The sequence below is a fragment of the Solenopsis invicta genome, chromosome 4 (genome assembly GCF_016802725.1).
Source record: "Solenopsis invicta isolate M01_SB chromosome 4, UNIL_Sinv_3.0, whole genome shotgun sequence".
NCBI classification, from domain to species: domain Eukaryota; kingdom Metazoa; phylum Arthropoda; class Insecta; order Hymenoptera; family Formicidae; genus Solenopsis; species Solenopsis invicta.
The window spans coordinates 3,957,033-4,101,211 of NC_052667.1; the positions used below are offsets into that span (position 1 = coordinate 3,957,033).

A 144,179-nucleotide genomic window follows, 5' to 3' on the forward strand; every position below is an offset into this window, starting at 1 on the left:
GAAGAGAAGAGAGAGGGACCCGTACCCAAATAGCAGACACGGTTTTCGTCGTAGTCGTGGTCGTCGTCGTCGCCGTCGCTGTCGCCACCGCCGCTGCCACCGTTGTCGTCGTCGTCGTCGTCGTCGTCGTCGTCTGCGTCGACGAGAAAATAATGAATGCATGAGAGGGACCGGGGGTGATATGTGGGTGGTGAGTAGCACACGGGGCAACGTGTCGCGCACACGTGTTCACTCGCCACCTCTTGCGTGTCTCCCCACCTCCCGCACCTGCATCGCTACCATTCCCCAGAGGACGGTTTCCCATCCCCAGGGTGGTGGTGTCCGCCATCCGCTCGCTCGCCACGCGTTTCTTTTTTACATTCTCTCTCTCTCTCTCTCTCTCTCTCTCTCTCTCTCTCTCTCTCTCTCTCTCTCTCTCTCTCTCTTTCTCTCTCTAACTCTATCTCTCCTCCTACCTGCGAGGAAAACGCCTGTAAATATTTACGCGACGGCTCGCGCTCCGCGTATGCTTTATTTTAGCAACCATTCGGTATAACCTGCGTACTTTCCCGCGAGACGCGGAAGAGATCGCGGTTAAGCTACGAGGTTTGCGCCAGAGAGACAGGGATGTAGTTATTACGTGGTCACGGTAAACAAAGGAGACCATCAGCGAATTACTTCTGCCACTTTCCAGTACAGGGAGAAATAAAAAATGCAAACCGTGTGCTTGAGGAAAATTAATTTTTCAAAATATAATACAAAGACTCGGAGAGCAATTAAAAGCGAAGTAACGGAGTGAGTCACGGGCCGCAATGGTGGTGCATAGAAATTGAGCGGGACTTAATTTTAATATTCAAATATATTATTAGCTTAGATTAGTAACCCGCTCGCTTTACTTACATGTACTTATCATAGGTACTTGAAAAGACTTTGGTTTAAATTTCTTTATTACTCACAAAATGTATTTTGGAATAGGAAAAGTTATATTTATTATAATTTGCGCGCAGAAATATGTTAGGTTTATACGATTATGTTAATAAAAATAAAAGGCGGTCTTAATAAAAGTTAAAGGGGAGCTAGGAGCCCATCAGTGAGGCTCTCTCGCAATCATATAAAAATTTTAACTATGCTGGAAGCGGAAAACGGTTTATGCTTCCGGCGACTATGCTGCGAGAGAACATGCGATGCTACGATTTACGACAGTGAAACAACGTTGTTTACCCATGTGGCTAATAACGATTCCTCAGTGTGCTTAGCAGCCATTTGTTTATCCCTTAAATAAGAAGACCATGTCTCGTATGTCGATATGCAATCGCCATTAAGTTCAAGCTCGTTTCATAATATATTTTACGTGCGATCAAGACTCATAAATTTTTTTTATATTACGGAATTGTGCCTTGTGCATCAAATTTAGATGTCCCGCTTGCAATTCTATCTTTTAATACAGCTTTCTTGTATTTTTATCATTCTTACATTTTTATTCATTTTTTCTATCATTAATTATTTTTTATTAAGGATTACACGTCTAATCTTCTTTAACATGATTTAACTTATTTTGTAGCATCCTCATATTAATTTTATTATTTATTATTAATTTTCTTTTTTGTTAATTATTTTCAATTAATTAAGCGTTACATTAATTTATTTTAATAAAGATATTGTGAATTTTATATGAATATCAAAAAATTACAATTGCATGTGCCGCATGAAATAGACAATATGATATAAAATAAAATTTATCAGATAATTCTGCATGATCTCGGAAATGAAAATAAAATATGCGTACACGCAGAATATTTCATAATTATATTAGACGGTGTCGGCACAAAAACGATATCAAGTGCCACTGGCGAGGTTCGAATGATTAACAAATATTGTGGCTCTTTATCGCGTTTAACTCTGAATTTGAGACTCCCTTGAATATCACACGATTAACTCCTTGATGTAAAAATGAAAGGAAAAAAGAGAGAGAGAGAGAGAGAGAGAGAGATCGGGTCAGCTCTCATGCTCGCGCTTCGGCCTTTTTGGAGTGCCGAAGAATGAGTTCGTTGGACCGTGGAGAAACGTGACTGCATAAAAGTAGGATCCACTTTAAAGGTCTTTGATCCTACCCGTGTCTGTCTCTTCTAGGAATATATGCGTGCACACAGTTCGCAGGACAAAGTGGAATATGGAACGGAACGGTCGTTCACGGGACAAAGTAGGATAATATGGAGCGACGTTCGAAAAGGCGTGAGATGAGACGCAACCCCCTTCCCTCCCCCTCCCTATCTGTTCTTTACTTTTATGCGAATATTATTTCCGTATTTGCCAAAATAGCGCGATATCCATTCCCAGCGATAACGCGAGGTTCTGCTCTTACCACCTTGTATCGGGGTTGCTGTACCGCGATCCTTATATCTTCCGGTAGGTAACGTACACTCGCGTTACATTGTAGCCGCAATGGCCCGTTCCGCGGCGCCCGCAAAGAATACTAAATGCGAAACGTGTTCCGCAATTTGTCTGCCTTTATGTGGCGAGCGGAGATACAAATTTCGGCAAGCATAAAACTCGCGATATACATACGTTAAACGGTGAGGAACGTGCCGCGCACTTGTCCTTAATTCTCTTTCGCAACTTTTCAATGTCTAATATTTCAATTTTTCTGCAATTCTCAGATCCAATATTATATGTATATCCACGCAATACGTGCATATACATATAATAAATCTCGAATTATAAAAAATTGACTGTATAATACGTTGTTAATAAATCTTAAAATTAATAATCGTAAAACGGCTCTTGAAGAGCCGTCTTAGACAAATGACGGAAGAATCCTAAACAATAAAGGAGCGTGAAACGATTTTTCGAATTGTTATCGCAACGAAATGAATAAAAATGTTTAATGCCGGACGTGGGTGGGCGGCGCATCAGATACGCGGCGTAGCCCGTAAAAACCTCGAAGGTGCTTCGAACTTGCGAGAGAGAGAGAGAGAGAGAGAGAAGCTCTTAAAACGGCCCCGTCTTTATCTTCCACTTTTTACTGAAATCCGGATTTCATTAAAGCCGCGGGCGCAGCCGTGCATACGATCGTCCGCCAAGATATCCCTGCCGAGGCATTATCCTCGGTGACGTCCATTCACTAATTTCACGGCGCGGCGCATGCACGCGCGACCAGCCAATTGCACATCCTCGCGCGAACGCCGCCGTTTCAAAGTCGGTCTGCCGGCGAATACATTCGCGCGCGGGTCAGCCATTCTATTTCTGGCAGCGTGCCGGGCGACATTAATCCTCGGAGACCGCGGACATAAAGGTAGGCGGGTAGGTAGGTTGGCGGGTGAACGAGAAGAGAAAAGTCCGCTTCTCTCCATTTGGATTCGTCGCCAGGACGAAAATACCCCTTTTGTTTCTTCTAATGCCTGCCCTTTCTCTCCCCCGCGCGTCCTTTCCGTCCCCTCGTTTTCGCTTTGCCCCCTCTAACCACACTCCGCTCTCTTACCCTCGCTTTCAGTGTCGCGTTCGTGCCGCGTTCCTTCTTTCCTTCCTGCCCCGAACCCAACGCGGCGCGCGCGCGCGGCAGGGGGTTCCCATCCACCCTCCTCCCCCTCCTCTCGCCCCCGACGGGACGCGCGACCAGAATCTGCACCCTTGTCGTGTTTCTGGGATAATGAAAGGACCGTCGAAACGAAGTCCATTGACGACGCAGTCGACCCGCCTCGTTTAATCCTGCCAGAGTACACCGGAATCCGCTCGTATATCACGCGGAAATAAAGAGTTTACCGTCCGTCACTAAAAGCATCGTCGTCCGCGATGCATCCGGGAAATCCCCCGAGATCCGTTTCCGCGGTTGTGCGGAACGCACGCCTCGTAATTATGCATTACACTTTCCGGCTGCGCCGCTCCCGGTTAGACGCACCCTCTCCCCTCCTCCTCCCTTCTTTTTTTCTACCTTTCATTCGTGTTTCAGTTACGCCGGGAAAATTTTTTATTTATTTATCGAAAAGAGAAGCCGAAAAAACACTCTACCGAACCGTCGCGGAAAATTGTTATTGTATCGAAAATTTTTATTTAGAACGCGCCTACCGGCGGCAATAATGCGGATGCCCTATTAACCACGCAATTTCAAACCATTTCGTGCTTAAAAAAGGAGAAAAAGGAAAAAAGAGAAAAACGAGAAAAAGAGAACTCGCCGACGTTGAAATTCCTTCTGTGACCAATACCGCCAAGAATTCCATTCTTCACGAGGGAACTCGCAGCGGTGGAATAACCCTGGGCATTCAGCACTCGGCCATTATCATCGCGGCAAACTTCCTCGGTTACAAGTGCGACACATTTCCGTTTTATTAGTGTTATTAGGTGAATGCGGGAGTCTCCTCTTCGCTGAAACGTTGGGGCACGTTGTCGTGAATCGCGGACCGATCAAATCGAAATTTCCTGGGGCGGGAATATGCGACATTGGATCGCTATATTCGCCCACACACAGCGGAAGTCGAGAACCGTCGCTTTCAGCGGCGGCAGCGGCGGCGGCGGCGGCGGTGATGGTGGTGGTGGTGGTGGTGGTGCGGGGCTATCCATACTCAGGATGCCACGGCGATCGTGTGGAAACTGTAAGTCGCGGACGTGAGCCATCGGCGATACGTGATCCCGCGAAGTGGACCGTCCCTAGCACGTACGGCTATTGCAAAGTAAAGCTGGTTTATACCCATACCATCCTCCTCGAAGCACCCTTTAAGCCACTATCGACGATACACGGCTATCGATTGAACGTCCGTTTGAAAAAGAGATTCCGCCGTGGACACTGACGGCGCGAACTTAGCCAGAGATGAGAAAAGAAATTGAAACGGGAACGTTCCTCGACTCGCAATAAACGGTATCAATATAGCGATGCACGTTAATTACTAAGAAATATGCGAATGTAATATCTTTGAGAGCGGTCAAACGACTCCACAGCGAAAACCGTCCGTTTCGAATTCGCTATTTTTCAGCAGCGTGGCTGTTCCTATTAGATCAGACTTTATTAACTCCGGGAAAAAAGCTATGTTAATAAACAGAAGGAAAGAGGGAGAGAGAGAGAGAGAGAGATATTTTGCTGTAATACAGAGAATGTATACATGTCGCGTTTAAGCGCGTTTCCATTGCCGATTTAATTTCACCCACGGCTTCTTCCGTCCAAAGTTCATTCGCGAGTTTGAATATGAGAATGTAGAGAAAGAGAAAGAGTGAGAAAGCGATGGAAATATTTATATATATATATATATATATATATATATATATAGAGAGAGAGAGAGAGAGAGAGAGAGAGAGAGAGAGAGAGAGGAGTGGGAGGAAGGAGCGCGTGTCTCGATTATCTCCGAGGGAATTTATTTGAATATTCTTTATTTAAAGCGTAACTTCAATACTTTGATGCTGTTGGAAGTCGCAAATTCTGTAACGTGTACTGTGTGAAATACGCTGAATAATCCAGCGTGCCTCTGAGCGGCATACTGACGAGGGAGGGCGATGTTACAAAAATGGGAATTTAAGAGTACTCCATCACACACGACGCTCATGGGATATGAGTACTTCTAGAAAGTATTAAATTTCATGTTATTTATTCATTTATTACGCGCGCGTATCTCCTATTGGATAAAATACCGGAATCTTTTCAGAGTCCGTTTTGGCATTGTGCTGTGAGTATTTGAGCCACTTACAGTGATTACGAGAGATATTTTGTTTGATACCAATTAATTTGCGCGAGAATAAATCGCGAGGTAAATTGCTCGTGAATCGCCCTGCGTTTTCCCGGGGTTGCAATGAGCGGCCGCTCTAATTTCTTGTTTTCAGAGATGCCGGGAATAATATCGCGTCGCGAAGCGTTCTCTACCACAATTCCACGTTCGCTCACGGGCACCCGGCGGTGGCGGCGGCGGGTCTTCCGTCGTGGGCGTAGAAAATGTCTATGGGGAGAGGCGTCACGCGGCGCGGAAAAAGAGTGATTTAAGGAAGTTTGCGCCGACATACGGCGACGCGACAGCTGTACGCGATAGCGTGCTTACGTTTCTACTCTCGTTTTAATTTCATCGCCCGCGATGTTGTTGGCGGGGAAAATTTTGACCGCCCGGGCGCCCCACTTCGGCGCTTTCTCACGAGCATTTTTGCGCCGTATTCCTTCCTCCCCCTTCACCCCGCCGTTGCATTATGCACGCGGCACTGGAACGATATTACGGCGCATCCATCTTGAGAACCGAAACGCCACTACACTACGAATTATCAAACTAAATTCTATCGCGCGACGTTTCCGTCGTGGAGATTATTTTCCACGGGATTACAGACGCTTCCTTTCCCTCCCCCATCACTCGGTTCCTGCTCCCCCGTCGCGCGTCCCCGCTTTATTCGCCGTGAACAACCCTCGGTCCACCGAAGCTAGCTCGCAGCTTGGAATTGTCGAAGAAGCCCTTGCTGCCGGGGAGAAGTTTTTAGAATCCCGTCGGGAAATTAAAAGTCCGACGGTGACGCGCGCGAGTCGATGACAGCGCTTCGTTAATGCGAGAGTAAACTATGAGAATATCCTTCTTGTAAAAAAAAAAAAGAAAAAAAAAGAAAGAAGTCCGTGAAATCGGGTTAGAGAATTCGACGGAATTCTGATGCTCTCTCGACACGGAACGCGCGTTATTCTCCGGAGCGTGAATGCTCGAACAACGAAGGTGATGTTTGCGAGAATTGGCGAACCGAACGGGGACCGCTACTAATTTATTGAGCTGTTGCGGGAACACGCGGTATCGATGTTTCAATTGATATTATCGTCTTGCATCCATTATGCAGGCATGAGACAGCTTATATAATGCATGATATCCAACACCAATCTCAATCCTAATCTTATTGCTATTGATTTATCGAGCGGCATTTAATTTTGATGCTCAGCATCCGGATTTTCTTCATCTATTGTTCATCGAATTTTCTTAAATCGACGTGAAACCGCTTTCTATTCTCGATAATTTCATCGTTTCTCTTATCAACTCGCTGAAATTCCGAAATAGAAACGACGTAACTAGTGACAAAATCACTGCTGGAATCGTGTGCTGCGAGTTGATAATTTTGTATTCAATCGCAGAGCAAATTTTCGTTACTTCGCTTCCTCGCTTACCTCGATCAATTTCACACCCTGCGAGCTGCATTTTTTTTTCTACGCAAATTTTCTACGAAATAAATAATAGTTTATGAAAAATTACGAAAGTTAATGTTAATAAATCTTTTGCACAGGCGTAAATACATAATGCAGCGAGAAACCTCGGGAAAAATTTTTTCTGACTTTGACCTTTGACCCCCTTACACAGTCGACTAATTTGACTCGTGTTTGCTTCGTTGGAGCTAAGGTTTTCAAGTATCTATCAGCGAGAACAAAGTTTGGAAAAGTTAAGTTGTTTTTGAAAAGACTTACGTAGATGAACGAACTGACAAACAAATGGCCAGCGCTGTAAAATTATTAAGTGGTGCGCTACGCTGCTTAATAAAATCTAAAAACGTAGTTCATGTCGCAATTATCGTTTTGTTGCTATTTTTAATAATCGGACAAATCAAGTCGCTGCCAAATTGCCAAATTACGAGAGCGACAATCGCGACACGATCGAGATCGCGTTTTTTTTTTTTTTTATATCTCTTCCGGAATAGACTTCATCCAATCTACGACGGAAGAAAGCATGCGAACCAGCGAACTTTCATCCCGCTTTTGGTTTTTACGAACAGTCGGCTCCCCTTTCGCACCGCGAACGTTAGTTGCGGCAGTAGCTGCAGCGGAGTTTCCGAGGAAAGTACGATGCATCGCTCATCGGAACCGACCCACGACGATAACTTCTCGAGTCGAGCTATCTCATTACGAGAAACTTAGGTCGAAATTCGCACGAGACGACCGTTCTCCCCTCCGGCATCGCCGCCTCGCCGTCAGGCTACGTCACATGATACTGATTTAATAACGCGAACGGCAGAGGAACACTATGAAGAACGTGACGACGGAAGCTGAAGAAACTCAAAGCATTTTGTTCACTTTTCTTATTCTCATTTATCTAACAGCTAACCTGGAAGAACAAAAACTACTCGCGACAAACAAACGTGTCGCGTATCTGTATCTTTAATAACTGACGGGATCTCACGTGGAGCGCGATTTGACCGACTCGCAGCGACGGTCATCCAGAGATGATATCATTTTTTTTTTCTCGTAAAATCTAGCAAGCGTGGCTCTGTGCAGGGAATATCGTGATAGCAACGGGAAGAAGGACACGTTGCCGTTTCGACGAGCGGTCTCGCGTCGTTTCGCAGCGCGACCACGTCGGGACAAAAAGGAATGACGTACGGGAGGGTGCGCGCGACCGAGTGAGGTGGTGGATTCTGCTGGTGGTTTGAAAGAAAGGATGAGAGAAGAGGACCGAGCGGTTGACGGGGGTGCGCAGGAGGGGGGCGAGAAACGAACGACGGTGGTCCGTGGTTACCGCGAACTACACAATAGTTGGCCGTCTCACAATAGAGCAGCTCAGGGCTGCGAGCGAGCAGACGGAATGAGTTTTTCCTTCGTTTCGAGTCGCAGGGACTATTTTAGTTTCCATTCTTTCGTTTCGTGCCGCGATTCCTCTCCCCTTTCTATTTCTCTCTTTCTCTCTCTCTCTCTTTTTCTCCTCTCTTCTTTTCAGCTTTTATCTCTCTCTCTGTGTTTCTCGCGCCGCTCCTTTCTCGCCATCGTGCGCGTTCACAGGACCCTCCTTATTCCATGGTCCTTTCTTTCACTCACGCCGCCCGGTCCCGTCTCATTTTAGAACGTCGCGTCATAAAGTTATTATTTTACGCGATGCGCGCGAGAAATTACGAATAAAAAAGGGACCTGAAGCGGTGGGAGGGGGGCGTTTCGTAAACGTGTCAAGAGAGAACGCGAGTGGACTGTTTCCCGACTGAATGCCCGCACCGTTAATTTGTTAATTCCGGTCACGGACGCGGACCACCTTGGTGTCTTTGAGACGCGACCAATTCAACCTTTCTCCGCTCAAGCAATGACGAAATCGACGTTCCTAACGAAAATAGAAGAGAAAGAGTTTCGAGAAAGAGTTTCATTTATAGAGGCATCTTCCAATTTGGAAATTCTTGACTCAAATGAAAAAATGTAATAGACAAATAACGGAGCAATAAATAAATGTAAATATTTTTAGGTATGATAAAAATGGATTTTAAAAAGCGAGAGAGTTTTTCAAATTTAAAAGAGATTTTTAATATACTTTAATTTTTATATAAATTATAAATTAATTTTGTAAGCACAATATTGGTAAAGAGGTTTTACTTCTTATACACGATCCATTAATCATATTTAAATTAGTTAGAGATAAACCGAGAGAAAGAGATAGTATTATCATTTTTTTCTCTTTATTCTTTTTATTTCTATTTTATTTGCGCTCGTTCCGATACTGACTTTGTATACTTTTTAAGTGTAAATTGAAGGAGTAATGGAATTGCCAACTGATGCTGTGATCTATGTAAATCCTTAAAAAAAAAAAAAAAAATTGAGAGCTTAAACTTTTTATACGTGTTTTGAATTGCGCGTTTAATTTGATTTTTCTAATCTCTTTTACTCCTCGTTTAGATTCTTCTTTCCTCTCTTTTATATCACGAGCGGGAGAAATTATTTAATTAACGTTCAATGAGGATTGGTTCGGAACTGGATAGCTATTATGACAGGATCGCCTCGAGAGAAGGCGGAACACGCACGACACGCAGGGCATTCCGACGAAAGGCGCGTGAGACCAAAATTAATTTGTTTTCTGATCATTTCGAGCCGGCGGACCACCTGCGCGATACATAATTTCTTTGTCCGTCGAACATTTCTCGTGCGAAGCGTTTCTCTTCTCTAGGACCGATAATTAAAACACTGACTTAAATTGTTTTTACGACATATTAAACGCATGCCACCCATATAGAAGAGGATACGAATGAATATTTAACATCTATAAATCCGTAACTGTTTTTGTTTATTAAATACCTTTTCAATCTGCGCCTTTCTATATCGCAAGCGGAGAAATTTATTTTCCATCGATGAAACGCATTCGCAGGCATTTTCCGATGAAGTATTTTTTCAGACGTAACAAAATTATTTTTTTTTTTACGAATAATCCAAATGAAAAGTAATCGTTGAATAATTTTAAAAATATTAATAAAAATCAATACAGCGGAAGAGATATAAAGCTGACAATTATTCTCTTATCCTCGGGAAACGATATCTGAATACAGAATTAAAAGGTTGCGACCGCGGCAAATGTGAAATACTGTAACGCCGGAAAGATAAATACGCCCTGTTAAGCATTTATTTAAATGCACTTTTATTGAATATCCGGTTGCCAATTGCCCATCACGGTCGAGCAATGCTTAGACAACTCAAGTCAGGGATCAAATGGAACGTTTCCAAGTTGCACGCTTCGACACACGCACGTAATTGTATTCCGGATTCGTCCCCGTATATCAAAAATCGTGAATATTCGCTTTGGCAGGTGGACATATCTGCTTAATCGCTAGGTTTCAAGATTTATGACGCGACGACCGGTCCGTTACGCCATTCGAAATCATTTTTCGATTGATTATCACCGGTCGCCCGTCTCACCCCGTCGTCCTTTTTTTTGCTCTCTTCTTTTTTTTTGTCGTTCCCGCGGAGCTGTCACGGATAAAATATTTTTCGGTCAGAGCGCGCAGCTTCAGGTACGCACGTATCTACGAATCTCGTTTTATGAAACAGCGAATTTTCGAGTTACAAATAAAATCGGCGCGGCACGGTAACGAATATCGCGCGCCATTTCACGTATCTATTAACTTTTCGATCGCGACGCGTCGAAATGGAAAAAAGGGGGAAGGGAGAAAAAAAAAACACGAGCACGGAGGAAACAAAAACAAGACAAACGAACAAAAAAAAAAAAAGTAGGAAGGACGGACCGGGTCCATTGTTAACGCGTCCCAATTATTTCACGTGGATCCGCCCGTAAAATATTGAGCCTCGCGCGTCTGTCGGGCGGGAGATATTTCGCGCGCGTCACTGTGTTTTTCCCTCGCCCTTTTGCACGACGACATGTGAAAAGAGGCGTACCCTCTTGGCGGCGCGGCGCCGCCGTCACCACGTCGGAGTGACGCGAACAAAACGCATCTTGAGGCTGAATCCGACCTTCAGTCCAGACTTCAATCTAAGGCATTCTAAGGAATCGTCGTCCGAAGACGAGTCGCGCAGCGTCATTAGTGAGATATAATTTCAAAGGGCGTTTCCGGCGCGAGACGGATCCAGAACCGTTCTTTCAAATGATTTTTATTTGATGTCAGGCTACACAGAAATCTTTGATGACACACCACCAGTCGAATCGCGCTCCGCTTTGCCGCAATAACTTTCGTGTTGCACGCTCGACAGATCGCGACGGGTTTCATTCTGTTTGATTATAATGAAAGGGAGAATGCTTAGCTTACGATAATACCTGTCGCCGAAGATACGACAATTTCGGACATTGAAAAATATACAACATATCATTCGATAATAGTTATTTGCTTTATTTGTTTTGCAAGCCGTCGATTATTTTACGAGCGAAAGTTACGCGATATCGAACTGAAGCGGTATATGCGTTTTCCACAAAGTTCCATGCGCAAAGCAGCGTGTTAATGCGAATATCGTATAATGTAACATCATTATTCCTTTGTTTTCGAATTTACGCGGCGCTCACTTACAATGGAATTTTAATCTCCAAAAATGGTGGTGTATGTATTTCGTTACATTGGGCAGACGAGGGAATTTCACCTTTCGCATGAGTTCTCATTGTCGGCGAGACGACCGCGCAAGATCGGCGAGACGTGAAAAATATACGCGACCACGGGGGAAAAAATATATATTCCGTTCATTAACGCCCGACAATGCTGGACGGGAATTATTTTTGGTTTATCGCGCGTCGCTTAATGAATTTTCCCAGTCGCGCGAGAGGCGCTTTGCCGCACGGATTGCCAGCAAATTCGCAACAACTGCTTGACCATTGTCACGATGGCCGCTCTCCAGCGTGATGAACACGGAAGTGCCCTTGTTTCGCGATTCGTCACATTAAATGCGAGGAATTTCAATCAAAGTCAAAGGGACAAATAATTGTTGATAGATACGCGCTTGTTGCGCATTAAACAAGCACGACACGTGTTACGAGAAGTATTCATTTTTCGTTAGCTTGATAGTTTTGCCAGTACAGTGCTGACGAAGTTGAAATAGAAAATAGTAATAGAAATATTTATTTAAAGGATGTATGTTTGAAAAGTATTTGAAATATGTATTTTCTGTAATATACATAAAAAAGGAAATAGTATTTAATTTTTATGTATACTATATTTACTTGAGAAATAAAATATTTATTTTTTATTTCGAAATGTCATGGATGAATAAGTTTCCTGTAATTGTAATTGTTTATTTTTTATTTCAGAAGAGTATAAAATAGAAAATAGTAAAACATAGTAAAAAAATAGCATATTTCATGTAACTTATTTTTTTTACTGGTTGTGGGTAATCAATGATGTAAATTTATTTTAAAACATGTTTATAGAAATTTAATTATATGAGTACATGTCCACGAGAGATGTTTTGTTTTTATTTTAATATCTTCTATTATATTTTCTCTTGAAAAGCAGAAAATAATAAAAAATAGAGAAAATTTATTTCATGCCACATTGAAATGTAAAATAAGTATCTTGTTTCAAGTAAATGTACTTATTTTCTTTATATTTACTACATAAAGTATTGATCTCAAATAGTATTGTTTATAAATACGTTCTTTAAATAAATATTTCTATTGAATCTACTTCAATTTCTTCCCAGCTTTGTCCCCAATGCGCATTAAACATTCGAAATATCGTTTTAGAGCATCATTACGTAAGACACGCGTAGAAACAAATTATTTTCATTTTATTATGCATTATCGCGCGAAAGGAATTACGACTTTTCAAGTTGCTGCTATTCTTAATCCTTTTATTTAAACGAGAATCCTATTATCTATTGTCCTTAACACAATTCGCAAATTAGTTTTCTTAATTTTCTCGAGCGTACGGAATCGTGATACGGAAATAAACGCCACGGTGAATATTGCGAACGAGTGACAATAGCAGAGATACTATTCGTGAACAATTTGCACTTTCGTACAATTCGACATTTATTAGCGATATAGAGGATGGCACGAGAACCCTCTCTCTCTCTCTCTCTCTCGACATTTCATTTGTTTGGCGCTGTGGAGACATCTCCTCGGCAAGATTTCGCCAAACTCTCGGTTCAGACGTCTTCGTGCTGCGTGTTAACTTTCTGTTTGTTCGGCGTGCTCGGCTGCGCGTTTAAACGTAGGCAGAGCTTCCTCAGTGCCTTCTCCATTTCTTCGGAGGTAACGCAGCTTTTACCAGCCACCGTAGCAAAGTTCTTGGCGTCTTGGAGACACTCCTCCAATATGCTCTCGACAACGGCCGAGAGGGCGGTCTGGGCTCCACCGGATATGGCATACGTTTGACCTGCTATCCAAAATTAGCATCATTGATGTGTATTCCTCGCATAAAAGCATAAAATGAGATGAAACTCTCTACAAAGATATCATGGAAAGAAAACGTATTACTATCGGGCATACGTCAAATTTGCACCTTATTGGATATGATATTTTCGTAGTCATCCATAAAATTTAATGTCATTTGTACGAACGCTCTGTCGTTCTCACGTCTCGTCAGAGATGAAAGATTCATCAATACGTTCTATATAATTTCGTCGATATATATATATATACGCAGAATATGAAATATGTGTTTTATCCGAGAGTTTAGTTTAGTCGACAATAAAGATAACGTATCTTGGAACAGGCCACGGGAACGAGAATTCTCGGCATTAATTCAAATTGATGAATTTAATTGGTAATTAACGTATTAAATTTAAAGTGCAAGAAATAGTAGTACGTGCTTGCATGCACGTACTAAGAAACAAAATTTCTTCGTATAAGCAAGTTACGTCGATCAAATTCTTTCAAAAAGATTTTGTACTCTTGCTTTTATACTTGAGACAATGATAGTTGATTTGATATTAATTTTTTCTCCGTGCACCACCTCTTTTAAACTCGCATTTCTAATGTAACGACGAAGACAGATTTTGATGGAACGTGAATCTGCGCTACACCGAGTCTTTCGCGATTGATTGCGAGGAGGGTATCGCGCGGGATGCGATTGATCGACAACGGTTTCGGCTTTGCACTCGGCGCGCACATTGGCATACATTTTTTATTTCCACGTGGATGTATTCCACCGCCGATTCACACCCCCCTTCTCCTCCCCTCTTCCTCTCTGCATCCCCGCGTGGCGTATTCGACGGACGGAAAATTGCGAGACGAGCGAAGAGAAAAGCGGAAACCGGTCGCACGAGGGTACACGCTCGCCCGTCGGCGGGGGAGAGGAAGGGCGGAAAAGCGAGCGACCTCGCGGGAAAATGGTCCTTTCAACGCTCGATGAAATATGGATCGTTTGTTACAACTTGCGTGTAGCATACGCTGTGGCGCTTCTGAAGGCTTCTGGGTGGGAACACGAGAAGTCCTTTTTGGTGAGGAGATACGATCGAGATTTAATCGTCGGCGGATAAATCGATATCGGGGACGCGCCCCGAGACGCTACCTTTTACCGTGCTCGCGAGTGATGATTATAAAACGGGTAAGAATTCGTAAATCTTCGAGCGCTCGTAAAACCGAGACCGCAACGATTATATGATTGTAATTTATAATCGTCTTTGGTGTCATTTATTAAATTATGATAATTACATTCATTTTTTGTTACAGTGTAATTATTATTAATATTATAACAGTATATAATAATATTTTATACCGTTGTATATAATAATAATTACTTAATAATGTTATTATTATTATTAATATTATACCAGTAATTATAAAAATGGAGCTCCTAATAATTATTTTAATATTTAAGGATGTTTTTTCAATCTAGAACTCGAAAAATGGATTAGTTTTGAAAATGCTTCTAAAGAAATTTTTCATAAATTACTGAAACAATCGATATTCGACTTTAGCTTTTGCATACATGCAAAATACACGTCTGTTTACCGTATAAACGGGGATAAATGAAAAATATTGCGAATTATTAAAATGACGCGGTTTTTAAAAGATAACTAGATTTTTTAACCAAATCAATTGAATTGAACATGTATGAACAAAAAAAATTAATTTATAGATATCGCAATAATCTTGGTTTATGCATTTAAATTTATGCAACATAAAAACTAATCAATATTTAACCATACAATTCGTAGATATTTTACTAAATGCTCGTACGAGTAGATTTGTAAAAATGTCGAAAAATATATTCAGCAGTTTTCTTTTTAAACATAAAAGAATTTCTAAACATGAGCAAATTTTTTCGCGTTGTAAACTAGAATATCCTCTTAACTAGAAATACCAGATATTTTTCTCTCGGCATGGTCGCTCCGCGTAAAGAGATAAGAACGATCAAAAATTCATTAAAAAGCATGCGAACACGCGCAGCATACAGAAGAAATGTACGAGTGCGATAAAATTGAAATACCGACGATGCACGATAATTAAAAATGTAACAATTGATGTGTAACAATTATACGCTGCAAACAAGCCGCATTTCTTTCCATATAACTTTCGGTATTAATCATCGTAACGTAATTAAAATGTAAATCGATAAAGTGGATAAGGTGAAATCGATGCTAGAGATCGTTATCATAAACGTTTTTATGTCTTCTCCTCTCATTAATGGCGATCCGCGCAACGCAAACATGTCTGGACGCGTATCCAACGTCTCGGGCTATCCGAAGAATTCATCATTCTAACAAAGGAAGATAAGGAGTTTTTGGACGGCTATAAATTCCAGCTACGTGCTAGGCAACGTGCTGCGGTCTCGAGCGATAAAACGGTCCTGCGATTACTCGCGCCTCAACCGATGGCGGATTGCATTTCTCTCGGCGAAATGCACGGCGGGAACGATTAAACGCGTCAGCGGATTCTTATTTTCAGCACGCCGTTCTTAATTTCGCCGCTATACCCACGCCGGTACATATAGGTGTGGTCGCGTTTTATCGGCGTGGGTGTATCTCATTTCGTAAAGTGCGCGACCACTTCACTTTTCGCCCTCCTCCCTTCGCCCTCCCCGCGTATTCGTAGCTTACATTCATCCCTCTCCGGCTTCTATCACCGTGATTTCCGCCTGTCTCACCTCCGCCGATCTCACCTCCGCTCTGATCTTCCGCTCATCTCCGCTCAACCCGCCCTCGGAATAATATGTCGTGCGTTTCTGACGTGTTCCGCGACACGATGATGGGACGACGTGCCGAAAACGATGCGAGGCTCGATGGAGCGTGCCGGCGAGCTCATCGCTCGCAATTTTCGGAACGACCAAACACTCCCGAGCGACTCGCACGATCGAAACTCGCCTCGAGAGCCCATTCTTGTATGTACCGAGATTATATTGCACGTTCACTTCTCCAAAGCATCGCAACCGAAGGGAGAGAAAAAGAGAGAGAGAGAGAGAGAGAGAGAAACTGGATAGGGGGTGTGCGTTCTTTGAAGCCGGGACGCCCCGTATATTGTATGATACGAGACGCGGACGAGAAAGATTGTAATGGATTTTCGTAGCTTGGAAAGTGAATCGCGCCCGAGATGGAATAAACGCGAGAGCAAGGCTCTCCGCGTCGCGTCGCAACGCATTTAATAACGCGCGTTAAATTATCTTCTGTCAGCGAATATAATTATCGCGCGGCCGACGGCAGGAAATTGAAGCGGGACGCTATTTTCTCACCAAGGAATTTTCCGCTTCTCAAAATTCACAACAGCAATATTAATTAATTAAGTACTAAAAATTAATGTTAATAATTAACTTGTAGGTTAATTTTATCGTAAACGCCCTTACGCACCCTCCTTGATGTCGGAATACAGCTTTCTAATTCGACGCCATTTTTCAGGACGATTTTTGCGACGCATGCTGCGTATATTCGAAGTTGCTCTTTGATTATTAATTTAAAGCATAATCGATAAAATAATTTAGAGTTTAGAGCCCAAAAATGTCAGATCAATCTGTTGCGCACGAAACAAATGTTTAACGCCATTCAGGTTGTCCGTCGATATCAATCTTTATTTGCTATACACTTCAAGTCTCGTGTATTACGATCAATCATGATTGAATTAATGTAAATTACGTTATTAAATTTAAAAATATTAAAAACAGTTTATTTCGTCTAGCCGCTGTCTAGTGCAATTTTCAATATCTTCTTGCAAAAATACAATTCTATTATTGGGCATCGTGGCATTTCAAAATTGCAATCACATAAAAGTTTCTGTTTGGTGACGTGCCGTGGCATCTTGGTCGGAGCTAAGACGATGCAATTTTTCTCCGGATGTTGTCTGTGCACAAAGAGGATAAAAATGTTGAACTTTGGAAACTGTAACTGCACAAACAAATTGCTTAACACAGAAAATACGCGATTACAATATTGCATTATTGCGTTTTAATTTTTATTTTATTCTATATTGCATTTTATTCTGTATTACGATTCTTTGTTTTAACTTTTTTTTTTTTTTAAATAAAGATAGAGTCATTATAAATAAAAGCATTTAATTACAGAAGCGGTAGACGTCTTTCGAGGGAAGTGCAGTTTATACAAAAAATATGGAGCGTGTTTATTAAATAACGGTTTGCGAACGGGTCGGCGATCGTAAATTAAGAAGTGTAATACGGTAAAAAAGAAAAAAAATAAAACGAGTCGTGTGAAATTTAATATCGCAACAGATTGGTCGATCGTGATCGGCGGTTATTCGCGGAAAATCCGCACCCGGAGGTACAAGAATGGAATTCGCAGCCTGGCGCATATTTACACCCCTTGTACGAGATATGCGGCGGGAACATCTGCGAGATGTGGCGCGCGCCGGCATTACGAAGGATTGCGGTTGCATACTGCAGTTGATGCTCGGCGATAGACAGGCGGCTAAGCTGCTCGTACCAATCTGTCGCGCCCTAGTTTAGCCCCTAATTATTATGCATTGCCATGCAAATAGATGGCATTTAATCGACTTCCTGCAGGAGGCGGCAGTACACGCCCTCATGTGGGAGTTCTTTGACATGGCCACGAAAAAAAAAAAAAAAACAAAACACGAAGAACAAAGAGAAAGATGTAACGAGATCCATCTGATTGTCGTGGCACTTGTAGAACGTTGTTGACACTATCGCCGACGATGAGAACACCGCTTTAATCGCATTAGCCAGATCGTAGAGAGCCGCGTGAAGTAGGCCGTGGAAAACGGGAAATTAAACGAGTATTAGGAAACGGGTTATGAGGAAACAGACCCCCTCCCCCCCCTCTCGCTCTCTCTCTTTTTCTCCCTCGGTCGTCCTCCATCTCATCCGGCATTTCTACTCCTCGTAAATCTTTTTCATCGGGAAATTCGACGGTGCGCGAGATGAAATTTATGAACTCGAATGCGAGGACTTTCCTCCTTCTCTTCGCAAAAGGAGGAAAGCAGATCTGCGAGACACTTAACTCGGTAACATCAGGAGAATCTATAGGGAAGGAGAAAAAGAGAGAGAGAGAAGGGGGAGGAGACAAAAAGGAAAAAGAGAGAAGCCAATTACTTTAAGCGGGGATGAGGCGAAAGAGTAAAATTTGTAACGGAAGTTCGGCAGTGGTGAGGGTGAAGGCAATTCTGCGTTGACGTATCGCGGCGTCAAGTTTCGAAATGAAATATCCGGTTTCCGTACATTCGATCTTTTATCGGACGTATATTTCAACTTTGTCTAACGACTGCGTTATTAGGTCGACGCTTCTTCGCTCATATCCTGCAGGCGCAAGGGCGATACGCGATCAGTGAAATATTAAACCTTCAGCGTTACGTCGGCTGCTATTTATACCATTATTGTTGATACGGAAGAACTAATGAAACTTTGATACATATATATATATATACACATACACACACACACACACACACACACACACACACACACACACACACACACACACACACACACACACACACACACACACACACACACACACACACACACATATATATTGCACAGAATGGAGTATTATGTTCCCCTCGGCAGTTTTCCCGTTTGATCATGCTACTGTTAACGACAAGGAAATTTAATAGGATCGTGATTAAATTAGGTAAAAAAATTTATCCAAAAAACTTCTCTCATGTAAAAATCTTGTTTCATACAGATTACATGCATGGAATAGTACCAATTTTGGAATATCGATCTTTCAAATAGTCCCAACCACAATCTAAATTTATCAATTAATTCACATCAAATTCGCTGGTATTCTATTTTAGTCTGTTTCTCTCTCTCTTTCTCTCTTTTTTCCTGAAATTCGCTTGCTATATTACGCGTCACGTTACGCCGCATTTTTACGATAAGCGCGATTACGGCGGTTCGCAAAAAAATCTATATTCCATACGCGGGTTTACAAGCTTACGCCATTTTCTCATAAAAATGGACAAGAAACGACTGCCCCGTTGCCGTCATCGACAAAGTTTTTCCTTTTCAGCGCGTAATTTCGACGCCGCCGACAGTTCGGGAAATGTCGCGCAGTCGACATTAGCTTCTGTGTCGCGGTCTGCAGACCGAGAGAAAAACGAATCGGTTTCTCGCGTCGTTTCGACACGAAAAAAAAGGGGAAGAAGGAAGAGAGAAAAAGAGAGAGAGAGACAGAAGTCGATTTGGCGGACGTAATTAGCCACTTCCGTCGTCCGGTCGGAGCGTAACTGGCGCGCGTCGAAAATTTTCCCGAGAAAATTACTGCGATCGCGGCGAGCTGCGGCTGCTGCTGTCCCGGCGGATACCGCGCCGTAAAATTTCACGGTATCGTACCGCGAACAATATTCCCGATATTTCCCGCTTTCGAAGCCGCGTCGCGGATACGACGCCCTCAGGGGCCTTCGTCATGGTTACTTTTGTTCTACGACTAGGTTTCCCGACCGATTCCCGCCATCTCCGCCGTCTTCTTCGTTACGCGCTTGCCGATGTCAACGCCGCCCGCCGCGCATGCATGCGATGCGCGCGTAACGCGAAACGTAATGCGACGTGAACGACGCAATCAATATATAACGAGGCGAATGCAACGCGGAAAATAGACGTGTAAATTATTCGCGCTTGAAAATTATATTCACCGTTCTGTTAATATGGGAGGAAGGAATAATTTTTCGCATGTACATGTGTCAGCGATATAATAGACGTACCGCTATATTGGACGCATCGGAGTGCATTGCAACGGGCATATATTTTTACCCGAGGAAATCCCAACGTCGAACGAGAGACGGGGGGAAAAAATGATTAATGAGAAAACGAGAGGAAGAGGAAAAATGTAAAAGATTGAAAATAATCGAGGGATATCTTGGATAGTAAGCACCGGTTGGAAATCTTAGCGGAAAATATAAAATTTTTCACGGTATCGTATCGCGAACAGTATTCCCAATATTCTCCGCTTCGCGGCATCGCTGATACGATACCGCAGGGGCTTCCACATTACTGTTATTCTCGACCTGTGCAGTCGTTTGAGTTCACTACCGTGAATAAATACAGTCTTTTCAGCCAGGAATTTCGAGCCTTTACACTCTTAATACAAGCGCCTGAACAGTGTAATGGCGAAACGTTCCTCGCTTTATCATTTCTTCATTTTACGCGAATTTATCTTACGTAAGAGAATGCCATTTTATACAAGTGTTTTGTAAACGTCCGTAATCGATTGGCGTTTGTTTTTAACGACGAAACGCAAAACGCTCGTTACGAGATTATCAACTTGCGATGAAGCATCGCGGGCGGCGCATTTCGGATAAAACGCTGTCAACGTGCGCAAGTGACGAGATTTCTCGGGGTAAACAGCCAAATTGTCGGCAACGAGGGACCAAGTAATATTCCTGACAGTGCGATCTAAAATGTTAATTTGCCGAATAGTCGGTGCGAAACGGACGAAGAATCTAATTCACGGTATAGCCGAGTGCAAATTAACGACGACGCCGTTCAGCGTTCTATTCGAGAATAGGATTAACGAAATACTTAATGCAATCGCGCTCAATCTTCATTTAGTCGCGCATTCACGAAAACGAAATTAAGTCTTATGCAAGAATAACGTCTATCATTGTCAGAGGGAATAATTAATTTCCTCGCTTTGACGCTTGAAATCACCGCTGTTCTCCAGATAACAAGAGGGTCTCGACGGCGGAATTTCATGAATCTATGTCTAAATAGAATTTCTCATTCGTACTTTCTCCCGCGGAGGGACGCATTTACCAATATATGTAAACACCTCACCTTGCAATTTGATAAGCTCGGATATTATTCTCTTGAGCACTTTAGTTTCGCCCGGTTAACGATGTCTAGGAATCAATGAACGACTATTTTTGTTTTTTTATTTTTATTTTGGACGAAAATAAGAAAAGAATAATTTACTCAATTTTTTTTTAATTTTTACTTTTTAAAGCCTTTCCATTTTTAATATTTTAATAATTTGGCGAGGAAAATGGCACTCTCCAAAAATATTACAGTCGTAAAAACGTAAAGGCAAAATGTTGATTTTTTTTGTCACCAAATCTACGTGCTTAAAGTACCTATAAAGAAAGAACAGATGTATTTTGCAACTTGAATTTAACTAACAGACTACTTGGCAAATAATCAATTATTAGCCGTGCGAAAATGGCACTCTGGGATCGTTCGTTGTCGCCGCGCTAATCTCAAATTCTTTGCCGACACTTCGGCGTCGTGACGATGCAAGGATTACTCTCGAGGGACCGACGAGCGCAAGCACTACGTGTATAAGAGTCGTCAAATTATTCTGGACGTGCTTGTCGACGACGTGCATTCCCACCTGACGCGGCGGGGGGAACTCTCTTTGGGATATATCGTGGTTTGTTTATCCGAAACTACCGTCCCAGGCCGCGTTGCCAGGAGATCCGTCTCTGTCACTTCGTATACAAAGGACTTGGGGAACGACGACGGTGTTGGCGAACGACGACGACGACGACGACGACGACGACGTCGACGTCGACGACGACGGGATAAGGGGATCCGGCAACGGCGGCGGGCGGAAGAGTGTCATATAACGACAGCTTATTTCGCACGGTATACCTCGAACGTCGATGACCAGGATGACCGGTAGATAGACGAAGGACGGAGAAAGGGGAGGGGGAAGGGGGAGGGGGCAAGAGGAGTGAAAGACCGAACCTCGGGTTCATCGAGCGATCGAATCGCCTACTTCCGCCGGCTCGCCGGATCGCTGGCAGTTTATTTCCGCCTGACGTGGAATCGAGAGTCGATGGGCTCGAGGGGCGCGTTGTCCTAACGATGTGATTTATCGTCGTCTACGAGCCCTGACAGGTTCCCGTCATCGTCGGTACACAGACAGCGGGACGCCCACGTCGATTTCTAGCTTATCGCGCAACCGGCGACGATAAGCGGCTTACTGGAAGTCTGTCGAAGAGCAAACCGTCGGTGGCGTTGCTGAAATAGCGCAAACAACGGAAGTCGCGCGGCTTAAGGACGGGGGGAGGGGTTGCAGCGGCTGCGTCGCTTGGCGATCAGAGACGCGATCTATATACGTATGTATGTATAAAGTCGGAGGTCGCGCGGGGGACGACGCCTCAAACTCTCGGATTTTACGTTATATCCTCTCATAATCATGAACGTGAATCGTGAACTTCTAAACGGGAAAATCGCTTTAGCGCACATCCGATGATATTATCGATAATGCGCGTGCGATACTCTTTATATATTCCATAAGTTCACTTATAATTGGACTGGGTTAGGATTCTATACTCGGCCATTCATATCACGTGCGAATATTGCGGCCGTATGACGTTGTTAGTGAGTGCCAATTTAGCCATCGGTCGGCGAACCAATTCACCAACCTGTCAAACTGTCAGCATGGCGGGCACGCGAACGTATACGCGGGTGGTGTCCGTATACCGAGCAACGCCGGGATGGACAATTTTTAGCTACATCGTGAGGACTCGTCAACTGAAATAAGTTCGAGTCATGGAAAATGAAATGTCAGACTTGTCCGAAAGTAATTAATCCCTCTTTAATACTTACCCCCGATTTCCTGCGAAAGCTTTAATTAATTAATGCTAAGTCTAATATTCAATCGAAACGCGACCGAGTAGACCCTTGAAATAGAAACTAATATAACATTAGAATGGGATTAATAAAAGTCCAACGAGTTACTTTTGGTAAAATAATAAATAGTTAATATAATATAGTTATGTAAATAAAATAAAAGATTGTATCATTAGCGATCGTGGTTGGATAATTCTTAGAGAGATTTCTAACGACGACCGGAAGGACATCAGGTGTGGGAATGCGTAAATAACAAGAGCGAGAACGTGCATATTAAACAACAAGATTTATTTATCCGTATATACAAACGTTTACATTTGACCATTTAATTAACCACAAAGCACGATGAAACATCCGTAGACAAAACATTTACGCTCCTCCAGACAGTCGCGGATAGTTTTACGGGAGAAGGCTTCCGACGAGAGACAGAGGTAACGGGAAGTCTTTTTTTTTTCTTTGTTTTTTTTTCAACGGCGGAAAATTATTGTCTCTGTACACGCGCATGATCGCGCCCTGGCGTCCCAAGTATCACGTTTCCCTTAGAACGAAGCTAACGCAGCTATACCCTCTCTTACAGCTAGGTGAAAAAACAAGAATAGGAATGTCGCGAATGCCGACACGTGCTGCGGTCGGGAGAGTTGGGTCCTTAACGGTATTTATTGTCTATTTACAAGCGTCGTTTAATCGCGTACGACGGTTTGGCGAGCAGCATCGGAGGGTACTGACCCGGATAGCCAGATGCAAAGAGACGCTATACCTTCGTCTATATACAACTCTCCTGTACACGCAGACTCCTCGTGTAGATATCGTGAGTGCGATGCACCGGCAGCGTACTGGGTCGTATCGGGCTCAGGCTCTTCTCGCTCTTCTCCGCGTAGCCGTTCGGATAGATCCAGGAGTCTTTGGCGTGAAGCACGGACGAGGGCGACGGATAATCGAGGTCCTCGAGGCACCTGAAGTCCTTGGCTCTCTCGGACGGCTTGCCGGACGCGTAGCCCGGCTCGAAGATGTCCGGTCGTCTCTCGACGTTCTTGCTTGGTATCACGTCCGGATCGTCATCCGGCACGTCTACGTTTATCTGCTCCTTCAAGTCGTCCCGGTGAGCCTCGTTCGTCGTCGTCGCCGCCGGCGCCGCCGGCCGGTCCTCCTTGCTCTCGTACTGCACCGGCTCCACCACCCGCGCCTTCGTCGTCTGCGTCGGATGGTTTCGACGATACAGGGTCAGCGTTATCCCGACGATCAGAATGCAAATAGCGGTTATACCGCCGGCGAAGCACGCTACCAGGAGGCTATAATCGGTCGCCTCGTCCGAGATGCCGCGACCTGCGAAACAAGCGTAAAAAAAAAGGTCGTGACTCGCGTAGGAGGGCTCGTTACATATTTTTCTAGAAATAACGAGAGCGCTTCGATCTTGGAATATATATCGCTGGATTGTATATTAATAGTGTGACCTTTTAAAAAAATATGTACTCGTATATAACAGATAAATTCTCGAGGCTAGATTCCAAGCGAGATTTAAACATAAAAGAGTCAACGTAATTCGAAAAGGACTAGATCTCTCCTTCTCGATAAAACGCTCGATATCTGCACGAAGGAGAAAGAATTTTGCTGCCGTGGCAAAACCGTCGTTGCTGCTCTGTTGCTGCTGTTGCTGCTGCAGCTGCACGTTCGACGTGAGAGTGACCAATTTTATAAACCAATTATTCGATATTGCAGTAAAATCTGTGTTTTGTTGATAAAATAAAAAGGGTCTTACTGCGCGCATACGTGTGCGAGTAAATTTGTTCGCGGAAATCAAATTTGTTGTTAAAACAAATTTACATTGTTGCCGAAACAAAATAGTCCATTCCGAACGACTGTGCATTTTGCTATTAACATGCATTTAACAGAGTTTTATAGTGACGTTCGACGTAATTAACAAACATGGACATTAATATTCGCGATGATGCAAGAAGCATTTGATCAATTCTGTACGTCGTTTACGTTAAAGTGTGCGCGCGGCTATATTGGCGTTTATCCAATGATGACGATACTTGCGAGATGAGCACGCGGCGTGCGCGTTATCGATCCGAATAATACGTACGTCAAGTTAGTTTTGGACCATCGACAATGCGCGCACATCACAATTCGATAATTAAGCGGTAATCAGCCACATCGGATTAGTGCGTAACGATGGAAACGCGCGTTTCGGCATTTTCTTTTCGGATTCCGGCAAATCGATTTCCATTAAACGGCAAATTTCGTATCGGCAATTCGCGTCGCGAGAGACGTTTTAGCCGTAAAACACGCGCTCGCGCACGTATGCGGATACATTACGGCTCTTTAACGTTACATGAGATGAAAATCTACACGAGGTGGAATCACGTCGTGCAAATTTCAAGGGATAAAACCAGTAATAATTCCTACGGGTAGTTCCATTCTTAATGCCTCGAACGCAGGATAGCGTGTATCGGACAATCTAATCCGGGGAATCCGAAAAAATATCTTACATCAATTATTACATGTTTCCATTGCACCGTTACAATTATTTCTAAAGAGACGAGTTTTCGCATTTGTTGATTGCGTTAACTTGGGAATATCGCGATGTCTAATTCCTCCGGTCGCAGGGACACTCGTCGTCGGGATTAACGGCTGGCCGTTGCGCGCAAAACGTACGATTTCCTAAGGTATATCCGTATATTCTCGACCGGCAAAGAACATTCGTCCTCATCAGGATGGACGTCCGAACTGATGGCGACATCAACAGCAGCGCGTCCGGCAGCGTCGTCGTTCGTCCCAACGTGTCCGGTAAACGAGATTCGCTTTTTCCGTGTACTTATTGGATCACGGAGGAAACGCAGGCAGCTTTCGGAAGCAAAGATTAAGAGGAAGACGGAGAATCAGGTCCGCGGACGGAGATGGCCAGGCTCTTTAGAATTCAGAAAACGCCTCGGTTCGTTAGCCAACGAACGGTCTCCTTATCGTGTATGTGTGTATATCCGTGCGTGTGTGTGTGTGTGTGTGTGTGTGTGTGTGTATATACATACACACATGCATATACGTCGTGACGCGCATACACGCGCGCGAGCGTACGCGATCGAGAATGGAAGGCGGACACGCGAACGCGATTGTCTGAGTCCGTCATCCTCGAAAGCTCTTTTCCCACTCCGCGCGCGTGTCTCTCCATTGCTGCACCGTCAAGAGGGAGTGGAGTATTTGCCACCCCTGCGGGAATAGGTAGAAGCTACTTGGACGGGACCTGGCGCAATGTCTGGGAACGTTTGAGGGGCTTCGAGATACGCTTTCCGATACGCGACAGTGGGTGGCGGCGCGACGGTACGCAGCCAGGATTCGGGATGAACTTCTCCGGTCGCGGGATGTGCGTGTACGCACGCACGCGGGACGACGATGTATATATCGGTTGCCACACATTTGCGTTTACCACACGGCGGAATCGTGCGCGAGCCGGCATGAATAACCCATGAGGATGGAAATTAAAGACGATAAATGCACCTGAAATGAGGCAGCGGCGAGGAAAGGGACTTGGGCTTTATGGGATTTTAATTCAAGGCCCGCGCGATACGCGGTGCGCGGCGCGGTGTGGCCGCGTTTTCTCAAAAGCGGCATGGAAACTTGCATAATTACATCGGGAAGTTTTGACGGAGGTCGTTGATTAGTAATGTCGACGCGCGACTTGGCGCCGCTCTTCCGTCGATATAAATTAATATTTGATCAAGCCGTCTCGCGCTTGATTACAGAAATGTCACGACAAGCTCTCGATTCCGTGACTACCGAATCCGAAATAGATTTAATCGATCGTCAGAATTTGAACTTTCCATCGTCAAAATTGATGAAACGTTTGTTAAATATTCTAACGCTGTCAGGAGACATTGAATGCAGCGCTTCGTATAATATTAGCGTAACAGTCACGGAAAGGGCGATATGACTGGGATGGGAACTTAAATTCATGAAACTATAATATCACATAACTAAAGTAAAAAAAAGGATAAAATTATATAAGAGAACTGTGAATGGAATTGTGAAATGGAACTATATAGAATTAACAATTGGCAAAAATAAACGAGCGAAGAAATGTTAAAATTAATAATCAACATATTTGTGCTAATTAAAAAGCATTTAATGAGCATCAATTATAAGATTATTAGAGCCATTTGTCAACTGACTTTTTTTTTAAATCGCTCTTTAATCAGCAGAAATATACAGATTATTAATTTAACATTCTTTCACTCGTTATTTCAGTCTATTGTTAATCGATACGGTTTGTTCTTTAAATAAGAGCTAAATTATACACTTCATTTATAGAGTTGAAAAATTTAATGAAAGGTCTGTGAATGAAAGACGTGAGAAGACACGTCTCAGCGAGCGCGTTGTTTAGAATTAAAAATGTTCGAAAATTGCTAAAATTATTTTAGGGCTGATTCGTACGTATGCGTACAATTTCGTCGAAAACAAACAGGATCGCGTTTATGATGTGCTGGGCCGTGTATACTTAACTCCATCGTGCAATTCGGTCCAATTAAGAACCCCAGCTGAACGTTTCGAAATTCTTTCTACGACGGTCGTTAGCGCTTTATTAACTCACCTCGTTATTATTTTGCCTCCGACATTAAGATTACGCAATGAAGGTAGGAGAGAGCTAATCACGACGGGCAAACACTATCGACGTAATACAATCTACATACATTAAGACCGATAATAATAATAATAAATGGAAATTACACATGGGAAAGATACAGCAAAGATATTCCCAAGAATAAACTCTCTCGAGACGTTTCGTAATCTCGAGCGCGCCCTCACCACTGATTGTGAATTTTGCCGGCCAAGATCTATTCATATCATTACACGGCAAATTCGTCTAATTAGTTTCAAGTAATTGTTGAAACACGCCAAGTTTATAAGTGTACCGCTCAAATGATATCGAGAGTACGAAATCGTTCCTTCAGAATAATAACGCTAGGAATAATAACTTTTAATTAAATTGGAGCTTTAAAAACAATGGTATAAAACTCACCCGTGGTGTACATCGCTACTCCTTTGAGCGTGACTGGTTCAAGAACAACGGGGTCGCTCCGACCCTTTGCGTTGACGGCATAAAGATGAAGCCTGTAATTCCGTCCCGGCTCTAAGCCGGGGACTTCGAAAACTGGACCGGATGAGCCGGATCTATCCGTGTTGGTGTGGTTCAGGTAGATGGTATTGACATGATAAACGTTCTCCTCGCTGTAGACCTCTAGCTCGTAATTAGTCAAGGGCAAACCACCATCGAATCCCTCTGAGCACCTGACGATCAGCCAGTCCGCGTCCCTCGAGTCGGTGGCTTTAAAGTCTTCGTGACCTGTTTCACACGGACGCACACATATCGTGGCGGTTAAGCTCCCTCCCGAAGGAAGAAAAACACTCGGACTCGCTAGACCTAATTGCTTCCCGGCGCGAGCGTCGTCGCGGCAAAGCACACTCGATAGCGTCGATTAGGGGGTCAGATCGAATTAATTGGATAATAGTCTTAGCTAGACTTGCATAATAAGTATATACCATATTTCGAGAGGCTGTAATTAGCAGTGGGCATCGGGAACTGCTATTCGAAATAACTAATAAATCCTCAATCGACGATCATAAATCTGAGCGAATGCGAAAGGCAACTTTAAAATGAGTTATGTTTGAGTGTCGCATTGTTTGCTAAAAAAAACTGCATCGTAACTTAGTTAAAATCGAAACGAATAAAATATCTTTTTGCTTTCTATTCGTTTTGCCCGTAAAAATGAGAGAAAATACTAAACATATATACATATATTGTGTAAACATTTCTATAATGATTTTGCCTCGTGTAAGTTGTCTAATTCAATTATGAGAAAGAAGACGATCCTGTTCTCTCGATAGTATTGATGATCGATAAAAAGTAATTTTACGGGCGTTTTCACGGTTATCGTATCTTTCGAGGGGAAACAAGGAAACAAGCTGTTGAACGCATCGACCGCATAAGGCGTCAGCGTCACGATGATGGCCGGGTATAATGGCGCAGTTAGCAGGTCGTTGCGAGGGTTCCCGGGACCCTCCTGTGTTTCTCTTACCCATTCGGTACGCGTAGGGTCCGGTCGACTGGAGGGCCGTGCAGTTCTGCAAGGGGTAGGGCTTTCCGGCGACGATGATCTGAAAGAGACAGGGTGTCTTCTGCATCCCTATCCGATTTCTCGCCCAGCAGGCGACAGTCCCGTAGTCCATGTCGTTCTCCGGTGTATAATTCAGTCTGGAGCCATGCCAGTGAGTCGTGATTAGGCTGAGCGGTTTGACCTGCGCGTACCTCGTAGACGGCATGTTCATCAACTCCCCGGAGTTGTTGAACGTCCAGCGGAAGGTCGTGGGCGGCGGTTTCGACTGTACGCCGCAGACCAGCGAGATCGTTTCGTGCTTCAAGGCGCCGACCACTTGGGTGGAAGAGCCGTCCTTGCAGATCGGTGCGTCTGAAAATACGAGGGCGCCGGCTGGTAGATTCAATTTACCGTAGCGCACGCTCTCGCGCTCTCGTGGACGTCACGGTGGGAAAAATAAGGGCCCGGCGGTTTTCAATTTCCATTCCTTACAGCGGCCACCGATAATTGACGCTTTTATGTAAACGCGATTTACCAGTGCCCGCCCGGCTCAATATCGACAGTGTTGCGATAAGAAAGTGAATGTATTAATAAAATTAGAATAACGATGTCGTCGTCCCAGGAGGGTTCGAGAGATGATGAATTAAAAACACTCCTGAACTCGGCTATCGGTCGCGCGCGAATCGATTCGGATATATAAAAAGAGATATACTCACACATCACTTCGAGAGTTACCGAACGACTCATGGATTTCCCTTCGACGTTGGCTGCCATGCAGGAATATTCCCCGGCGGAGCTTTTCGTCACGCTCTGCAATACTAGGGATTGCCCACCGGGAAGAATAATCCCTGCGGTGGCGTTCTGATGCAATTCCTTGCCGTCTTTGAACCAAAGTAGCTTGTAAGACTTTGGATTGGCTCGTACGTCGCACTCAAAGTAGACGTCGTCGCCCTCGTTTATATCGTTCGCCTTCAAACTGGAACCCAACTTAATGCTCACCACCGGTGTGTCTGAAAGCATCGGTAGCGAGAAGTATCTCTCTCATTTATTTCTTATAATTTCGTACACGATCGCAATTAAAAAAATTGTAATTAAAAGGAAATGAAATTGTTTATGAAGAGAAATGAAACGTATCAAAATTGAAAATGTTGATTCGATTTAAAGAATTTTTTAAACTTTGAACAAGAGCTTTATGATCTGTGATTTTAAATAACTCAGGATAGATTGCGAAAGGGTGCAACGACTTACAATACACCAGTAAGTGCCACCTATCCTCCAAGGCACTGCTAGGCACCACGGGATTTTCTGCCCTGCACGTCAGAAATTTTCCATCGTCCTCGATAGTCGGCACGTAGCTCAGCACACTTCTCGTGACGTTCGGACTGTCTGCGAACTACGAAGAACTCAGAATGCCATCGCGCGACGGACAAGTCCCATACGTCGAAAATGACAATCGTCCGTTTGCGGATGATATACTCACATTTCTAGCCATGTGCTTGACTTGATGGGTCCCTTTCCACCAGGTAATCACCGCCTCCGGTCTAGAACCCGAACTGACGCACTCGATCTCGTAAGTTCTTAATGCCGACAAATGAAATCTCTTGTTCGTAATGTTGACCACGAGCGGCTTCACTGCGATGAAGAATTACGCGGTAATGAGTTTTGTATAATATATCCATCACGATATTTTAATTTTCCACTCCGTTACGTTATACATCATCAATTTATTAATTTGAATAATAAATCTTAGGTAAAATTGGTGCAACGGAAAGTGATTTAATTAAAAGTGTATACGCAAAATGATATAAATTTTTCAGTGTTCTTTTTTCGAATTCAATATAAGAAAAAAATTATGGGAAAAAGATGAAGCGGAAAATTGTTTTAAAAATTACTGCAATTCATAATTTAAGTTCTAAAGACTTCGTTCTAACAAAATGAATCGAATATCTCGATTACACTCACGGTTCACATCCAGAATGACCTCGGAGGTCAGCGGCGTCATAAGCTGAGTGTTGCTCGCCTTGCAAATTAGCCTCGTTCTCAGGAAGTCCCTGGTGACCCTCGGAATATCCAGACGATTTATCGTTATATCATCGTGCTCTTGCGTATACGTATCGTCCAGGACTTTGTTGTTGAAATACCACGTGACCCTTGGCGGAGGTGAACCACCGATCACCTCGCACAACAGGGACATCTCGCTTCCCTCGTTAAATGGTTGCAGTATTTTAGCTAGGCTCCTGCTAGCGCCGGTATAAATCACTGGCTTTTTTGGCGGCACTGTCAGCAAATTGAATTCCGATTCATTCAAAAATTTATTTCCGTGACATCGGCACACGCCACGTGTTCGTTGTATTGAATTATATTTTCTTTATTATCATTTCCTTTAATAAGATCGATTTTATTTTCATCATAAATCCATACTGATACGCGATCTCTGTGCCGCGATATAACAGTAACAATTTAAACTGTGATTTTAATAGCTCTCGGAAAAAAATCTAAACGTTTTAATATATCTGAATCTGCGTAGTCAGGTACAATGTTATCAAATTTCCGTTCAGCAAAAGAGTGCCTGCGGCGGACAGTGACCGCGGAATGAGAATTAAGATATAACGGCCGGGTCTTTGAATCTTTTTTTTTTTTCTGCAAGAGCACGCCAGTGACCTCAGATTAGCACCTGTTGAGCCAGTACTATGACGTTGAATTAATTGATTCAAAATTGTATTGCTGAAACTGCATTGGCTTTATACCTTATCGCATCAAATCACAATGATCCAGCTGTTTGTTCCTATTGGAACTGGTCCAATCGCATCTCCCGGCTTCGTAAACTTCATTTCGTCTCGTAGCTCTATTTCCACATGACTATCCAATACCCGCCTGCGCGCGCGGAAGGTTGAGGCCGAGCGAATCAAACTATCTCTTCGATTTACTACTGTTTTCCGCGGTTACGCACCGCCCGCGTAAATCTCACCAACAGATATAATACAAAACGAATAAATCACGAATGAATAGAGAGATAGCCGCCCATATGCGTCGCCTGATTAAAATCCCATAAAGCACAATCTGTCCACCAACGTCGCTCGATAAGCCACAGTTTTGCATTATAAAATGCTATATTCTGTCGTAATAACAGATAATTGGAATAATAATGAAAAATTAATCCTAACAGACCGGTCGAGATAATTTTTAAATTATTTGTAATTTATTTCGTTGCATTTTAAATTTATTAATTGTGCCCTGTCAGTTTGAATAAATTGTTTCACGTTTTTTTTTTTTTTTTTTTTTTTTTTTTTTTAGAAGAACAGCTTATAAATATCGTATTACATTCGTGTGCAGTATTACTAACAATGTTTTAGTTAACTATAATTATTAGTTTCAATTTTTGTACATTTTTCTATATTTTAATTTTTTTAAAAATTACTTTTATATAATTTCAAATGATACATAATGCAATCAATATACTTTATGACCGCGAAATGTACCAACATATTTAAATCAAGAAATATTGGTTCAAGTGAATCTTAGTGCAAATATTCTCAAATAATAATTTCATAGATGAAATATACATATACGTTTATAAGTTTTCTCAAACTGTACGCCGCACGTTTGTTGGACTTAAAACTCAAATGATTTATATATATTTAGAGAATGTTCTATTTGTATAAAACCATCACTGTGCACTTTAATCAATTTTTAGTCTTCAATCTTGATAAATTTCTATCACTTTAAATTCTAGGAAAATTCTAACTTTCATAAATAGCGTTTTTTCTTAATTACTTCATAAATATTTTATTACGAATCCATTTTAATTTAGATCTAATGAAATATAAAATTTGTTCAATAAATTTTGATGAAATATTAAAGTTTTATAACAATTAAATTTGACAGGTGTGCTGTTAAAGTACATTGACTGTAATTTATGACCACTTATATAAAGTTATATGTGTAAAAATAGATATTTTCGGTTTCACACGTTAGAGAACTCACCTACGACCGTAAGATTAATCTTCTGATTCTTCGTGGGACTATTCTTAAAATCCACTCTGCATCTATATACACCACCATCCGTAGACTCCAAAGGATCTATCTCTAGCTCGGCGGGCTTTACGTCCGTCTTCATAACCGCCCTTTCAGCGAACACGTACGGATCCGACCAAAGCCTCGCCTGTGCTATCTGCCTCCCCCGAGCATCCATGCTGTATATCGGTTCGCCGTCCTTTTCATCTTTGTACCAAAATACCATGATGACCGTCTCGTCTTTAATCGGCGGATCGATGTCGCAAGGTATCTGAGCTTTGAAACCGGCCACCGCGCTAACGTCTGATATAGGCACTGAAAAGTACGGAAAAGCGACAGAGTTAGCCTTACGGAAAGGATCTAGTTCTTCACATATATTTTCGACACACACACACACACACACACACACACACACACACAACTTTTTTAACATATTAAAGGTATGCGAATCAAACATATGTGAGATCGAATCAAATCTTTTTAATTCGAATATAAATTGAATTTAAATCAAATGTTTGGATTTATTTTTGGATTTACATTACATTTACATTACATGATAATTTAAACGTAATAAAGTATTTTTAATAACGTTACAAATTTTTTTTAATACACGAGAAAAACAATTGTGAGAATTTAACAAAAATGATTTTAAAAAATGTGGTACACATTTATAACAGATATTGAATAGACAATCTGTGTGAATTATATTGATAAATGAATAAGTTCATATCGTACAAATTGTAATATTACTATTGAAGTCATAGTGCATTTTATTAGGAAAATATGATGTAGAAATTTTTCATATTTTTTTCTAAATTCTATAAAATCATAATACAATCTATAAAATATTGAAACAAATTTACGAAGACGATTGTTCATTATGTATAGAAATTTTTGAATAATTTATAAGAGAAACGGTAGAAAAGAATTTTGGAACCCGGTAAACAATCAGACACATCGAAGAGAATTGGAACACATCGATATAATACAAATAATAATATAAATAAAATAATCAAATAAACAATTGATTCGAAATTCTCAAATTTATTTAAATTCAAACTTTTTATATTTTATAAATTAAATCAAATTTACTGTAATTCAATTTGATTCGAATTCAATGATTCGGTCTCTAAAAGATATATTGGGATTGGACAAAATACTGCAAATACCTAGAAAACACAACACTACCTTTTTATTAATGTAAGAGATTAATCTGCTAATTGTTTTTAGTACGGACTTTATCTTTATTTGAAATAAGGTCATGCTTGAATAATTACCAATGGGATGTTGTACTATTCTTTTAGCAGATTATCCGTCAATTGTTTATTCAAGTGATATTAAAAAAAGAAATCTTTTCTGACATTATTTTCTAAAATTGCTGTTTGTTGTTTAAAATTTCAATACTGTTTTTCTTGACCAGTATAACTGCTTGACTTAAATACCATCATTGTGATAACTAGTTTAATAACTTGAACATCCTCTAATGTCCTCTAAAGATATTTTATTAAAAGAATGATATAACATTGCAATGATAACTGTTTAAATATCGCATCATTTTATTCCAAACAAGGATAAAATGTACTAAAGACAAATAATGGGCCAACCTTTTATTAATAAAATAAATAGTCTACTTTCTAGGTATCTATATTATTTTTGTCAATTTTCTGTATGTATCATTTCAAATATTATATATCTAAATTCTTCGTATTATTCCTCGTATATCTTAAAATCTATCCTCATATATTTTAACAATAAATTTTTCACAACTCTTTCTCAACTTTGTATAGTAACTCGATTAATTAACATTCTTTAAGCACGAAACTAATCCTATTACGTTAATTTTGCAAACTACTCTTTTCGATCTCGCATTCATCGAACGAGTATTATCTCTAACGAGTTCGGACGCGTTATTACGGACATTCTCACCATAGTTATGCGATTGCAATGCATTGTAGACACTGCACGCGTAGGACATGACAATTCTCCAGCGAGAAATACGCGCATTCTCGGGCAATCGCCTCGTTGCGTTTCTGTGGCTACGCTAACGGGTCCCGTATCCGGTAACAACGCGAACCCCCCTCCCCACGTACGTTTTCTCACTGAGACCGCAAATTTGGAGTTTCAGTCAGTCACCGTCGGCGCCGATCGAATTACTGCAAATTGGTCGAACGTCCCCGGGTCCGAGCGAACTCGGGGGCGAACCGGGCAGTACCAGAGACAGAGAAAGCGTGCACGCGCGCGTGCGGTCGTGCATAGAAACGAAACGCGCGGGGCGCGCGTTTGCCGAACGGGGCTGTGCACGTTCGGGTGAACCCAATTAATCGGTCTACTTGCCGATTTATAACGGCGCGCCAGCCGCGCCGACCGTCGGGCGCGATTTTATTGGCTTTCATAGCCGTCTCATCTATCGTCCTGGCCTTGGTCTAACGCCCAACCAACAGCCGACCACGGCGGTCTCATTATCTTTTCCCTCGTTGACCTTAGACGTAACAGCTATACCGAGAGAGAAAGAGTTACCTTCGAAACGAGCGTCCGTCGTCACCGCTGGAGATTAATTGAGCGCGAACGCGGCTGACGTGTATTGACTTTTTCTACTGCGAGACTCGGTGTGCCGGGCGCGAGAAAAAAAAACGCGGCTTGGGGTAGCCGGCGCATAATCTATATTTTTCTTTTTCTTTGGTTTTTTTTTGAAGATGTTAAATCTGATTTGATAACTTTGGAAAAAATGTCGTTACGCGATTATTCAATTCGATAATTATTTAACTCGATTATACGTTGAACGCACTTAATAATCGTTGGTGGGATTACTTTACGGTTTCCTGTTGAGTGCAGATATTTCAAGTTATTCCTTAATGAAATCCATAAATTTACTTCCTAGTGGAGTAAGATTCCCATTTTAATATCAATAGAGGACGCATCCGATGGCTCTCTCGCGTAACGACGACCTGGATTTCGTTACCATCCAAATTCGACGTTGACGTGAGCTCTGAGGATTCATCACGGACGATGGCGGTGTTAATGATACGATGTAATTAATGCCAGGTGATGAATGGCCGTACGCACGAAGTAACTCGTTAACAAACGGCAACGAGCACGTGGGCTCCGCTTTCGCACCTTTGCGCTCCACTGATACGTGGCTCTGAATATTCACACGTTGACGCGTTTGCATATCCGTGCATCGCTGAAGTTATGCCCGGGTGAAAATTGCGCGAGGTAGCGCGCGATTGCGTTATGGGAAATAGAATGCGTCGCGTAAACATTTACGAAGAGCAAACCAAGATACGTACAATTATAACGTTCGCGCGAAATGTTGTGATACTCCTGCAGACACGATGCAATTACGCTGAGCGGATTTCGTGAAAAATTATTAAAAGCGGCAGGATCAATATTTAGAAAGCGCGTCGAATCCGCGACCGTTAACGACCAGACGTTACGAGCATAATCGGTCGCGAAACGTGTCGATTAAATGTTGCGAATGGCGGAAAGGGAGGGGGTGTCGTTAATGTCGCAATTAAAATGTTAATAGCGCCGGCGAGTCCTATTACCTCGTTAAATCCTCTCCATGAACCTTGCAAATTGATGACTTAGACAATGAGCCATCGACAGACTCGGCGCACGCAGACGCTTTACGTATTCCGTGTGCGTGCGCGTCACGCGTGCACGTACACGCGCGTTTGTCCGCCGCGGTATGCGTGCACGCGCCTGTGGTCGTGCTGCCGCACGCGCCGCGTGTGCATTGCGCTCACTTGAGAGCGTGACGAATATCCGTTTCTCGCAGGACGCATACGTATCCGCCGAGTGCCGACGCGACGATCCCGGAGTAATTATTCAAAGCAAACACGAACGCCGTCGTAGATCGGTAATACATCGCATTATTCGCGTCCGTATATATTATATACACACACGCACGCACGCGCGCGCGCATACACACACACACACACACACGTGCATACGGATTTAAACACGTTACATACGAAGAGCGGATGTGGAAGTATCGCATCGATTGGTAGATGGATCGAGTTTATTGACTCCATTAAAATGCGGATCCACGAGTATAAATTTAACGGTTGAAACCTATGTAATCATTGACATCTCGATGCATATCCATTATATCGCTTTGGTACAGATGGGAAAAAAAATCTAAATTTCGATTCGAACTCTATCGTATAATTTATCACTTTATATATATTATTGTATATATTTGCTGACACAACAATCGAAGTGTAACGAGATGTTGTTTCAACAGCGATAGCAGTTTGTTATTTTTCAAAATATATTGTATCGTTTCTTGATTCCTTTTTATGAGCTCGCATCATGCATCGATCTTTTCCACGGACTATTTTCTAATGCACAAAAGAGATCTATTTGCAGCCATTCGCCAGTTTGAAAGTGCAAACCTCATAATTTCATCAAAGCATCGCTGTAAACATCGCAAACGTACGATGCGACGCGTTTTCTGTAGATTCAGGCTTCGCTGGCAAACCGACGAGAGTTCCACCCAAACATAGGGAAGGTAGAAACCGGCACACATCCGGATGGCGATGAAAAGAAGGTAGATGGATAACGATTGAATGCGACAAACTACGTGCGAGTCGTGAGAATTGCACATCGCATATTTTCACGCACTTGCGTATCGCGGCACATGTAAGAAGAACGAAATGGCATTTTTGCGGCGCATTCTTCTTAAACGATTGTTCGCCGTCCTCGAGGGTGCATCTTAAATACTTCTCGATGAAGGGCAGAAGTCATCAAGCGGAAACTATTAATCTTGAAACTAACAATCGCGCCATTGCCGGTATTCTCTCGGATCCATAAAGGACGAATGGTCGGTACTTTCGCGCACGAGCACCGCGCGCCGTCCTCGTGCAAATACGACATGCAACTTTCTTGCCAAAGTAAAGAATGCACTGTGAAAACTTTGACAAAATGCTCTTTACGTACTTTCCCAGGCGTCGCGAAAGCTGGGAGGAGGGGGAGAGATGGAAACAGGACATTGAACGAATATTCCATTTCTCAATAGGGAATCGTCGGTTACCTTCCTTTATCCCGTGCACGCCACCAACTTGGCCCAGTTTCTATAAACGGTATGCAAGCGCGACAGATGAACTTACGTAGGAGAACGTGAGAGATCTTAATTCATTTACGGACGATTCAGCGAATTCTGCGTGGATCACGTTCATCAATCATAAAAGATAATCCATCAAGTTTGACGTCTGCCTCACTTTCGCGATGTAAGAAAAAGAAATTCCAAGAAGAAAAAAAATAATTATCTCTTAAAAGTTTGGTATTTTACAAGTCCAGTTCTACAAAGCAGTCACGATTGCGCTTCTTCCCGAGCAATATAATATGCATAGGCAATTTTCATCGTGTAAAATTTTTCCATTTGGAACTTCATTAGGGAGGCGTAGGTATCTGTAACGCGGCGGAGGCCGCTAATGAACACAACGATCAAACTCATTAAGAAGCCATAAATTTCGCTTGTCCATGGCGATTATTATCACCGGGCTGTTTAACTTCGTAACGTCGGTAACTCGTTCGGAGCCGCGCGTGTAAACATCAGGGTGGTGTGCAAACGTGGTGCCGGCTCCTTTACCGCCGCATCCGGGAAAACGGCGTCACACCGCGCCCCCCTCTCGTCCCTGAAACCGCCGACTGAACAAACACGCGCCGGGTATGACGAAGAAGGCAAACCGAGGAACCGTGTGGGTGAAGGGTGGCACACGGGCGGATGTACACAGGCGCGCACGCGGAGCGAACACGGGGTAGGCGAGCCCACCGGGGCCGGAGATACGCACGGCGGGAGAGAATTAGACGGAAGTAGATGAAGCGATAGAAAGGACGCGAAAGTAGGACGAGTATAGGCATGCCGGGCATGTGCGGGCCAATTCGTGGTAAATTATTTAACAGGATCCGCGATATGGCGGACGCGGAAACCAACGGTGGTTTGTGTACTCTTCGCCACTATAGCCCCGATGTTTATCGAGCGCTTGTCGCAACAACGACGGTAACGGGAAAGGGCAACAAATGCGGTAAGGCGCGGGTGTACGAGCGACGGAATTCACTGTATAATTGCCACCTTGTCGGACACGAAGATGACAAGTAAACGCGGTAGAGCGATCGAATCGCATCGAATTTCACCGAGCGGAGAATGTGAGAGAGCGAGAGAAAGAGCGAGATCCATTTTCGTCGCTGAATTTCAATGACCCCGGACCATGTTCGCCGGGATCGAAAAATTCTTGGAATTGGGGCACGCGTTGCGTAATTCGCCGCTATCAGAATTCCTGGCGTTTTGTGACTGCGCATAACACTTCAATAAAGTCCCGCTACGAGCCCGCGCCACGTTTGTCGACCAATAAAATCAGATTGCGCGCGGTGAACGCAAAATCCGAACACAGGCAACTCCGCAATGCCGTACTTTGATTATACTACTCCTTTTCGTAACTTCCGGCGAGCACACGGCGTCTCTGAAATTAAAAGGGAAATTGGAGATTTGTATCTCGCTCTTTTTTTTTTTTATCGAACCAGAGTATCTTTGCGAGTCAAACGCAATGAAGTTAATTCTAGTACTAGGATTTTCAAATTATTAATAGTAGATGCTATCGGACGACCGTTAAGATAGAAAAAAACACAGGTGATTTTAGCGATATGACGTTACGATGTAACGCATTCCATGCACGGAGAGAACTTGTTGAAATATCTAAATATTTAGTTGGACACAGTCCGAAAATAATTTTGTCGAACCATCGAAATAATTGTGACGGATGTTGAAGCATGACGAGCAACGCTTCAAAAAATTTTGACATTCTAGCAATTCAGTTCGAGAGTCCAATTTTATTTTGATGGCCTAACGCAATCATTAATTTTCAGATCTGTATCCAACTAAATTTTTAGATATTTCAGCAAAACCATTCTTGCCAAGTACTTCCTCGTTCACACTATTATACGGCGTCGACTTCTACGTCGGGAGCATTAAATTCTTCGCGTTGTGACTCGGTAATTGAATTTTACGACGAATCACAAGCGCGCAAGTTTTTTTTCTCCCCTCGCTCTATCCGACTGCGTACACGCGTTGCAGTGGCGCGCATCACGTCTCCAACTTTAGTCCGAAGGACATATATGTCGTTTTACGCCCAAATATACGACTAGCGATGCTTCGTATTGTGAGCACCGCAATTCTTTCGCTGAAGTAACCGGAAACATCGCGTTATAGAGATTCATGCTGCTTTCTAGCGAGAATACGGCGCGTTTTATGACTCTCTGAAGGATACGCTCACCTAGGCAAAAATAAGAGAGAGTTCCTAATCTTGTCGTAACATCGCACGTTAATGCTCTGTTTGCCCTACGCTCGCGTGATCGAGCACCTTTGTTTCGCTCATAAATAATCCAATATATAAATATACTCTCTAATTAAATATACCAGATGCATTGAGGTTCTGAGCGCAAGCAAATCCGCAAATTTTATCAAGATGATTGACTTCAAGCATCTTTATTCTTAGCTCTTAGCGTATGAAAGGTATCGCGGAAAATATCTTGCTGAATTTCCATCATGGAAATTAAAAAAAATTAATTTCGCGATAAGATCCTTTCTGAAATCGGTACACTCGGAGCTCGAAATAGCGCGGCGTCTCCTTCCATATTCCCACAACAGCGCTAAAAGGAAAATGTTGTAAGGACACGCACGTCGACCTAACGTGACAGGTGAACGACACGTGTGTATCCAGAGACTCCCACATAGTAGAATAGTGTGTCCGAATATTATGTTCCCGAGCTTTCCTACGATCGAAGTGTCGAGCTTTTATTACGGCGTTGGTAGCATAACGAGTGGTTTGTCGTATTGGGGTGCGAAAGATGATCGTTAAATGAAAAAAACACACGAAAGTGGAATATCTCGATAATTCGTACAACGTAATGGAATTACGTTCGCGTTTCTCGCAGGACAAGACGCAGCGCGGTGCGATGTACATCCAAGAACATTTTTAGAAATCAGGTTACTGCACAACACCGATATAGCTATAGTTCGACACGTGCACATGCATTGTAACGTGACGCTTCCACCGCGAAGGCAATTACTGTTTCGCTCGCCCTCGAAAATTCGGCACGCCGGCGTAATCCTTGAAATTACGTGCCGCGAAATAGTGGCGACGTCGCCTTCGTTAGAAATAATCCGCCGTGCCGGAGATAGCAAGCCTGGCGTTAGAAGCTTGGCACGATCTAACGGGTCCCCGAATTGTCAATTCCAGCCATACGCTGCCTGTACATTCGACATTATACACGGCATTGTATACACTGAGACTATGTTTGTCCAATGTGATGGCTACTGGCCGACGGAATCGTCGGAGTAAGATAGCACATGTTTTATGCATACTTGTGTGTGTGTGTGTGTGTGTGCTTTGTGTGCTTACACTTCTCCTTTTCATTTATCTTATCGAAAATCGCGTTTTATTCATGAATGAAAACTATTGCATTTTATTCACGAACGAGAGCAATTTAAATTGATAAACTTGTTGGCTGTACAAATCCAAATGTGAATGGCAACTTTGGCTATTCTGTATAACATTAAGTACAAAATATATATCTGTCTTTGTGCAGAATTAATGTATATGTGGCGAAAACGATTTTATGCCGTCGCCTTCTTGTAAAAATAACGACGGCCGCAATACAAAAAAAAAAGAAAAGAAAAAAAGCAGCGATGTCCGTCCATACGCGTACCTTTACTCCTAACGATGTGCGTACGCACAGTGGTGCATCAATACGTATATACATGTACATAATGGAGAGCTCGAGAAAACGAATGATACTGCGGGACGGCAGAAGAAATAGTGGCAACAGGAATAAATTGGAAGGACGGGATACACCATGAGACATGTGGAAATGCAAGGTGCAAGGCGAAGATCGAGGATAGCGAGGACGGCGCGCAAGAGAGAGAAAGAGAGGTCAGAGACGAGAGGCGAGTGGATTGTTATGCGGGATAGCGAATGTATGAGGCGCGACAAGGGGCGAGGAGGAGCAAAGGGAAAATAACTCCCCGGAGCAGGTGCGACAGAACCGGTCGCGTCTTCGCGCGCCGCGCCGCGCCGTATTTACTCGCCATCAGATAGGCAGTAACCTTTCCACCTACCAGGCATTCAGGTTTCATCGACAATGCATATATAGGTACTTCCTCGCGGAGGCAGCGGAAAAGAAATCCCCGCTGAGCGTCAGGCGTATCGTCAGACGGATAAAGTGAAGCCAGCAAGGGAGTATCGCTAACTGTGACGTTATAGAAAATTCGCGGCGCGGGAGGAAGAAAAAAAGAGGAATGAATATCTCGAGTCTCGCTCCATTTTGCTTTCGGGATACTAATCGCCGGTTATGACGACGTCGGTTAATTTTAATCGCAGTTTAACCGTCTCTCGTAATTAAACGAGGATTAAAGTTAATTGATGCTGATGAAGCCCGGCTGTGTAAAGGACCGGTGAAGTATCTTGCTGAAGCATAACTCTCTCTCTCTCTCTCTCTCTCTCCACTCGCGCGACCGTCTTATTTCGAAATTAGCCTATTTCGCGAGAGATACGAATATGAATCGCATCTATCGTCGCTGAGGTCAAAAGACCTAGACGTCATTTCGCTGCATAATGAGCTCGAATGGAAAAGTGGGACGAGCTCCTTTTCCCGCCGCTAACAAAGGAGCCTGTCGCGAAGAAACGTGGCCGGCGTATCTACGATTGTTTCGAGGATCTTTAGCGATTCGGGCTGACTGAAAAAGGAATCGTGCTACTTTCGTGCTTCGATCGATGCTGGCGACGGTGTTTCTTCCGTGCGGAAACCCCGTTGGTGGCCAAGAAGCGTATAAAGATCCGGGCATTAGAGGGTGGCCCGACCGGTTGGCTGGCTGTCCGGCCGAATGAATCCAGATCCGCGGGATAAAACGAGAAAAGCGTGGCTCTGCTCTTTCCCCTCCCTCCGATTCTCCCGCAGTCGCGCGTTCGCGGAATCGTGCCATCACTTTCCTTTCTCTCTTTTTTTTTTCAAATCCTTTTCCTTCCGCTTCCTCTCTTTGCTCCCTATTTTCTGTGTCCCTCTCCGCGTATACCCCTTCCATCCTCTTTTTTCTTTGGGAACGTTACCTTTCTTGGACGTTACCGGATTTCTTCCTAGGCAACGTTTTCAAGACAATCGAAGGACCACGGATAATCGCGAGCCAATCAGTCCCGTATTGAGTTCCGGGATTCTCCCTTTTGCGTCTAGTCCTCGGGGCGCGGGGAAGGACGTGGAGCACGTGAAAAGGAGAAGGCGAGATAGACGGGGGGAGCAAAGTAAAGAGGCTCTGACGAGATCCTTTCGGCGAGACGGACCGAAAGCAGCTTTTCTGAGTCACTCTTGACGTTTCACGGAGAAGAGAGCGGATTACAGGGAGACGGCGCGGCGGATAAGGAACGAGATACGAGGATTAATAAGAAGACAATCGAGATCGCGTGAAGTAGCCGTAAAGCATAAGAAAACGACGAACGCGGGAGGTCGCAGTTTTTCGGCCACAATCTCGCGCGAGCGCGACGAGCGAGAAAAGGAGGTCGGCCGCATTAATCCGGCGACGTAGACTTATCGAGGCCGGGCGACTCGGGTCGTAACGCTCCTTCACGGCATATTTTTCACCGTAATCATGCGATCTGCGTGCGATCTACATACGGCGATACTCCGCTCGTGAGAAACCCATTAGCCGCGCCGCGTCGCGCGACATTCGCCACGGCCGCTGAAGAAAACGCGGACGCGATCCGTAATCTATGGATTATATGCGATTCAAATGAAATTACTCCATATCCGTGGCGCGCGACGTAGTCCTGGGATTGCCAGCGAAGTCGTGTGTACCTCCTCGTAGAGCACGCCCTGATTGCCTATTAGACCTCGCCGGCGCCGGCGGTTTTATTCAAACGCTCGTCCACCGTAGTAGACGGCGACGATAACTGGATGAGCGATGCGTCCGCGGGGCAATCAACGATTATCTGCTATCGAGACGACGTGGAGAAACATCGATTTACAGCCTTAGTTAGGAAAATCAACTGGACGTTCAGCAGTGCGCTTCTCCTCCGGCGATCGACAGAGATAATCCGTCAGGTAGCATGTCTGATAGAGTCCGCGCTCTAGAGACGCGAATCTGTCTACGCCCTCTTTTCCTCCTGAAAAGCTGTCGCTTTTACTCGGTCGGGGAAAAAAAAGATTTCTCTCGGCAAAGCGACTTTATCGCTCGAGCGGCCGCGCGCGTTGGAATTCAGGAGCTCCCAAATAACTTCGGGCGAGAGATTATGATCAAAGAGGTTCTCCCTTTCCCCGCGCCAGATCGTTTAAAGAACTTTCGGGCTCGCGAGAAGAGGTGAAAGAGGAGGCGAACAGAAAGAGAGAAAGAGAGAGAGAGAGCGGGAGAGTTTTACGGGAATTACGACTTAGCGCGCTTTGTAAGTAACAGCTCTTCGGTCGGCGAGGGGTGGAGTCGCGGAAATGTAATTTGCCGCGAACGTTCGCGTAAGGACGGGCTCCGCGCAGCTGCTCCCGACGAATTCGCGCGTACGATATCGCCTTACTTACGCGCGAGGCGAGGCGAGGACCGGAGAGAGCGGCAAATGCAAAGCAATAATGACATCACGTGCACGAGGCAGGTTCATAGGTCGGGCGTTTCTTGCGTTCTGTCTTTCGCCGCTATTGCCTGGCTTTTTGTCGAGGACGCTCGCCGCGGCCGCGCCACGCCCCATATCGCATGTAGGTATCTATCGTTCCCGCCCTCCGCGAATCTCGCGCGCGATACATATCTTTTTTGTTAAAGGGTGCTCCTTTATTAATTTTCCGGCTACGTATTACATATACAGTACTCCGTGATGAGAGAGAGAGAGAGAAAGAGAGAAAGAGAAAAATCGTCTTCGTCATACGAGTCAGCCTTTGATATGCCGGTACCGTAAACGTATTTTTACATGCGCGTGTTCTATTTGCTGCATTCGTATACGTATTCTAGTTACGTCGAGCGCCAGAACGAAATTATGATTGCGGCGTTAAGAAAAGAAGTCTGAAGCTATCCATGGTGAGCGGCACGGCGAAAGCATAATACGACTAGACGTTTACAAGAATCGATTCATTTAATCGAAAAGCCCGCCATTTGGCGAACGGCCAAAATAGAAAAGCCATGAAACATACGTAACCCGGGACATGCTTCCCCCGAGAGGGGCGGCGAGGCGTCTTTAATAATTCATCAAGATTCCTATGTAAAATTAGCGTTGTTAGTATTGAATAAATTTCGTCGGTCGTGCTGCGGCATTGTAACGTCGCCATCGTTCCCTGCATTATTCTAATTAGCTGTAGAATGCATACTCGGTACGTGCATAACGTAGCATAAATAATTGAAAACGCGGATGGTCGAGGCGTTTTATGCAGATCCCCCGCGCGGACGATTATTTTCAACGATTAACGTAATCGGCCAGACGTCACGTGTAATATTTAATATCAATAATGTCGAAAATCATCGCTCACGAAGAAAGGTCAACTCTCTCTCGCGCACCGAGCGTGGACGTTCATGCAAATAAATAAAACGATTATTATTCGGTCGCTCCCTTTGGGGAACAACCCTCGCTCTCGCTCGTTATCTCCCCACCTCCCTCGGAGCAAGCGAGGGCTCTCTGTATTACGCGCGACAGATCGCTTATTGTGCATGCAAATCTCCGCGCGCTCCGTTCACCGTGAGCATATTATAGATAGGCAAATAAATACGGCGTGTGATCTGCTGGATAATCAATAATCGAAGCGGAAACATCGCGCGATGACGAGAGGAAGAGAGGCGATCGACGTGGGACGCTACTCGCTACAGTGTCCCTTGCGTTTCGCGATCCTTGAAACGCGTGCGACAAGTGTATCCACTCGCTGGAATTCCCGGAGGAGCGCTAATGATTGATGTCATTTAAAAAAATGTGATAATCGCACTCGTGACATTATCGAACGTCCGATATCTGATTTATATCTGTGATTAAAAGGGGCGGCATCTCTGTGCCGCAGAAACGATATTTTTATGTGTTTAAGAGCGAACTCGTTTACTTATCTTGATTATTCAGATATTCTCAGGGGAATATGCTAATATAACGATGCGCAGCTTCTCGATGAATATCGCAAATACACTTATGGTAAATAGAACAATGTAATGTAACCCTTTCTTTTCCTGAATTTTTCAACAGTTACAAAAAATATTTTTGCGTTTGCGTATGCCACATGACAAATGCGATAAAAACATTTTTGACATTTTAAAATGTACAAAAACTTTTCTACTTTTCTCTTTGTTATTTTTATTGCAGCTGCATATATATATGTATAATAATTTGCAATGCGAAGTTGAAACTTTTTTTTTACTTTTGGCAAATCCATCTAATATGGAAAAGTTACAACACTGCAAAACTCTTATTGTATGTATGATATTTTAAACTTTTATTACTGAACCGTAACGGCGCCAAACGAAAGACTTTTTTGGTACTCTACGATGTAGAGTATCCACATTACCGAGAAGTTTTTTTATGTATACGTATATCTGTATAATTGAAGGCGTTACGTAAGTTATTTATATGTATAAGGCTGTAAAAAATTAATATATGTTTATAAATACACGGAAAAGAACAGTTTTGCTGAAATACATATCTGAAAATAATTATGTTGCGATCGGATTGTATCGGATGAACTTGGTTGCTGGAATGTTAAAACTATTTGCAGCAACGTTATCTTGAGTACGTTCTACATAATTATTTTGGTAGCCCAACGTAAAATTAATTTTTGATCTATATTTGACTGAATGTTCAGACACTGTAATTAAACCTATTTCTTGCGTGTACGAAAATATAAACTTTAATAATATTTTATTTCATAATTGGTAATGCTATCGCAGCCATGTACTAATGTGGACTACGTGGAAAGGGTTAACAATCTGTCACATTGACGCTATTAATGAAGAAAATATATTTAGCGTATAATTATAAAAAGGGTACGCGCATTACGCGCTCTGATTGAAAGAGCTAGCGGAAAAGAGGTATATCCGTAAAAATTGAATCCCCTTTGCATTCTTTTTCTTTTTTTTTTTTTTTTACCGAGAATAGTCCTATCGTCAGAAAAGAACCGTGGCGGAGTAGCGCATTAGTCACAGCTCGCCGGAGCTCACGGAAAATTTTCGCCGGAAGGTTCTCGCGTCCGCGTACTAACAGAAAGTTTGACTGGTCAGCCAGCTAGAGCTCTAGCCAGGCAGCCAGCCGGCTACGGGGTCGTTCGTTAGCCAGGACTTTGAAATACCGCGGTTTCCTGTTTTTCTCGTGCTACACATATCGCCTAGCCGCGCCGACTTATTTCGCGCCGGCGTGCCCGAACGAACGTTGTACACCGCACCATTGTGGAAATAGTTACCGCGATGTTTCTCGTGCTCTTCTCGCTTCCCGTTTTTATTCTTCTTCCTCCTTTTTCCCCCCTTTTTTTCCTATTCACCTTTCCCTCCCTCCCGGTTTTTGCCTCTCGCTTTTCAAGGCCGGATATCCTTCTCTTACGACCGAGTCATCCCCCGGCCACGGAGCTCGGCTCTCCCGCTCGCTTTCCATCGTCGCTTTCCCGCCGCTCTGGCTTTTCCTTTCTTTTCCGGCGTTGCGGTCGAAGCCGCCGCGGCGCGGATTTATTATCGAGGATGTTCGCGGCACGGCGCCGCCATTTACGCGAACATCCTCGATAATAAATCCCGTCGAGTGATTTACGAAGTATCCCCCTTCAGCCACCCGCGAGCGAGAGCGCCCGCGGACCGCCTTCCGGGCGTAACCCCCGTGCAGTTTGAAAATTAATAACGCTGACGGCGATAGGCGGTGTAACACGCGGCTTTTATAGCCCCGCGATTGCGGAATTAAATATCGCGACAACGACGACGTACCGTCAGCGACGCGTCCGTATAATCGTCGATTATTTCTACACGTGTTCGCTTAGTAATTGCGCGAAAATCGCGCATATTTCCAGATCACTGACGTTAACAATTTTCCACGTAAAGCGATATTCATTTCTTCGTGAAAATATATTACGTTACGGCGGTGCTTTTATATTATAATATTAATAATTGGCCGCAGCTTCATATCAATTAATTATCTTTAATGACTTTAGAATAGAATACAAAAATTGTAATTAGCTGAATACTTTCTCGAAAGAAAATTCTGAAATATTCAATCTTTCATATCAAATGTAAAAAACGAAGAGAAAGAGAAAAGAAAAGAGAGAGAGAAAAAGAGATCTTTTGAGAAAGAAAGCGTTATCAAATGTCAAATGCGAATAAAATTCACAAAGCAGGGAAAGCTGAAAGGACGTCATTTATCAAGTACGAAATGCGTCTTTTTATCAAATCGATTCCTCCGCGTACGCTGATTACATATCGTAAAAAATAAAAAGGGGTGCGATAGAAGGATTAATATTGTACTTGCGCCTTTTGTTAAACGTCACTACGAAATGCAGGCAGTAATATGCGAGGCGGAAAATGACGTCGTCTGACCTTTACGAGCCAGATGCTCGCGAGAGAATCGTGATATCGAGGAGGATGACATGATCCTGCATTACAAATAGAAACTGTTATGACATTGGTGCGCGAGGAGACATAAGCGCAATGGCGCAGAAACGAGAGGTGCGCAGAGTTTCGTCGTCAGAGAAACTCATTGAACGCGAAGAGGGGGAGGGGAAGGGGGCGCTACCGATAGCCCAAAACTTTTTATTAAAAATTGCTAGCGCCTCGCGCGCAAATTCTGCTTAATATCGACGCGAGGATGATTTCGCGTAGGCGTGTAATTTTCGCGAATTTAGTCCATTGCACATTTTCACCGTGCGCCAGATTTTAACGCGATTCGCGCTTCTTTTCCCGGCCGCGATAAATGTGACCGCGGCGAAAATAATATCGCATTATAATTCTGCATCGAAAAGTCGATAGGAAATTTATTTAAAACGTAAATGATTAATACCGCGGAGATAATTAATACTGCAAATTTTAGAATTGCAAATTAGCACATTATTTCGGTTTTCACTAATAATATTCTAATTTAGAGGATCTATAAAGAAGATATATATTTTACTGATTTTTCTAGTAGCTAACTTTGTTGATATTCGAGTCACTTAATTATTGAATAATTTATATTGAATAAATCTTAGAGAGAATCCATTTTCGTTTGGAAAAATATGACTCATGACTCTCTTTCCAATCGCGTGACGATTCTAATTGTTTATGAATTACCAATTATCTCTACGTATTTCAGCGTTCTTTTCAAAAGAAAATTGGCTCTAAATTGCACGGAGAATACGCAAGTTAAAGTGTGTCGGACACGTCACGGGGCGCCTTTTACGCGCATGATGAATGACTCCGTAACGACGCGTCAGTATCGAAATAAAACTCGCATCCCTTCCAGCTCATTCCCTATTACGTATGATCGGGATAAAACGCACTTCTGTAACGCCGTATACCAGCCCCTATGCACGGCGAAATCACCGGCAGTAAAATCACGCTCCGAGCGAAAAGAGGAGAAAAAAAAACAGAGAGAGAGAGAGAACAATACGGCATACCGAAAAATACGCCTCCCCCGTCCCATCACGGTGTCACGTTCCGACTGCAGTTGCATCGTGGCTTCCGAATAGGGCGAACGTGTGCGCCGCCAGGGATGTGCGCCCCGAGGTAAACCCGGTAAGGCACCGTCGCGCGTCCGGATGCATTATCCGCGCAGCTTCCTGTTATCTCGAGTCATCGTTACCGTGTATTTCGCGGCGGACGTTGAAGCCCATTTTTTTTCTCTCTCGTTCTCTTTTTTTCCACCACCCGTCTCGTCTTGTCTCTCTCTCTCTCTCTCTCTCTCTCTCTTTCCTCTCTTTTTCTGTCTCTCTCTGTCTTTTTACTGTGACCCGCAGCGACGTGGACGCGCGGATGACATTCCGACGGGGGTACGACGACTACGCTTTCTCGATTTCCATGGGCGGCGCGCTCTCGGTCTGTTCCATGCCGCCGCGGGCTGTAATTGCAGTTTCCTTTTATTTCGAGTCCGCGCAACGCCCGCGGAATACTACCGGTTTACCCGTGCTTTATAAACTTTCCCGCGTCTTCTTACGGCTCGCGATATGAAACTCGAGCTCGGGGGCGAGCAGGTGGAGGAAGGGTTGGCCGCACGACCACGGGCCGCATCAGTAGCAGCGGCGGCGCGACCGCCTGCGAAAGAATTTTAAGTTTCCATCGAACGCGAACTTGCACTCCCGTGGAATTTCAATATCTTCGCCCCGTAATGGACCGTTACTGCACGCATTACGCTCCATTACGAGCACGCGGTTTACCGCGAGAAGATCTGTAGTCGTTTAAGTGCACTCGATGTGCCGCTCCAAAGATGCGACCCTACACATCCGCTGATGACTTTGAAAAAAATCAATTTTAAAAAGCGTAGTCTGTATGAACGCTTGTTTGAAACAATTGGAAAACTCGTTATATAGAAATATAAAACAAATATATATCTGTATAATATGTATATATTGTATACACACACACACACACACACACACACACACACACACACATATATATATATATATATGCGTATTTTAAAAATATTTATTTTAAACATTTATTTATATATTTACGTTACATATATGTTTATTTTTCTGTATATTTCTCTTTTTCGGATGAATCCGATTTTTTCACGTTGTTTTTCTCTATTTCGATTTTCATGTTGTAACAACAAATCTAAATGGATCTAAAAATAAACAAAAAAGTAGAAAGAGGCGATATCGCGGCCGACCTTGCCGTTGTGTCTTTCAACTATCACGTGCTCAATCAAAGTTCATTAACGTCGATTGAGTCATTGCGCGGTTACCCGTAATTTATGAGAAAGCCTCCGATGTCTCCCTGTGCATATATGCATGGAAGTGAATGCTCTCGCGCGTCGCCCTGATACGCGCGTCCATAATTTTTATGTGTTTTATATATTTCAGTGAGTAACACTATATTTTCTTACTCGTGGCATAACGATACGGAAAATCAAGCAGTTCATGATTCGCCCTTATAAATTATTTCGTCTCACATTACTTGACAGAGGTCGTTGAGGATAATACTAATGACGGCAGTAACTTTTTATTGTTTGCGTACGATGCATAATACAATAGAAAACAATAGCGGACAGATGACGCAAATTGCAAAAGAAAAACGAGATTATAAATAATACGCCATTGTGACGCTTAATTGCACCGCCGAGATCCTTTCTAATGGTGGAATTCTAAATATTTTTTTTCCATTAATCGCTCGCTCTTTAAATACACGCCCTTTAATCTTTATTATCAAACGCAAATGTAAAGGTTAGCTTTGTCAACTTTTAATTCACACCTTTGCCACTATTTCAGTAAACGCTACGGCGTGCATACGTATACACGGCGTTATGTATACTACTGGGAGTTAGCGCACTTTAATTTGCTTTACTGTCAGCGATACAGTGTGTAAAGTTGCCTACTATAATACGGAAAATACCGCGCGCTATAGCGGATACAGCGTTTGATGCCTCCGATCGTAATCTATCTGGTTTAACGATCGAATAAAAATTTAATGTTCTACGAACCGTGGCAATTGAAGTAGATAAGGTAACGCTACTGCGAACGTTCCACAGCCCTATTAACTTTACAATCGTCCTACTTTGGTGTAATCGGCGTTTAAACCATGACAAGGACGTTGTATTATACGTCGCATCGACGGATGCTGCTAAACCCGTCATTAAAATCCCATGCGCGGTCTTTGGCTATATCATCGTTTTCCTTTATTTACCTAACGAATACAGCTCAGAAACCCTTGACCAGTTTAAACGGTGGTATGAAACTTTAACGTGAGCAGAAGCTAAGGAGTTTAACGCACGATCAAATCTGAATAGTAACGAGAGATATTTTTAAGATTAGAAACGACTTGTTAAAACGGCGTGCTTTCAGGCATGTTGAAGTGCCTTTACTTTTAACAAAACTGACAAATCAAATTAACAAAATGTTTTTTTTTTTTTTTAGAACATCTATATCTGCAGAGTGAATTTATGCATTTGACCATAAATACACACTGAACAATAAGTTTTTCTAAAAGTGGAGACATGCATTAAAGCATGTTGTTTTAAGCAGCTTTTTTTTTGCAGCGCACAAACGAGCGGGAGAATAAAGGTCTCGGAATAATAGATAAGAGGATTTTTTTAAGAAGTTAAAAATACTAGTCAGAAACTAGTATTTTAGGGGAGCGCGCGGGAGAATAGCGGAGTGATTTTCATATATCTCTACCACTGACAAGAATTGTGTAATCAAACAATCGAAGCCATAAATTTGCGAATCGACGCGGTATGAGTTGTGAGGTATTCTTTATTACGGAATTCTTCTCCCTTTGACGGCGCGCGTTTCGCACAAAACCGCTTTGTTTATAAAAAAAATACAAATGAAACAATGTTATTCCCCGCACGCCGCGCTATGTTTTTTTCCCTAACTCGTGTCCTCTGATCTACGCCCCCCAATGGCATTCAATTTCGAACAAGCGTACGTACGGGGCGGCGGTACACACCATTATGCATTTGTGTGCGTGCGCGCTACACGCCGGGGGTCCATCGTTGGTTCCTGATATACACGAGAATTCGCGGGTATGGGGCGGGCAAGGGGTCGGGGGAGGGCGGGGGTGCGCATGCAGCGGCTTTGATTTTCAGCCCACGATACGCTACTGCCAATTATTCAGCGTACATGTTGGCCCATTGTGAATCTGTCGAGAGATGGCGGTCGATTACTGCATCCGAAGTGGAGCCGTTATGTCAATTTGCATAATGCATCGATTAAATAAAGGGTTGCGGTCCTGTCCGATGTCGTGGAGCACGACGGCGGCGGCGGCGGAGGGCGCGTCCCCGCCGCCGCCGCGCCGCCGTCGCCCGCAAAACAACTATTGACAGGCGGCGAATTCTCGACGCCGTTCACGTTCTGTGCGTACGTCAAAATTAATGTACGCTCCCCCGTACGCTCGATCTACCCCCGCCTCATCTTTTTCCGGCGCTCGCGCACGCGACACGCCACATCACGCACGACGCGCGCGTTAACGATTATGAGCTTGTCGTCGATGTCGCTACGATGACGGTCGCACTAACTTGTCCTTCGCCATTAATTAGCGGCGTAAATCGCGGCCGCGCGTCGCGCCTGAAATTTCCCGTCGTGTCCTTTTACCCCCGTACCCGTGTCGTAAATCAGAACGCGTCATTTGTCAACCTCGCGCATCGGCCCGGTACGCAATGCCGAAATGTGTATGTAGGATCACCGAATAAATTCTCGTCTTGCTGGCATTCAGTTTCGCATTTAATGCCCAAGCCGTTGTTGCATGATAATTGCGGCACGACCCGACGACGTGTTCCGCCGATGCGGTAATTCCAGACATTGGCAAACGATCGTGCTAATCGTACAATTATTGTCCGCTCGCCGTGTTGGCGCATACGATAAATGTGACTCCGAAAAATCAATACGAATAATAATAATAAAATAGCAATATTTTTTTATCGGATATCTAGACATTTTTTCTTTGGCGAAATTTTTGAAACGTCCAGTAATTGAAGTTTATCCTGGTTAAATATTGAATCCAAAAGTGTGAATAAAATAAAAATGATAGACTCTCTCTTTTATTTTTTAGTTAACTGGATAGATGATCGTCAGTACTCCTCGTTGGTATATTTTCTATTCGATGTGGGCTTTTATAATTTTTTTTTTCCAGACATAGTCACAGGCTGCAATCGTTGCAACTAACCGTGTGAATTAATTCATTTATTGTCGTTTGTTCAAGTCTTTGCTTGTCAAAGTTCTATGTGCGACTACAGTATGCGAACAACGCGAATGAAAAAGAAATTTTATCAACTATTATTATTGTACACGTGCCCTAGAAACGTTATTTGATTTTCATGTTTTCTCGTACACGTTTTCGTTACAAGTTTAAACGGTAACTATTAGACGATGTCATATTTATTCGCTTTGATGCATGATTAATATTGTTATTGTAGCTACCGATCGAAATTCTTTAATCTTGTTTCATTGAAAATTAAATTAACCGCAATCTTTTTCGATCAATTTTAATACTTTGCATTAAAGATATTTTATTCGAATTGTCGCTACTAGCACTGGTCGAAATTTAAAATTTTACCAGGAGAAATTGATCGTCCATTGTTTCGTGTCGCTATTATGTCGCTTGGTTCATTATCTTGCGTTGTGATATGGAAAATCGATACAGGCATCGATATAAGCGATCCTAATGCAGGCGCGTAAATATTTTCACTATGTTGAAAGCAGGGGAATATTGCAAGCGTAAACATTTTCCCCGTTACCTGCGAAAGCAACATGGATACTTAGCCTTAAACGTGTCAGCATACATAAGCGATGACGGAAGTTCTCGGAGAAACATAAATTGAGGGAGAGAAGAAACCTTGTAAAGAGAATAGAAGAATACTTATCGACCCGGACCAATTATTTGTTTCCCCAATCCCATTAGCGAACGCAGAACGGAAAGAAACGAAACTTGCCCTTCTTTCGCAATTATATATTATGCTATTTCCCTCCCCCCCTCTCTTTCTCTCTCTCTCTCTCTCTCTCTCTCTTTCTCTCTCTCTCTGCTAGAAAGCTCCCAAGTTTTTCATTTACTTACGTGGCTCGTCGACGTCGCCGAGCAGAACTTCCGCTACGACGAACCGGGCCAGCAAGCTCATCAGCAAAAGCATCCTCTCCATTGTAAGCGATATGAATCTTCGCTTCCTCCTCCTCGTCGTGCAGATACACCGTCCTTCTCCTTCTCCTCGAATCCCGTTCTTAAGTGGAAGACGACGTGGCTGATAACTTTCAATGAGACGAGCGATTTCCCCCGGTGATGATCCGTCCGTCAGGTCATCCGGAATCTCGGTCCTAACGGACGCATCTCGTCACAAGACGCGAAAGACGGGGGATCCGTCGCATCGATCTGACCGCCACCGGCGCGCTCGCCGGTCCCTTCGCGGCCGATTTTCACCGTGATGGTGAATCCCACCCCCTCCCCCTGCCCACCGTCCGATAAAACGTCCGATGTACACTTTTAACGGTAACGAGCGAGGCTGACGGCGGCGCGCGCGGGGCTCCCGACCTGCGCTTTGAGAGGCGAGGCTTAAGTGCAGTTGACGGAGCACGCGAGAGGCACTTCGCCGCTGCTGGATTCTCGACAGCGAGAAAACTGCGGATTACAAGTAAGTCGCGGCAGCTCCTTAAGGGCTCCGCGCGCGATTACGCGCGTTATTTATGTACGCAAACTCTCCAACGTCGTCTAACGGGGTTACTCGATCGGCTAATTGTACATCCTTGCACAGTCTATTGGCGTTCACTTCATACACCACTTAGTCTCACACGCGCCCGCGAACGTGCCATCCCACGTCTCTCCTCCGTCATCGCCCGGCGGATAATGACGTAATGATGTTTTCGAGAACGTGGGACGGAAAAATCGATGGGCTAGATGACTCGGTTCGTCGTGGATAACCGCAGGTCGACTACGTCGAGCGTTAACGGGCGCAGGTAACACGCCGCCGTACTCCGCGCACGAAAAACATTTTACGTGCACCTTGATATATCGGGATTATCGTCCACCGTCCTACTGCATCCTCCGCAAAATTCATATATAGCGGCTGCACCGCTCTCAATAATTATAGCGTGAACGTGTCGCGGGAAAGTGAAGGCGTTCAGGCGGCAAACGCCGACGCGTTGGCATCTCCAATCGCCAATCGATCGGCAGACTTGTCAAATCGATCCGACGCGACGCCTCTTCAGGTACAGACGAGAAAAAAGATTCTCTATGTCACCTGGGAAAGAAGATTCGGAATTTTCTTACGTATTATGCTATACCGTCGCGTGAAAATATATTCCGTTCCTTCTCGAGGGAGATTGCCCCCCGCGGCCTCGTGATTCAGTGTGATACCAGATCGCAACCTCGGGTCAGTGGCCGACGCTGGCGAACTCGTGCCAAGTTTTCTCTGGGAGGAAACGCGTATAGGGAGATTACCGTGGGTACGAGGGTGGTTCACCGCTGGTCGTCCTGGACGCTACACTTTCACCTGTCGCGCGCGCACGGATCGGCCTCCGAAAGATTCCGTCCCAGATTTCACGCGCATGAAAAATTCGGCGATCGGATTCAGACGACGCGGCGCGACGTTTCCCAGCCGATCGAGCGAACCTCCGGGAAACGCGAACCCCTGCTTAAGGTGGAAGGCGCGCTCACTGCTGCGTTGCGGCAGGCCTACTGACGGTGCCGTCGAAGCTTTCGGCTCGACTCGGCGCGACTCGTGCGAGTCCGTCACCCTCCGGTGCGGCGGCCGCTTAAAGCGCCCGCCGATCACTTTTCATCCCCTTCGCTTCCGAGCCCGGCCTCGTCCTACTCTACTGCGCGCGCCCCTTCCCATCGGGACCGCCCGACACTTCGCGAATCGGGTGAACGTTAGAAAACGACTGTCGTCTCGCTGAAAACGCTGAAACCGCGAACGATACGGAACAAAGAGAACGCGAGGTCGTTTGTGTTTAGCTTGCAGCTCGGAATGTGAGAAATAAGGGTTAATGATTCGGGAAATCTTTGCCGGTCGCCAGCGCGACGACAGATATACAGCTAGAATTAAAACGGTATCTATATAAGATTTTGAAAAGATTACCCAAATCCCGGCCTAATATTGCGAATAAATTAAACAATTATACTCTCTCATTTTGCACTTAATAACCTTTGTCTTTTTTTTAAGAAGAAACGTAGAAATATAAGAGAAATGAGTCAAAACGAATCTTGATGCCTATAATATTTTCTACGTGAATTTATACAGGGTGTTTAATATTGTAACATGTGGGGACAATTTCAGAAATGCATTCAGGACACAGAAATAACAAAAGGTATTTTTGTATACTGTAGATCAGTTTTAGGTCAATTCCGCGCGCGCACGCGGCTCGGTTATTGAGACACAAATAATTTTATTAATATTATAACAGATGAAAAATATCATTTATATCCTTTATGACTCGTATTAATGAATTTTATTATTTTATAATTTTATTAAAGGAATAACACATCGTTCAATAAGTCCCGAGACTAACCCAGAGATAACGCTAGTAGTACCAAGCTGGCCACGTTTCCCTAGAATGCGAACCTTCACATGAAACGTGTACAAATTTCACGTCGATCGGACCACAAACAGCTGAGTTATTGAGGTTAGAGCAAAGTCACTTTGTAATTTGTAAACGGCTTCCAATGGCCTACCCGAACGTTCCGCATCGTTTGTGTCCGTACGACCACGTTTAAACTCAGCATACCAACGACAAATCGTTGATTTAGATGGAATTTACCCATTAAAAAACAATGCTTTATCAACACGCGAAACTAAATTTTTTTCCATTTTTCAAACAAATTACAAAGTGACTTTGCTCTAACCTCAATAACTCAGCTGTTTGTGGTCCGATCGACGTGAAATTTGTACACGTTTCATGTGAAGGTTCGCATTCTAGGGAAACGTGGCCAGCTTGGTACTACTAGCGTTATCTCTGGGTTAGTCTCGGGACTTATTGAACGATGTGTTATTATTCTCCTGATTATATTATTTCGTCAAAATATCCATCTTCTATTTCCAAATATGCTGCTCCTCTTTGTATAAAACGCCACCAATTAATATGTCTAAATTCAATGAAATTTTGAGCAAGTTATAATTAGGAAAATAATATTCAATAATAAAATTATCAAATCATAAAATTTATGAATAAAAGTTATAAATGTTTAATATTGTTCGTTTATTACATTAATAAAATTATTTATATGTCGGTGAATAGAAAGAATTCTCCTATAATGTATCATATTTTAACGTTTTGTATTATTTCTGTGCCATTTTTATACTCACACGTTGTGAATCACTTTTTATATATTTTTTCCAATTCTTTTCTAACCGCGTAAAAAAATATTATTAGACACCAAGATAATATTCAAGAAGATTTTTATTTTTTTAAGTGGTGTGTAATATAATAATTTTTTCAATACGAAAACGAACGATTTTTTTATCGTTGTTTTGTATTAAGGGGGATGATGTCAAACGCACATAGGCATAGATTAATATTACATGCAACACAAAGCATTTTGTAACTCTGCGTTTCACGCAAAATGACAACTGTGCGACTAGTACTGTCAAAATGACGTGGTATGCTGCGTGCTGTGCGTTTGACCAATTACGTTTGCGACTACTTTGCGTCTCTCTCTCGATCGACTAAAGCTACTTGGACGCTGTATGAATATCATGGAAGAGGTATTAAGAGGAAGTACTAATTAAACAGGAACAATCTGTATTGAAAGATTAAAAGGTGTCGACTGAAAATTTGTTAACTTTGTAACCTAAAGTATACATTGAATAATTAAACGGCATTAAATCTACAATAAACAATAGAAATTTTAAACTTGATCAACAATAATATTGGCTGTTATGTATAATATTATTGATATAAAATCGAATTGATATAAACATTATATGAAGACAAAAAATATAAAGAAGTATAAAATAGGATATAAAATGAAATATGTATAATATAATTATAATATTATACATATTATACATATCATTTCTCTGTTGAGAGCACAGATAATGAATGGTAAACGAATGCATTTAGATAATCACGAAGATAAACATTAAGTTGATAGTATTAAATTAATATAAAAAATATATCTGGGTTATATAAGTAAAATCAGAGTGCGTGTTTAAGAATTTTTTTTTGTTCTATTATTATTATTATTATTATTTTCCTGCTGGTTTATATTCCTTGTAGTCACGCATTCTGGTATACTGTACGCAGTTTTTTTTACATACGCTTTGTGTTGCGGTGAAATAAAAAAATTCAAGAAAAATGACAACTGCCAATGCATAAAAGCGCGAGTATTAAAAACTAAAAATTGAATTACAGAACAAGCCGGATTTAATTCGTGGACCCTGCGGGCAGTGAAAGTGATTTACGTGTACGTCGGCTAACCGAAAAAAATCACACATGTGTACACGCGTGAAACGTATGCATTGCATTGACATGGACATTTAAAATTCGAGAACATAACTGGAAAACGTGAAATGTTAACTCTTTGTCAGCTGCCTCTTTTATCTTTATTTGAAAATTTTACAAAATTTGAAACGCAACAATTTTCAAATGCTTCAATTTGGAAATTGCTTCGTGTTAATAAAATTTTTCCAAAAATCCCTTCTGTCAAACAGTGCAAATTTGCAATTGTGTATTAACACTTATACTTTATATATGTATCGAGTAGCCATCATGTCAGTATCACGTTTACCATAATTATAATGATAATAGATGAAATTCATTGAAAACAGATGTGCAATAAGGTGTATTCAAGACGAAAGTTTATTGCTTCCGCAACAAGTTTCTAGAACACTGTTGTAGAACGATGATTTGCTCGAATTATTGTACTTGCCAAAATGAGAGATAGTCCGAAATGCCTGAATATTATCACAATACGTTGTTGAAGTGTTGCTATTTATCTCGTGTATACTTAATAATGTATGCATGACTAAAGATATTTACATTATTTCTTGTTCCATTCGTAGTCAAGATTAATGAGAGAAAAAAATCGTCTTGTGATAAGGATACGTCAATGTTGCAAACTTCGAATGTCAATAGGTCTTTTATCGTTATGATAATATTATAATTTTATCATAACGATAAAAGACCTATTGACATTCGAAGTCTGCAACATTGACGTATCCTTATCACAATATTACAGATCAAACTGGATTGATTTTAACAAGTTTCAGATGTAGAAATTATTTTTACTACAGAGTTTTGAAAAAAAAAAAACTTTTCTGTTTTCTTCTATTACGTTTATCACTTCGAGATAGTGCGACTTGTGATAACAGCGTTAAATATTTCTTAATCAACGTCAATATCTGATTACGTGCATGGAAACATAGAATCAGATTATTTGCTAACTAACGAAGATCGGCGGATAAAAACTTTTAATAAAGATATTTTTAAACGCCGAATCTTTTTCAATAAAACTGTAAGAAAGAATAAATTCCTATTAATAGTTTTTGTTCATATGTGTCATAGATCTTTATTAAGTAATTATCCGTTATTATCTTCCCGAATATAATTCTCCCGAAGTTGTCAAAATAATCGACAGTAGAGTTGGCCTCTTCACACTGAGGTGAACTTTCCGATAGTTGTACTTCACGGTGATATATCTAATTGCTAGAACGAGCGTAAAGCATTCGAGTAAGATATTACAAATCATCGCACATCGTTAATTTTCTTTTATTAGCAGAGAAACTTAATTATTACTTTTTATCCGAAAAATGAATTCACCAATTACGCGCTTAGATCGCCGATTTTTAATTTAGTTATTCCTCGGCTTTCACAATATTTTCCAATGATCTTATTACTATAGTTAAACATAAATCGTAATGCTATTCAATGCAAAAATACGTTAATTTGTTTGGTGCATTCAAATGCTTCTGGTGTAGCTTTTGCGAAATACGTGGGAATTTTATTAGTTTCGTTACAAAATTGAAAGAAAGCGTTCCTGTCTTCTTCTGTTGCGTTTATCGTTACGAAATGTTTATAGTTTTATGATAACAACATTAAATGCATCTTAATCAATGTCAAGGTCTGAGACTATTAAGCTTTAAATTTATTTTTTAAATTTATTCACGAATGAATTTATTCGGTGAAATATTATCACTTTTATTGCTATCTTTTCTAAGTGCATATGCTTTAGTTCATATTCTTAATATGTGGATTTTAAATATAATATAAAATATAAACATTTTAGATATCAAACGTAATATCAAACATTAAAACATTTATTACTACTGCATGTTATCGATACGTTGATATTCTTATTTATATAATTATAAAATTTAATATGTAAAACTAGTACAAAGTTGCATGAGAATAACGTCGTACAAAACAATGTAGCATACGTACAAATTACGTAGCATCTTCTTAGATGAGCTTAGTCAATTTTACATATATGCCGTGAGTCGTTTGAAGCGTCAAAGGGGATTGTGGAGCAAGAACAATTGGAATCTGAGTTTTTTCGCAAACATTTATTTTATAATTCATCAGCACTTTGATTAATCCAACTTTGGTCTGATAAGCGGCAAACCTTGCTCCTGAAAAAGATAGCGCGCATGATTTTAACATTTCTCAAATCAAGTATGTGTGTGCATGTGTATGTATACAATAAATATTATATGTAAACTAAAGAGAATAGAAAAAAGATAGCGCGAACATTATAATATAAACATTATGATACAATCCATAAGTTTTTTACCGATACAATTTCTTGGACCATCTCCGAAAGGTAGATAATACATGGAATTTCTCTGTTCCATGTTTTCTGGGCTAAATCGTTCAGGATCAAAAACTTCCGGATTTGGGTAAATATTGGGATCATTATGAATGCCGTAAACGGGTATAATCACTTCTTGCCCCTTCCGTAGATCGATTTTAGTCCCCTCGAAAGTGTAATTTCTTATAGGTCTTCTCATGAGAAACATTACTAGTGGATATTTTCTAAGAGTCTCTGTAAAGTAACACAAGCACTTGACTCAGCAGAAAAAATATTTTCAAATAGTCGATTTATTAGAAGCTTGATAAATATTTTGCAAAGGTTGTCGTCTTTGAGTTTCAGAAGAGCTTATTGAAAAAAAATTGTGCCAAATATTTGTGACAAAATTCGGTTTATTAAATTATTAAAAAATTAAATTGTTTTTTGAAGATTAAACAGACCTTGAAAGATCTTTTCCAAATAGCTCATTTTCTTGATGTCATCGTATAATATTACTCCATCACTACTGTTAAGGACTTCTTTAATCTCCTTTCGAACTTTATCTTGAATTGATTGATTCAGGGCCAACTCGTACATTGCACAGGACATCGTAGTAGAGGATGTTTCAAAGCCAGCCGCAAAAAATACGAACGCTTGGGCAGCAATGAATTCATCCGTTACATCTATAAAAATATAGAAATAATGAAATACTAATAATAACAATAATTTATAGTGCCTGTATAAGATTTATGTGAAATTGAAAAATAGGAAGAAATTGTACACGCATATATGTATAAGCAAATAATCAACTAGGCTACAATGCTTATCAGAAAGAGAGAAGATAAAAAGTTAATAATTGAATAAGTTAATTATTTGATAGAAATCGTCATTATGACTTTTGAATTTGTAATTCAAGATAATAAGATCTCGTATCTTTGAAGATATAATTAGCAAAGTAATGCGGTATGCTGTTGACGATGAGCCTAACAGTTTTGCCTAATTCATTGCTCGATTAAACAAAATCTTTTTTAGAAAAAAACACATACTCGAAAAAAAAAACAAGAGCAAATTAAACCAAAATTAGGTTAAGGCCGGTATTTATAGACTTAAATAATTTTCAATCTTTGATTAAAAGCGTAATTACTTACAGATTTATTTATAAATTTATTTATTCTTTTTTCTTTTAATTAAAGATTGAAAATTATTTGAGACTATGAATACCGGTTTAAGACACAAAAAGGTGAAAAGTTATGTTCTTACTATTAAAGCCCAGCTTGTCAGGATTATCCTTGAGATCAATGAGTGTATCGATGAAATCGTGTCGACGGATATTGTTCTTCTTCCTATACTCTATAGTGTTTCGTGTAATGTCCGTTATAAATTTAGTCACTTTATGATCATCAAAGATATGTCCGAAGTTCTTGTAGACCCACGGGATTTCTCTGAGCATGCTTTTAAAAACGATTGCTGTATTGGCGCGGAATATGTAACGACCCATTTTCTGAAATTCATTATTCTCTTCCTTCAGCGCGTTCATTTCGAGACCGAAGGCACACGATCCGATCACATCAACGGTGAATTTGGACGTTAGATCCTTGCACTCGACAACACCGTTTTCAGATACCTTTTTGTCGAGATACTTTTCGAAGTAGTCGGCACAGTTCAGCAATAAGTGAAACATGTCCTTCAATTTTCCGGACGTAAAGGTGGGCGAGAGCCTCGTTCTTAATGGTCGCCATCTAACAGCGTCGAGCCTGAAGAGGTGCATGGACATGGGTTCGGCCTATAAATTATCCGTCAGTGTATCAAAAAGTGGGAATTATGTTAGAAAAATTTTTTCTTAAAATTTCCGTGTGATCAACGCCTGCTCCAAAATTTATACGTCAGTTCAACTATATAGGAAGAGAGAGAAAAAGAGACACTCTTTCCAACTTGTAATTTTTTTAATTATTTAGTGTACGTTGGTAATTGTGAAAATTATTATTTTGATGTAGTTTTGTGTCACATTTTATTTTATTTTTATCAGTTTATCTCTTCTCTACTTAATGTTTTGTCATTTTAATAGCGTATCAATTTAAGTAAAAATTATTCTGAAATAAGCATGCTGCACATGCATAATTTCACAATCGCACGACTTAAAAAAAAAGAAAAAAATCATAATTATCTATTACAGTCTATACAGAGGAAAATACCTTATCGTTAATAAATGTACTCCGTTCGATAAAGGTGGCGAAATCCTTAATCAGCACCTGTTTGATGTATTTAGGATCCCTTAGGAGAAGCACGGGTCTTCCTCTTAAAAACACACCTACAACGGACTCTGTCGGGTATTGCACGTAAATTTCTTTGTACATGTCACCCAAACTTTTCTTGCCCATCATAAATTTGGCGACGTTGCCGAAAAATGGAATAGGTTTCGGTCCATTAATTCCGCGCGATGTCCAGTAGTCAAAATCGGCGGTCACATAACGATAAATTAAATATAAGATTACCACGCAGGCACAGAGAATTTCGAATAATCCTGCCATTATAGTTAATCGGCTGCTTGTGCGACTGTGATACTCGCGATTTAATTTAACTTGTAATAAACTCTGTACACAGTCAAATACTGATAATAATACAAGACCGTAAGAAATAACTATCAGTGCGTGATGTTTATTTTACGCCTTAGAAGAGAATGACTTGTTACTTCTATATGATGAGGGATATTAGCATTATATTAACATATTTGTACATCTATCATATAATACATATACGTATTATGACTATCATAATGCACGCGATGTCACTATAGCGATATACATTCGAAATAAATTTTAATTTGGTTACATAGTTTATCAGTAAATAAATGCAGAACACGCTTAAAAACGAAATGACTCGACAGTTATGACTCAGTCACTGATAAACTACATACTTAACTTATAATTTATTTATATTGTTAAATACTGAGCTCTCAAATGTATAGGTATCGCTGTAGCGATCGCGGCATGCATTATGATAGTCTATTTTATGTTTCTTTTTTTTCTTTTGCTTGCGCTCTCTTCTCTCTCGTTCGCGCTTGTCAGGTACGTTGTTATATCCAAAATAAAATATACTTTTATATGTAAAATAGAGTGTTTGCTAATCACCCGACGCAACAGTTATTAGTATTGATTTCTTATCTGTCATAATACAAACAAATATTTCTTTGAATTTAAGTAATTTGACAAAGGGTTAAACATTTTTGAAAAATTAATTTGTACCATGTTATTTTGTTTATATTCTCCTGCGATATTCTCATTCAATCCAAATGATATTTTGCATCTGGAATGGGTTGATACGAACGGGCAATGGGAAACCACATTCACATTGATAATAATAAGTATGATTAATTACTTCCGGAGAATTGGCTTAATCGTGGATGTTCTTGTTACTCTATATAGCTATACAACCTTACATTAGTCACACAGAAGTTTCATAAACATACAAAAATAATAGTCCATTCATAAGACTGATAATAGCACAATGTCAAAATAATACCTTTATTACTTTAATTAATTAATATTTGTCCTTGGCTAATAATTGCGTGTCAACAAGAAACACTCGAGGCCTTTTCTAAAGTCCAAGATTTTAGTTTTTTGTTTTTTTATTTTCCCTTTTTAGTGTTGTATTGTGTCGTGCCGACCATCGCTTATTCTTTATGATGCATGTATTGCACCCGCATGTATATACGCGATAAGAGTTTTGCGTAGTCAAAGCAATTTAGCATTGACGATGCTAAATTATACGATTTAAATCGTTTCAACATTACAAAAATTCTTGATTGTTAGCACGCTTAATTCTTTTATTAATAAATGTCTTATTGTTTTGATATTTACAATGTTGCAGCTTAAACATGTAACGCAAGTAATAACATTATAATGAAACATGAGTAAAATGACACTTCCGTGTCGTTTTGTACTACTTAATTGATTAAGTATACAGAATTATGTGTAACATGCATACAAATATACATGACAGTATAATGATCCTCTTAGGTGATTTTGCTCAATTTTACATATATGCCGTGAGTCGTTTGAAACATTAAACCGGATAATGGAGCAAGAACAACTGGAATCTGAGTTTTTTCGCAAACATCTAGTTTATAATTCATCAGCACTTTGATTAATCCAACTTTGGTCTGATTAACGGCGAACCTTGCCCCTAAAAAAGATAGCGTGCATGATTTTAATATTTCTTAAATTATTATGTCCATGTATGAACATGTGTGTGCGTGTATACAATAAATATTATTAAAGAGAATAGAATGAAGAGAGCGTGAACATTATAATATAAACATTATGATATAATCTATAAATATTTTACCGATACAATTTCTTGGACCATCTCCGAAAGGTAGATAATACATGGAATTTCTCTGTTCCATGTTTTCTGGGCTAAATCGTTCAGGATCAAAAACTTCCGGATCTGGATAAATATTCGGATCATTTTGAATAGCATAAATGGGTATAATCACATCTTGCCCCTTTCGTAAATTGATTTTAGTCCCCTCGAAAGTGTAATTTTTTATAGGTTTTCTCACGAGATACATTACTGGTGGATATTTTCTAAGAGTTTCTGTAAAAAACATAAGCATTTGACTCAGATAAAATGTTTTTAAATAGTTGATTTATCAGAAGTTTGACAAATATTTTGCAGAAGTTGTCATCTTTGATTTTCAGAAGAACTTATTGAAAAAAAATTGTGCCAAATATTTGTGACTAAATTCCATTTATTACATTATTAAAAACTTAAATTATTTTTTGAAGATTAAACAGACCTTGAAAGACCTTTTCCAAATAGGTCATTTTCTTGATGTCATCGTATAATATTTCTCCATTACTATTGTTAAGGACTTCTTTAATTTCCTCTCGAACTTTATCTTGAATTGATTGATTCAGGGCCAATTCGTACATTGCATGGGACATTGTAGTAGAGGATGTTTCAAAGCCAGCCGCGAAAAATACGAACGCCTGAGCAGCAATGAACTCATCCGTTACATCTATAAAAATATAGAAATAATGAAATACTAATAATAACAATAATTTATTATGCCTGTATAAGATTTACGTAAAGTAGAAAAAAAAGGAAGAAATTATACATGTACATATGTGTAAGCAAATAATCAACAAGGCTATAATATTTATCAGAAAAGGAGAAGATAAAATGATAATAATTGAATAAGAATGATTTGACAAGAATTTTGAAGTTGTAATAAAACAAGATAATAAGATCTTGTATTCGAAAATATAATTAGCAAGATAATACAGTATGCTGTTGGCGATGAGTCTAACAGTTCTGTTGTCTCTAATTCATTGCTCGTTTGAATTGCCTGGTTAAACAAATATATGTTATCAATGTTAGACGAATACATCACTCGTCACCGTACTTGTTTGCACAGAGTCAGTTTATCACAAATTATCTTATTCGGTTAGGTAACGTTTCGTTATCAAAGATTCAATTATCTCTCAAAAAACAAACATGATCAAAAAAGAATTATGATAAGAGCACATTAAACTAAAATTAGACTAAGGCCAGTATTTATGGTCATAAAGGATTTTCAATTTTTGATTAAAAACGTAATAAATTATAGATGTATTCATACATTTATTTATTTGTTTCTTTCAATTAAAGATTGAAAATTACTTGCAACTGTAAATACCGGCCTAAGACACGAAGGTGAAAAGTTCTTACTATCAAATCCCAGCTTGTCAGGATTATCCTTGAGATCGATGAGTGTATCGATGAAATCGTGTCGATGGATATTGTTCTGTTTCCTGTACTCTATAGTGCTTCGTGTAATGTCCGTCATAAACTTAGTTATTTCATGATCGTCAATGAGATGTCCGAAGTTCTTGTAGAACCACGGGATTTCTTTAAGCGTGTTTTTAAGTATAACTGTTGGACTGGAGCGGAATATGTAACGACCCATTTTCTGAAATTCATTATTCTCCTCCTTCAGCGCGTTCATTTCGAGACCGAAGGCACACGATCCGATCACATCAACGGTGAATTTGGACGTTAGATCCTTGCACTCGACAACACCGTTTTCAGGTACCTTCTCGTCGAGATACTTTTCGAAGTAGTCGGCACAGTTCAGCAACAAGTGAAACATGTCCTTCAACTTTCCGGACGTAAAGGTGGGCGAGAGCCTCGTTCTTAATGGTCGCCATCTAACAGCGTCGAGCCTGAAGAGGTGCATGGACATGGGTTCGGCCTATAAATTATGCATTAGTGTATCAGAAAGTGGGAATTATGTTAGAAAGTTTCCTCTTAAAGTTTCCGTGTGATCAACGCCTGCTCCAAAACTTATACGTCAGTTCAACTTTATAGGAAGAAAGAGAAAAAGAGACGCTTTTTCCAACTTGAATTTTTTAAAATTATTTATTGTATGTAGGTAATTGATACATACATTTCAAAATCGAGAGAGAGAGAGAGAGAGAGAGAGAGAGAGAGAGAGTAAATTAAAAATAAATTTAAATAATTGTTAAAATTATTATTTTGATATAGTTTTGTATCACATTTTTATCAGTTTATCTCTTCTCTACTTAATGTTTTGTTATTTTAATAGTGTGTCAATTTAAAAGTAAAAGTTATTCTGAAATAAGCATGCTGCATTCATAATTTAACAATTGCACGACTTAAAAAAAAAACAAAATCATAATTATCTATTACAGTCTATTACAAAGGAAAATACCTTATCATAAACAAATGCATTCCGATCGGTAAAGGTGGCGAAGTCTTTAATTAACACCTGTTTGATGTATTTAGCATCCCTCAGAAGAAGCACAGGTCTTGTTCTTCGAAATATTCCCACTACGGATTCTGTCGGGTATTGATCGTAAATTTCTTTATACACGTCACCCAAGCATTTCTTGCCCATCATGAATTTGGCGACGTTGCCGAAAAATGGAACGGGTTTCGGTCCATTAATCCCGCGCGATGTCCAATAGTTAAAATCAGCGGTCACATAACGATAAATTAAATACAAGATCACCACGCAAGCACAGAGAATTTCGAATATCCCTGCCATTGTAGTTAACCGGCCGCTTATGCAATTGTGATACCCGTGATTTAATTTAACTCACAATAAAAACTCTGTAGACAGTCAAATGCTAATAATAATACAAGACCATAACGAATAATTAACTGTGCGTGATATTTACTGCGTAATGTCGAACAGTATAATTCTCTCTTCTCACGACACGTCTTAAGAGAGAATGACTCGTTACGTTTATGTGATGAGAGATATTACCAATATATACACATGTGCACATGTAATCATGCTATATAGGTTTGATAGATATTATGTTGAGTCATTGCATTTTAAGCGTGTTGTGCAGTTATCTACTGATAAACTTTGTTCTCAAATAAAAATCAACCTCATTGTTATGTTAGCATACGGATTATAATTCTTGTAATAAAATATCAGGCAATTGAAGATTTATAAGTGCAATAATTGTTTAACACTTTTATAACATCAGTGACTTCATGCGATAGAATGAAAAAGTTTATTAGAGAAAAGTTGACATGAGCCTTCTCTAGCCCTCTAGATAACCCTTTATTTTTCAGAAAATAAACATTGCATTAATGTAATTAATGTGTACTCATTACATGATCTGCATGGATAAAAAAAGTAAAAATACACAATTTATGTATCCGTGGTTTTTTTTGTTATAAAGTATCCTAAAACGAATTCTTTAAAGGTAACAATAAAATTTGCCTAATTTTTTTGACAAATTGCATATTTTAAACAACAATGAGTGTATTACTAATATTATATTGTTATTTTATATGCTTGTAACGTCCCAAAACTACCTTAATTATATTTTTCTCTTTCTAATTTTTTTTATAATGTAATTTTAAACATAAAATCATGAAGCGTAAATTGACATACTTACTGATAAAGGCAACTATACAACAGTAAAAAAAAACAATATAATATAGTATGGAAAAACCGGAACATTATGAGATCTATTGTACTATTCAAACTATACGATCTAATATTTTCGAGCATTAAATTAAAACGAAGTTACTAAATGATAATGTTTGTTATCTTTGTTTACTTTTTATTAATTGAGAAAGTCATCTTTGCTAATAAGTTCAGAAGTTGCGTACAATTCTGATAATACCATCAAGATAAACTATGCTGACACTTTGGTATGAAACGCGTTACAAGTAATAAGTAACCATTACTTTTACCACTATTTTTTTAAAATAATGATTTGATAATGACGTTACAATTTTAAAAACGGTAACACCAAGGATTGCAATTGTCACTTTTGTCAAGTAATTCGTTACCATTTCTAGTTACATATTAAAAAAGTTAACTCGTTATGCAACCAGTAAAAGTAACGAACACGTTGATTTGATTTTACGTAACAATTTTACATTACTTAACGTGTTGATTGTTAAAAGATTATTTTAACTCTGGTTTTAATTATAAGATTGTTATGAAAAATTTGTAACGTTATTATCGTATCGTTATTATAAAAAGTAACAGTAATTATAACGGCATTACTTGTTACTTCTTTTCTTTATATTTTATGAATGTGGATTTTCAGAAAATAAACAAACAGATTTCCATTATATTTAGTAACTTTGCAATAAATATTATTTATACATAGCTGCAATGAAAATAATATTTAGAAAAATTTTTGTACTTTTCCAAAATATTAAAATATTATTAATTTCTTATCTGTCACGTTACAAACAAATATTTCTTTGAAGTTAAATAATTTGACAAAGATTTAAATATTTTTTAAAAATATTTATTTGTAGCATTTTATTTTGTTTATATTCTACTGCGATATTTTACTCTCATCTAGTCCGAAATGATATTTCGCATCTGGAACAGGTTGATACGAACGGGCAATGGGAAACCACATTCGTATTGATAATAATAAGTATGATTAATTACTTCCGGAGAATCGGCTTAATCGTGGATGTTCTTGTTACCGTTGTTGTGGTGCCACAGCGAAATGTTTAATTAAACGTCGATTCTAGAATCTCAATCTCAGATAGAAATGAAAATATGGAAATGCAATGAGTTACACTCTGGTAGATACGCAAGATAGCTGGAAACTCAAACTAAGCGCATAAATGTACCAAGTCATTTTTTAAAATACATAAATCATTCCGCTGCAATCCCTCACTAATACCACGTTGGTATCTATACGTCCCCTACCATCGCTGGTATTGTGAGGAGAAATCTCTTTTACAATCGGAGTAAGAACAAGTCATATAACTAACGCTTACATCTTTTATATGTGCATATATTTTATGGGTCTCTAAAATTTTATAGACATATAATACAAAAAGTGCATTGAAATTGTGTAAAACAAAATTACACGACAATATGTTTGGAACGATGAAGATAATATCTTCCTAGAAAATGTCATATAAATGAAAATAAAAAATTATACACGTACAAAAAGTATTTTTATTACATAAAAATTTTTCATTAGCTTTCTTCCGTTGAAGCTCGTCAAAGCATTCTCGTTGTACTGACTCCAAAAACTAAATATTATCTACGGTTTGAAATACATGCTTTAATTAAGAAAATGTTATACCCTCTTCTATATTTTCTCTTAGCAATTTCGTCTCTGACAAATCTCTCTAAAAAAAAATTGAATTTTTTAATATGTATAATTCATTCTCTCATTGCGTAACAGAATCTCATTGCACATGCGTAATAACAGTCGCTCTTAAAACCGTATTTTTATGATAAATTGATAAGACTCGCGGCAATTTCGCGGCAATTTATATACTAACATCAAAGGCGTAAAACATGAACAAACAAATATTATTTATAATCTGTATTAATAAAAAATGTTTTAGTAAAATAAAATAAAATTTTAAATATCTCGGTGCAGCTTATCTTCAAGTGTTGATAATTTAATATTTTAAGGAAAAATATTACTTTACAAAATCATCATGATTCATCATGCTGTTATTATCATATAATGCGAAGATCATACTGTTTATTGGAATTTAAGTCGCGACTGTTTATTGTAGCTTATATGCATTTTTGTGCCTCGTGTCTAGACATTGCTTGCTGAGATTATATAGCTATTAAAATATATACTTTTCAAAATCCTTTTGTTTCAGCCTAAAAAAGGCGAAATAAGGAAAAAGATGTTTTGCTAACGTCACGTCGTATTAATGCGCCCGCTCTCACGGCGGTTTGCTTTTTACGAGTTTATTTCAATTCTGTGCGGTGGACATACAGTTAAATGGATTTCGACAATTCATTTACCGTTTGATCTACCCGCGCATTTCAATTATATGTTTACTCTTTGTCGACGGCATTCGCCTTTCTATTGAGCCAACGTGCACACCCGCGCGTCGGCGGTCGTCGCATCGACGAGCCGGGTAAAGTCGTGGGAACGGATGCGGTACGATACAATTGAATTAATCTCGATCGAACAACGCGACCTCCGAAATGAAACAGGAAATCACGTTATCGCACGTGGCGACGTGCGCAAGCATGCGCCGCGAAACAAGCGGCTCTCATTAGTTGTTATTATTCCATCGTGATTAGCAACAAAACCGTGTTGTTGCTGAATATAGTACGTTATCGCAATTATATGCCTAGGAGATTGTTGCGGCCATTCGAATCGTGGGAGCGGGGGAGAAACGCGAAAGCAGAGCGGGGTCTTTTGAAAGGGTTGTAATAATTATAATCGAAGAACGACGCGTTATTTTATTCGGTCTGCCCGGCGTTGCTATAATTATTAGAGTCACTTCGAACAACTCCGCTTAATTTTAATTGACGATCGATAGAGTTGCCGGTATGAAAAGTAAAACAATTTATTATTAGAACATGACGCAAAATTCTCTTCTTTTCCTTTTATAACGTACATCCGATCATAGCCTCTGATATATTTTAGTTTTATAGATTAATATAGATGAAATAAATAATTTTTTATTATTTAATAAATACGAGTTGTTGGCAACACTGTTAATAGAGTTAATCGTCGATTAAAGCAAATCGAAATTGATTGAAGTGATATTCTTACAGAACAACTATTTAAAAAATCAAATAGTCTGAAATGTACTGAATTCTGATTCACGTAAAAGCCTTTGACTATCGATCGAATTCTTATATCGTGTCTTTATTTTATATACTGTAAAAGAAGGGAGGATATAAAGAATATTTTGCCTCATTTTTGCGCGTTCAGCCACAAGAATTTGCCTGAAGCAAGCACCACTTTTAACATATCCACCGATGGAAAGAGAATGTCACGTTGAATCGTCCATAGTGAGGTGGAGAGCCAAGTTGCGTCTCTTTTCGAGATTCATCCGATCAGCGATTCGAATCAGGTTTGCCTGCTCAAGACGAAGAGCTCGTCTTAATTCCTGCAGCTTCCACCCCGCCTCAATCTGCTTCTCAGCTATTTGCTTCTGCAAGGCGGCGATCCGCCGGTTTAAGGCATCGTAATCCGCCCGCAGCCGATCGCTACCGTGGTCCCGGTTAATCGCTGATCGATCGCAGACCGCAGCGCTGCTATCTTGTTGCACCATATTTGAAGTCAACAGACAGATCTTATCGTGCAGCTCAGCCAGTTGTGTTAGTGTCAAAGACTGGAAGAGACAGACGCAAATATTTTCACAGACGAGTTATTTATGTTTAAGGCTTTTATTCGCTCACTGCTGCTATCTCAGATTGCAATTTTAGGAGTAATAAAAATAAACCAAATATATTTTCCTTTTATTTCATTAATTAGTGCATAAACATATATCTAGAAATTAATTTTAATATATAATAATTATATATATTTCATATATTTATAATTTTATAATATTATATATTTTACAACTCTATTCTAAGTTCTATAAATTGCAAATTTTGTCTCGTTAATAATTTTATTCAAATATATTTTGAAAAAATTTTTGTGTATCTCTCACTTCTGAGATAGTAGTAATAAGTAGCCACAGAAGCTCAAAAAAATTATTTTAACAATATATCTAGATGTGTATGACTGACATTTATATTGATTTTTATTTCAAAGCCGTCTTATGTAATATCTTTAGATGTTAAAATGCGATCTAATCCGCGATTGGTTGATGACATCTTGAGATAATATTCAAGAGAGGTTGAAATAAAAGACAGACTTAAATAAGATACCAACGAAATTCTAGCATGACGGAGTATAGCAACATATTTAAATAACGAAAATAGCTATATATGTTGAAAGTAGTTCTTAGTGCTCAATAATTTTCTAGGTAAAGGTTTAAATATAAGATTCGACTATAAAATCGATAAAATATAAAATAAAAAATATCGACATACATACGTATATCCATTTATGTAGGTGACCAAATAGAGATATATAGTTAGAATAATTTTTTACGCGTATATATTTAGAGAAAATATTTTTTCGTTCATTTATTACAAATAGAAGAAAAATTGACGTGAGATTTAATAGATATGAAGAAGCAAGCGCGGACCAGCAAAATGAACTCTTATCACCGCACGTACATACTTTCAACCAAGATTCAGGGTCAAAAGCTGCAAGCTCATCGCCATTATCCGCACCTGCAACCTTGGTAACTTCCACACCAAGCTCCTGGGGAAACGATTCATTTCCGGCGTTAATATGCAAGTCGGAAAATTCAAATTACCCTTGGGATAAATCATCAAATAGGACGCGTATTAAACTAGCGCTACCTATTATTAGCCTCACCGATAATTGCTTTATGTAATTCTCATTATCCATCCTGCATTTATTAAGCAGTCTCAACAGTTCATCGATATCCTGTACCTCGATCTCTGCTAAATAGATACTCTCGGATAGCTTTTGCGATTCTTTTAATAACTCCACAATGGACGGCACGGTCCAGCGATTGATCTCAAAATCATCGTCTAGCGTCGTCGCCATCGGCGGTCTCGATGGAATTTTGCCATCCACATATTGTATATAATCACGCACACGTTGCACGGCTGTTGTATTGCGAGAACAAATGTAGAACTAACTTGCAAAAATTATGTAATCAGAGTTGTTGTTCGTGTCGCACGCGCTCTCTGCGTATCATCAAAAGATCTAGATATCGTTAGCATTCTGCATAAAAATGACGTACGACTTTTTGCGCCGACGTTGCGTAATTAATAGAATGTAATAATTTGCAAAATGTTGCCTTCGAGTGTCTCAAGTTTGTGAAAATACTTAACTTATTAAGATATTAGCTGGACTAATTAGGGGCTATGAATAAGGAAATCCGCGTTTCTACGGCGCGATAAAAACTGTCGGAGTGACAAAACAGTTGAAAAAGTTTTTATGCAAGTTTTTACCGTCATATTGCTTTTCAATTTGCTTCTTCAGTAATTCATTCGCCTTAACGAAGTCGCCGCATTCATCCGGTTTAATCACGCCAGCCTCTGGAATTACAAAGATGTCTTTCCTTTTAATTCCTTTTAATGCGAGCGCGGCCGAACAAAATTCAATGATGGGAAAAAGACCCGCCAAAAACCACCGAACGAATGAAACGTATTATACGGCTGAATTATGTCCATTGATTTAAAATAGCCGCGCTAACATTTTCCAATAATATATATCGAAAGAACCGATACGAACCTACGTCAGGAGAGAGAGATTTCAGTAATTTAACCTTTTCGTTCTGCAAATTACTGATTTCGTTGTTTAAGCGCGCCTTTTCAGCTTGACAGTCATCCAAACTGGATTTTAGTTCCACGTTTTCCATTTTCAGCACATTATTCTCGACAAACAGTTGTCGAATTTGGTCCTCCGTATCAATAACATGCTCAGGATAATGTTTTATTTCGTCCTGCCACGCTTTGAATCGACCTACTTCTAATTCGAGACCTTCATTGATCATTTTTAATTTATTATTCTCTTCCGTCGCGTGCCTTAAATCTTCTCTCGCCTTGTCTATCTCGATCATCAATTTCTTCAATTCATTTTCAGACCTGTCGATATCGTCCACATCCTCTATAAAATCACCTTTCGATTTCTCGATATTCTCTTTTAATTTATTGATCTCATTCTGCGCTCTTCTTAGCTTGTCCCGCAATTCTTCATTTTCTGTCGTTAACTTCTCTAAATCTTGCCGCTCTTTATCACGCTCCATCCTCACTCTCGCCAAATCATCTTTTAATTTGCCATTTTCGATTTCAGTCTTCTCCAATTCTCTCTGTATCGCTAACGACCGATCTTCCGAGGCGGCCAATTCGATTGTTAATCGTTCGTTATCCGCCCTGCATCTATTCAAATCGTCTTGCAATTGGGCCAGGGCATTTCTGGCCCTCTCTTTTTCATTCGACAAGTCAACAAGCTGTTCATCTAAAATTTTAATCTTTGTTTCGGCATTGCCGAGTACTTTCTTCAATTCGTCGATCTCTGCCTTTAACTCGCTGTTCTGATTCTCGGATTTATCGAGGTCATTCTTCACTTTTGCTAAATCCAACTTGAAGGAATCGAGTTCCACTGCTATTTTAGTATTTTCGATTTTCAGAGCGTCATTTTCGTTTTCCAGTACAGCGCGTCGTTTATTCACATCGTTCGTCTCATATTTCAAACTTTCATTTTCCACGCGCGTCTTATCCAGTTCCGCCTTTAGCTCCATTAATTCGCCGCTTAGAACGATCGCCTTTTTCTCGGCAGCTTCCTTCGCAGCTTTACCCGACACAACTTCTTTACCTAATCCACTCACTTCCGCTCGTAAACTATCTAACTCACTCAAAAGTGCCTCCTTCTCCTCCAGCAACGTGGCCAAACGATATTGCAATGCGTTCACCTCGTCCTGCGCGTGGATCGACGTTTTCTTTAAATCCTCTACTTCGCTATTCAACTTGCCATTCGCCAATTCAAGAGCATCGAAATTCTTCTGCAGATTTTCCAGCTCCGCTCTCAATCTATCGTTTTCCGATTGGCTAGCAGATAATTCCAATCTAATTTTTTCTGATAATGCCTGTTCAGCCGTCAGGCTGGACTTCAGACTTTTAATTTCAGCCCTCTGCCCATCACCCTCGCCTTTCAGTTTGCCAAATTCTTCCTCGAATTTCTGTCGTTCTTTCCTCAGATCCGTGTTCTCCAGTTTCAGGCCATCCACCTCGGACATCAGCTTATTCGATTCATTTTTCAATTTGTTGTTTTCAGCCGTTAGCGTATTCGTTTTCGATTTTAATGCGTCATTGTCCGTTTTCAAAGCTAACATTTCATTTTTTGTGTTTTCAAGTTCTGCCTTTAATGCTGATACTTGACGCGACAAGCTCTCCTCTTTATCTCTTATTTTATCATTCTCTGTTCTTAATTTAATCAATTCAGTTTTCAATGTTTCAAGCTCCTCTCTTAAAGCAACGGCCTCGTCTTTAACCTTCGTCAGTTCCTCCACAGCCTTTTCTTTAGCAGATTTTTCGGCGAATGAAGACAGATTTAGTCCTTTTAACGAATTTTTAAGCTCCGCTATTTCTCCCTCGAGCTTAATCTTCTCGTTTCTAAGATTCGTTATCTCTTTCTCTAATGCCTGATGCTCAACCTATGAATTTTAATGTGTTTATTATCAAAGGTACAAGAAGTTACAGGAGAAATACGTAACTAATTATCTCTACCTTACAGACGTTTAAAGCTTCCTTTGTCTTGTCAGTCTCGATGGATAACTTATCTACGTCCATTTTAAGCTTGCAATTTTCCAACTTCCAATATTCAATATCTTCCTCCGCCTTAGATAATTGCGATTGAAGATCTGATATAGCCGGTCTTAAATTATTAATCTCGCTCATCATCTCAGCATTCGCGGTCCTTAGGCTCGACGATTCCTTGCCCAGATTCAGCAGCTCGCTTTTGAGGGCGTCTCTCTCTTCTTTCAGAACATGACTTTGCACCTTCATCTCGTCGATCTTCGAGATCAAATTTTTCATCTCGTTCTTTAACGCCGCTAATTCTTCCTGAATGTCTCGTTTAGCAACAGTTTCCGAACTTAGATCTAGTTTCAGTTTTCCGATCTCATTTTGCAAAGCGTTGATCTCATTTTGCATCCTGTCCTTATCAGTCTGTAAACTAGCGATCTGAGCCTCGAGAAGCTTAACCCGATCCTCGGCGTCGTCGAGTTGTCCTCTTAATTTGTTTACTTCTTCCGTCGATAAATTTATTTGTTCATTCAGTTTATTTAGTTTCGTGTTTAGCCTATCATTTTCGTCTTTGTAGCTACTCATCTCCGCCTTAATGTCCTTGTTCTCTGTTTCCGTTCGGTGAATATCTGCCTTTAGCTGTTCGTTTATAACTTTCGCCTCTTTCAGTTCATTATTTAACTCGGCCGCTCCTCGCCGCAAATCTGCAACTTCGTTATTTGCCCTCGTCAATTTATTACTTGTATTATCCACATCCTTTTTCAGAGTTTCTATTTCGGACGATAATTTTGTTAGTTGTTCTTTCCCATCATCCGCTTCTTGTAACAATTTTCTGTTCTCCGACTTCAACTTTGCCATTTCGCCCTGCGAAGTATTCAAGTCCGCGAGTAGCTTGTTATTATTTACATTAGCCTTCTCCAATTCTTCTGTAAGAACTTCATTCTCGACTTTAAATTTGTTCAATTGTTTCTTTGCGTCGTCTAACGCTACATTTGTCTTAGACAGGTTGTCTTTAAGAAGACCATTCTCGGATTTCAAGTTGTCCCTTTCAGTCGTCAGATTGTCTCTTTCGGTTTTAACAACAGCACTTTCGTCCTTCAGTTTATCGCTCTCAACCTTTAATCTATCCATTTCTTGTAGCAGTCTATCGAGGCCATCCTTCAATGCAACCCCTTCGGATTTTAATTGATCAGTCTCCGCCATTCGCCTCTCTAATTCGTTCTTTAAATGCTCATTCTCGGATAATAATTGATCCAGCCTTGTCTTAACATTATTATTTATCGCTCTCGAAGATTCCAATTCCTTAATCATGTTATCAAGATTGTTTTTCAAAGCAACATTTTCTTCTTTAAGTTCGTTAGTCTCTAATTTAGCATTTTCCAATGTCTCTTTCAAGAATTCATTCTCTGCCCCGAGACTATGCAAATCGCCCCTCATGCTCCGTAGCTCTTCTTGCGCCACTTGAAATTTTTCTTCCTCAAGACGCAGGTCAACGTTCAACTTATCGATCTCGCTCCTTAATTCATTATTTTCTTCTTTAACTGCCCCCAATTCTTCGTGTGTTTTTCGAATTTCCCTGTCCCACGATGCATTCTTGATATTTAATTCGTCGCGTTCGGATTTCGTTGTCTCAACGTGCTCCTTCAGAAGCTCATTTTCGTTGCGGAGTTCATTTATTTGATAGTCTCTCTCGGCCGCCACATCTCGTATCTTCCCCAGCTCATCGAGAAGTTCCTTTTTCTCCGTCTCAAGATTATACAGCTGGGACCTCATATCTTCGATCTCGCTCTGCAACTTACTCACGGCTTGCACATCCCGTGCCAGTCCCGACTGCCGCAGGCTTCCGAGTAGCTCCGTAATCTGCGAACAAACACCCAATTGTCATGAATACTACTACAGAGTTTTGGACAAGCATAAACATTCTCTAGCATTTGTATCATCTCGACGAAACAGAGGTCTGCGTGTCGGCGTAAAACATTTATGACTTTTAACGTATCGCACGAGCGACCAATCATCGAACATTTATAAACGCGGAGAAACAAAGGAGAAAATACCTTATCGTCAGGTTTTCCAGGTTCCTCCTTCATTTCGGCCATTTCATCCATCGTGGTCGTAGGACTGACGATTAACTGATCCAGATCTAACGACGGTGCGGCGACGGCGGCGGCTTTCTGTTGATCGAGTTCGCTTCGTAGAGCCTCCGCGTAAGCCGTCTTCTCATCCAAATGCGTTTTCAATTCAGCCAGGAGCGTCTCGCAATTACGTAACTGGCTTAGCAGTGTCGACATGTCCATTTCTTCCTCATCTGTAGGTAGAGGAAGGATCCTCTCCTCTGAGACCGGTGTAACAACCTCCTCTATTGAACGGCGAATCTGCGTCAATTCAGCTTGCAGACGCTCCGTTCGTAACAGATCCTCGTAGCTCTTTGATAGATCCACCGATGTCTGCATTGATCTCTCGACAACCACGGACACCTGTTGATCAGCCTTCTGACCATCTTTCATTAACTCACGAAGCTTTGCCCTCAAACGATTTAATGCCGCACAGGAAGTATCCTCCTCGGCTTCCACCAGCTTCAGCTTCAGATGCGATATCGTGTCTCGCATTCTGTCACGATATCAACAGTTTGCACGTAATTATATTGGCGTGCCGCATTTAATGAAGATAGATGGTTTTCAAGGAAATATAGCGATTGACGAACTGTGATTAATCTCCTTTTAAAGCTATACAATTTTGTGAAATATAAAGCTATTCATTACGATAATTTCCGAACGATTTAATATTAATTTTACAAACGAGAGGAATGTTCTTTTTTTTGCAAAAATATTAAAAATATTAAATCGGATACATTATCCGTAAACAATTTTCTTAGATCATCAAAATAATTATGTAGGACGTTAAAATTGCTACAATGTTTTTCAGCATTGGTCATCACGTTTGAAAATCCTAATATTTCTTTGAATGATCCAATAAAATAAATATTTTTAGATCTACATCTTGCTCAATTTTTAGATACTCCAGCAAAACCGTTCTCTTCGTAAAGTGGCTCTTTTTACCCTTCATCTCCTGCTTATTGCACGGCTATTCTTTCGTCCATTAAAGCAATATGCAGAGAGAAAGGAAGGAAGGAAGGAAGGAAAGAAGGGAGAGACTCATTAAACTGTCTTAGCAAAATTTCATAGTCAATAGGCATTGCATACTGTTTTTTTTCGGCAGCAAAACGATCTCTCAGCGCTGCTATTTTCTCCCTCACGTATTTAACTTTTTCGCACGGATCGTCGCAGCAATCTCGTTCGGCGAGACTCTCCTCGAGGTTGCGAACTTTTTCCGCCAGCTCCTCATTTGCATTCTGCAGCCTTTCGTTTTCCTCGCGGTAATGCACGAGCAAGGGATCAGTACCCAATACCCCGTCGGGCTTCACACCTATACGAAAATTACTTGACCGCCCGAAATGTATTTGGTACTCTCTTGTATATAACTAAGAAAACAAGGATCTCTTGCATTGAGTTGTACATATCGATAAGAGCTATGGAAATGTTAAAATAAAGAACGCGAACAGTGGAATTTATAAAATAATATATACATTTATAAAATAAGATATCTATTGGAGAATCGTTTAACATAATGAAATATTTAACTTAGCAAAATATTTTTGTACGATATTCCGCGTAATATCTAGAATCAATATAGGACACATTTTATTATTATACGGAAACCGTTCCATAAATGAAACACGGGAAAAGTGCCGCGCTAAAATTATACTTTATATATATATATATATATATATATATATACACACACACTCGAGAAAAACGATTTTTTCTTATGAAATTTATTCTACAATAGATATACAGAGCATAAAGAGAGCAAAGGTAGACAAGGAAAAGTTCGGCTATGAAGTGGAACATCGATACCGAATGATCGTAGGGCTTGTTTCAGAGACCTATTTTCGCTCTCGAGCTGCAGCCGTTCCATGCGCCACTTCTTCATTTGGCACTTCATTACCGTCAGTTTTCTCAGGGCGAACGGCAGATCGTAGATCTCCGACTCTTTGGAATTGTCGCTGAAGGGGTTGTAGTCGCAGCAGCAGCATGGCTCGTGCGGTGGCGATTCGATCGGCTTTGGCGGCCGCGGTGCATGGCATCCGCATGAACAAAACGGTGGCGCGTATCGATCGTCCATGACCTGGTACAATTTTGAGGTCCACTTTTAACCTTTCTGCATGATGTGCGATCTACGGTACGAATTTATCCTGGAAACACTCGTACAGTCATTACAACGCTCTTTGCCGAAGCTCGTCCGAAATAAAAAATGCAAAAGTTACTTGGTGTCAAGCGCTAATTCTATATCATACTTCTAACATTATCGGGATGGAAAACAAGTTATTTACGACTCACAGGTCAATGCATAGATAACCCGCGACGGTGGAGTGCGTTATCATTGTTCCGTAAAAAAGCTTCGCCAAGATAAAATTTTTTTATGCATAGAGATAGGAGATTGTGCGCGGAAAATCGTGAAACGTCAGTCAGAAATATTTTTGGTATTATTCTCAGCGAGTTGGACACGCGGTGACATCGACAACGAAGATCGATATAACTCGATTTAATTTATAATGCCGATTGAACTTCGAATAATTTAATTCGCGAAATTGTTCATAAAATAGATCAAATCTTCAGTGATATGTAAAGATAGAATAAATCAAATGAATTCTCTTACACACGTGGCGTCGCAAGAATTTTCATCGTTAGAGGGTATAATGTGAGATATTATTGTCGTTTGTGACAGTTTGCAGATGGAGACGTTAGAGAACACGCGCATTATTCACCGAGCAAAGTTCGCGCGCACCGAGAAACCGGAAGTACCGATTACGTACAAGCCACATAATTAAGCGGTCGCTATAATTAAATTGCGCGCAGTATGCCCGGCGAGCAGTCCTCGTTAGAGCAGTCTTATTAGGTGTTCCGATATTGAGGACCCCCAGCGCAGCGATACTGAACGCTTCTTAAGTTTCGAGAGTTTCGAGAGCACTTGGACCACAGTTCGGTTCTGTTCGAGAACTTATCGAGAAGGCCCGTCATCAATTAAATCTGCGCGGTAATTGCAAAGGAAGGAGGAAAACACGGGTGTGCGGCGCGGGGCTTAGAAGGAACTTCACAAAACTTTCCGCCCCCTTTTTGCTCTCGCCGCATTACTCGTGCAAAATCACCGTTTCGTTTTAATCGAATTGGAGTAACAACGGACGGGTTCTTAGCTCTTACAGGATGTATGTACAGTAAATAACGCAAATGTATCGCAGGTATATATGCAACGGATACCTGAAACGTGAAGATATCTGTATTCCTGTTTTTCTATCACGCGTTACATAAAAATCGATTTCTCCGACTTTCCGAGGCATTCGCTCGTTAGTGACATTTCGACATGTAAATTTTCAAGTTGACGAAACATTGTATTTGTAGACAATTAAAAATTTGTGCAAGTTATTAATGTTGCTACGATATGCACGTTTTAATAAAAAAAAAAAATGCTCATTTGTGCACAAATGTAATTAATAAAATAATAAAAATTAATTAACGTTTATATTAGATTTACAAGTGGTACAATGTGCTAACTACGACGGAACATTTTTGAAAATTAATAATAATTTAAATGAAAATCTGCATAAAGGTAAAGTCATAAATTTAATATACAAACATATATATATTTATAAAGGACTTTTTATATAAATGTTTAATATCTAATATTGACATTTAGCGAGGTTTATTATTCCCCTCGGAATGCGTTTTGTCACGTATCACGTAATTCTAATAAAATTGAGGAAGCGACAATGAGTGACAAATACCTCGACGATTACCTGTCAGTGATCGCGATTGACGTCGCCGTCGAGGAAAAGACGAGAATCGCCAGAATGGCTGTTGCGACATTGCACAAGCTACATAACGTGATGCGGCAGATGAGAGATTGGCGGGAAGATAGCGCGAAACTGAAGAGTAATATCTGGCGGATGAAAATGGCTCTGTGTGTGGATGACAAGAATGGGAACGATAACCAGCAGATCGATCCTTTGATCGTGCATCAGAAGGCGGAGATTAGCCGGTTGGAGCAGGCGAACGGCGCTTTGGAGAACGAGGTAACGAGTCTGAGGCGCGCTCTGGCGAAAACCGAGGAGGAGATCGCGAGTGTCGCCGTTTGCGAAATAAGCGATAAGATTGTCGCGCTCGAGAATGAATTCTCGAGCGAGAGACAGCGTATGAACGACGAGATTTTGCATTTGAAGACGCGGCTGAAAGAGACCGAGGAGAGTGAGACGAATGTCGTGTTAAAGCGACTCAGGGACGAGCTGAACGAGTTTGCGAGAGGCGACCAAACGATCGAAATAATCTTCGCGAACGCGATTGGTAAGACCGTAGAGATGATTATCGGTCTGTCGGAGGAGCTCGTGAATGTTAGCGAGAATTTGTACAGGTGCAAGACCAGAAACAAGAGCTTGCGTTTCAAGCTGGGTAAATTGAGGGCCATGTTGCGCTCGAGGTGCGGTAATAGCGCGGAATATCGGAAGAGGATCGGCGAATTGAACAATCTCGCCGAGCAATTGATGGGGGAGATGGGCCGGCTGAAAGTTATTCGCGAGAATGCGAACTATAGCGAAAGTTCGGACGCCACGGTTATCACGGACGTTGTTAGACACGTCGAGCGTTTGATGAACGACTTGAGGAACAATTTAAAGTGCGATCGCGAGGCGATGATCGCCGCTGGCGATCCCGACTGTTTGAAATACATGAAGAAAGTGGTTAATCTAAAGGTAAACCTGAAAGTGCTGTCCGTGGAGCTCAGACGATCGAACGTGCCGATGGACAAACGATTATGCGGGAATGGCGGTCAGTACGAGAAATGCTTGGAAGCAGCTTCCTCGTTGAACGATTTCTTACGGGAAATCGATAGTGAGATTGAAAAATTGAAGATAAAACCGATGAACGAGTATTGCAAAATTGGTGGCGTCAGCGGCTCGCGATACATGACTAAGGTCACGGAGCTCGAGGATATTGTTAGAAAATCAATCGCAGTGATCGGCATTTTGAAACAGGCCTCGCCAGAAGTTATAAATAGCAACGAGAAAATAACGGAGGCGCTGGAAGACCTGATCGAGCGACTGTGCCGCAAGATGAAGGAACTCGAAATTTTTGATGATCGCGCGAATTTACGCGAGAGACTCGAACAGCTTGAAGCTTTGGTCATGCGTTTGAAATCGGAATTATTGGAGAAGGACGAGCGTATAAATGCGCTGAACGACGAGCATGCGAGCATCAAATTAACATTAGAGAGAGATCGTGAGAGGTACGAGAAGATTATCGCTGACACACGCGAGGTGAACGGGACTCTTCGAGAAGATATAAAAAGGGGGAGGCAAGAAATATTGGAGCTGTCGCTTGAACGCGACCATTCCGAGCGACGTGTCGCGGAAATGCAACTGATGAAGGCTGAAATTGACGCGGCGAGAAAAGAATTGCGGGACCTTCGTGATGATAAAGAGACGTTATTAGGGGAAACGACAAGGTTGCGTAACATTCTCGGGGAGAGGGACAAGAAAATTGAGAATATTATTACCCAGGGGGACGAGTTGAAAGCGGCCCTTAGGGCCGAGATAGAGGAGCTGAAGGCGAAACTTGGGATCACTTCCGATGAAAATGTAAAACTGAGAAGTATAATTGAGGGACTTGGGAAACAGGAGGAACGTGAGCGACTGGGCGAATTGAAAAGTTCGGCGAAGGAAAGCGGCGGGGTGGCACGAGACAATGGCGAGGAACGTGCGCGAAACCTCAGGGATGAGTATTTGAAAGCCGAGTCAAATGAGTCTAAAATAAGTCTGAACAAGGCGGACGAGCGAATCGGCGACTATTTCAAGTCCGCGCTAGATGAAAGCGTCGGTGACAGGATCGGGTTGGGGGGTGAAATTTCTGATTTCGAGTCTAACGAGCAGTCGTTGACGTATCGATCGAACGTTCTCCGCCGGGCGAGCGCCGGCGAGAGAACGACGTCGGGAGAATTCGACAGAGTGATAGCGGAGTACAAAGCGTCGGAGGATAAAGTCAAACAGCTTGAAAACGAGAAAGAACAACTCGAGGAGGAGTTGTCGGAGTTGAGGTCCGAGAAAGGATTGCTGGATGGGTCGATGGCCGATGCCAATAACAAGTGCGCCGCGCTGCAAGATCAAGTGAACAAATTTAAGTCCGAGCGTAACGGCCTTCGGGAGCAGATAAGCGTGCACGAGGCTGCCGCGGAGAATTTAAAGTTGATGCTGGAGAGAGCGCGGGCGGAGCTCGCGGACGCGGCCGCCGATTCGACGCGCCTGCGATCGGAGCACTCGAGGGTCGTCGACGATTTGGATACGCTGTCTCTACGGAATACCGAGGCCGAAGACCGTGTACGAGTGCTGTTGACAGAAAAGAACGAGTTCGCGACGCGTATTAACGAGCTCAATGATGAGAACGTCGCCCTGCGAGAGCAGTTGAATAAGGCGAGAGAGGAGAATGAATATTTTTCCATGGAATTGAATAAATCAAGGGTCGAAAATGACAAAGCGAAAGCGGAAAATGCTCTTCTGCAGGCTACCTGCGACACGAGGGAGAGAGATAACGTCGCCCTGGGACGGGAGAGGGACGACGCGAGAGCGAGAATAAATGAAATCGGTAACGAGTGCCGAGCACTCGGTAATCAACTCAAGACCCAGCGAATGAAGTACGAGGCGTTGCGGCTTGCCGCGGCCGCGTTGCGCGACGAAAATAACGATCGTAAGAATTACTTAAAGAAGATCGATACGCAGCGTCCGCTTACGGCGGGGGACCGCGAGCGGGGATTCGCTGACGCTTATAACGAGATTAAACAGAAGCAGAATTGCTCGAATACCACGTGTACGAGCGTAAAGGTTGAATTTGGCGAATGGAGGGACGGCGGAACAGAAGTCAAAGTAGAATCTGATACACGCGCCGGCCATGATAACAAAGCGGAGATCAAAGACGAGCCGAAGGCTGAACTAAAGAGACCGAGAAGCGGGAATAAGGCTTTGAAATTAGAGCGGGCGAATTCGAGGTCGGAAAACTCCGTGGATACAATGGAACTGGCGGAAGGCGGAACCGAAAGCTTAGTGGCGTGGACGGAAGCACCGGACGACGGACAGATCGTCGGTTCTATCCTGGGGAAACCCGAGATCGCGAGTATCTGGCGCGGGAAAGGAATAAGCAATTATCCCGATGATCCGGAGATGTTCCAGGGTAACGAAAGAAGTGTCGCGGCGCTCGATATCGATCTGCTCGAGGCCGAGTCGAATAGGACGCTGAAGATGAAAGCGGATATCCCGCGTAGTAATCGTAACTCCTGTCGGACGGACGACGATGAGAAAACGGAGGCCGACTTCGGTAAAGCGACGGAGGAGATTCAGGCTTTGAAACTCGAACTGATGAATCTAAGGGACGAGAAGGCGACGTTGAGGTTGCAGTTCGAGACATTTAAGGAAGAATTAAACGCATTGAGATCAGAAAGGGTGGCTTTAAAGGACGAGCTCGCCGCCTCGAGGAAGTCGAACTTCGATCTTAGGCTCAAAGTGAACGACCTGCGAGGCGCTAACGAAAAATTGAAGGAGATAAATGCGGGATTGAGGGTGGGTTGTCCGCGGGATGCGTCGAGAGGGACGAATGAATGTACCACGATGTCGGAAGCGCCGGAGAAAAGATTAAAAAATAATTACGAGAGCGCGTTAAGTGACTATCTAAAGAAGTACATTTTTACGGAAAATAATCTGCGGCTAATTAACAGACGAAATCGATTCGATCGCGTCTCTCCCAAGAATCCTGGACTGCAATCCGTCGAAGAGAATTTACAACATATAGAGGGACAAAAATCCTAAAGTTGCACGCGTATACTAAATTGTGTATTATTGTAATTTATTAAATTTTACTGTCTCTATTCGTTTTACTATATTTGTTAATTCACATCGTGAATTTGTTTTTATTAATTTAATTAAGGAGAAAAGTAATTGAAGCGCGTAGCAAAAATAGCTTGTGAGATAAAAAGATAAATATAATTTTATTGTGCTTTGCTCATTCATTATATTTTAGAATAGGTTTTATACTTCATTTAGTTTCTTTTCTTGCCAAAGATTCCACGTAACGGGTGGTTCTTCTAAAATTTATGAAGGTAACTCGCGCGTGTTCTCCCAGCGAGCGCCCAGGAATCGTTTTAAGAGCAACTGACAAAACCTCCTGAAAGCGCGGCTGCTTCATCTTCAGCTTTTAGGGCGACGAGTAGTTAAAGCCAAACAGGACAATGACAACAGCGGCGTGACGGCGATAAGGATAAAGCGGTGTCGGTGGAGCGCGTAATAATGCATTAATCGCGCGCGCATGTCGAGCCATTATCGCATACTCTACGACCACGGCATCACGTCGAAAATCCTTGTCTGAGATTATTTCAGCAAAAACGTAAAGCCCGCTTTGCGCGGCATAGTTGGCGCTCATCTATCATTCCCCTAGACTGCCAGAGTGCGACGTGGCACATTGCAAATGAGTGGATGGTCCTCCGGCGCCTCTACAATTACATTCTTCTTGCACATCTCGGTCTTCGACCTTTACTCTCACTCTATTAAACACTCGCAATTACATTTCGACGAGGTCTCCGCGAGACGAAGTAAATATTATAATTCTATTGAAGTTCGAAGCTTCTACAACGGATATCGTTTTTGGCAATGGGATAAAAAAATAAAAGTAGTGTCTGGCGACAGAATAGCGTCGAATATTATTTTGTTTAGATTGCGATCGATAATCTCGTTTTATTAAAAAAAATTTTTTTCACCAAAAATTTATTTTATAAAAAAAAAGCCCACAATAACCGGATGGACGTAATAGCTTTATGCTCAATTATGCTTCGCGCGTAATTTTTTACTGCAACACGCACGTGGCATACGCGCGAGATGAAAGCGTGTATCGTACTCGATATGAAAACGCGTTCGGATGTATATTTTGTAATATCTTCCGTGATAAATCAACTGATCGCGTGTAACAGCGGACGTCACACACGCGAAAAACATTGAATTGTCGTAACGACAGATGTTACAAGCCCCTTTTGTTTTGCGACTCCACACGTGAGATACACGTTGATGCGCATTTTTGTCCGTGACTCGTCACATTTCCACGGATTAAATATCCGGACGTGCATTATGTCGTGCACGTACAATCGCGTATCATACGAGCAATCTCAAATAGAGAGACGCCTCTTTCGCGCTGTTAATGAGACGAATCATGAGATTAATTTATCCTTATCAAAAATATGCCAGACATTATAACGGATTTCATTCAAATATTGATTTTGTTTTTTATATTTAACTTCTTGACACGTGCCGATAAAATTAGTGAAATAAAAAAAACATCGGTTTTTTTTTAGTGCAAAAGAGAGATGTAATATTAGTGATTGATATGATATCGATTTAATTAGTAAAGTAAAAATATCGCTTCTTAATGCAAAAAGAGACGCAACATTAATAATTGATACGCTCCTCAAAAAGTAATTATTGTACAACTATTTTTAAAAATTAAATCTTTTTTGGTTTTTTTTTGTTTTAATCCGAGCGTCAAAAATTTTAAGAATTCACAAACTTATTTCGCGTTGACTAATATCTAACACAGTATTAATTAAATTTTAAAACGAATGAAGAAAATTATTACAGGTCAATTCATTTACCATTCTGCGAGAAAGTTTTTCTTTTAAGTTTTTCTATTAACTTGAAGAGTATAAATTTCACCTCTATTCCTAAATCGACGTTATCTTCGCTGCGTTTATATTTTGTGTTTTCACACGGAGGCAAACAATGAGTGCAGACCATTGCAAATAAAATGCAATGCGTCGAGCTGCACAGTCAGATGCGTTTCGTGAACGCAGTTCACGTACTGGTCCATGACTAAACAGACTTTAATTGCGGGAAATCACTGTAATCACGGTATGCTGGCGCAAGCTCGTTTTTTCCCCACTCCTGCCATCCTCATCGCGATGTCGATGAATGTATTTGGTAAATAAAGACTGAGAGTAATCAGTATTTAAAAAAAAACAACTATATACGTCAATTACACATTCACACCAAAAAAAGTGTCATGTCCGAGTGATTAGACCCATTTATCTCTATGTATTTTTAGGTTCTGAAACCAAATATGATCTCAGAATTGCGTCATCATATCAGGATTTTTTTTTACCCTCAAAAAATTGCTATTTTTTTTAAATTACACACTATTAATTCTGGTAAAAAAAAATCCTAATTTGATGGCGCAATTCTGAAGTCACATTCGGTTTCAGAACCTCAAAATGCAGATTTAATTTCTCGAGCATGACACTTTTTTTGTGTCTGACTGTTATTAATACATTAATAAAAAAATTACTAATGATCGTAGCCGATTCTTTTTTAAAGAAGTATTTATAAATTTATGTTTGTTTAACATTATTCATTAGCAATTTTTTAATAAACTATATATGTATTATCTATTTTAGCTAATCCTATTATAAATATAAATTATTAAGCTAAAAAATCTGTTAAATCAATATTAAAGTTAATTAAAGTTATTTTAATATAAATTAATAAAAATAGACGTTAAAAAATTATTAAATTCTAAAAATTTCAATTTATGAAATTTGAATTTATGAAAAAGCTTTCGAATTTACTGTTAAACAAATGGACATATCGAATGCAGCGATTTCGTTTCTAAGCAACAAAAATATATGCAAATAGCAAATAACTGCGTTCAGCTAAAAAAACAGTCTGCAACGGTTTTAAAATTCCTTAATTACCATTGATTTTTGCTTACTTTCTGCTGAATTTAAATTCTGCCAATATAAATCAATATTGAATACTTTATATAACAATTGTAAAGCGAACGCAGCTCAAGGTTTGTTTATAGTTAGAAATTGGGACGTTAAAGAGAAAAAAAAGCTGAATGCAAAAAGTACTAGCTAACGCAAATAGATCTTTAATCAGCGCTCAGTGATTCTTTAATCTAATTGGTTCTTGCTTTTAGTTCTTTGTTGGATTGCAGACTAAAACAGTGTAATATAGCTGTAACAATGTTATGATGCTGCGATGAATCAATCACAAAAAAATCTATTTTTTTCTTTGATTAGTCTGTCTCATAACATTGTAATGACAGCGTCATAAGCGTTGTGTCTGCGATGTTAAAAATCAATCCGAGATTTTGGACAGAGAGAGAATTGCTCGCATTAATCAGTTGGACAAATCGTTCAAATGTGATTGGTCCATTTTCTCTTTGTCCAAGATTTCGGACTGATTTCTAGCATCATGGACAAAAAGCAATAAACCTCGCAAAAACCAATTATAATAAAAAAAATCACTGAATGTTAATTAAGCTGCTGTTTTTCTAGGTTATTTTCTAGGAATGTTAATTAAGCTGCTGTTCCTTTTCGCTGAACTAGCGCGGTTTATCTATTCTTTTTTTCTTTTCATATTGGAGAAAAGAGAAAAGACGAACTGTGTAAGAAGTTCAGCTAAAAAGAACAGACCGGTGTAACGCAGCCAATGGTCGCATTTAGCGGTCTCAACAGTTAAGTGAACGCTCGCAGTTATTGGTGTATTCTTCTAGATCATCCAATCAGACCTTTAGCACTAGAAGCATACGCCAATAACAGCGAGCGCTCACTCAACTACGAGTCCGCTGAACACGCGATCAATGTTGGCAACATTTTCAGGCAGTTAGTAACATTTCGTCGCGCAACGTTGACCACATCGATTGACGATCGACTGGGGCAAGTGTGCGCTTGGGTTCATTCGTTCGGTAACAATGGCGGCAGATCTGGACCAGTTTCAACAGCTTCTGAATACACTCCTCAGCACAGATAACGATGTCCGGACGCAGGCGGAGGTACGTTTAAACACCAGGTGAATTTTTGCGGCCGCGCTCCGCGGATGTCGATCGCGCGCCGGGAGGCGCGGTTGCCCGCTGCGCGGTCTTCGGCACATTCCTCGCCGAGCACGTTGCCGACGTGTTGTCACAGCTCGCACGGGGGTGTTATAGCCGGCATCGGCTAGCGGCGAATCGTTCGTCGATTGGCGATGTCACGGTGGTCGGTCGTGATGCGTCGATGGAGGAGGAGATCCATCGCGCAGTAACCGGGCGTTAAATTTCTAACGCACTTCCTCGCACGATCGGTCAAGAAATCCAAAATGGTGTCCTACATGCGGTCGGCGCGCGCCCCGCGTGCCACCCGTCAATTCCGCGTGTTCGGCGACAACGGATGTCGATGCGTCTCTCGACATTCTCGCCGGCGAGCTCGGTTACGCGGGGAGCGGCTCCTGGCGAGGTTCCGGTCCGCGTCCGCGCGGAGCGGCATCGCGTCACGTCCGCTCGTTCCCGCGCGCGACCCTGCGACACGCACGTTTCGCGAGATGCATCTTGTTTTCCCGCCTACACGCGAGCAATGCGATTTCCGGCGATTATCGTGGCATGCGTCGTCTTCGGCTGCCTCGCGACCCGCCCGATCCGCGTGCGAATCGCACGCATACGCGATTCGTTCGCATGGCTCGGATGCCCCTCTACGCGTTCTATATACGTCTCTTTTACCTTGACTCACGGCACGATCACGTGTCAGGCGTAATTCGTCGAATATTCATACGTGCGTCGATTACAATATGTACTTCAACACGAAATGAGTCAGATCTGGCTTGGTAAATTTAGTTCGGGGGTGGAAAGGTAGGAGAGAAAAAGAAAGAGATAGAAAACTTTGATTTTGGCATCTGTGAATAATTTAGATATATATTCACTATACATATATACTTTGTTCAGGATATAATACATAGTAACAGATCAAAGACATTTGCTTTTTAATATGGCATCTTTGTATTCTATTTTACAATTTTTATTATTGTTAGCTTGTTTATTTATTTTTAAGTTATTTATTATAGTTATTTATTTATATTGTATTGTTACTTTTCTTTACACTTTTATAACATTTAATTTTTCTTAGAAAAAATTGTATGAATATATAATTCTTCAAATAAGAGAAATATAATAAATATTTTTCAAACAAATGTAAACTTTGAATCTATTGCATAACTTTCTAAAAATTCTCATTTTTTTAGTGGACAGTAATTTACTCTTGTTGTCAAAGGAGAAGGAAATTTTAAATAATGTTATTTTTAATCTTTGAAATTATTTAGGAGGCGTACGGTAATCTTCCAGTGGAAAGCAAGGTGACATATCTTTTAACTACTGTTTGCAATGGTACACTTGCGGAAGATATGCGGACCATTGCCGCAGTGTTGTTGCGTCGATTATTCTCCTCAGAATTTATGGACTTTTATCCTAAGGTAAGCTTCTCTCTAATCTCTAGTTAGTATATAAAATTTTTTTGTTAAATTGTACTTTTTTTTCAATTTAGCATCGTTGATATATTATTTCTTAAGAACTTCTTATCAGGAAATTAATTTAAAAAAATTATCCATGTGTGAATCAAAGGTCAGTTAAAAATAAATTTGATATGTAATTATTCCATAGATTCCACCAGAAGCGCAAGGCCAGTTAAAAGAACAAATTTTATTATCAGTTCAAAATGAACAAACCGAAGCGATCCGACGTAAAGTTTGTGACGTTGCAGCTGAAGTTGCCAGGAATTTAATAGACGAAGATGGTAATAATCAATGGCCGGAGTTTCTTCAGTTCCTATTTCAATGCGCGAATAGTCCGTTGCCAGCATTAAAAGAGAGTGCACTTCGTATGTTCACGTGAGTTTTCTTTAAGTCTATCTTATGAGTGATATTTGTCAAAAAATAGAAGTAAAGAGTATTAAATGTATATATGTAGATCCGTCCCAGGCGTATTTGGAAATCAACAAGCAAATCATCTCGAACTTATAAAACAAATGTTACAGCAATCTGTTATGGATATGGCAAATTATGAGGTAATATTGAAGTTCACACACTCTTTCAGATTTTTATTTAGTCTAATGGGAGATCGATACACGAGTCTCGACAAGATAAGATTACTCGTCATAATTCTTCCAAAAAAAAAATATGCCTTCTGATGACTGTAACTTGTGAAGTATTAATTTACAGACAGATACGGGGCATACATTTTATATAAAACAATTTATGAACATCTAAAATTTTTTTTTAATTTCTGTTTTTTATTGTACGAGTTTTTATAATACTGTTTTTTTTTATCAGGTCAGATTTCAAGCGGTACGAGCAATTGGAGCATTTATAACATTACATGACAAAGAAGAAAATATATATCAACATTTCACAGAACTAGTTCCAGCTCTTGTACAAGTAACTGCTCAATCTATAGAAAAGCAAGACGATGATGCTCTTATAAAGGTGTTGATAGACCTTGCTGAAACCACGCCAAAATTCCTCAGGGGACAATCAGATAACATTATGCAGATGTGCATGAATGTAATCTCCAATGAAGAGATCCCTGACTCTTGGAGGCAATTGGCATTAGAGGTTATTGTAACTTTGGCGGAAACTGCACCAGCTATGGTGCGGAAAGTTGGTCAACGGTATATTGTAGCCTTGGTGCCATTGATATTGAAGATGATGACTGATTTGGAAGAAGATGAAAAATGGAGTTTCTCTGATGAGATCATTGAAGAGGACAATGACAGTAATAATGTAGTTGCAGAAAGTGCTTTAGATAGATTAGCGTGTGGCCTAGGAGGAAAAACAATGCTACCACTAATTGTGCAAAATATCCCTACAATGTTAAATAACAGCGATTGGAAGTATAGGTAAATATATAATCCCCCCCCTCCCCCCCATTTACGAGCTGCGATCTTATTGATGTCCAATATTTAATATTACATATATATGAACGCCAGTGTAAAATGTCACAGAAAAGTCAGCAATTACATACTTTTGTGTAATTGCGTTACATCTGTGATAGAGTGACCAATGAGATAAACCTCTTTTTCAGCTGCCGTTTTGGTAGTTGGTCTGAGATTCTTATTGAATGTTTTTTAAAATAACAATTGGCAGTTGTATATGATGTGACTGCTATAATTATAAAAACATACAGTTTTTTTTCAATATTTATTAGTTAAATAATAGTTTTATATATTTTTTAATCTCTTATCTATTGTGTACATATATAAAGAAATATATTTTTCATTATTTAGGCATGCAGCACTTATGGCTATCTCAGCTGTTGGTGAAGGATGCCATAAGCAAATGGAAGCTCTTTTACCACAAATAATGGATGGAGTCATACAATATTTACAAGACTCTGTAAGTACAATGACAAATTTATTTTATAATTTTATTTGATCAGCTTCAATTTTTTTCTACGCGAAATTATATATAGTGTAATTTACTAATTGTAAGATAAGCCGCAAATTATCCGGCAGTCGTATTCAAGTGGATATGACAGTGTTGCAATTGTGGCAAATTATGCAAAGGTTACAAAGAGATTTGTTCCTTGTGGTTCCTGAAAATTGATTATTATTAAGAATGATAGTAATCATAGTTTTGGAACATACATTTCCATTTGTATATGTATATAAATAGTATAATATAAATGTAAAAATTGTGCATAAATTAATATTTAATTTTTTTTTAGCATCCTCGTGTGAGGTATGCTGCCTGCAATGCAGTAGGGCAAATGTCCACAGATTTTTCGCCTATGTTTGAAAAGAAATTTCACGATAAAGTTATCCCTGGATTATTGATGGTATTGGACGATAATGCGAATCCCAGGGTTCAAGCTCACGCCGGCGCCGCTCTTGTAAACTTTAGCGAAGATTGCCCGAAAAATATTCTGATACCGTATCTCGATGCCATAATGGCTAAACTTGAATCAATCCTGAATGCTAAATTCCATGAATTAGTTGAAAAGGGAACGAAGCTCGTACTTGAACAGGTAAGTTGTGAGTTATAATAACTTGTAACAAATCAATATTGGTTCCTAAATGATTTGAACCTGTTCTAAAAATCCACCTTTTTTTCTTTTATGAACATTCGCAATAATGTGTTTTGCATGATATAAGTTATCAGCCATATGTAAAACTTCTTTACTTAAAGGATCAGGGAGATTTCTGTCAGAACTCTCTATTCTTAGCTTTTTATATGCAACCAATTATGGGAGCTATTTCTGTTACGCTTTACGTAAATTATTAATTTAAAAATTTTTATTTGTAATTTACGCTAGGACATGCCACAAATTAATCCAAAAGTCATATTCATTTGGTGGATATGATAGTATTGCAATTGTGGTAAATTAAGCAAAGGATACAAATCTTTTCTGTATTACTGTTTTGGTAATACAGATAAATAAGATTTGTTCCTTGCGGTTCTTGAGAGTTAATTACTATCATAATTGATAGTAATTTTAGTCTAGAACATATATTTTTATTCATATATAAATATAATGTAAATGTAAAATTCAAAGATAAATCACATTTATTGTATGATAAATCAAACCTAGAAACCTACTAATTACAAGTTCGACACTTTTATCAAGTTACACAACATTTCTGAGTTATAAATCGTAAAATATAAATAAATTACGAAGTGTTGGACTTAATGTGTAAAATTGAATTTTTGTTGCTTTTTATGCAGGTTGTCACAACAATTGCCTCTGTTGCGGACACATGTGAAGAGCAATTTGTAGCGTATTACGATAGGTTAATGCCTTGTTTAAAATATATTATTCAAAATGCAAATCAACAAGAACACAAAATATTACGAGGTAAAACGATTGAATGTGTCAGTCTCATAGGGTTAGCTGTTGGACCAGACAAGGTGATTAAATATCTTCTGATTTCTTTTCTTATATTTTCTGATAGAAAAGTTCATTAATTATCACTTGGATTGTTCAACAGTTTATTGCTGACGCTAGTGACGTTATGGATATGTTACTCAAAACGCATTCAGAAGGCGATCTTCCCGATGACGATCCACAAACCAGTTATCTTATATCTGCTTGGGCCAGGATTTGTAAAATTCTTGGTAAAATATGAGCAAGATTTCATATGCTATTGAATATATGCCAAGTTTTACATATAAGAATTTTTTTATCATTACATAATTTCTTAAGAGCATCTTTTTTTTTTATATAGGAAAACAATTTGAACAGTACTTACCATTAGTAATGGGCCCCGTATTACGAACAGCCGCTATGAAACCTGAAGTTGCGCTACTCGATAATGAAGACATGGAAGGTATTGAAGGTGATCTTGACTGGCAATTTGTTTCACTAGGCGAGCAACAAAACTTTGGAATCAAAACAGCTGGTTTAGAGGATAAAGCTTCTGCATGCGAAATGTTAGTTTGTTATGCACGAGAATTAAAAGAGGGCTTTGCGGATTATGCGGAAGAGGTTGTACGATTGATGGTGCCGATGTTGAAGTTTTACTTCCATGATGGTGTCAGAACTGCAGCTGCAGCAAGTTTGCCGTATCTTCTCGACTGTGCTAAAATAAAAGGTTAGATATAACATTTCTATTGAAAAGCTATATAACTTTTCTGTTGCAAATTGTCTCATCACATGTAAATCAATATACACAGGTCCACAGTATTTAGAAGGCATGTGGGCATATATTTGTCCAGATTTGTTGAAAGCTATTGATACAGAACCAGAATCTGAAGTGTTGTTGGAATTATTGTCTTCTTTAGCGAAATGTATCGAGACATTGGGCGCAGGTTGTTTGAGTGCGCCACATATGACTGAGCTTTTACGGCTTTTAGATAAATTACTTAAAGAACATTTTGAAAGAGCGGATGCTAGATTGGAGAAACGAAAAGATGAAGATTATGACGAGGTATTGTAAAATTTAATTGTTTATAAAAATTTAAGATTTTATAAATTTTTGTACATTAATAAAATATATTTATTGAATTAGGTTGTTGAAGAACAACTTGCTGATGAAGATAATGAGGATGTATATACGCTCAGTAAAATCGCTGACATTTTACATGCCTTATTTACAACTTACAAGTCTTCATTCTTCCCATATTTTGATCAAATATGTGGACATTTTGTAAAATTACTGAACCCCGAAAGCTCATGGTCGGATCATCAATGGGCTTTATGTGTTTTTGATGACGTTATAGAATTTGGAGGACCTGACTGCGCAAAATATCAAGAATTCTTTTTGCGACCTATGATTCAATATGTTTCTGATAAATCTGCGGAAGTCAGACAAGCGGCAGCTTATGGTTGCGGAGTTTTAGGCCAATTCGGTGGAGAAGGCTTTGCCCAAGCGTGTGCCGAAGCTTTACCAAAACTGATGGAGGTTATAAGCGACCCCGAATCTAGGTCGCCGGAGAATGTAAATCCCACTGAAAATGCTATTTCGGCAGTGACTAAAATTCTCAAATACAATAGCACAGCAATCAATGTCGATGAAATTCTCCCTCACTGGTAAACCAATAAGATTATTTTAAAAATAATAAATTATGAACACATAAACTTTACTCAAGACGCTTTCTTTTATAGGCTAACTTGGCTACCAGTCGTCGAAGATGAGGATGAAGCACCTCACGTATATGGATACTTGTGCGATTTGATCGAAGCAAATCATGCAGTAGTTTTAGGAACGAATAATGTGCATTTGCCTCGACTTATAAGTTTCTTTGCCGAAGCAATGTTCAGAGAAGCTGTGCCTAATGATCATCCCGTTATGTCTAGAATTCTTAGTATCGTTAGAGAAATACAAGTAAGTAAAAAGTTAACAATAGTATAAGTTTGTTTATATTAATCGTTGCAATTTCCAGATAACAAATAATTTTATTTCTTTCCAGAACAACGACACGATGTTTCAGGCGACCATAATGCAGCTAACAACAGATCAACAACAGGCACTTCACGAGGCACTTAGTGCCTCGGCACTAACAATAAGTTGAATTTTTAACATCGTAACAAATAAAAAAAATTAACGCGTAATTAATCTCCCGAAAAAACTGCAAAGGTTGTAGGTATATTATATCTACGAAACATTCGCCTAGTACACATACAAATATATTTAAGCATTTTACGTATTATTATCCACGTACTTGTTGAGAGTATGTATTTCTGTATCATTATCAGATATTAGTTTTCTATCGTCAGGGATTGTTAAACATTTGAAATTAAAATTAGTTTGTCATTATTTGGTTTTACAACGCTTCTACGAATGAAGTCGAGAAAAAATTTTATTGTGAATGAGCTCACATTTGCACAATTTAAAAAAAAAGCTATTCATATATCCTTAAAATATTTTAAACTCAATATTTTATACATATATACTTGTTGTATATATATACCTCTTTTCTTCTTGCTTCACATTGATGAATATTATTGAAATATTATTAAAAAGTTTATGAATAATGACGTTGACTTAAATCAGACATTCAAGCAATCAGACGATCAGGTGATAATGTTCTCCTGCCATTGAGAATCGAACGATGCTAAATTGTCTTAAAAATAAAAATGGCTTTGTAAAAAAATTGCGTAATGTTACATAAATATAGCTTTGTTATGCGAATATAACATTAAGGAATTATGATTTTGTCACTGTGATCTTACAAAAAAAATTTGTCTATTCTCAAATTGTTTCCACGTTCTGACAAAATGACAAAGCTAATACAAGATAGACTGGAAAGCCTCGTTGTAGCCATGAAGTAAACGCGTGACATTGTGATTTAGGTATTTTTATTATTAAATTTAGATACAGTAAATGTTATTTAATAATATCGATAATGTTGCAACGTTAAGGTTCTGTATACGAATGCCTTTGGAATGAAACGTAATGAAAAGTTTAAAAGCTTTTAGATATCAAGATCCAGATAAGACTTTGTGACATATAAAAAAAATGTACTTTTTTCCTCATAGATAAAAATGTTTATCTAAATGCTGCAAATTTTTGTAATCTTACAGCTAATATTTAATTAACTGTAACTTTACAACTTGCTCATGTCATAAACTAAACGTTATTCCAGAATAAAAAAGATATAAAAAATGTGTGCAAAAAAAGGACTTTTAGTAATACGAAATGCATTACGTTTCCTTGGGCTAAAATAACACCCAGGATGAGGATTGAAATGTTGAATAAGAAAGGACTGAGCGAAATAATTTGTTTAACAGCTCCTTCTGTACTTGTTGCTATTTATTTATAAAATATGTACTCCGATACTTGTGATTGTATATGAAATTTCATCAATGGAAAATTTATCTTTAGTACACCTTCACGGCTACTCCAGTATAAATGCTCCAAGTAACCTTTTTTTACTGAGACGTGTAGAGGAGTAAAAAGTAAAGAATAAACATTTCTTTGTACATACGTCGAAGTATATGAAAATATCGTGAAGAAGTATATAGAGTAGAAGTACTCGATTGTAAGTAATCCTTGATATACGGTAGGCACTGCCTCGGCATTTCACAGAAAATCAACAACTCGGCAACTTGTAAGATGCACATAATTGCAGCAAATACATACGGAAAATCAATACTGGATTATTTGTGCGATACGCATTTGCAACAGAAAGAGAAAAAAAAAAGAGAGTAAAATCAATGTGAAAGAAATGGAAAAATTATAATTCTTATATAGAGATTATTTTAAAACCATTATTAGCTAAAATAAATCTCAGCTTTGTAATCATTTGTTTTGCTCTTTACCTATATATATATTTTAATTTTAATGAATTTAATCCTATGACTAGTACATATATATACATATATATATATTTTTTAACAAGTTTTACGTTTTATATATAATACATTGTATATTTAATTTAATTTTTGCAAGTTATTAGATCGTCCTAGAATAATCATAAATTAAGTTAACTGCTTCTCGTCGCTTGACATTAAGTATCTTACGCGGCAATTATCTTTGAGTAAAATTTATTACAAGGCTAAATGATAATCTAATAGGTATTTTCTGTAACATGTAAAGATCGATAAGAGAGCTAAAGATGTGTATTATCATGCCATTTATAAGCATATAGTTGAAGTTTGGTAATTAAAAAATTATTTATATCAATTTACTGAATATCGATCACCATCGTAAAACATTTTTGTATATTACTTGATAAATACAGTGCTTATAATTTTTGAAAGTAATAACTGCAGGTGAAAGCAATACGCTTTTGCAACACATGTTACAATATACACCGAGACAGTTGCATTATTTATAGCACTCGTATTATTTTGCTGTTTCATTTTATATGAATAATCCGTATTCTAATATGTAGAATAGAAAGAGTGACGGATCAATGACGAACGAATCTGATGATCCGTTATCAAGTATTTTATTGGGCCGATTAATGTGCATCTAAAATTAGTCAGTGAATAATCCGAAACGATAACTGTCGTTAATTAAAATTCAATGGTTGAATTAAATTTCGAATGTATGTATTTATATTTCAGACTTAATTTCCTATTTTTCTTTGTATTTTAAAAGAAATACTGAAATGCAGGATTAACGGAGGATTCATACGCTTGTTTCTTCACTCAAACACGTGACATTAAATTTACATACCCTACACGAATTTTGCGACTTATACAAGGTGAGATACGGTGAGGTAGCTGGCAACCCGCAATCGTAAAATGAAAACGCACGTGTTTTCAAGTAACGGAGAAAACCTGATTTAAGAGCATAATTTGTACAACGGTACTTTGCAGTACAACGGCATAAATGCAAAGGTATTTCGTGCTTATACATACGCAACGTGTCATCGTAATTTTCTGCACTCGTGTGTTTCAGATGTTGATTTTACTTATAAGCATTTTCTTTGATTACAGACCGAGCTCAAATAAAAAAAAAGAGATCTACATTCTGATAGGAAAAGGATAAAGGTCTCGTCTTCAGCTGCGGTTGTTGATCTCCAATTTGTGGAAGTTTTGCTCTTCGTAACGGACCTCGGAAAAGATCAAGGTCTTGTAGACTAGTGAAAGATATCTAGAAGTTGCCTGAAAAACAAAATGGATTTAGCTGCAGAAAATTTTGTAGAATTACTACAAGGTATTTATAGGCACATCAAAACATTTCAAACATCTTTTTATAATTGTCATCTTTAGACAATGCATGTATAATTATAACTAATTAAATATGTGAAAAAAATATTTATAATAAATAAAATAAGTTTTGAATAAATATTAAAAAATAAATATATATTTGATTTTATATGTACGAAATCAAATATGTATCGTATAAATGCAAAATTTATTTTATTATTAAAATGTATCAATAACGCATATACATTATACATAAATATTTATTTTTATAAAATGGTCCTAATTTATACATACAATTACGTATTATTCTACGAAATATATATCTGAATTTATATTTTATATTTGATTTATATAAATTCGAAAACGTGAGAGATGGGATTTATTCATTCAGTGTTGCAAATGTCATCCGCTAAACGACGAAGACAAAGGTAAAATTCCTTGAATGTGCATTACGTGGCTGTTTATTTTTCTCTCTCGTTCCGATTTTTTTGCGGGTTTGTCCCACGTATAGCATACCCGCGTCCGCGTATACGTGTACATGTACACGCCGGCATGCGGAACGGCCGGTGCACACATGACGCCGGCGATCATCCGATATTACGTCATCGTCGCCCTCGTCATCGTCGCCCTCTCGCCTGGTGAGGCGCGAATAGCGCCCGCTGCTCTCGCCGCGGCGACCGGCTCATACGTGTTCGTGACGATAAAGCGGGCGCGACGCAGTGTTGCGCGACGGGTGTGTCGATACTAAGACGATCCGGGGAGTCACGCGGTGCATCCGGTCCTCCTCCGGATTATTAGATCGACGTCGCGCGCCAGCCCACGATTAGATAACGCTGTAATCGCCGCGAATCCAAATTGCGGAAATTCCCTCGATAAGGAGGAGAGGGATTTTTTTTTTTTTTTTTTTTGTGAGTGGTTTCGCGCGTTGTTGAACTCGCGTCGCGACGCCCGGCAAATTTCGAAGACTGCCGCCGGAGGCGCGGACAATGGTAAGACGTCGCACGCCGCTGCGTTACTTCCCATACAACACAGTGTTGCAAAAACATTGCAGCAATGGTAAAATAAGTCCGCTTTAGAAACATACGTAATTGTTGCAACAACATTGTGATAACACATGTAATATCGTATTAACGTTGCTGCAATACTGCAAAATTTTGTAGCAATATTTGCAATTTTTTTTTTGCGTGCTGCGATGTATGGGTTCCCAGGATCCTGCGCACATCGAAGATTAAATTAAAGATAGCGAATTGAAGATTCAGACTCGATTGATCGACCGGAACAAAGTTGAGAAGTTAAGGTCGCTCGAATTCTAAACTTTCAATTCGTAATCAGAGAGACACTAGCGAACGAGAGACAACTTTTCCCTCCTGCTCCTACCCCTTCGCGGTGGGATTCCCATCTGACGACGTGTCACGCGCGTCGTATTTCCGAGAATTCCGAGGGTGGATGCCCGTGATCGATGCGAGGCGACCAGAGCCTAGACTGCCAAGAGCGTTCTCCCCAGCAAACGAAAGTGTATTGAAAGTGGATAGAAATAAATTCACTTTGAGACATTTTCAAATTCGCGTTTCAGATTTTTCAAATCCATTTGAATCCAAAAATAATATGAATTCAGCATGATGAATAACTCATTTCGCATTTTAATCCATTTGAGCTCATCTGAATTCAAAAATATTCGGAAACCCTAGAGCACGAATTCGAATAAATTAGAATGAATTACAATTTTCAATCCATTTAAATTTATTTACGTTTGCTGGGTCTCTCTTGGACCTTGGGCGAATTTTTTAATTCGTCGATTGATAGGTCGTGTTATGCACAAATGGGGCTTTGCAAAGCAAGTTGCATAACACGATTGATCTGCCGAATTAAGAAATCGATTCGCCTACTACTATTATGCGCCAACAATAGTTTTGTTCCCTACAACTGCGCCGTTATAGTTTCATTGCACTTGAAATAATTCATACAGTCAGATGTTGAATTGAAAAGAGAAAAATTGCGAAAAGCAAATGGAAGTGTTCATAGCTGCAAAAAATAAATAATAAAATTTTAGTAAACACGGTAGACACACGTGGGAAATATTGACGTAACATTGTTTGAAATTGAATTTCTTTGCTTAACAATTCGCCTAATATTTAGCTAAATCGACGGGATTGTTTACACGATTTTTTTTCACGTAATAATACAAGCAATTACAAGCAATTACAATTATTGTAATAAATTATTATAAATTGTTACAAATTATAGCAAATGATTATAAATTGGATAACGTAACACAGAAAAAAGTGAAAAAGATAATTGAATAATATGTTTGTTAATATAGATACTTACTTGATTTTAAATGCAAATGGCATACGTTCATAATGAAGTCTCGGTGCGAAAAAATAAAGTGAGAAAATGTAGAGAGAGGGAGGAAGGAAGGAAGACTGCCGATGACAACGCGACGATTGCGATATCTCAAAGAGATCATGCGCAATGCATAATGCACGCAAAATCACATTCTACATACAGAGCTTGCATACGTGGCAAAGTTTTGAAAAATTGGTTTTGAAATTTTTTTTTTCGTCAGACGGATGAGACCGCGTCCTGTAAAAAATTGATGTGATGAATTTTTTTATTACAAAAGAATTTCTAAATCTCACATATGGATGTTGCTATAATTTCAAATAAATATTGATCAATTCATAACGAGACGCGAATCTCTTCCCTCGATAGAACTCTTCGCCGCTTGTATATTATTTTTTATTCGCAGCCAAGAATATCGTTCATTATGTTAATCAAATTTGAAAAAAAATTAAAACATTAGGATCAGAGTAAATTAAATTGAATTTTAATTACACTGACAATAAGAGAAAAAATATTTTAAAACCAAAAATTTTACTTATCACAAAAAAATTATTTAGTTGATAAATCCTAATAGTTTCATAACTTTTAATAAAGTTAAAAAATTCTTAATTGAAATATATAAATAAAATGAAATAATTTTTAATCAAGTAATTTTTTCTTGTAATTCTAGAAAATATTGTCAGATTATTTTTATCTTTAAGATAATCAGATTTTTTAATGTAAAAAACTAATTAAGTTTACTAATATTATTTGCTTAATTGTAAATTCATTATTTAAATGTAAGAAATATAAACTTGCATACTTTAAGCAATATGTCTACTTCAAATAAATAATTTTATAAAACAAATGTTTGCATCTAAGTATATGGTTTTAAGAAAACGTATTTTTTTTTCATTAAAAAAACTTCTCTCAGTGCACGAGTTGGACATTTACGCGTAAAATATAAATAATCCACATTACGCATATATAGTGTAAACTATATAAACAATGTTTCACGTGACATTTATGTAAATAATAATTTATAGATCATAGAGGATTCAGAAATAGTGAAAATTATATTTTATTTTTTTAATTCTTAATATTGTATATTTTTTATTTTATCAATATTAAAGTCAAAATACATTATTAATCTTATTACTCAATTACTTTTTTATTTTCTTCTGTATTTTATTATTCAATTTATATTAATTTACATTGCTAATATTGTCTACATGAAAAAACTTTACGTAAACATATCATAACAGTACGTAAATAATGTAGATGTAATTTTAAAATGTCACAACTTTGATTTTAATTTAACTTTAGTATTAAATAACTACGCGATTTCCGGGAGTTTTTTTTTTAAGTAAGCTTATCTAGATTTCTTTTTTTTATTGGTATTTTCTTTGAAAAATTTTGAAAAAAATAGAACATAGCATATATATAATTTTTATTTATATTTGCTATGAATTAAGAAAAAATACAATAATACATTTTTGAATGTATTACTTAAAGAGTTAATCTTAAAAAATTTAATTTTAAATTAAATCTGAACAAGAAAAAAAAAGATTTTCTTGCAACCAAGTCCGCTTTATCTAAACATTTCTTGGAGGGGTATATTTGTTTCTAGAAGCTGTCAAACACGCAGATAAAGTTCTAACGTCGACTATACACTCATAATGGCATGATCAGTGAATCTTGAGTCACGAATGGTGTACAGTCGAACTTAAAATAGACCAACTATATGCTTTCTTACAGTACATATGCAATTTTTCTGGATTAACTACAAAATAATCAAAATCGAGGAAGCACTCCATTTCGTCGATCTGTCAAACGTAGGACATGCAGCTAACGTTCGTTTACGAACCGAGAACTACCAATCAAACGTGGCACTCCTCGTTGAAGGCGCAATTTTTTTCGTGCATACATTCACACATACGAATCCGTCTTGGCGTCTCCGAACAGGCGTCGGAGTCTCTTCCGCGCGGGCCTAGAGGTTACACTCTCTGCGCTCCGGAGCGAGATGGACGTATAGCCGAGTGACAGGATGGGAGTAGGAGGAAAGATTGGTTAGTGCCGAGAGGCGCAGCTGCCGAGAACAGACCTATCGCAACGAGCGTCTGCTGGGTCAGCTCAGTCAGCTGTCGTGAGTGTCGAAGCGACTCGCGCACGACGAACACGTTGCAGTTTGCACGAAGGAAGTCGCGTCGCGAGTCTCGGTCGGTCTTCGTTGGTCTTCGTGATCCATTTGCGCTCGGTATTATCTCCACCTCTCGTCGCTGGAATCTTGGCCGATTCGGAGTAACGAGGAGGTTCGAGGGTTCGCGAGTTGCCAATCTTTCTCACGGAGCAGTTGAAGATTTCGCAACAACGGATCGCGAAACGGGACCACCGTATACCCTGGATAGCCGCCAACGCGCGTAAGTGCCGACGGCAAACGCGAGCGACGCTGAACGACGCCACCCACCCAGCGCGACTCCCCCTCGAGACACGATCAGCCGATCGGCGTCGCTCGTCTGTTCGCACGCGGCTTTTGCCGCATACACGCTCGCTCCGCGCGAATCTTTGTCCAACGGGACACAGGACTGACGAGGGCCGGGTGTGCGTGGCACGCGGCTTTATCGGAGGCACGGCACGTCGTCGTGTGACGTGTCGATCGATAGATCGTGAATTCCGATCTCCTTCCCGGAGCTGTCTCCTATGTCAAGGTCCTCCTCACTGGATTAGAGAATGTCGCAGATAACGCGCTCGTTATCTGTCGGCGATAGCGTAACTGCCGCAGATTATTTTTATTTTAAACTCGAGGCGATTTTGATTTCGTTGCCGCGCGAGCGTCGACGTTTTCATTCATGCGAAACGAAATCGTTCGATCGACACACTTATTTCCTCGCGTTTACGCAACGTCTCGCGTAGCCACAATTATTGTTACACAATAGGTCCGCGTTCGCAGGATCCTGATCCGCAATTGCGCGATATCTGACATTCATTTTTGTTTGCTTGCAGTTGAACCGAGGCTGCATGGCAACGCCGTCGAAAACGCCGTAGGAAAATGTCCAGGAAGCGCACTAGGGAGGAAACTATGCTGGCTACTTTGTCCCACCAGAATAGCGTCAATGGAGAGAGAGCATCTTGCTCCAGGGAGGACTCTCCGGTTCACGCTGTAAGTATTTTGATACGAAATCTCGGTATGAATAAATAAACAAATAAGTCGGCGTGCTATCGCTTGGCTGGCTAGTGGAAATGTACTGCGTTAAGAAAGCCTTAATCTACAAACTTGACATATTTCCCAAGACATCTATTTTGACTACTCGTGAATGACAAATTATCTCTCCATCGAGTCACATATACTAATCTATTTATACACCACATTGTGCTTAAATTAATATACACGCATGTCGTACAATTACATATACGTTTATCTTATTTAAGTATTCAGTTTTGACACTATAAAGTGTTGAAATATCTATAACGTACATGTGTACGTTTATGAACTCTTTGTATATATTTAGTCTACTGTTATTATATATTGTTATTGAGAAGAGGCTAATCATTAAAGTGTGGAAAATGTTGTGCAAAGATAATACATAATATTGCTTTTTAACTGATAATAGTCTGGCGTGATTCTAGATTGGCATATCTAATGTGATAAAAGCTTGGAAGTGTCTTATTACTGACACAGTCTTGCTTGGTAACTAAAAGCGAAGTCATCCTGGCATATAGAATTTAAACATATTGAGTACAATCCGGCTTGTTATTCATAAAGTTTATTTTCTAATTATATAATATCTGAAAGTGGTTAAATGCAATTGTGTAATTTATATTTTTGAATATATATTATTAAATAAAAATTCTGTATATAACTGAATTGTATTAAAAGAACAATGACTTGGGGATCCAAACAGAATTATAACAATATAAATTTTACATTTTTAAATGATTATAATGATCAAGTTTCTGTTTGTCAGGAAAGATTTCCAGTAAGTTTTATCTACTTTATATATTTTTACATAATATATATATATATATATATATATATATATATATATATATATATAATATTAAAAAAGGAGAATGCTATTATATAACATCATAAATCAAAGTGATATTGATAAATGTAATTGTAAAAGCATAAAAATTTCAATTTTATTATTCTTGAATTTTTAAATTCAAAAAATGTGACAAGATTTATTTATTTTAACATCACATATATACACATGTATGTGTACATCACATATATACACATGTATGTGTATGTATATATATATATATATATTTTATTTGCATACTCTTACACAAAATGTCAACAGCTTTATTGTAGTCAATAATTATTTATCATCTTATTAATGTATTTTATTCTCGTTTCTTTCAGTCAATTTGTAAAGAAGCACCTTTCAGCGATGAATCAGAGGCTATTACAGAGAGGAACGCATGCGATTATAACATGCGAATTACTTTAAAACAAGCAAGAAGTGGTAAAGGTACGTTTAAAACTAGCCACACATGTAAACTTATTAAGTACTTGTACAAGTCAATCGGAACGCGTGTATCATATTTGCAATAACTGTGCAGTTTTATCATTTAAACATTCCAATAGACTTGTACAAATGTTTGTACAAACATGTATGTGTAGTTTAAAAGTAATTATGTGAAACATACACCAAAAAATATATTTTAACATAATTACTTTTATTTGCAACACCAACTTCTAATTAGTTTTGTAAGTCTCCAAGTAAGGGAGTAGACACCACGTCCTAAATATGGTAGACAAACGCTTAAAGTAGAATGAGATAGATGCATTTGTAGAATGTAATAGATATGTGTATCTATCTCATTTTATTTTAAGCATCCTAAACATCATGGCATATCAATCAAAAATTATCTAAATGATACAATCTCTTATATGAGGCTTTCTAATTTGAATTAAGTCTGCCACGCCGCTACACACGCTTTGGTTTACTTGAGCAAGCCAGTTTAACACAATTATATTAAATGATTTTGCTCCACTTGTTTTGCACAAATCAAAATAATTATGCATTTTGTCGTTTACCTGTTTCAATAAACTTGCATAAGAGTGCTGCACATAAATACTTGAAAAATTGTTAGAACAAATGTAGTCGGCTGTAAAGATCCTATTAAATAATACTGATATTTTGATTTCTATCTATCATTTAAATATCTTTTCTTTTAGTTCCTAGGAAAATTAGAGTTTACGCCGATGGTATCTATGATCTCTTTCACCAAGGACACGCACGGCAACTTTTACAAGCTAAGAATATTTTTCCAAATGTTTATCTTATTGTTGGAGGTAATTATGCAAAATTTTATAAGAAAAAATATTTTTTAACACTCATATGTTAAATGTTTTTTATAAGAATTTTGTTTCTGTATAATTATTATTCTTTTTGACATTACTAAAATAAATTATAATATTGCAATTTTAATTTTTTTTATAGTATGTAACGATGAATTGACACATAGTAAAAAAGGAAGGACCGTAATGACAGACTTAGAAAGGTATGATGCTGTTAGGCATTGTAGATACGTAGATGAAGTTGTTCGAGATGCACCGTGGGAGCTTGATGATGAATTTTTGAAAAGGCACAAGGTGCATATTTTTACATCTTCAATTTTAATAAATATAGTACAAAATCTCTTTTTTTTTTATTGTATAAAAATTGCATGAACTATGTTGTATTACAGATTGACTTTGTTGCTCATGACGATATACCGTACATGACTGATGATGGATCGGACGTTTATGCTAAATTAAAAGCTAAAGGTATGTTTGTAGCCACACAGAGAACGGAGGGTGTTTCTACATCGGATATCGTTGCGAGGATAGTCAAAGATTATGACATATACGTCAGAAGAAATCTCGCACGAGGTTACAGCGCAAAGGAACTTAATGTGTCTTTTCTCAATGTAAGTAACATAATATGAGTTTGTCACGTTTACATTGTTAGATTTAAAAAGATATTATATTAAAGATACAAACTAGTTATAAAATAAGAAATAGTTACAAGAAATATGCTCAGGAAAGAAATCTTACAGGAAAAAAAATTTCGCCTACAAAACAAGTTTGATGACCTAAAAGATAAGGGAAAGCGAGTAATGGAAAACATTGGCGAGAAACGAATGGATATGATAAGCAAGTGGGAAGAGAAATCTCGGGATTTTATCGATGCTTTCCTCTTACTCTTCGGAAGAGAAGGCAGACTGGTATGTACATGCATGTGTACATGTGTTGCGTGTTTCTCACATATAGAAATATGTGTATTCTTAACTATATAAATTTTATGAAAATATATTGAAACTTTATATTTGTAGTCAACAATTTGGAATGAGAGTAAAGGCCGCTTAATGCAAGCTTTATCTCCACCGGCAAGCCCGAAAAGGGATGGTAGTCCAAGCAGTAGTAATAGCAGTAACAACGACGAAGACCAGACAAGGTACGTTTTTTAATATATCATGACGGGTCCCATCAAATTTGTAAATTATAATTTGTATAAAATAAACAAGAAAAACAAAATAACAGGATTAGTTTTAAGTTTTGCAGTTGATAATTCATAAATTTAATTAATAGACTTTTTAAGTTAATGAGACCGGCTCTATCTGTATGAAACATACAGATTCATATTATATTTGACTATATTTTAATTTATATACCTCGATTTACAGTCCACCACCAAAGAAAACGGGACGCTTTGAGTTTTCACAAAATAATCACTATTTGAGTGATGATTATAGTGATGATGAAGAAGAACATCTACACTCCAAATGATAACTAATTACATTAAAGAGGCATATATTCTCACTGACCAAAACAAACGTGCAATTTTTATTTATTACCTTAAAAGTTTAGATGTATTTTCATACACGAACTGCTGATGATGCTACTATGCTTAAATGGATTTTGTATGGTATTAGCTAGTGTTATACATTAAAATTTCCTGTCGTGATGTAAGAGTTTAGTGTTTTTGCAGATTTTATTAATTAGATCATAATGATAATAGATGATACATGTAGACTATCTGAGTCATGTACCATCAATGTTTTTTTTTAGTATTATCGCTTTTGAAATATTGTTACACTGCTTAGTTCCTATGTTACTTAATGCAGATATATGTGAATTATTTACCTTTAATTTGGTATTTTCTTACAGTTGAAAATTACAATTTATATATGTATCCATATTTTCAAGAATAGGCACGATTGATTAAAATTGTATTTATATTCAATGTAAGATATTAATATGTACTAATATTTTATGATTAATTTTGTACAGATTTTTATAAAATAATTAGTTAATTCAATAATTACATAATTTATTTTTTATCTTTGGATACAAATTCAATCATAATTTAATTTAAAGTAATATTCCAATTGATATTTCAAGAGTTAAGTTTTATTTCAATTATAATAATTTGGTATTATTTTAAGTAACAAGACATACGAAAGACAGATACTTCTAAGTTTGAAAATGTATTTTTATTGCAAATATAAAAAATAAATGAATATTTGGAAAATTAGGCATTTATAATGTTTTAACATGATATTTACATATCTTTATTTCGATCACATGATCTTGACACTCTTAATTATATTATCGCGATTTGAAATTCTGAATTGTTACAATAGTCACTCAAAACGAGCAAAGATTACAAAAGACTATTTTTTCCCCATCATTTCTTTTCTTTTCCACAAGAAATGATATTGCGTTTGTGCAAATCAAGAAATGATTTGCTGTTCATTATAGAAAGCTTTGGAAGAATATCGTCAACACTAAAATTTAAATCCAAAAATTGATTTGAACATTTTGGTAACGTAGGAGTTCTTGCAGCAGTCCAACGTTTCAATGTAAGCCCCTTTTAAGAGGAGATACACTTTCCATTGCCCCTTGCAATTTTTTAAACCCTTCGAAAAATCTGATTTGTTGAACTCTGTAAAATAGGCGTCTGTTTCGTCGATGAACTCCTTATACGACATGAATCTCTGTCCACTGAGACATTTTTTTAAAGTCTGAAAACAGGAAAAAATTGCTGGGGGCCAAATCCGAAGGGCATGGTGAATGCGGCAACAATTCGTATCCTAATTCGATCAATTTGGCTGTGGTGACTGCAGAGTAAGCCAGTGCATTGTCGTGGTGGAGCAAAATTTCTTTATTCGCCAACTGAGACTGTATTTTCTTCAATGCAACATTGAATTGGCCCAATAAATCAGCATAGTACTACCCTGTGATAGCTTTTTCCCTCTGCAAATAGTCGGTGAAGATCACTTGCTCATTTCAAAAAACAGTAATCATCACCTTTCATGCATGTGGATCCCTGTTCTCCGATGTGTAGTAATGAATCCATGTTTCACTAACGATTATGACTCGATTCAAAAACTCCCATGGATTGCACATAAGCACCTTGACCAAATGCTCAGGCCAAACATTCGAATTAAATAGCCGTATCCAGTTGTCCACCGTGAGCAATCGCAGCACCCATCGGGCCGGCAGCTTTTCCATTTCAAAGTTATCATGCAAAATATTGGACGCCTCTGCTACTTCACTCACTTTTATTTGGCTGTTAGCGAGAATCATGTCGTGGACCTTTTCAATGATTTTCTCTCAGTAGTCGCGTTTGTTGAACGGCCTGTGCGCTCTTTATTAAAAATTGATGAACGACCTTGTTTGAATTCGTTGAACCAATATCTGACGGTTGTCATAGATGGTGAATGATCCCCATAAACGGCATCTAATTTCGTTTTTATTTCTTCGCACGTTTTTCCTTCCAAAAATAAAAAGCGAATCACGGATTGATATTGCTCTTCTTCCATTGTATCGAAAAACTCCCACTACGTGAATCACTTTGAAATTTTGGTATGGCGTCGTCAAATCGTTTAAAGGATGGTAGTATACTACGATGATACTGTCAACTTCAATTAGCAATGTCGCCTTTTTGAAACACGGGTATTTATTGATTTGTCTTCGGCTGATGGCAGAGTTTGAGACGTAAGCGCTTAAGTCTGACGGATAGTCTAATAATACTATATATTAATACTACTCACCTCGTCTCTTCGACACACTTATTAGATGAGACATCCAACACATTTCTTACGTCTCTACATTTTTCTCTGCCTTACTCTACGTCACGTCACATCACATCACGTCTCGTTATCAGCCTTCGTACCATGGTGGAAGGAATTCCTTCGTGCGAAACTTTTGTTTTTATGCTCCAATTAAGATTTTCCGTTAGAAATTTTTGGAATTTTAAATAATGTAATTCTTTAATTTATTTTAATTTATAGTATAATAATCAGATAACTTTCTTTAGGAAAAAACTTTAAAAAGATAAGAAACTTCGCATAGAAATCGACAAGTTATTTACTTTTCATATTTGTTTATCCTAACGAAAAGAACCACGTGATTGGTAGCTGAAGGATCCTATTTGCTCTCGCTGTTAGCAGCGCACGACCCACGAAGCGAGAAAGATGCTAAAGAGGGAGTATAGAGAGGTGAAGGAGATAGATAGACGGCGCGCAGCCGCGGACAGTGTTACCATGCTGGTGATTTTGGACAAGATTGGAGGTTTTTAATGATTTTTGATAATTTAGTGAAAAACTATTTTTTAAAAAAGCTGTTCAGAAAAATTATGCGAAAATCTCTCTCTCCTCCCCCTTTCTCTTCCTCTATGTGTATATTTCATATTCATAAATGTTTAAATATTATTAATTTTATTTATATTTACGTTTAAATATATATATATTAAAACGTTAAAAATCATTAAATTTAATTTTTTATTTTAATGTGTTCATTAAAAAAAAAATGATGAAAAACGTAACCTAGTGATATTTGAAGTAGGAGTCTGGTGGAAAAGTATTTAGAGTCGCAGCACTGGCGGAGGAGTAGCGCGCGAGAGAGACAACGAGAGTTTCGGCAATCTCAACGAAAAGGTCCACGGTGGTGGGGTGAACACAACACACGGGAACGTACGCGGAGGGAAGGACGAGGCCAAATCGTGCTTGGTGCCGTTGGTTGATGGTCGCCGTCAATGCCGCAGGTTCTGCCTGAGTGCGATTTCGGGAAGGCAGTAATCCGTTCCGAGGTAGTGCGGGCGAGTGACGTTTTCATGTTGGACACGAGGGTGGTGCGGAGGACCTCGCGGCCGTTGCCTGCACGATAGGCATTTTAAATAACCGCCGACGAGGGACGGACGAGTGTCGTTGCACGTCGGAGACGGGAGGACACGTTCGGCAAGATTTGCGCGTTGTACAAAGGGGCGAGCAGACCGATGTTGTAACGTACCAGGGTGCCAAGATGGAAGAGCGTAGCGTCCTCGGCAGTATCGGCGATATAAATAGTGCGGAGGCGACCAAAAGTAAGCGCGAATCTGTCAACGTTAAATCATCCACGGCGCCGTCGAGCGAACGGTGACGTCGTTGTTGCGCGGTCGTCTCGCTCGCTCGCTTGCTCACTCGCTCGCTCGCGCGAGACCCCGCCGCCACCGTCGCCACCGCCGCCGCCTAACCCTTGTACGATTTTGAATTTTCCTCCTCAGCCGATTTCGCGAATCCACATCGACGACAGTCTCGCGTTTTCCAACGGAAAATCTTGGAGCATGAAAACGGAAGCTCCGTGTACATGCTCGTTTAACGGACGGATCCATCATATTCTTCTTCGCGTTCAAATTTTCCGAAATTTGCGATTCATGATTCGTCACGTCGGCCAATGTCACAGTATCCTTTCGAAACTTTCTAAAATGAACAGCATACGCAATGTCATTTATCGAGGATAAAAAATAATAGGAGGAGGGGGAGAAAATAATCTTTTGTAACCCTCGTCCGTTAGTGTGTGAACGCAAGTTCGGTCTTTGATTCTCCAATATTCGGTCTTTGGTTTACCAATATTATAGATCAGTAGTTCCTCTTTCCGAATGACGAGCATCCTTATGAGATTCCTTGAAAATTACAAAGCTATTTTTCTACAGTAATTCGTGATTGTTTCTGTTATCTCCCTCCTTCGTTCAGTTTCCCTCGCTCCTCTTTCTCTCTGTTTTTCTCACTCCCGCTCCCTCTATCTTCTTCTCTCTTTCTGTCCTTCGTGCTTTTCGCAAGTTAATTATCTTACTCGGAGCACGTGAATGGTGCGTACAGATGTATACATGTATACGCGACTTCCCGTTGCCTATGATACGAGATAGAGCCTGTGTACTTTGTATAACAATGTTTGAATTTTACAGGATCGCTGACACGGCTAAAAATAGAATTTTCTAACAAATCTTTCTGCTAGCTGGTCGAAACTTAAGTAAATTACGGTACTCGTAATTTATCGATAAATAAATTTTTATTTAATTATTTACGTGGACGCATAAATAATTAATTAATAATTACTGAGAAACAACTACTTATTTGTCGCTTTTAGTTATCTTTTTTATTTAATAATAACAATGTTTTGCAATTATTGCATTGTACATAACAATACTTCTTTTTAAATATTAATATATAAATTATACAGTAGTATTGTATAATTTGTATATTAATATTTAAAAAAAATAATGTAATATTTTTGCAATATTTTCTAACAATGCACATTCAAGCTTAATGTAATTTCTTTCTTCTTGGAAATTCTGTATTTATTTTACAATTATTATATACTGTATTATAATATTATGTTTAGAATTTAATAAATAGTACTTTCAATATTAAAAATATTGTGTTATTTTGCTATTTTATCTTTTTGGACACTACAAAGACTATAAAATGAAACGTTCAAATCATGTCTTATTTTATTAAAAGTTTTCTTGTAATAAACACTAAAAAAAAATGGTCTTGCAAGTACAACTACCATTTTTTAATTGCAAAAGATTAACTAAAATAGATAAATGATTAGCAAATATTGTGATATTGCATATGTTTAATACTTAATTTAAATAACAAAGACAGAATTTATATTTGAACTGTTTGTAAAATTTAGAAAGAAAATTTTTTTGTGGCACCTCTATTCATGTTGAGGCCAATCATACTTGTTATAACATTTGACTGTATTTTTGACAATGAGATTTAAATTTTCTAGGGTTATTAAAAATGTTGCTGCTATAAATTCTATATATGACAAACATTATTTTAGCAGATACAAAAAATAGAGATAAATTTTTGTTGTGACATCTAGAAATCTACATGCATCAATAAAACATTTTTTTGGGTGAAATTGATACTACTGAAAATTTCAATCAATATAAATGATTATTACAAGTAGGGTAAATTATAAAAAGTTTGTTAATGAGGCAATCATTTGTTTGTTAGCCTTAATAATACCACGCAAGAAAAGGATATGCTTGATTGGTGCAACCTGCAATGATCCTGCCCTTAATGTTGCTGCTCAGCAATTCAAAGTGCCTGTACTAAAGTCTGAAACTGGCACAGAATATGTTGACGACACTACGTACAATACTTATTTTATACTCAAACAATTTGAAGGACCCGAATATGAAGCTTTATGCAAGAGTGCTCATAGGTTTGTACATAATATATTATATTCTTACAGCATATATTAAAATGTACAGTTAAAATGCATTAATAATTCTGATATAGAAAAACAAATTTCAGTTATTTGACTTATATATATGTATAATTTTTTTTAGAGTACTTGGACCTACGGCTTTGCTGCAACTGGCAGAAAAGAAGGAATCATTGCCTAGTATCAAAAGACCAATGTATACTCAAGCTATGGTAGGCACGATAGTGGTATTTAGTGGTTTTCGGGCTAAAGAGGATGAACTGGTCAGTCTCATTTATATTAACAATTTTTGATGTGTTATTGATTTGTGTATACATTTGTAACATTATATATTTCTTAACAGCGCAAGTTAGCTAATATGATTCTTAGTATGGGAGGTAGTATCCGGAAGGAGATGGGTATTAAAGTAACGCATCTTATTGCAAATCATTGCAGTGGAGAGAAATATAGATATGCTGACACATTTGGATTACCTATCATGTCGATAGAATGGGTGATAGCATTATGGAATGCAAAAGATGATATCTCCATGTACGCGAACAAAGAAGAATTGGTAAGTATTGTTAGATAACAGAAAAGTAATTCTAAAATATAACTTTGATACCGTATAAAAAAATTCATTGAATACAAGAATTATAACACATTAATTTAATTTAATTTTTAATAATTATTTTAACGTATTTAATGTATTCTCTAATAAATTCTAATTCAACAAACTACACCGTTTGCTGAGTACCACTGAAAGTATCGGTAAAAAGATAGAGACGTTTATATATGAACAAACAATCGTAGTGCAAAATCTGCGTTGCACTCTCTATCTCTCTATCGCTATCTCTGAGCGCTTAGCGCGATAGCGAAGTGGCGTAGTGTTCTCATTCGGTCTCCAACAAAAACATTATGATGACGATTTCCTTTTCTTTAAAACACATTTAATTCAAATTGTAGATAGCGACTTACAAACTGAAACCATTTTACGGGGCGAGAATATGTTTCTTTGGTTTTCCCGAAGAAGAGAAGAGACATATGTGTGAGATTTTGGAGCAACAAGGTGGTGAATCTACCGAAATTGATGATCCAAGTTGCACTCATGTCGTAAGTAGATATATAGATTTCATAAATCTACAAATTTGTTTCTGTATACAAAATTTATATGATGCTACATCACACAGCTGTAGTTTACCGCTTACACATTACATAAATGATACATATGCTTTAGGTGGTCGATATTCCCGGCCTTTTCTACAAGAGAGCCAATAATACGGGCTTATATCTTAAAAATACATCCATCAAATCACTTTCCTTAATGCCTCCTAAACCAATTTCCTCCGCTCTTTACAATCCTTACTCAAACGCAATTTTAAATACAACAAAATCTGACTACAGCATAGCGAGTTATACGTCGTTGAATAATTCGTTAATCTCATGTACATATGATGTAGAATATAATAACCAATGGAACGATTTTGTTTCAATATATAATGTCAGTCATGATTCTGCTATCAGTATGAATGATAATTGTTCCGATTTGCAAAATTCAATTATTAAATCTGGAAACTTGTTCCATTCTTTCACAGAGCAAAGTGATTCTGGTGTAGATATGACCAGATCATCTAATTCATCTTCCGCGATTTTTATATCAAATAAATATTCGATTCCAACAAATACGTCGACAATGATAAGCAACAAAAATGCTAAATTCCATATTCCTGATAGCTGTCTCGATAACGAGGTATTTTTTTGTAGAACTTCGTTAAACTTTTCAGATAAACCCGATGACTTAAAATTATCGCCATCTTATGAAAAAAATAATGAATCTAATCCTTGTATATCTTTAACGAGCAATAACACATTATCTTTAAAATATTGTAAAAATATTCATTACATACAGAATAATACGACCAAAAGTAAAATAATTCCCAAACGATTTATAAAATGGAGAAAAACTAATTCCTGTACATTTGTTCCGAAAATGGCGACGCTTGAAAAATTTAAATTTATGAAGACGCGTTCGCATCCGAATATATTAAAACGCAGTGAGGAACAATATAGCGATACATTTTTACACAATGTCGTAGATGATAAGAATAAGCGTTTATCCAAATCACATACGTCTATTTTCTCTAAAATCAGTCACTTTTCCTTTTGTCCAATATTTTCCGACACTAAGCGAGATATTTCTACCGATTCAGACGATTGTTTCCATGAGAAAACTTTTTTCAAAAAGAAAAACACATCTTTATCCAAGTCTTTCCCAGTGCCTAGAAAAATTTCAAATACTAAACACAGTTTGCAAAACATTTCGATATTTGATGGAAAAAGTAACAATGTATCATCTGCACCACACGACATAAAAACCGAATGCACAGATTTGAAGACACAAAAGGATAAATCATTATTCATGGTATTATTTATTTTTCTTTTTTTTTTGTTTGTTTGTTTGGAACGTATTATGAGGTTTGGTGATTTTCTTTGTCAATAAAATGTTACGTGGTTTTATGTAAAAAAAAAAAAATTGGAAGATGTGGTATTCACTAATTTTATAATAAAATATTTGATTATAAATATACACAACATGCAACATACACAGGTAAATATTAAGTTTGGAAAAGACTTTGTTTTGTCCATGTGAACATTGTGCATATTTATCTAGAATTTATATTTATTTATGTAAAATATCAATGTAATATGTACACATACACACACACACGCGCGCGCGTGCGCGCGCACGCACACACACACACACACACACACACAAAACATAATATTATCTTGAAAATATGATGTGTATTGTGACGTAAAAAAATGTATTAAATTGTATTAAATTATATATAATTGTTCTGTGATTTTATTGTCTGTGAGAAATAACATGTGATATAATGAAAATAATAATATGATTAATATTATTTATCACTTTTAAAAGTTTACTTTTAACTTATGGTTACATAAATAAACAAATATGAAATAAGAAAAATTTGTGTAAGAGAAAAAGTGGTAAATAATATGTAGTTGCGATTATAAATGGTCTGCTAGAACGAAGTATCATAATGTCGATATCTTTTTTATTACAGGTCGTTGATGAGTCCACTGTAAATATATTACCAAATTTAGTTGCAGTATCTGCTTTCATAGTCAAAACCGGATGGTTTTGGACGTCTGTACAAAATGAAGCAGCCGCTGATGAAAAAGAGTATCTATTTGAACATGTAAGTTTAATAATAATACATTTTTTAAATACTCTGGTATCTAAACTTGTGTATTGTTTAGTATTTAGAAACAGTTATGTCCCCTACTGCGACGGGTAGGCGAGACAGTCAACAGATTGTACCGAACGTGACATTATCAAAGCACCCCTGGTTGGGCGGTCAATTATCTAATTTGTTACAAAATGGAGCGGATTCACCAGCCAGTGTCAGTGGAAGCTTTTTGGATTGCACAGCAAGCCCGGATAAAATAATACTAGATGGTATGTGATATTATTTTCTAAATAATTTTATATTTATTTGATTTTGTATGAAATAAGCATGAAAAAATGAAAATTATATTATAATAACATTTAAATATATGTCTAACATTTATAATAAAATTGACAAAAGTGATAAAATTCCTATTTTAATATCATATTAATAAATCACAATTTACTATCTTCCTTTTCTTTACTGGTTCATTAAATTCAACAAGTTACTGACATATTTTTAAAGTTTATAAATTAATTTTTTGTCTTAGAAGCTTGTATCTTTTAGTATAACAAAAAATTTTATGCCAAACTACTAAAATTAATATTTAACAACGTAATATATATTTTTATTTAATTGTTGAACTCATAAAATGAACCATATGAAAGGGAAGATTGTATTAAAATTATTTATTGCTAACTATCAGATATTCCAGAGGTAGAAGCAGTCGATATAGAACATTTGCCAATAAATAAAGAAAATTTATCGCAACGTCATAAAGTGTTTCTTGAACTGGTAGAAACTGAGTCTAATTACGTAGGAATCCTTAATACAATTATGACGGTAAGTATTTATTAGCTATTGAAGCGTTTTTCTATTTTTTTATCTATATTTGCACATTTTATAATTACAGTTATTCAAATTGCCATTGGAAGAGCTCATAGGCAAAAGTGGGAAAGAGTTGCTAAATAGCACGGAAGTAAAAATTATATTTGGTAATTTTCCACCTATTTATGACGTTCATAAACAATTATTGGAGGCATTGCACTGTAGTGCTTCTCATTGGACAGAGGATATCAGCATCGGTGAAATATTTCTCAAGTTTGAACCAGATTTAGTTAAAGCGTATCCTCCATATGTCAACTTCTTCGAAAATACAAAACAAATGTTAGAGGAATGCGATCAAAATAAGCCACGGTTTCACGCCTTTTTAAAAAATTGCCAGACAATGCCGGAATGTGGTAGACAAAGCTTAAAGGAGCTGTTAATTAAACCAATACAAAGGTTACCCAGTATTAGTTTATTATTAAGTGGTAAGATTAATTACTTTTAAAATGTTAATGTTTTATTTGTGTAAAGTTTTGGATGCAAACGGAATGTTTTTATTTCTTGATAGATATTCTTAAGCATACGGACAAAAGTAATCCAGACTATAGCGCGCTAGAAGCTTCTATTAGCTGTATTAAAAAAGTGATGACGTATATAAATGAGGACAAAAGGAAAACGGAACGCCAATTAGCAATGTTCGATATCTTTAATGAGATTGATAATTGTCCGCCGCATTTAGTTTCCTCGCATAGGTCATTTATCAGTAAATGTGATGTAATGGAAGTTACAGAAGGTCTTAGTGGACGAGGTGACCATTTAGTATTGTTCCTCTTTACTGACACTCTTGAAATATGCAAGAAAAGATCGAAAGCTTTTAACTCGTTAAAGAGTCCTAATACTATAAATGGCTTACAATCAATTAAGCTGAGTCAAGGAAAGCCATACAAACATATCAAAATGTTGTCGCTAAGTACTATAAGGAAAGTCGTAGATATACGAGAAACTGATCGTAAATATCGTTATGTATATGCAAAGTATATGCGCTCTTTATAAAATAAAAATTATAACTAATTGTGTGATTTCTTCCAGAATGTCACAAAGTATTTGCGCTTGTGGTACGAGGAACTCAAGAACTCAAGGAAAAATTTTTTTCTTTTATAATTACTGATGAAGAAGTAAATAAAACGAATTATTTACAGACTTTATGTAGGCAAATGGCTCTTGCTGTCCGTGTAGCTGATGCTGTAAGTTACATATTATTGATAACAATATTTACGTATTTTACACACAAATCTTTAAACAACAAAGTCTGTTGAGAAAAAAATTTTTGTAAAGTGTTTACTGCAAATTTTGTAAAAAAAAATTACAATTTGATGCAACATTTCTGTTATCAATACTCTATTGCATTATGTTCAGTTTCTGTCAGCGGAACGATCTTAATGCAAATGCAGTTGATATCAATTTGCTGTAATTTCTGCTTGTATCTGCTGGCATGCTACAAATACTTTAAATGTCATTATGATATGTAATATTAATTTATATCATCCTATTTGTTTTTTTTCTTTATTAGGATACATTACTCATTAGATATGATTCGCATCAGCTTGAAGTTGGCACTAGCGATGTAGCATCGGGAACATTAAAGAAAACAATTAAGTGAGTATATTTGTGCTTTGAAGCTATAATTACGTTCTTTTTGCTTTTTATATATTATTTATATAACATTACCTTTTATATTACAAAAATACTGTAATAATAAATTAAATTTTTTACATATTAAGATGTGTAGGAAATTATGTAGAAATTTATTTATTTTTTTGTGGGGTATATTTATCAAATATTATAAAAGGTGTGAGGACTGACTTCTTTCTTCTCTTATACTGACTTCTATCTTCTCGTAGTTAAATTTAACTACGAATAGTAGTATATCCTCTATTATTAAATCATATATTGATATTAAACAGTATCTTTAAATCTGAGTTGTTTGAATATTAATAAAAATTAAAAAACTTTTTTGCTCACAGATATTTTGAATAAAAAGCTAATGTGATAGTAGATTAAATAAAATATGAATATAGATATTTAGTTAAAGATATTAAGTATATATATATAATTAGTATTTGCTACAGTTGCATAGAAATTTAGGATTTTAATTCGTCATCGCATTTAGATAAAACGAATAGATTATTTGTTGGGCGGCAAATTTGTGAAATTATATTTATATTTGAACGATCTTATAAATGGCACCAACATATTTCTGGGCACAGTCAAAAGATTTATATTTTAGTGTACATATTCTACTGTTATTGCATGATGTAAAGAAATAATGGGGTAACCCGTTTGGTTACAGGAGCCTATTTCATAATTTTTACCTGGAGTATATGGACCCGTATGTCTTCCTACTCAATAGCATGTGTGAAACCACGTTACATGTCCCACTACCGTCAGTTTTCGCACCAAGGCTGATTATATTTTTTTACTTGCTTTTTATTTTCACAACAGTGTCTCAGTAGCGTAATTATTATTAAGTGCGAGTAAATGCTTAATAGCACATTTATATACATATAGAGGAGTTAAAAATAATTAAAAGAATTAAAATATTTACATATAAACTAAAATAGAAATTGTTCGTCAATCAAATGAATAAAAGTTATAACTTTTTGTAACTGTCTTTTATAGTCTTGTAGATAAAGTAGAAAGTAAAACTACTTTTGTAATTATTTAAAGCCTCAAAATTTGTAATTACGCTACTGAAAATTTTTGCTTTTATGATTCTGTTTTATGCTGTGATGAATAGATATAATTTTATTCAGAAACAATTCTTCATAGACCTAATTCTGATCAGTTCAAGCATAATGTAACATAAGCTTTTTCTATTAAAAGCTTTTTATTATATATATTTTTAAATGAAGATTAAGTGTTGTATTTTCTCCATATTTTGAATACGTATACTTTTTTAACTCCTTGTGATTTTAATTTCTCACTTTATATTATTTATTTAATTCACATAAATAAATATTCAGTATTATAATTAATGTGTAATTTAATCGATTGTTATTTTGCTTAAAAAGTTTCTTAACAATTGCTTAATATTTGCTGCTTGATTTTATTTGCCACTTAAAACAAAATTTTTTGGGAATAGTTTATATGAATATATGTATGAACGTGCGTGCACACACATAAAAGAAAATACAAGAAAACACATTTACATACATTTTTTCTTTTTAATAAATATTTTTCTTACTAGTACAGCCATGGTGCAATTTTCACTGTTTTATTATCGATTGAATATCTTTTTGAAAAATTTTGCATGTATATCTTATATTTTCTTTGTACCATAGCAGGTGATTGTCTGCTTGAGTTGGTTTTCTTAACATAACAATGTCTATGTGGATTTATAACACAGGTGTCTGTTTGTCCACAAACTTTTTTCCTTTCAAGTGAAATGAACTATAAAGTTTATTATTGTATAATTAACAAAATGTTAGTTTAAACTGTATGCAAAAGACCTTACAGTTATTAATTTAAGGAGGAAAAAAGTTTTAATGTTGCATTTAAACAATCTTTATATGAGAAAATTTTCAAATTGTATTTTTCTTCAGGTTTGCATCTCGTACAAGAGCGAAAGTTGGCCGAGCGTTTAGTTTCAATAAAACTCCAAGCAAACTAAATAGAGCGATGTCTACGATTATGTCTCCGTTTGGAGCAACACAAACTCTTCCTTCGACAAACCAACAAATAGCCCAAATGCGGCTAGGTAGTTGCAACAATATCAGCGTTAGTTGAATCTTTTTTATATAGATTTTTCCTTTATTCATGCTGTTCCTTTTTTGCTTTTCTTTTTCTTTTGTTACTTTTTTTTATTGTTTTTCTTTTCCTTCTATTGCTTTTCTTTTTCTTCTATTGCATTTCTTTTTCTTCTATTGTTTTTCTTTTTCTTCTATTGCTTTTCTTTTTTTCTGTTGCTTTTTTTCTTCTATTGCTTTTTTTCTATTGCATTTCTTTTTCTTTTATTGCTTTTCTTTTTCTTCTGTTACTTTTCTTTTACTTCTAATGATTTTCTTTTTGTTTTCTTTTCACTTTACATCTATCATATGACAGGAAGTTGTTAATTCTTCTACAAATTTTTATTTTAATGTATCTGATATATAGAACATACTATGAAGGAAACTAAATTAGTTTATACTTGCAAGCTTTTTTCTTATATTTGTTTTCTACTATGTTAAATAAACTTATATTAAAATATTTAGTTTATTTTTCATTATAAACCAGATTTATTTTTTGTATTTTTTAAAATAATAATTCTATTTTATCTTACACTGCTGCTTTTACTCGCAATACTTTTACAATTTATTAATTTTTGCTACTATATTGCTTTCATAGAAAAATATATAATAATTATAATAAATTTATAATAATTCTAATACTTTCATGCTGACTTAAAGTCAATGGATGAACTATATTAAGGATTTCATGTAAGTACGTTATAAAATAAATATATTGGAATTTTTTTATTTATTTATTTCTTAATTAAAAGTTATTTTTGTTTATTTGACTTATGTATATATATATATTAATACTTACAAAATAAATGTATTACTATTGTTTAATGACGTTACATGACGTTAAATTATTAAAAATTTAATATTATTTTATTGTAGTTGCTATTTTGATTTAATTTCATAAAACTTGGTGTTTTCATTCCTTTCATAAAATTTGTTTTAAATTAAAGAATTTTATATATGACATTTTCGTAATACAAAGTAAAGTTAAGAAATATAATTAATAACTATATTACAATTATATCTAGCAAATTATATTTTTTTTTATTTTTAATTCCCTTAATTCTTTTATACTTCATTTCTATAATCTACTGATAATGTATGAATTATTAATTTATTAATTTAACGTGTATGTGTGTACATACATACACATTATATATATATGCTGACAAGCATATAGCACGCGAAGAAAACAAGAAAGAATTCTACATATTTCTTTACTTTATATTTCAAAATGAATTCTAAATGTCAATATTTTCTTTTTGCTGTTTTTCAGTTTTATATTTGAAGGAAATAAGAAAATGAGGAATGAATATATTAAGTCTTATCTTTTTCCAGGAGCTGGATAATGGCGATTCAAGTTCTCCAAATAGAGATGTTCTAGTAGCGCCGATGTCTGATCAGCCGACTCGAAAGGCTCTAAGTATGGCTTCGCTACGAAGGTTGTAATTAGTATGCAAGAAGTCATACTTCCTTTTGCTACAGTCGTTTAGTATTCTGAACAAAGAGACGTGCATTTTTAACAAACCACTGCGGTATGTTAAATTAATATATATCATCTATAGTGATTAAGACATTAATTATATACAGCGGAGAAGGCCCGAAGACGTGCTGTAACCATTTTTATCCATCACAGTTCTGTTTCAAATTATGATTGTCATTTTTCACCATTACTGTTTTATAAGAGTTCAGTACAATTTCCTAAATATCGCCTTATCCTCGGATGCATCATTATAAAAAATGATATTACTGTTATTAGTGCCAATAATGCCTAGTTATTGTTATATTATTATTATTAACATTTATTTATTTTATGTATTATCTCTTGTAATTATTGTATATGCCTTCTTAGCTTCCACTCTTACTCGCCGATAAGATAAGATAAAGAACCATCATTTTTTAATATAAATACAATTCGCTCTTCGCGTTGAATCAATTAAATTATTCTAGGAGATATATTATATATCATTAAATTATATTGATTCGGAAATATTTTTTCGGATTTTTCGGATTAATCGTTATTTTAACGACAAAGCCAGACTTATATCAATGACACTGCAGGCATGTGCAAAAACTTCTCTTAATAAATGTATCAATAATTCGTAAGAAAAAAATAACATTAATGTCTTATTAATTAATATATCCCATTCGTAATCTCAATGCCAAAAAATAGACGAAGTAATTGTTTTAGAATAAATTAGGCAAGAATGCTAACCACAGCATGAAGTAAATGTGTTCTCCAATTAATAAAAATAGTAACTTTTATGTTTTTGATACCAAAATTTTCTACAATTTAAATACAATTTGATTTTACTCACTATTTTTTTTATTTCTGTTTTTCTATTCATTAGAATTTGTTCAACGGGAATCATACAAAAGGAGGTCTGATCTTTGAGCCATAAAAAAATTTATGTGCGGCTTTGTTTTACTTTATCAACGAAGATACTGGTGCTGTGTAGATTTTTTAATAAGACTTGAAAATATTCATATTTCATACAGACTTAAGTTTTGGAAGAAAGTCTGGCGTATGTGCGTGTAAAAAATGTTCAAATCCGAAAATGAAAGCATTGTTAAATTTTAATGATTACAAATACAATACTGCTATGTGCCAATATAGCGAATATACTAAATAACAAGGATATTGCCATCCGTTACAAATTTGATACGTTTGCTTAGATACTATTATATTTCAATGACCTGTGATTTGATTGGGTTTATTACGAGGAGAGACAATGCAATTTACTAATACTTTATATGTCTAAAATTTATGAAAAATAATCGCACAAAAGAATAGAAAATTCACAATTTTTTAACATCAATTGATGTTGTGTAATTGAAATAAGAGAACAGATTTTTAAAATCTGTACTATTTCATAAATGTTTATACAATTTTGTATCTTTGTACTGTGCATAATTCTGTATGATTGACTGTGTCAGATAAAAATGAAAAATTACCAATGTTGGAAATATTATTGAAAATAAGGACTTGAACAACGAGAAAACACTGCTTATTTCTGTATAGTTAATTACATAATGGTAAGATAAACATATGATGGAGAAAAATAATAGAGTAAATACAATCATACACTAAGTACAATCAATAATATTTTTTAAATAATATGCAAACTATATATTTGTCTTAAAGTTCTCTGTTATATTTCATAATTATTAATCGCTGTTATATAACCGTTTAAATAAAAAATTTCAATTTGTTTAATTACAAGTTTGAATAAATTGTGTAATGTACATATAATGTACAGTAACAGGTTATCAACAATTTGCTTTCATTATAGCATTAATTACTCTCGATGTCAAGTTTGTAAGATTTTCCTAATTGCACATGCTCTAAAACATTGACTATCAATTAATTCGATTACAATTAAATAATTGACTGAAGAAACACATTATGTGAATAAAATTATATATAAAAGATAATTTACAATATGTATTGTAATAAATGTGAAACAATCATGATTGATAAGTTTTTTAAAATTAAATGCATGTTAAACATTAATTTGAGCATGCAGACATACATCATGATTCTTCTTTCACATAGCACTCTAAAAGAGTTTATTTTTTTACATATTTCATTATTATTTGATTTTATGCAACATTAATAGCTTTTATTAATAGTTGCAAAACTTGTGTTGCCTGATATAGCAACATCTTGCCATTGTAATTTTGTTCGTAAAATTGAAAGCAGGCCATATATGCATAAGATTGTTTTACGTATGCATCCATATATTCGCTATTGTATTGCAATGCGAATATTCCTAAGTGTTTTGTTTGGCGATTGTATGTTTCGGCTCTATGCATTAGCATTTTCTTTATCGTCCATTATTTGAAAACTAGCTAAAGTTTATTTTTGCATCATTAATACGAAGTAAAATGGAAAAATAAATATTTAGTTTAAATGCAAAATAGTCGATTATAAAATGTACTTGGCGGGAAAATCTTATAAGCACAGAATGATTTTTTTCCTGTACGGTCTTTCCTAGTCTTTATTCAATCAATATAATACGGTTTTTCTATCTGTTCTTACAAAATGATACCAGTGCCACTTCTAAAGTAATTAAAAGTAAAAAACTGAGAAAGGATTAAGCTTTAATATAACTTTGTACAAGCGACATTTAATTTTTTACAAGTACTACCGCATGTGAGTCACAAGAGAGAAGTCTGACAATATATGGTATCGGTATATTCTTTTATCCATTATATATATTGATTGATTAAAGAAAATCAGCATGGATTGTTGACTGCCAAGAAAGTATTTCGATCACTGCTTATAAGAGGTTATCCAGTTTTATATTGTCGATTATATTCTCTCTTGTCATCTTTTGATAATTAGTGCCTTGAGTATGAATAATGAGTACGAATAAAACTTGTATGATTAAATGTACTTTATATATGTGCCTGATTCACGAAAAAGATAAATCGAGAGATGCAAGTTTCTCTCGATTTCGTCTCTCGTATAATATTTTGTGCCTCTTAATTTAGATTATTTATTAAGATTCCGATTTTGCTCTGTCTTATTTCAAACCAGTGAAAGATACGGTACCATTATACTTTCTAAAATGTATCCCGTAATAACGAAAACGTGCTTTTTTAAAGTGCCATTCGTGCGCATACTTGAAATAAGCACACTACTATTTGTATAAATAATATTAACTTTATAAGAACTGATAAGTAGAATAGTGGTACGAATTGCGGGACAAATAAAATTTTTTACACAGTTTCTATTGATTAATGTGGTATCGCGTAGGTTTGACATAATATAAAAAACAGAAATCTTTAATAATTGCTGCAATTTTTCAACGTAAGAATCGATATAAGGTATACTGCTATTCTCGCGAGTCCTCCTACGACATGTAGAAAGTTGAGAATATCTGTACTCGGACACCTGTCTTGTGCGTATTTTCCAGTCTTCTATAAAAATATTAAAAAATAAAATATTAGCTGGTCAACTGCATCGGAACGCGTCGACCACTCTCTATATGCGCAATTGATTTATTTCTCAAATCTTTTATTTTCTTTTACTGCAAAGAGTAATTGGGTGCCGAGATATGAGAGTCGCGTGGTGATATGCCAAAACAAGTGTCCTTGATTTAGGTGCATTGTAAATAGTAATGTTAAGTATTTCAGAAACTAATGTAATGTAAAAAACATTTTTTACTATACACCTAAAATTATATATCGTCTTACAATTCTCACGCAGTTATTATTTATACATTATTAATACTGTAATTGTATAAATTTAACATATATTATGTAAACCGAAATTAGCGTTTCTTTACTCGTTCACCTTTTCTGAACCTTTAGACACGTGATAGTAAGTATTTATTAGAGTATATGAAACTTTAGTCTGGATGAGCATATCAGCAATTTAAAAAATACGCATATTATGTAATTTTTTACAAGATTAATATGAATAATAAACATATATTCCATATGTATGAAATAACAATGGAAATAAATGTGGAAAGCGTCAATAGTTAACGTTCAGATGCTGTTTAAAATTCGTATAAAGAATATTTTTGTTTTATATTATTACATTGATAAGTTATTTTTATTAAATTTAAAATGTTAAGAACATTATCTTCATGATAAAAGAAGTTAAATTAATACGGCTTGACAAATTGTTTTGGTAATTCGCGTCTCACACGTTTTATTGCACTTTCAGAAGAAGCGCGTGTTCATCGAAAACATGTGGAAGTGGCCAAGATTTTATTTTATTCCAAGACGGACGTCTTTCGTTTCGGGCAACAGATTAGATTTCTTACTATACATACACATGTGACAAGCTTAATAAAAAAAATAATTGTAAATTGTTTTCTTTTTCTTTCTCTTTTTATTTCACTGATATATCTTGACCAAATTTTACGTTTTATATCCTTGATGGAAACATCTATATGTTTTGACGAGTAAAATGTAAAAAATAAAATTTATATACCGTAAGCCGCAGGAGTTAAATGTACATAGAATTTATATATATTAAATATATTAAAACAATATGAACATATACTGTTTTACGTTATTATATTAAAATAATTCGTCAAACTCAAATATCATGGATTGTATTGGATAGCCTTCTGAACTAAATCTGGCCCATTTGCGTATCCTTGCTTTAAGGAAACATACACAGTTAATAGTAAAGCTGTATAAACGTTAGCTTAGAACAGTAATATTGCATTACAGTAACTAATTATTGAAATCATATTATCGGTTATAGGGTAATGTTACTATCAGTCTTCTATTACTACTATTCATAAATTACAATTGTTGCAGATGGTATTTGTATATCATTTGTATTGTTTTACAATCCGTATATCATCACAACACGTCACGATATTAATGAGATTTTTCAGATACGAGTAATACGAGCATTGCACATTTTCTCTGATTTGCGTGCGTTTCAATTTGTAAAATTGAAGGTGAAGAGAATACACGAGAATGTTTTTTTAAACACGAAAATTCATAAAATTAGACTTTATTATATTCTCATTTACTACGTCCTCAAAATTTTTTATTAAAATACACGAAATTGTTGATAGGAAAAAATTTTAATGAAAGTAAATGCTCTTAAAAATATTTGCCAGCTTGTACTGATTTCGTCAGTAATCAAATTTGTTTTCAACCTTTATCTACAAATAAAGTTAAACTGAGTTCATGTTGCTTCAGATATACATATATGTGTATTTGTATTTATTGCAACGTTATTTATTTTGTCTTATCCTTCAATTTTAATTATTCAGAGTGATATACAGAAATATTGGCAAAGAACCAATAGTTATTATTATTAAAATTAAAAATTGAAATTTATATAAACTGTGAACGCATTTATATATGTACATATATGTATTATACGTATATTGTACATTATTCAGAGCAGTTGAAGTTAAAGAATGAGCCAAAACGGATGACATTAAATATGCCTAAGGCAGCGTAAACTCGCTCAGCTTCATTTGTATTCGGATAAACGTGGAAATATGATTACTTGCCGAAATGAGCAAGCTGATATCGAACATCGACAAAGGCGTAACGCGCTTGGAATAGCTGATGTAAGGTTTTCATCGCAGAAATAGACTACGAAACAGTAAACTCGATTAACAGTGATGCATTTCGCGCCTCCATTCAATGGAAGACCCGATACAAATTACAACTCGGCAATTGGTAGAATCGATATTACCTTTTTGCTCTTTACGTTCGCGCGAAGCATTCACCTCTCATTTCTCTGATACTATTAACTTTTGATTGGATCGCCAAGCGGAAGTTTAACTGTACTTGACAAAAGATACCCCGAAGATAGATAAATCCGATGAACGGTATGTTTTTTTGATAGATTACATTCAGAATTTTATCGAACGATATATGTAGAAGAGAATTGTTGAATGCGTACTGTTCGTCTATTCTATGTATTTTATTGATATTTTATTTTAAAAGAACATTGAAATATAAAATATTTTTATTTAATATGAACAACATTTATTGAAAAATATGAAATAAATATTTTCAAAAAATATATAAAATATTTTTAAAAACATTTAATACAATAAGTAGGATAATCTGTTTATTCTTTCTTATGCTGAAAACAAAATTTATTAAAAAACTAAAATATTTAGTTTAATATTGAGTTGATTTAATTAATTCTTGATTCAAAAAGTGTTAATAGTTAACATGAATGAATTTATATATATACATACACACACCTTTTTATGTGCAACTATATAATTGTCGAATCAACCTAATGTTTAATCGAACTAAATATTTTAGTTTTTCAATAACTTTTTCTCAGTACAATAAGTAAAAATGTTGCTTTATCCTTTATGTTTGATTTCTTTAAACAAATCTCCGATAATCCGTAACTTCCGATACGTCTCTTGCATTTCTCGCATTGCGAGGGTGACGAGAATCGCCGCCGCATGCTTGTTAAAAGAAACTTAATAGATTTCTAGAATACAAAGTTTTAAATTGAGTTCCTCCGCGAAGTTGGGCGATCTTGCTAAATAATTACCAAATAATAAATCCATAACTCCGTTATGGAACTTAGTTCGAAACTTTGCATTTCAGGAATCTAGAAAACTTCCTCTACGAGGAAAGGAAAAGGGGAGAGGTTTGCACTTCTTCTCATCAATTTATTGTATCTATTTATTCAACAAAATATGCAGTCACTCTTATTAGCACACGTGCGTGAAATCGCATGCATGCGTGAACTTTCTAATGGCCTGCCTATTTCGCCGAACGATGCTGAATTACGGCTAATTTTCTTTGAGCTATTTCGCGTGTATGACTATTTTCCAACGGTTCGCGATCTCTTAATTAACGAACGCGACGGTATAATGTATAAGGCAAACTCGCGAAATTCTCCCGCGCGAGTTGCCAAGTTGCCTGATTAAAAAGACGCCCCGACTACGAGGGAGCAAATAAGAGCAGCCAGGTGGCTCGTTCTTTTTTCCTCCCCTCCGCCCCTTTCTTTTTTTTTCGACAGATAGAAAATGAAAACGTTTGCGTAGCCAGACGTGGAAACGTATATATGGCCTGTCTCGTTAACATTTCGTTTTTCAACACATGCGCTGAAAGGGCGAGCGGAAACGTTTTATTACGGCCGCGCGTATGTCGCTTACGTGCGTGGGCAAATATGCAACGGGGCGAATTTACGAGCGAGTAAATAGCTCGCCGCGCATATGCATACGTGCTGATCGTGCATCCCGTGATGTCTCTGACTGCCAACTCGCCGGAAAATATCAGTCTGATACGCGTGTTTTTTTTTCTTCTCTCCCTCCCACTGTCGCGCGTCCACCCGTAATGAAACGACCGCTTCGTTACGTCGGGATTACGATGAAGTTACGCGATGCGTAATATCCAGGTGTTTGACGTATGTTCCTCTCTTGTCCGTGCCCTCTTCTCCGGAGAGCTTCAGCAAAAAAAAGAAAAAGAAAAAAGGTGTTACGCGAATCCCGCTATTTCACTGTGCGCGTGTTATGTAAACGCGGGGGAAATTCGCAAGCATAGGGTAAAAAATTGTATCGCGTTAATGAACACACGTGGAGCAGGCGGATCACTTTGAATAGCGTTTTTGGACGATAATCGGGGGGAGCTGTAACGAAATAAATTTACCACGAAGGCTGATATTCGGAGACAAGCGCGAATTAACGAGCGTCGTCGAAACGACACGGGAGTTGGCGTAACATTACGAATTAAATCGAAGGCGTTACACTCGGGATCTGAGAGTACCTTTAATCCATCAGACACGTGGAATCGCCAATTTGTTCAGTGCGACGTCATAATTAACTAATTGCCATTGAAGGCGCCCTGATGGAGTCCCGTAATAATTAACTATATTCAATCCATCAATTATGCGATCGTATTAGCGAAGTACTATAGATCGCAATTGCATCTACATAGGCCGCGAAGTGCGGTAACGGTGCATAATCGTCGAGCGAATAATGAACATACGATTCGCCCAATTTGCACTATCGTTACTACCCACTAATGTGGAATTGTTGTGCTGAGTTTCATACGCCGCCGCGCATCGCGGCCAAAATGCATCGGGAACTTCGAAATGGAGCCTGCAAGTAGGCATATCTCAATCCCGCTGTTAATTACGCTCTGTTTACATTCGTGCGTAGCGTCGTCCTAGAACGTCGCGCGATATAATATATGTGTATACCGGTATCACGTCTCTCGGATAACGCGCTAATTAATAACGCGCTGCTTGTCGGAGAGCGGCGTCTTAGAGCTATTCACGGCGGGGCTTCACCAAGAGAGATACCGGGGGGGTGCTTTGAACGTTTGCACCGTCGGAATTTCACGCGCCGTCAAAAAGAACCGAGACGAGTCCGCCTCCTCGCTCTAAGGTGCGAAAATTAAATTCTGCGAGAGAGAGAGAGAGAGAGAGAGAGAGAGAGTCTCAATAACGCGAGCGCGAGCTTCCAGCGAGAGTACCTGTCTACAAGGCCATTGTATTATATTAACTCCAGCTGGCTCGTGAGTGCAGCTCGGCTCTTACTTTTACATTCCTCGCTGACAAATTAATTTTTCTAATCGTCTATCCTGACAGACATCTCGCGCGCGTCTCTTTCGAGAAGCTGAAACCGCGTATCGCCCGCGCCCGCGCCACCGCCGCAGAGCCCGATGGAGATCTTTCAAGGGATGCGCTCGACTGCCTCTGTACTGCAGGACCGCGTTTGGTGGCAACTTCACTTTCCGCATAAAGACGCACGTGTATTTTTAGGTGCACGGCAAGGGCGGGAGGGTGAGGAGGAGGAAGCCACGTTATCAGAACGGTTAGTAGCGAGACTACAGAGAGCGGCTCACATTGATTTTCACACAGGGGTTGGGGTTCTTGAAGGCCACAGCTGGAATGGAAGCTGCGGCCTTCAATTTTCGCTCATTCACTTCGCCGGATTCTTTCCATTCGCGTTTCTCGCCGCGCATCGTCTTATTTTCCGTCTTACTCGCCCTCCGAGACATCCTGCCGCGTTCCACCCTTTTTCTCCGTCTCTGCCTCGTCGGTTCGCTCGTCCTCGTCTGCTTCTTCTTTTTTCCCCCGTACCGGGGTACGTCAATTTAAAATCCCATTCACCCCCGACGTTGCGACGTTTTACTTTCCGCGAAATTGCATTATTTCGCGAATGTCTTTATTTAAACAATCTAAGCGAGAGTGACGTCGCGCTTTCCCTTTTTTTATTCGCGGAAATTCTTTTTTTTTTTTTAAACAGAACAGAATTCAACGATATACCCTCTTAATAAATTTTTCTCGATTCGTTGCGCCGCTCGATTATGTTGCTCTTATTTACATACAAATACGCATGTAAATTGACATTTTAATTAATACCCGCGCGTTGCTTTTTGTGAGTGGACGCGCCAACGTGGTTTGATTTATTGATTTTACATGCGATAACGTGCCTATTGTCACAAAATGTTACACCACTGTATATTGTATTATGCTGCACGATTATACATTTCATATAACATTAGCCGAATACATATCGATTTTCGATTAATCGAAATTGTGCCCCAGAATTATTGCCATTAGTTTTTCAAAGAAATTAGAAATAGATTTTTATAATTAAAAAATCAAATATGAATACTGTAATACAGATGAAAAGAGACAAATTGCGTTTTAAATTCAATAAATATGAATTACAAAATTTCAATTTTGATGACGCGTCTTAATTTAATACAGTTTACACTTGAGTTAATTCTATTTAATGATGAAAATTTATAATCTTAGAACGCTACTCATGTCTTTTTTTTCTTACATTAACACTACTCTGGATCAAAATTCACCCACATCATTAAGAATTTTTTACACCTTTTCAGATTTTTTTTCTACTTCAGGTTGCAAGAGACGGTAGAATAACGAAACTATTTTAATGTAAAAAATCTTATTAAATGTTTTAAACTATCAAAATTTTAATAACAAAAATGTAATAAACTTGAAGTTATACTTGGAAAATTCACTTACAGTAGCACTCTAGGGTTAATAGTAGAAAATTAAAAAGTAAGGAAAATTCTCACATGTACGAAAATTGCAAGGAATTTGTAGACAAAAAAGGAGTCACAGCGATTGCACGGAAATCAAAAGAGTAATAACCGGACAAATGATAATTACGAAATATTACACTGCACAGATATTGCATTAATATCTTAATTGCGACAATTTACTTTTTCAGTTCCTCGTTATTTCGACGGGAATTTTGTCGACGATGAATGGTAGAGTAGGTGCGTATAAAATGTCGACGTGCAAAACTGCGGAAACCATTTCATCGATTTTTCCGCGCCCTGGCGCTAATTAAAGCTCGCTTATGTTTTCCTCAAACCAATCTCGCGTAATATTACAACTCCTAATTAGTAGCTAATGACGTCGAGTACAATGTTAACGAAATCGTCAAAGAACGCATGTAAAATGGAAGGGGCGGATAGAAGAGTTCTTCGACATTACGGCGCTGGCGAATGATGCAACAACGAAATTTAACATTATCAGGATTGCCTCGTATTTTCTCTAATTAACATCCAGCAACAATATAACAATATTGCCTTCTGGGCGTCACCAAGCCGAAGCCGTGGCCGTGGCTCAAAGGCGGCGACCTGACTTTAATGAAGTTTGCCGAGGCATTTATCGGCGCTGGGCTGTGGGCTAAAACCGGACCGCGCATTTCCGTCCGGTCCGCTTCTACTTAAGCGTCAACGAGAGAATCGGCGGTGCGCCATTAATTCCAGATGCCTGCACCGGACGAAGACCGCCGCCGGTCCTCGGCTTCCTGCCACTTTTTCGAGACTTAATCTTCAACGCCTCCGACTCTAATCTCGACGTATAATTTTATCGACATAATAATAATACGTGTTCAATGTTACGATAATACACGTGTATAAAATACAATTACTTCCTAATGGACTTTTCGCTCCTGATACTTTTTGTGAAATATCGATTGCATGACACATGTCCCAGATGCAAAAGGTACACACCGTCACTCGCGATGGTAAACGAACAGTGTTAACAGCGCGGAGCTTTGATTAAAGTTTCAATTTATTTTTGAATTCTCTTGCAGGAAATCGGGGTGCACCGGAGTTAACTCGCGGTACCCGCGTAACATGCTGCACAGATATTTATTTACGATACTTCTTTCGAGTGCGTCGGTGTGACGTTGAGCGTAAATTACTTGGCGCTCTTTGATTACTCGATCCATTCGTTTACATTTATCCGCGTGTATTAATTCCCTCATCGTATTAAAAACTAAAACCGTGGCGGCGTTTAAAGTATAATAGTAATAAAGTAGATCCGGTAAATTCAAATCATGATGGAGTACATTTTCAAGTTTTTATGCTATCACTCGGTATGGATTGCAACAAATTGCAATTTTACATTTCAATAACGCGATGATAGTTTTTTTTGTGAATGCATACTATTATTTAGTAACCGACACCATGAAAATCGCGAAACGATAAATCCAACTAATAATCAACGTTTCAGTTTACGATTTCGCTCGCGCGCGCATTATAATAAATTGCAGTTTTTCATTGCGATTAAAAGTACGTTACGAAAAGATTTACATCGTTATATATAAATATACCTCTGTGTTACTAGTTCAAGAGAACCGCATGCTAAATGATACTAATACCGGAAAAACACGTATATGCAATTTGCACGAGAGTGCATTTAAGTAGAACCAAGAAAAGCTAACGCGGCAGTGGAAAAAGCGCATTGGTGGTCGACCGAGTAGAACGAGTCCGGATTGGGTCAGCCGTGGCACCTAGTAGAAAAGTCGTTTACGTCAGACAGTAGCCAAGCGAGTCGTGACTCTTGGTCCACACAACCGGCGGTAACAGTTGTTCGTTCTGCTACGTGTGATACATACGGTGGCCCCCGGCTCCCTCTCTTACGGTCAACGGTGTCAGAAAGTCACGTTTCAATGCGCCGAAAGTCCAGCCGCATTCGTATAACTTATACGGATAAATGATTATTTATCCGCATAATTTGATTTAATCCGGATCGAGATAAACCTTATGCATCAACTTTTCTTGGTTTCAGCACAATTAGTCTTCCAATTTATTTTTAGCGGAAGATATTAAATCATTAATGAAACGTACATTAAGAGAAAAAAAAATTGTTTAATGAAAAAAATAGATTTTACTTAAATCTGGATATTTGGATGCAAATAATTATTTAATATTTTACCAAATATAATCACGCACTAGACTCTTACTTATGCTATCTTAATTTTTTACACGAAAACAACAGTTTTGTTAAAGTATCTAAAAATATATCTAGATTACTTGAAAATAATTTTTGTTAAATTAACAAAATAATTATATAGAATGCTCAAGCTAACTGCTAAAACGTCAAAATTTTTTTGCAGCTTAAGCGTCTTACATAATTATTTTGATAGCTCAGCGAAATTGTTTTCAGATCTACATCTAACTGTACACTTTGGATACTTCAGTACAAAATCGTTTTTCCATCTATTTATTTCCATTTCAAGAGTCTTTACTTATTCGTTTACAAGTCGATAAGCAAACGAAAGGATAAGCAAAAAGAAAGATGCATAAGCTCTGTATGAATATCATTTCAAATTCTAGAAGCGCGTAACTTTCGAAGAGAAATGAGAAGCGAATTCATTAGTTGGTTGGACATTCGCAAAGATATTCTCGTACTCATATCTTCAAGTGCATCGCCTGAGAGATTGATAGTGCCGCTGCTTAGAAAAGATTTTCCTTCCACAACTTATATATGTCACAAGTCATAAAAATTACAGCACATTACGTTTTAATGTCACAGTGCCCTCGTTTCCATTCGCATCTCGTCGCGACCTTCTTACGTCGTACTTTCAAGCGCGACGCTTACTTATATTCGTTGAATATTTTCTAGACTTTGGCAGAACGACGTCGCGCGCATATTGCGTCGACCCGAGCGTGTGATGAGAAGAAGGGAAAAATATAATAAAACTCGCGACAAAGTGCGAGATAAGCAGTGTGGAAGGCCGAGAATTTGAATTAAGGAAAGCTTGGTTAAATACTTACCCGGTGGCTGCCCGGTTCGCAAGCGCAAAACGAGGGTTTATAGGGTGGTGCATTATAAGCTCCCACGTTGTGTCTCATAGTATATTGTAATCAGCGCCAACGGTAGACACCTGCTTTAAAACAATAAAAATGCATGAAGTTAATTATCGCCCATTTTAATTTATAGAGCAGTGCGTAAAGACGCTACTGTTTTCCTTCGTGCTATTCCATATCTTAGAATAGACAACAACTTAATGTATCCAGATTGATACACTTTTATAAGAACTGAGAAAAAAATATTTGATATTTGTGACTACAATTGCATAGTAAAATAATTATGCACAGTTAGAAGCTTCATTTTTGCAATGATTGCTTTAATGCTAATAATAATAATCTTATATGTAAAGTCTACCAGCTGTGAAAAAATTTTATTATAAATTGTGGTAACTTTAAATATTAATATAATAAAATAATAAAATATGAATAGTAAAGGTAAAATTATTTTTATGTAGTAAATGGAATCGCAATTATAGTAAATTTATCTATTTTTAAAAAATTTATTTACTGTTTAGGCAGTAATAATAATTAACAATTTTCATAATTAAAACAACTATAAACATGTAGTTGACACCAAAAACGATTATATAAATTAAAGTTAAACTATGGTAGTTTCATTTTTTTTCTTTCAGTGAGTGATTTCTGAAAGAGCACGCCACAAAACTTTCGATCTTATCAATCGGAGCGCACAACTAAGTTTACTTTAGTTGTATTACGTGAGGTCTATTTACAAGGTGGCAAGTGAGTTTGCAACGAACAATCCGGTGCAGCCGCGCCGCGTCCTCGAACTTTCAGAGATTAATCGAGCTTTCGACCGAATAACATTTATTCCATTATCGTCGCCGTATTTGTAATTCAAATTCGTTTCCCGTCCGGGGAACGGGTGATTCCATCAGCATCGCATCGCTGTGGAAAATCAATCGTCACCATGAGATACGCCAGAATACTTTCAATCTGTTGATAAGGTCACGAACATATTAATTACAGCTTGGATATACTCAATTAGAATACTCGTTAATTAGAAGATAGCGGTCAATTAACTTTGCAATTGGTTTTTGCAACAAATTATTATCGCGCATGTTAACAACATATAACAAAATTTTTCTTATACGGAAAGAATTATATGCTGTATGAAGTAAATATTTAAAAATTTAGATAAATACAAATCTGAAAATAATTTTGTTGATCCATTAAAATAATTCTGTAGAACACTCAAGCATGATGAGCATGCTGCAGAAAGTTTTCGTGTTCTAGCAACCAGCTTGAACGTGTCCTGCGACAATTATTTTGATGGTTTAACAAAATTATTATCATTTATATCTAAATTGTTAGATGTTTAAAAAAATTGTTCTTTCCATATATAGTCTTAACAAATATTATTATTGGCAGTTAATTAATCTACGTAAATTATTGTATAATATTTGATATAACTTTCTTTCATTATTGTATAATTAAACTTCGTTATTTAATTTGGCGGAAATTTTATTACAGTACAGATGTTTATTCTGTCAATTGTCTCCTGTTAAATTTGCTAAGAAATGAATGTATATTTTATAGAACTATTGTCAATTCCTTCATGTAATTTCAGAATTATCACATCATATTACAAAGTTTGCAAGATAGAGGGAACGTTTTTAATTATTAAGAAAAATTTTACGAAAGAGCTTTCAAGGCTAGAAAGTTTTACCTCTCTTTCCAAATTAATGAATCGGATCTCAAAGTTACAGATTAACGAAAGTGAATGGACCGTACATTAAATATATACGAGGATCATGAGAATATTATCCGTGTCACAAAAGTGGGTTCTAATTCATTAATCGATAAAGTAAGATGTTTCAAGGAAACCAGCTCCATGGAGAGTATCATGGTCGGAGCAGCATCTAACCCTCGATTGGATTAAACGAAACTTTTACTTAGTCTCAGTGACTATAAGCCACAAAGCGGAAGTTTTTGTACCACTGGGAATAGAGGCTTTATCTCGCGGCTTTCGCTCTCTCTCCTCTCTCTCTCCTTCTCTCTTTCTCTTTCAGTAGTGTGCACTGACGGAAAATTTTTCTCGAAAATGAGATCGAAAAAGTTCCTACAGCCTAAGGGGAACGATAATTAAAGGGCGTAATCGCATATTTAGCGGCGGGCCTCTGTTCGACCGTATAATAGCACGGTCGGCCTCAATAAACGTAGTAGTGTCGGTTAACCGAAAAAGAATCTTCGTCGCGGGAATTCACGCCAACAAAATTGCCCAGCTTTATCTCGGAGCCTTCTCGGGAATCGCGCGGTACGGGGGTATATGAGAGAAACGTTCATTTGATTACCATTCCGATCGTTTATCTCGTCGAGATTGCGAAGCCCGTTATTTTCACGAGAGGGAGAGAGAGGGTGCGCATCTTTGCGCCGCTCCGGCCTAATAATAAGACCTTTACTTATTCAACCACACGCTCCCTCGCACGTATAGGCGTGTACGGCTGTCGGATGCGGCGCGCGATCGCGATTAATCATACCCAAGAACCGCGACGGATGAGCGACGCACGGAAATGAATTACTCGCACGTTACCTCGTGCTCCGTTTACATTCGCTGTCACAGTGGCATCGTGAGAGAGGTAGTGGCAACCTGTTTAGGGCCACTCACGGAGCTCGCTCCGTTTCGGATAAATCGCGCCGCTATCGTCCACTTAAGGAATGCGCCTTGTGATTACGTAGGAAGGAACGTGCCGTTATTCGCAAAATTCGACGTGAACGCAGAAACGGCCGAATTAGAAGCCCATAAACTTGAACGGCCAATAAAAATATAGCGTCCTGCAGCGTTTACGCCACTTACGGATTAATAAATGGAATGTTGATCATTACCCACTTGACTACTCACGAGAGCTTCACAAGTTTTTATTACACACTTATTTCCTGCCCTTTTATAAGATCTCCATAAAAATCTATCTAATCTTTCTTGTCTTCTCTCCTTTCTACGAGTTGCGCTACTTGAAAGGGATTCCGTTATATCGCACGCGACAATGTAAGCTGATAGAATTCTTGCCTTTTGGTGGCACGACTTCGTTCCGATTTCTTCCAGCGTAATTGGATAGTCGGCAAGCTGTCGAGAAAATATCGATCTAGTTTCGCAGCCTTTAGAACTTTTATTTAAGAAATCCCTTATCGCTTCCTTTCCGAGATCAAAAGCCGCTGAATGCTCAAATTTTCTGTATTTATCGTGTAAAGGAAAACACGTAACACATTACAGATTACATATTTATATCGAAATAATCTTTGAAATATAATAAATATGATAATAAAAAAATATTGAACGTGTAAAATAAATCCTCTTACAGATATAAATTCTCCTACAAGAACTTTTCAATATCCCTTTCAATGTTGATACTTATAATAATGGTTCAAACGTTTCACAGTTATATCGCTACATTTGTAGCGAACAAAATTTGTGTGTGTATATGTATGCGCAATGTGTTATATTAATTTTTCAAAATTTGTGGAATTCGACATAATATGCGTAATGTTTTTCTCATATCCAGGATTGAAAAATTAAACGTAATTGAATAATTTATTTATACGCACGCACACAAATCTTTCAATTCCTCCGATTCATTCATCGCGTTTAAAAAAAAATATTTTATATTATTTTCTCTAACAGTTCTTTTCAAATTCAGTCGCATACACTTGATATAATATTTCAATACCGAATTGAGAAACGGGGGAAAGGAAGAATTGACCTTCGTAGGTGTAATCTGACCGAATGCGCGATACGATCGCTTTTTCGTCGTTTCTTAGAAACGCATAATTCAGGCCCCTGTGTGTCGTCGTAAAATTTTCGATCGTGGGGATTTTCCGCGATAACGTCGAATCCGTTACGTGACATATCTTCCCCCGACCACTTAGAGGTCTTATCCGGAGTGCTAACAGACGAGGCAACACGCGTCAGATCGCTAGTCATTTCCGTTCCAAGTTTCCAGCCATCCGGTACCATGTCGATGAAACGACAGTTCCTGCCGATACGACGATGAAAATTTTAAGATGATCCCCGTAGTAGGCGCGTGACGTAAAGCCTCCGACGGGAATCACAATCTTTATTGATATGTGCTGGCCCCCGTGAAAAGAAAGGCCGAGCCCCGTATCGTGCACTCAGAGGCAAGATGAAAAATTAATAATGAACGAAGTAATAGTATGTGGGTTTTTTCCGCTTTCCCAGTTGGACGCGGACTCGCCAGAATGTTGGGGGAGCGAGTTTCAACGACGCCCTCGTTGAATACAGCAGCTATCAGTAACAAGAAATCTCCAAGTAACATCGTTGCGATAACAAGAAATTCTACGACGAGAGACGAACGGGGATCGTAGAAATTTGTTGTGGAACGATAGAAATGGCTAATCACAAAAGTAACGTCGGTGATAAAGTGAATTCGCACGTGCGCGAGCTATCGTGTTTAGCCTGGGATTATAGCTACACGAGGTTCCGAGCAACGAAATTGGCGGTGGAAAGAAGCCCGATCGTTCCTTTCGTTCTACGATCGTGGAGCTCCCTCACCGAGGGTTGATAAAATTTTCAAGAATATCGCTTGCCTCGTCTCAGGTACGAGAGGTACGAGAGCTTCCACAAGTGCGCAGGGAGTTTACGATATTTTTAAGATATATGTCGAATCAATATTTTTGCTCCGTTGCGCGGCGTGTATTAATCAGAAAGATAATAATAATTAGATCGATTCCTCGCGAGAGGAAACTTATCTCATTCATCGAGTTAAGCCAGACACTCGGAATTTAAATGTTGTACATTGATAATATTCAAAACAATTGTTCATCACGAGAATTTGTGACATATTTATTGCTCAAGTATTTAACTAAATAGAATTTAACTGAAAGAATTGAACTGAAATAGTACGCGTGACATTAAAATATAATGTATATAAATATTAAAATGCTTCTTAATACTGAGGTACACGGTATTCTATTTAAATTGAAATTTATATTAATTATTTATGAATCTTCTTTCACTCGCAATAAAGTAACATCAAAGTGTATCTTAATCTACTTTCTTTGAATAAAAGTTGAAAAATTATTCCAATGTTACGGTGGAGTATTACTCCCTGCTGGCGGAGCGCCGCGCCGTTCGGAATAGTATACTTATAGGAACAATCCTCTCTTGACTTTTATGAAAGAAGAAAAGCTTTCTTAATCTTCTCTCTCTTCAAATCCTCCATCCGTAATCTATACGAAAAGCGCAGGTGCCGACTTCTTATACGGATCATTTTTAATTGCAAATTACATTGAGATAGGCATTTATATGCGCCGCGGGTGAGACGGATGGTAACTATAAAAATGGAAAATATATGAAAATGAACGATTAAAAATTTAGTTGGGTACAAATCTGAAAATAATTTTGTTAGACCATTAAAATAATTACGTAGGATGATGGTTGTTAAACTGTCAAAACTTTTCGCAGCATTGCTCGTCATGCTTAAGTACCCTTCATAATTATTTTGATGGTCCAACAAAATTACTTTCAAATCTGGGACCAAATAAATTTTTAGATACTTCAGTAAAGTTCTTTTTTTTGTGTACTACATAATTTTCGAGTTCTAGAGCCGTATAATTTTTAAACATTAATGACGAAATTAAGATGGTTAATAGGTACCCTCTCCGAATTTCTATCTTTGTAAAAATTTCCCATTTCACTAACTTCGAGGTTAATTGGCGCAATCCTTTCACGTAATACTTATTTCGCGGTCGAAACGGTCTACCTCAAAGCCGGCTATAATTTTCAAAGCAAGTGCCTTCTCGACGTATGTCGAAGCTCTTTCCGGTGCCATTCCGCGACATTATCAGCGAGGCATGAAATTAGAAAGCACCCTTCACCCTACGGCGTTTTGTTTACAATGAAAATTTTCGGAACATCACCACGACTGTGACACACGACGACGCTCGAACATTTATGCTTAAGTGCAGCTCTCACGT

The 144,179-nt window shown here is 38.3% G+C and overlaps 10 protein-coding genes, 1 long non-coding RNA gene and 1 other non-coding gene across 28 annotated transcripts in view; 5 read left to right on the top strand and 7 right to left on the bottom strand.

The window, feature by feature from the left end:
* Window positions 1-23,340: 23,340 nt before the first annotated feature.
* On the bottom strand, window positions 23,341-56,458 carry LOC105195823 (Down syndrome cell adhesion molecule homolog). The gene is made up of 9 exons (XM_026136422.2): window positions 54,832-56,458; window positions 33,144-33,488; window positions 31,122-31,436; window positions 30,640-30,791; window positions 30,408-30,552; window positions 29,876-30,169; window positions 29,142-29,531; window positions 28,085-28,408; window positions 23,341-24,396 (listed from the first exon to the last, which is right to left on the bottom strand). The coding sequence occupies exons 1-9, from the start codon at window positions 54,911-54,913 to the stop codon at window positions 23,837-23,839; spliced, it is 2,607 nt and encodes an 868-aa protein (XP_025992207.1). The 5' UTR covers window positions 54,914-56,458; the 3' UTR covers window positions 23,341-23,836.
* Window positions 56,459-60,457: 3,999 nt separating this feature from the next.
* LOC105195822 (probable cytochrome P450 6a14) lies at window positions 60,458-64,578 on the bottom strand. Its single transcript, XM_011161429.3, has 5 exons — window positions 63,684-64,578; window positions 62,752-63,274; window positions 61,953-62,174; window positions 61,495-61,746; window positions 60,458-61,333 (listed from the first exon to the last, which is right to left on the bottom strand). The coding sequence occupies exons 1-5, from the start codon at window positions 64,017-64,019 to the stop codon at window positions 61,164-61,166; spliced, it is 1,503 nt and encodes a 500-aa protein (XP_011159731.1). The 5' UTR covers window positions 64,020-64,578; the 3' UTR covers window positions 60,458-61,163.
* Window positions 64,579-65,293: 715 nt separating this feature from the next.
* Window positions 65,294-68,745, bottom strand: LOC105195645 (probable cytochrome P450 6a14). The gene is given in 5 exon segments (NM_001319647.1): window positions 65,294-65,673; window positions 65,836-66,087; window positions 66,290-66,511; window positions 67,204-67,726; window positions 68,207-68,745. Coding segments are annotated over 5 exon segments (1,503 nt in total). The 5' UTR covers window positions 68,543-68,745; the 3' UTR covers window positions 65,294-65,503.
* Window positions 68,746-72,605: 3,860 nt separating this feature from the next.
* LOC105195821 (COP1-interactive protein 1) lies at window positions 72,606-80,735 on the bottom strand. Of its 2 annotated transcripts, XM_039448139.1 has the most exons (8): window positions 80,299-80,735; window positions 79,153-79,705; window positions 77,081-78,958; window positions 75,087-77,007; window positions 74,804-74,890; window positions 74,199-74,455; window positions 73,998-74,081; window positions 72,606-73,095 (listed from the first exon to the last, which is right to left on the bottom strand). In XM_039448139.1, exons 2-8 carry the CDS (start codon window positions 79,702-79,704, stop codon window positions 72,754-72,756), a joined length of 5,121 nt encoding a protein of 1,706 aa, XP_039304073.1. In that variant the 5' UTR covers window position 79,705; window positions 80,299-80,735; the 3' UTR covers window positions 72,606-72,753. The 2 variants fall into 2 exon arrangements, with proteins under 2 accessions (XP_039304073.1, XP_025992209.2); XM_026136424.2 differs by lacking the exon at window positions 80,299-80,735 and having other exon boundaries at window positions 79,153-79,897.
* Window positions 80,736-80,841: 106 nt separating this feature from the next.
* Window positions 80,842-89,508, bottom strand: LOC105195820. Its single transcript, XM_039448144.1, has 2 exons — window positions 88,887-89,508; window positions 80,842-81,283 (listed from the first exon to the last, which is right to left on the bottom strand). The coding sequence occupies exons 1-2, from the start codon at window positions 88,965-88,967 to the stop codon at window positions 80,936-80,938; spliced, it is 429 nt and encodes a 142-aa protein (XP_039304078.1). The 5' UTR covers window positions 88,968-89,508; the 3' UTR covers window positions 80,842-80,935.
* Window positions 82,777-87,052, top strand: LOC105195819 (major antigen). Its single transcript, XM_011161426.3, has one exon. It carries the CDS (start codon window positions 82,923-82,925, stop codon window positions 86,994-86,996), a length of 4,074 nt encoding a protein of 1,357 aa, XP_011159728.2. The 5' UTR covers window positions 82,777-82,922; the 3' UTR covers window positions 86,997-87,052.
* A 1,343-nt stretch (window positions 89,509-90,851) lies between the features above and the next one.
* On the top strand, window positions 90,852-99,601 carry LOC105195644 (importin-5). Of its 2 annotated transcripts, none has more exons than XM_011161154.3 (14): window positions 90,852-91,005; window positions 92,301-92,450; window positions 92,638-92,864; window positions 92,944-93,040; window positions 93,306-93,871; window positions 94,259-94,367; window positions 94,699-94,998; window positions 95,697-95,879; window positions 95,960-96,086; window positions 96,197-96,562; window positions 96,645-96,898; window positions 96,980-97,500; window positions 97,576-97,795; window positions 97,881-99,601. In XM_011161154.3, the coding sequence occupies exons 1-14, from the start codon at window positions 90,925-90,927 to the stop codon at window positions 97,980-97,982; spliced, it is 3,303 nt and encodes a 1,100-aa protein (XP_011159456.1). In that variant the 5' UTR covers window positions 90,852-90,924; the 3' UTR covers window positions 97,983-99,601. The 2 variants fall into 2 exon arrangements, with proteins under 2 accessions (XP_011159456.1, XP_039304074.1); XM_039448140.1 differs by lacking the exon at window positions 90,852-91,005 and adding an exon at window positions 91,809-91,833.
* Window positions 93,087-93,215, top strand: LOC113004126. The gene has a single exon (XR_003268872.1).
* Window positions 99,214-144,179, bottom strand: part of LOC105195643 — a 133,524-nt gene continuing 88,558 nt past the window's right edge. The window contains exons 4-5 of one of the 3 annotated variants that reach the window (XR_005574532.1): window positions 138,195-138,307; window positions 99,214-101,025 (exon numbers count right to left, since the gene is read on the bottom strand). The gene's annotated coding sequence lies outside the window, so the exon portion shown is untranslated. Of the gene's footprint in view, window positions 101,026-105,259; window positions 105,546-138,194; window positions 138,308-144,179 lie in introns of those variants that run through there. The other 2 variants (XR_850714.3, XR_005574533.1) reach the window with 2 other exon arrangements.
* LOC105195638 (choline-phosphate cytidylyltransferase A) lies at window positions 105,539-110,356 on the top strand. Of its 4 annotated transcripts, none has more exons than XM_011161142.3 (9): window positions 105,539-105,812; window positions 106,396-106,552; window positions 107,762-107,870; window positions 108,581-108,697; window positions 108,846-108,997; window positions 109,093-109,314; window positions 109,444-109,611; window positions 109,720-109,841; window positions 110,071-110,356. In XM_011161142.3, the coding sequence occupies exons 2-9, from the start codon at window positions 106,442-106,444 to the stop codon at window positions 110,171-110,173; spliced, it is 1,104 nt and encodes a 367-aa protein (XP_011159444.1). In that variant the 5' UTR covers window positions 105,539-105,812; window positions 106,396-106,441; the 3' UTR covers window positions 110,174-110,356. The 4 variants fall into 4 exon arrangements, with proteins under 4 accessions (XP_011159444.1, XP_011159446.1, XP_011159447.1 ...); XM_011161144.2 differs by lacking the exon at window positions 105,539-105,812 and adding an exon at window positions 105,915-106,100; XM_011161145.3 differs by lacking the exon at window positions 105,539-105,812 and adding an exon at window positions 106,201-106,328.
* Window positions 112,338-113,201, bottom strand: LOC105195639. The gene is made up of 2 exons (XR_850713.3): window positions 112,444-113,201; window positions 112,338-112,367 (listed from the first exon to the last, which is right to left on the bottom strand). It is a non-coding gene; the product is annotated as an uncharacterized LOC105195639 (long non-coding RNA).
* On the top strand, window positions 113,365-129,499 carry LOC105195641 (protein ECT2). Of its 10 annotated transcripts, none has more exons than XR_005574530.1 (18): window positions 113,365-113,753; window positions 115,678-115,888; window positions 116,016-116,154; window positions 116,235-116,444; window positions 116,837-116,983; window positions 117,108-118,292; window positions 118,960-119,094; window positions 119,156-119,354; window positions 119,771-119,907; window positions 119,978-120,377; window positions 120,461-120,901; window positions 120,982-121,136; window positions 121,463-121,548; window positions 122,243-122,335; window positions 123,495-123,669; window positions 124,338-124,367; window positions 125,013-125,209; window positions 126,026-128,880. XR_005574530.1 is itself a non-coding variant. In XM_026136410.2 (16 exons), the coding sequence occupies exons 1-16, from the start codon at window positions 113,693-113,695 to the stop codon at window positions 125,121-125,123; spliced, it is 3,831 nt and encodes a 1,276-aa protein (XP_025992195.1). In that variant the 5' UTR covers window positions 113,365-113,692; the 3' UTR covers window positions 125,124-128,878. The 10 variants fall into 10 exon arrangements, 6 of the variants coding, with proteins under 6 accessions (XP_025992195.1, XP_025992197.1, XP_025992194.1 ...); XR_005574531.1 differs by having other exon boundaries at window positions 122,243-122,281; XR_003268868.2 differs by lacking the exons at window positions 124,338-124,367; window positions 126,026-128,880 and adding an exon at window positions 129,355-129,499 and having other exon boundaries at window positions 113,693-113,753.

Bases quoted from the DNA above. Each gene is read 5' to 3' on its own strand.
- LOC105195823 (XM_026136422.2), bottom strand. From the start codon at position 54,913: ATGGAGAGGATGCTTTTGCTGATGAGCTTGCTGGCCCGGTTCGTCGTA. The intron at 31,437-33,143 runs GTGAGTTCTCTA...ATTTGCTGACAG, and splicing joins GATTAATCTTACGGTCGTAG to TGCCGCCAAAAAAGCCAGTG. The intron at 29,532-29,875 runs GTGAGTATATCT...TCGTATTTTCAG, and splicing joins GGTAACTCTCGAAGTGATGT to ACGCACCGATCTGCAAGGAC.
- LOC105195822 (XM_011161429.3), bottom strand. From the start codon at position 64,019: ATGGCAGGATTATTCGAAATTCTCTGTGCCTGCGTGGTAATCTTATAT. The intron at 63,275-63,683 runs GTATTTTCCTCT...GATAATTTATAG, and splicing joins GTACATTTATTAACGATAAG to GCCGAACCCATGTCCATGCA. The intron at 61,747-61,952 runs GTCTGTTTAATC...GTTACTTTACAG, and splicing joins TTTGGAAAAGATCTTTCAAG to AGACTCTTAGAAAATATCCA.
- LOC105195821 (XM_039448139.1), bottom strand. From the start codon at position 79,704: ATGCGAGACACGATATCGCATCTGAAGCTGAAGCTGGTGGAAGCCGAG. The intron at 78,959-79,152 runs GTATTTTCTCCT...GTTTGTTCGCAG, and splicing joins CTGGAAAACCTGACGATAAG to ATTACGGAGCTACTCGGAAG. The intron at 73,096-73,997 runs GTATGTACGTGC...TGTCTCTTCCAG, and splicing joins ACCCTGAATCTTGGTTGAAA to TCTTTGACACTAACACAACT.
- LOC105195819 (XM_011161426.3), top strand. From the start codon at position 82,923: ATGAGTGACAAATACCTCGACGATTACCTGTCAGTGATCGCGATTGAC.
- LOC105195820 (XM_039448144.1), bottom strand. From the start codon at position 88,967: ATGGTCTGCACTCATTGTTTGCCTCCGTGTGAAAACACAAAATATAAA. The intron at 81,284-88,886 runs GTGAAATTTATA...AAATTGTACCAG, and splicing joins ACGTCGATTTAGGAATAGAG to GTCATGGACGATCGATACGC.
- LOC105195644 (XM_011161154.3), top strand. From the start codon at position 90,925: ATGGCGGCAGATCTGGACCAGTTTCAACAGCTTCTGAATACACTCCTC. The intron at 92,451-92,637 runs GTAAGCTTCTCT...ATTATTCCATAG, and splicing joins TTATGGACTTTTATCCTAAG to ATTCCACCAGAAGCGCAAGG. The intron at 92,865-92,943 runs GTGAGTTTTCTT...GTATATATGTAG, and splicing joins AGTGCACTTCGTATGTTCAC to ATCCGTCCCAGGCGTATTTG.
- LOC105195638 (XM_011161142.3), top strand. From the start codon at position 106,442: ATGTCCAGGAAGCGCACTAGGGAGGAAACTATGCTGGCTACTTTGTCC. The intron at 106,553-107,761 runs GTAAGTATTTTG...CGTTTCTTTCAG, and splicing joins AGGACTCTCCGGTTCACGCT to TCAATTTGTAAAGAAGCACC. The intron at 109,315-109,443 runs GTAAGTAACATA...GAAATCTTACAG, and splicing joins TTAATGTGTCTTTTCTCAAT to GAAAAAAAATTTCGCCTACA.
- LOC105195641 (XM_026136408.2), top strand. From the start codon at position 113,693: ATGGAAGAGCGTAGCGTCCTCGGCAGTATCGGCGATATAAATAGTGCG. The intron at 116,445-116,836 runs GTAAGTATTGTT...TTCAAATTGTAG, and splicing joins ACGCGAACAAAGAAGAATTG to ATAGCGACTTACAAACTGAA. The intron at 116,984-117,107 runs GTAAGTAGATAT...CATATGCTTTAG, and splicing joins ATCCAAGTTGCACTCATGTC to GTGGTCGATATTCCCGGCCT.